Source organism: Bos indicus x Bos taurus, chromosome 17 (genome assembly GCF_003369695.1).
Source record: "Bos indicus x Bos taurus breed Angus x Brahman F1 hybrid chromosome 17, Bos_hybrid_MaternalHap_v2.0, whole genome shotgun sequence".
Lineage (NCBI taxonomy): Eukaryota > Metazoa > Chordata > Mammalia > Artiodactyla > Bovidae > Bos > Bos indicus x Bos taurus.
The window spans coordinates 11,486,480-11,606,344 of record NC_040092.1 but is presented as its reverse complement, the minus strand read 5'-3'; the positions used below and the strand labels follow the sequence as shown (position 1 = coordinate 11,606,344).

The 119,865-nt window shown below is 50.7% G+C and overlaps 3 protein-coding genes across 15 annotated transcripts; 1 reads left to right on the top strand and 2 right to left on the bottom strand.

Moving 5' to 3' along the window:
- Window positions 1-995: 995 nt before the first annotated feature.
- Window positions 996-23,878, bottom strand: IQCD (IQ motif containing D). Its single transcript, XM_027566658.1, has 5 exons — window positions 23,740-23,878; window positions 9,690-10,504; window positions 6,655-6,888; window positions 2,995-3,066; window positions 996-1,424 (listed from the first exon to the last, which is right to left on the bottom strand). Exons 2-5 carry the CDS (start codon window positions 10,416-10,418, stop codon window positions 1,125-1,127), a joined length of 1,335 nt encoding a protein of 444 aa, XP_027422459.1. The 5' UTR covers window positions 10,419-10,504; window positions 23,740-23,878; the 3' UTR covers window positions 996-1,124.
- A 273-nt stretch (window positions 23,879-24,151) lies between these two features.
- On the top strand, window positions 24,152-84,755 carry TPCN1 (two pore segment channel 1). Of its 8 annotated transcripts, none has more exons than XM_027566645.1 (29): window positions 24,194-24,360; window positions 26,919-27,155; window positions 44,656-44,808; window positions 52,446-52,573; window positions 58,311-58,487; window positions 58,906-59,019; window positions 59,800-59,930; window positions 61,287-61,375; window positions 63,420-63,454; window positions 63,999-64,057; window positions 64,305-64,404; window positions 66,682-66,798; window positions 67,078-67,202; window positions 68,006-68,054; window positions 68,536-68,599; window positions 69,824-69,868; window positions 72,818-72,874; window positions 73,280-73,333; window positions 74,423-74,495; window positions 75,799-75,906; window positions 76,213-76,284; window positions 76,769-76,858; window positions 78,121-78,236; window positions 78,943-78,989; window positions 79,547-79,615; window positions 79,786-79,870; window positions 80,634-80,773; window positions 81,304-81,384; window positions 82,231-84,755. In XM_027566645.1, exons 2-29 carry the CDS (start codon window positions 27,044-27,046, stop codon window positions 82,342-82,344), a joined length of 2,604 nt encoding a protein of 867 aa, XP_027422446.1. In that variant the 5' UTR covers window positions 24,194-24,360; window positions 26,919-27,043; the 3' UTR covers window positions 82,345-84,755. The 8 variants fall into 8 exon arrangements, with proteins under 8 accessions (XP_027422448.1, XP_027422449.1, XP_027422446.1 ...); XM_027566643.1 differs by having other exon boundaries at window positions 24,194-24,406; window positions 26,922-27,155; XM_027566642.1 differs by having other exon boundaries at window positions 24,194-24,406.
- Window positions 84,756-84,978: 223 nt separating this feature from the next.
- Window positions 84,979-114,989, bottom strand: SLC8B1 (solute carrier family 8 member B1). Of its 6 annotated transcripts, none has more exons than XM_027566651.1 (17): window positions 114,804-114,983; window positions 114,249-114,619; window positions 113,380-113,621; window positions 103,011-103,163; window positions 102,854-102,906; window positions 102,635-102,692; window positions 102,397-102,502; window positions 102,135-102,302; window positions 100,999-101,106; window positions 98,793-98,852; window positions 98,365-98,495; window positions 96,497-96,638; window positions 93,655-93,845; window positions 91,668-91,821; window positions 90,506-90,586; window positions 89,051-89,115; window positions 84,979-86,151 (listed from the first exon to the last, which is right to left on the bottom strand). In XM_027566651.1, the coding sequence occupies exons 3-17, from the start codon at window positions 113,533-113,535 to the stop codon at window positions 85,954-85,956; spliced, it is 1,824 nt and encodes a 607-aa protein (XP_027422452.1). In that variant the 5' UTR covers window positions 113,536-113,621; window positions 114,249-114,619; window positions 114,804-114,983; the 3' UTR covers window positions 84,979-85,953. The 6 variants fall into 6 exon arrangements, with proteins under 6 accessions (XP_027422452.1, XP_027422453.1, XP_027422454.1 ...); XM_027566652.1 differs by having other exon boundaries at window positions 113,380-113,618; XM_027566653.1 differs by having other exon boundaries at window positions 93,655-93,776; window positions 114,804-114,981.
- Window positions 114,990-119,865: the final 4,876 nt, after the last annotated feature.

Below are 119,865 nucleotides of genomic sequence, written 5' to 3'. Positions count from 1 at the left end.
ATTCCAGACAGGCCAGCTGAGGCCACATCTTGGGTTCTAGACCACTACGCTGGGGGAAAAGATGCGCAAACACTCCTGGGGGAACTGTGGGAGGAGCCAACGGTGACACGGAGCAGGGGCGCATGTACAGATGCCTACGCAAGTCGGTGGGCCATGAAGGAAGCCAGCAAGCTGCGCTCTCAGCACAAACACAGCATTTTACACGTGGATGTTTAAATTTCCTAGAACTCTTAACAGAATTAGAACCCTCCTCAGTTTTACTTGAAACTCTCATTTGCCTTCATCCCCTCCCCCTACGTTTTAACAGACATTGGCCACAAGTACCTCTTTCCTCCAAACTATACTAAAAAAAAGGAAGCGACTTCCCAAGTATGATGAAAAGAGGCAGCTGACACTGAGGCGGTGAGGGCTGGAAGACCTTTAGGAGTGCTGGGGACTGGGGCAACCTGTCTCTGCCATCTACGGGCATCTATAGGGGGTGCTGCTGCCCATCTTTTGAAGACGGAGACCCAAGCTATCTGGATGCTGAGATTTTTTTTTTTAATCCCAGAAAAGCCATTTCTAAGCAATAGCCTCTGGGTGGTTTTTTTTTTTTTTTTAATGCCAGAAGTGAATTAAAAAATTCATTGTTCGACCCCCCTGGATACCAATTAAGGCCAATGTGAGGTTGCTGGGCTTTGACCCTGCGCTTTCACAGTTTTAAATGGGGGTGAAGTTGTAAACAAAGTAATTCCCAGAGCAGGGACTGAGGGCAGCCCGAAACCCTCCCTGTCCCTCTAAGAATTCTCTGCTCGCCCCGCCTGTCTGTCCTGGCCAGTGATACGTCTGTTGCAGTCATGGCAACTTCTGGTCTGGGACTGGGGCAGGCAGGAAAGAGGGGTACGCCTGGGGTGTTCCCCACCGCCTCTCCGCCCCACCCCCTACAATGGACAAAGCATCTGCAGCGTGGACACACCACCCAGGGGCCCCAGGGAAAATGAAGTTTATCTGTAGGCTATGCTTGACAATGGTTTTTAATTTTGAAAAAGCGTTGAAGTCATAAACCACGGGGCTCCCCATCCCAGGGGCTTCCCAGGCCGGCTCTCGAGTGAGAGGTTAGATTACGGCGAGCGCGAAGGCAGGACTTACTTCTTGCCTTTTCCTTTGCCCTTGCCCTTCGTCTCTCCTTTGCCCTTGCCCCGCTTCTTCTTCTTGGACTTGAGCATGGAGCGGACCAGGTAGCCCTTCCACAGGGCCTGGATGAGCGTGGCGGCCCGCACCATGCGCACCATCTCCTGCTCGTCCTCTAGCCTCTTCTTGGTCAAGATCTCGCGCTCGGCCTGGATCTGGGAGAACTCTTCCACCAGCACGTCGTGCCGTTTCTTCAGCTCCTCCAGCTGGAGCTGCTCCTCTTTGTGGATGATGTCCAGCTCCTCGTACTCGTCCTGGGGCGAGAGGCAGGGGGCGGGTGGGCCATCGCCAGGCTCAGAGCTCCGTCTCCACCCTCTTGTGGGTGCTGCTGCATGCTCCCCACCTCCCTGCAGGTGCTGCCACCCCCAGCCATGGCTGCCAGTGCTAAGCTTGTCTGCATCCCAGGCGCAGATGGGAAAGGGAGAGGTGATGGCAGTCCATCCCCAGCTTGCGGTGTGAGGCCCAGCTTAAATAATTTCAGGAATGAGGAAAACACCCATTGTGAGCTGGGCCGACTGGGCTTCTAATCTCAGCTTGGCCGCGTCTTGAGGGGCTTCACCTTGTTCCAAGCCTTCCCTTTTTCCTCATCTGAAATGTGGGGACGATTCCAAACCCAGGAGCAGGGGTGGGAACTATTTCCCTGATTAAATGTTGGGCTGGATGCAACGTCCTAAATGGTGGTGCCAGGCACACAGTGGGGATGTTTAAAAAAATGCCAGCCACTGCCATCAATGTGGCCCATGTCACAAAGATACCCAGAGAGGACCTTCCTCGGGTGACGGAACCCCACAGTTCTTCCCTACCTCTAACTAACCACAGCCTCTGCTGCTGTAATTCACACCTATCTCCCTCCCTCCCTCCTTCCCACCAAGCATCTATTAGAAGCAAAGTACTTCCAGAGAAGGCAGAGCTAAGTGGACTCTGTCTTTGCCGTCATTAACCCACCACCCTCACTGGGAACAGAGAAATGAGCACAGCCTCCAGTCTCCCCCTTCCTAGAGCACTGGGGATCAGACAGACCCCGAGTTGCCCTACTCTTGACATCACGCCTGACATTGGGCCACTCAGAGGCTGAGGTCCTCTCCAGTGCTCACCAGGCCTTCCTGGCCCCAAAGTTGGGGCTCTGGGCCACTGATGTCAGCACAGAGCTGCGTGGAGGCCTCAGGGCACCCCTGTTTTATAGGCTGCTGTCCCCTGAGCACCTGCTCCAGGCCAGATCCTGTGTTGTCCGAGCCTCACTGAATCTGCACCATGGTCCCGGCCTGGGTGTTACTGCTTATGTTGATCACATGCAGAATCCAAGGTCAAGTCCCTTGCTTAAGGTCACACAGCGACATCAGTGCCACTAGAGTAGAACCTCCAGATGACAGTGGGGACTTTCTCCACTGCTGGAGGCTGGCACCCGGCCCATCTCAAGCACTTGGTAGAAAGTTCCTGGGTAACTGAGTGAAGTGGTGGAGGTGAACTCGTACTTGAGTCCAGCACGGATGAGTCCTGGCTGGTGGGGCTGCTGGAGGGAGCCGAACAGGAGGGGACAGGGAGCCTGCGATGTTGACCCTAGATGGAGCCGAGATCTTTGGATCTGGTGTCAAGCGCCACTTAGTGGCTGGCAGCTTCCGTTTCCTTCCTTTGCCACTGCTCCCCTCACTGCCCCACACTAGACAAACCCTTGAGCCTAAGGAAGCGACAGGGAAGTCACTCTGGGGAGGCCCAGAACTGGGCATAGACCATGGACCATCGAGGGCTTCTCTTCCCCTGCCCCCTCACCCGATTCCTAGAGGATCTTGGGAAACACACTTGAGACAGAATTAGGCAGACAAATACCTGCTTTTCACTCATCTCTGAATCGTATTTCTGGATCCAGTTCTCAATTTCCGTTTCCACTTTATATTTTTTCTGAAAAAAAAAAAAAATTCAATTAGTCATTGTGTGATGGACTGATAGTAACAATGAACGGCAGCAAGCCTGCTCTGTGTCAGCAGGCAGTATGTCATGCCTCGCCTACTTGCCTGCTTGAATCCACACCACAAGGTAGGTTCTCCATTTCACAGATGAGGGCACGGAATCAGGAGTACTGACTCACTGGACCCAAGATCACGGAGCTGATGGGTGGTTAGAGCTTGGATTTGAAGCCAGCTGTCTGGCTCCGGAACATTCTAGGCAGATGGAGCAGCCAGTGCAAAGGCCCTGAGCTGGGAACAAGCTTGTGATGTTTAAAGAATAGGCACCTGAGCCTGTGTGGCTGGGATGGCATGGCCGCAGGGGAGCACGGTCCCAGTGAGTTCAGAGTGAGAAGCTGTGCTGCAGAGGGAGGGTCTGCAGTGGGAGGAGTTTGGTTTCTAGTGTAAGGGGGAGGGGACGCTCACTGTTGCATGGATTTAGACACAGCAGAGGAATGTGCTCTAATTTTGTCTTTAAAAGATCAGCTCCTGTACGTACAATGGAATGTTCAGTTCAGTTCAGTCACTCAGTTGTGTCCAACTCTTTGCGACCCCATGGACTGCAGCACACCAAGCCTCCATCTCCATCACCAACTCCCAGAGTTTACTCAAACTCATCTCCATTGAGTCTGTGATGCCATCCAACCATCTCATCCTTTGTCATCCCCTTCTCCCACCTTCAAACTTTCCCAGCATCAGAGTCTTTTCCAATGAGTCAGTTCTTCACATCAGGTGCCCAAAGTATTAGAGTTTCAGCTTCAACATCAGTCCTTCCTGAACAATCAGGATTGATCTCCTTTAGGATAGACTGGTTGGATCTCCTTGCAGTCCAAGGGACTCTCAACAGTCTTCTCCAACACCATGGTTCAAAAGCATCAGTTTTTCACCTCAGCTTTCTTTATAGTCCAACTCTCACATCCATTCATGACTACTGGAAAAACCATAGCCTTGACTAGACAGACCTTTGTTGGCAAAGTAATGTCTCTGCTTTTGAATATGCTGTCTAGGTTGGTCATAACTTTCCTTCCAAGGAGTAAGCGTCTTTAATTTCATGGCTGCAGTCACCATCTGCAGTGATTTTGGACCCCCAAAAAATAAAGTCAGTCACTGTTTCCATCATTTCCCCATCTATTTGCCATGAAGTAATGGGACCAGATGCCATGATCTGAGTTTTCTGAATGTTGAGCTTTAAGCCAACTTTTTCACTCTATTCCTTCACTTTCATCAAGAGGCTTTTTAGTTCCTCTTCACTTTCTGCCATAAGGGTGGTGTCATCTGCATATCTGAGGTTATTGATATTTCTCCCAGCAACCTTAATTCCAGCTTGTGCTTCATCCAACCCAGCGTTTCTCATGATGTACTCTGCATATAAGTTAAACAAGCAGGGTGACAATATACAGCCTTGATGTACTTCTTTCCCTGTTTGGAACTAGTCTGTTGTTCCATATCCAGTTCTAACTGTTGCTTCCTGACCTGCATACAGGTTTCTCAAGAGGCAGGTCAGGTGGTCTGGTATTCCCATCTCTTTCAGAATTTTCCACAGTTTGTTGTGATCCACACAGTCAAAGGCTTTGGCATAGTCAATAAAGCAGAAATATATGTTTTTCGGGAACTCTCCTGCTTTTTCATGATCCAGTGGATGTTGGCAATTTGATCTCTGGTTCCTCTGCCTTTTCTAAAACCAGCTTGAACATCTGGAAGTTCACAGTTCACATACTGTTGAAGCCTGGCTTGGAGAATTTTGAGCATTAATTTACTAGCATGTGAGATGAGTACAATTGTGCAGTAGTTTGAACATTCTTTGGCATTGCCTTTCTTTGGGATTGGAATGAAAACTGACCTTTTCCAGTCCTGTGGCCACTGCTAAGTTTTCCAGATTTGCTGACATATTGAGTGTAGCACTTTCACAGCATCATCTTTCAGGATTTTAAATAGCTCAACTGGAATTCCATCACCTCCACTAGCTTTGTTCCTAGTGATGCTTCCTAAGGCCCACTTGACTTCACATTCCAGGAAGTCTGGCTCTAGGTAAGTGATCACACCATTGTGATCATCTGGGTCATGGAGATCTTTTTTGTACAGTTCTTCTGTGTATTCTTGCCACATCTTAATATCTTCTGCTTCTGTTAGGTCCATACCATTTCTGTCCTTTATCGAGCCCATCTTTGCATGAAATGTTCCCTTGGTATCTCTAATTTTCTTGAAGAGATCTCTAGTCTTTCCCATTCTATTGTTTTCCTCTATTTCTTTGCACTGATCATTGAGGAAAGCTTTCTTTTCTCTCCTTGCTATTCTTTGGAGTTCTGCAATATTATTCTGCCATAAAAAGGAGTGAAGTGTTGGCAGATGCTATGTGGGCAGACCTTGAAAGGAGATGCTAGAAAGACTACATATTTTATGACTCCATTTACATGAAGAGTCCAGAATAGGCAAATCCAAGGAGACAGAAAGAAGATTAGTGGTTTCCAGGGGCTGGGGGAAGGGAAGTGAGTGAGAAACTGCTTAATGAGTACAAGGTTTGTTTGGAGGTGATGAAAGTATTTTGGAACTAGAGAGAGGTTGTGGTTGTACAACGCTGTGAATACTAAGTGCCACTGAATAAAATGGTTATATTTTTTTGTTATGTGAATTTCACCTCAATGTTTAAAAATTGGCTCCTTAGTTCTTACGGGCTTCCCTGGTAGCTCAGATGGTAAAGAATCTGCCTGTAATGTAGGAGACCCAGGTTTGAGCCCTGGGTTGGGAAGATCTCCTGGAGAAGGAAATGGACAGTATTCTCCAATATTCTTGCCTGGAGAATCCCATGGACAGAGGAGCCTGGCGGGCTACAGTCCATGGGCTTGCAAAGAGTCCGACATGACTGAACGATTAAACACACAGCCCTTACAGTGCAAAAGTTCTTACCTTGCGCACCATGCACAGGCTGGCTCCAGGGGGCCTGTGACTCAAGAATTGCCCACCCCTGTGTGCAGGGGCACCTGTGCCTTTTCATGGGGGAGAGGCCCAGGGCTTCCAGCAGATTCTCCAAAAATTTGTGAAATGAAAACGAAGTGAGGACAAGTGATAGCCAAGGGTGCCCTTTGTGCAGAAAGGGAGTCCACAGCAAACTGGGGCCTGCGGGGCCTGCAGGGCCTGCGGGGCCTGGGGCCTGGCTGAGATGAGGGAGAAGGCGGATGAAGAAAGGATACTTAATGAGCACCTACTAGGCACCAGCTCTCCACCCCCCATCTCATCTAGTTCTCATAATAACTCATTGAGGCCTATTCAATCGTGATCGTCTTCAAGATGTGGAAACTAAGGCTTGGAGGGAGCTGAGGGATTTGCCAGAGGTTTCTGTGTGCCTTCATTTCCTTTGCAGGATGGGTGGATGGGTGTCCTCCTCCTTGCGGGGCCCAGAGGAGCTTGGGAGCTTGCTCAAGGTCACAGAGCTGGCATGTAGTGGGACCCCATGTCTCTGCCCCCAGTGCCCCCCGGCTCCTCTGCCCACCCCCACCCCCCGCCCTGGTGGCCCCACTGCCCGCGCTGTCCCGCCTCCCCAGGGCACCTTCCTCAGCGCCTGCTCTGTGTCCCGGTTCTCCATGACCAGGTTGTGGAACTGCGACTGCAGCACCAGGATCTCCTGCTGGACCGTGGCCACCCTGGCCTGCGAGGCCCGGAAGTCCGCCTTCTGCTGCTTCTCCGCCTCCTGCTTGGTGCGCAGGAGGCTGTTCTCCGAGAACCTGAGCACCTGGTGCAGGTGGTTTTTCAGCTCTTGGATCACAAAGTTCTCCTTCTCCACCTGGACCAGAAAGAGGAGAGACTCTCGAGGATACCGCCCGCCATGGTAGGTTGCCAAGGCAGGAGAGGCTGGCGTGCCTGCAGCTCTCGGAGGTGGGGGGCATTATTATGTCTCCCCATCCTACCCCCGGCCCAGGATGAAGATGGGACCGCCTGCCTAGAGACGGGAAAATAGAGGGGTTGAATCTGTCTGGGATTGCGCAGCTTCACTGGAATTTGAAGCCCGGTCTGTCCCATCTGGAGCCCACATCTGTGACCACCACCCTCTGTTTCCTGGAGTGAGCCAAGGGCTCAGCGTGCCTGAGACAGCTCCATGCTCCTGCCTGAGGCTCAATGGGAAGTACCCAGTTGGTAGAGATACCTGGCGTGATGCATGAAGGTGTGAGATAAATGCTCAGCGTGGGGAATGCCACCCGGTTCTCCCCTTGAGGGCCTGGCTTGGCTCCTGCCCTCAGTGGATTCTGAAACAGGAATTAGGGGTGGGTCGGGGGAGTTGGGGCTGTTCCGTAAACAAGCTCCAAAGCCTGATCACAAGCGCTAGGGTTTCCCTCTGAACACACCGGTGCTGTGGCTGGCTCAGGCCGGCAGCTTTGGGCTTGGGGGCGGCTGGCAGGGGGCCCACAGTGGGTCTGAGCTCACTTCCTGGACTCAGGAGTGGCAGGTGGGCTTAGGGAGGGGGTTTGAGGCAAGCCAATCCTGTGGGCAAGTCTTCAACCTTCAGGTGCTGGGTTTGAAGGCAGGTAGTGCTATGAGGAGTCAGAGCTTCTCGTGTGGACCCCTGAAACCTGCCTAATTGGTGTCACCCCCTCATTTTACACTGAGATCCGATGACCTGATGAAATTTGCCCACCCAGATCTGTCCAACTTGGCAGCCCCAAGTTGTTTTCCACCACCTGAATGAGATCAGCAAAGACACTTGGCAGGGTGGGGTCCTGTCCCTGTCCCTAAGTCACACCCCTCCAACCTCTGAGTGACCTCCTCTGACTGAACTCCCGGGAGCCTGTCATCTCTCCACTCACCAAATAATTAGCATGTCTGCTTTTCATGCCAGGTCTGCTGGGGACACAGCGAGGGGCTGAGAGAGATGAGGTCCCTGTCCTCCTGTGGGGGACCCAGACCCCAATCAAATCATCACACAAGTAGTCATCAACAAGCCCTAGTGAATGCCGAACAGGACCAAGTCAGGAAACCAGTGCGCCAGGGAGGGAGAATGGCCTTGGTCTCTCATCTATCACAGGGCGATGAAAAGGTGGCAGCTGTCCCCCAGGACCTGCTCTCCCTGGCAAGGCTATAGACCAAAATGTTTTGCTGGGAGCATGGCCCCGGCTACAGACCACTTTCCCAGCATCTCTGCTGTTGCTAAGTCATTTCAGTCGTGTCCGACTCTGTGTTACCCCATAGATGGCAGCCCACCAGGCTTCCCCGTCCCTGGGATTCTCCAGGCAAGAACACTGGAGTGGGTTGCCATTTCCTTCTCCAGTGCATGAAAGTGAAAAGTGAAAGTGAAGTCGCTCAGTCGTGTCCGACTCTTAGCGACCCCATGGCCGCATCTCTAGCACTGGCTAAGAACTGCTTCCAGTTGGTGGCCCAAAAGAGCAGGTCAAAGCCCCCTTCTCTGCTTTCCTCTTTCCTGCTGGCTGGACCAATAACAACATGACTAGGGGAAGCTGGAACATCTTCTTGGGTCCATGGTTTGAAGTCTTGTGTGAAGGATGTCAGAGAAGCCAGCCAGAAGGAACCTGGGCCCCTGACAAGTTTACGAAGCAGAACTTCCATGCCAGCTCTCTGTTAAACAGAAATCCGTCTTCAGCTTGACTAAGCCCCTATTATTTGGGGTCTCTTTGTTTTAGCAGCTAAACCTACACTTATACACCACCTCCAGGGACTTTGTAAGATGTTGGTGAGAAAATGTATGTAAAAAAATCACACACAGGACTTCCCTGGTGGTCCAGTGGTGAAGAACCAGCCTGCCAAGTCAGGGGACATGTGTTTGATCCCTGGTCTGGGAAGATCCCACATGCTGTGGGGCAGCTGAGCCCGAGCGCCACAGCTTCCCAGCCTAGGCTCTGGAGTTTGTTCTTCACAAGAGAAGCCACCACAATGAGAAGCTGGCTCACCACAAATAGAGGAGAGCCCTGGCTCACTGCAATCAGAGAAAGCCCGCAGGCAGCAACGAAGACCAAGCTCAGGTCACCAAAAATAAATGAACAAAAATAATTTTTAAAATAAAATAACACAGTAGGTGTCCCCAGATGGTTATTAGGTTGGGATCATGTTATCTTTTCCCCTCTTAAAAATTCTTCTAGAACTTCCACCCCTCTCACCTGCCCTCAGGACGAAGATCACATTCCTTGAATAGGCCTCAAAGGTGGTCTCTCAGCAAAGTCTTAAATGTTTATTATCCAGCCCTGGACTGGAAGTCCCTCTCTATTTCACCCACCTGGTTTACACTGTCTCATTCTTCAAGTCATGGCTTCCATGTCTCTGAGTTCCAAGTTCAGGCTTCCTATAACACTCTCTTATAGCACTTTGTACTTAACCCTTTCTTGTACTTCTCAAGACGTAATTAAATCAGATCTTTAAGACCTGCCTTCTCTCTCATGAACTCCATGAGGCTGGGACTATGTGGACTCATCATTTGTAAGACCTGGCACCTGGTGAGTGCTCAAAACAATATTTGTGGAGCAAATGAATGAAAACAACTATTTAAACCGTGGAAGGAAGAAACCCCAATTGCCGAAAGACGTGGGGCCTCTCCCTGGGGGCTCTGGCTCTAATCTGACCAGTACCGTGTATTCATACCTCCGCATTCCTGTTCCTCACACAGGCCGCCAGTTCATTTTCCAGGGTGTCTATGATCTCTTGGTGCCTCCGATTCCGTCGGGTGATGTCCTGGATGAACTGGATCTTGTCTCTGGCTTCCATAGGACTGGTGAGTAACTTCTCAAACAGGAAACCTCGGAGTTCTACCAGGCTATCGATAAAACACTGGGCTTCCTTGCTCCTGCCCAGGGTCTGAGCCTGCAACAGGCTGGCGGCCTGGGGGTTACTGAGCAGGAGTCTCACGACGTTCTTGGTGGATTCTTTGATCTCCTGCATCAGCGGCGGGAGCTGGGATTTCTGCAAGTCCATGGCGAAGAGGCGCTCTCGGAACCACGCTTCGTCCTCGAAATCTTCCGCCTCCTGCAGTTTCCTTTCTTCCTCCTGCAGGTAACTGACTCGGTCCAGGAGGGCCTGGCAGAGGTCCTCGTGCTCCCTCACTGCCTTCGCGATGTCCGGCCCCAGCATCCCCTCCGAAGTCTTGGACTCTGACGCCGCGTGGGACAGCAGGCTCACCAGCTCCACCTTGTGGATAGTCTCGTCCAGGACGGACATGATCCTCTTGGTCTCGATGGTCGTGAGTTTGCTCCTGGCGGGGGTTAGGGCTTTTGGCGGGATGGTGGACTTTTTGGTTGTCTGGGCTATCAGCCTTATTTTGTTGATGTCAGGACCTTGATAGAGGGGGGCCACGGTTAGGACGTCCAGAGCCATTTTATGAGCTTCTCCTCTGCACACTCTGAGAGACTGAGACTTGGGTAGGCTCCCTGGGCCTCCTGCTTTGATTATGTCTGGCCACCCTGAAAAAGGAAGGAGAAGGCAGTCATCAGGGTCACGCTGACATCGGGACGGCTGGCATGGCCACAGCAGCTGTAAACTATTGATGTGGAGAGTTCACCTTAGACGTTCTGCATCTTTGACCCAGAACCTCTCACGGAAAACAGTTTTTAACTCCGTGACAGTGTCAGGGCCCCAAGGGTAAGGGGACCAAATAAGGAGGTGGGTTTCAGGCACGTGTGTCAGGCAGGGGCCAACCAGGAATGCAGGCATCATTCTAAGTATTTAAACACATCCTGGGCTTCCCAGGTGGCTCAGTGGTGAAGAATTCGCCTACCAAAGCAGGAGACGTGGGTCAGATCCCTGGGTCAGGAAGATCCCCTGGAGAAGGGCATGGCAGCCCATTCCAGTATTCTTGCCTGGAGAACCCCACAGACAGAAGAGCCTGGCGGGCTACAGTCCGTGGGGTTGGAAAGAGTCGGACATGACTGAGCACGCACACCAGTGACATGGGTGATGGAAGAGCTGAGTGGCCAACCAGGGGAAGGGGAAGCCACCCAGCGATTGTCAGTGGCCGGAAGCCACACAGGAGGAGGAGGAGAGGCGAGTCTGGGGATCAGGGTTCCCTGGGGGAAGCTGGAGCCACAGCCATTTCCTGTCCAGGAGTCACTGTAGCCCCAGTGGAGCTGTAGCCTCTGCTGGAAATGCAGCCCAAAGCAGAGAGAAGGGGCGGAAATCTGGTTCCTCCCTTCGTCCAGCCTTCCAATCTAACACCAGCACCTCCCCTTGACCGAATTCAGGGGGAAACCAGCTGACAAGGGAGCCTGGGCAATGTAGCCAGCAGGGGTGGACAGCCAGAGACAGAGCAGAAGACAGACAAGCAAATAATAGTGCTGAGAGCAAACAGCACCAGGACAAGCACAGTGTATCTGCATTGGCTTTTAAAAATGTACTTTAAAAATCAGGGTGGGGATGACCAAAGATTTCAAAGCACTACTTAGAAAACTGTTTTGCTACAGAAACAGACTCATAGACAAAGAAAACAAACTTCCGTTTATCACGAGGGAAGGAGATGGGGATAAATTAGGAGTATGGGATTTACAGATCCACACTACTGTATATAAAATAGATAAACAGCAAAGATTTACTGTACAGCACAGGGAACTATATTCAATATCTTGTAATAACATAATGGAAAAAAATCTTAAAAGTTGTACATATATGTATATATATAAAGCTGAACCACTGTCCTGTATGCCTGAAAACTGACAAATATTGTAAGTCAAGTATAGTTCAATCTTTAAAACTATATATTAAAAAAAAATACTGTTTTAGGACTTCCCTGGGGGTCCAGTGGTTAAAAATCTGTATTCCAATGCAGGGGACTCAGGTTTAATCCCTGGTCGGGGAATTAAGATCCCACATGCCAAGGGGGCAACTCAGCCCATGTCACAGCTAGAGAGAAGCCAGAGTGTCGTGATGAAGATCCTGTGTGTCACAACCAAGACCTGATACAGCCAAATAAATAAATACTTTAAAAAAAAAAAAGAAAAACTGTTTTGCTAGATGCAACAGTGTATACTGAAGTGGCTCCCGAATCACAAGAAGGACATTAGTAGGAAAACCGGATAGCCAAATAAAGTTGATAGTTTAGTTCCTAGCATTGTATCAATTTTAATTTCTTAGTTTTGACAAACCATGGTTATGTAAGTTATTAACATATGGGGGAGCTGAACGAAGGTGACAGGGGAATTCTCTGTACTATCTTTGCTACTTTTCTGTAAATCTATAATTACTACAAAATTAAAAGTTTAAAAGACTTTCAGGGGAAAAAAAAAATACCTATGGTGGCAGTCAGAAATCAGTCATCAGTGTTGGCCTATATGGCCGGGTGGCTAAAAGTATTAAGCTTTGCAGCAACCCCGTGTGAGTTTCAGATCCTCGCTGCGGGACCCTGGGCTGGCTATTTAATCCCACTAAGCCTGGGCTTCCTCAGTCATTGGACAGGGATCATCACAGGGGAAGTTTCTGGCACAGATCCTGGCATTGTGAGTGCTCGATAAATAACAAGTATTATTATCTGGGGGAAAACAAAATCCAAAGTTTAGGACTTCAGCGGTTTCCCAGTCTGCATCTCCCACCACCCCGCCCCTCCCTGGAGATCCAGATGGCCGGGATCGGCTGGACCTCCCAACATACCGTGTCGAAGATGGACCCCACCACGTCTCCACTCCTTGCCTTGTCCATCCAGTACCCCTTGTCTGGATGGTCAACAATTCTGCCACCTGAATTGTTCAAGCCAGACACCTGAATGCCACCCGAACTCTGCCTCCTCTCCCATATCCAACATACCACCCAGTTATCTGTGTTCACCCCTGAGAGCTCCCAGTCTGTTTCCTTCTCAGCAGCCTCTCTGCCACTGAGCAGGGCCCTTGATGGTGCTCGCTTGATGATTAAAGAGTTCTTTAACTGGTCTGCTTACATCTGCTGCTGTTCCCAGCAAGATAGTCCGAGCAGTCACCCATTTGGGTATTTATTGAGGCCCCAGGGATATTAAAAAAAAGATGCAAGGTATTTCTTGTCCTCCCAGAGTTTATAACCTAGTTTGGGATATGGAACAGGCACACGTGAAAGTTCAGCAACTATGGAAGGAGGGAATGAAGTTGTGTTGTCAGTTGCTTAGCGCCTGATCTGGCTGCCTTTCTTCCTATTTGGCCCTTTAGGTGTTTCTCGTTTCTTGGATTCCCTCCACTTCTTTCTGTTTACTCTTTGCTTTGCTGAAAAGGAGGTATCTAGACCTTCAATCCTCTCTCTCTCACTGTTTTTTTTTTTTTTTTTTGGCTGCATTCCATGCAGCATGTGGGATCCGACCTGGTTTTGAACCCATGTCCCCTGCACTGGACCGAGAGGGAGGTGCTCTATCTTGCATCTCTTTGATTCCCACCTGCTTCCTGCGCCTTAATAAATCTTGTGAGTTGCTTCAGGCTTCTCCTGAAAATAACATTTTAGGGATGGCCGTGGAGCTTCCTCAGCCTCTCTGGGGATGAAGGAAATCTGCCCAGCCACAGGATGGATGTGAACAAAATGTTTCACGAAGGCACGTCTCCCCAGTGTCCCCCAAAGCTCTCATGCATAAATCAGAATGCTCGAAGTTTTTAAGAGTGCGACATTGAATGCAGTGTTGAAGAAAATGTTCCCATTTTCTTTCAGCCAAATTACCTCTTTTGCTTTAAAGGGCAAACTTGTTTTCTTTGATTATGATGACGCCCATCAGTTCCTGACAGCTCATTTGGGTGAACAAGAAAAAGCCAGTGGAACTGGGACTGGGGGAAATGCATCTGACTTCTGATGACAAAAATCACTGGAGAATCTCTTTTCCTTGAATTCTAATGTGATCACTTCATGTCCTTTTTAATGCCACCAACCTTAATATTTAAATCTCTTCCAACGCAAGCCTCTCCTTTTAAGATTCCTGCCCCGAGAGTGAAGCACTGCTATTAATGGAGGGGGGACTTTAATTGGATCATCCCTTTATTTGTCATTAATTCTGTTGCTGAACTTTATAAATGGAAATATATCTTTATCATGCAAATTATACCTCGTTTTCATTCAAATGGGCTTGTTGGATGTTGTATTACATTCCCTCTCGGAACATTTTGGAGTTTAAAAAAAAAAAAGGTTTGAGGTAAATTATGTATGTTTCCCCCTGGGGAGAAAAAGGAGAAGAAAGTCCAGCACCTACAAGTACCCTCAAATCCAGCGCTAGTCCATGGAGAAGTCAAAGGATGTGAAAAAACAAACTTGAGAGAGAGAGACAGGGTGTTTGTGTGTGTCTGGGTGTGGGTGTGGGTGGGTATGAGGGGCATCTCATTTTAAGGAATGCCATTTAAATACTAACTCACTCTTAGGAACTCCTTGGCAGTCCAGTGTTGAGGGGCCTGGGTTTGATAAGTGGTCAGGGAACTAAGATCCCACAAGCCGAGTGCCAAAAAAAAAAAAAAGCAGGTGAAGGAGACGGACTAAATCATTTTAGGGCAAGCTTTGAATCACCTCTCATTGGTTTTTATATTTTGGAGTCAAGTATTCACACACTTTGGAAATTTTTGTTGCTGCTGCTGTTATTCAGTTGCCAAGTCATGTTCGACTGTTCGAGACCCCCACGGGCTGCAGTATGCCAGGCTTCCCTGTCCCTCACCATCTCCCGGAGGTTGCCACAGTTCATGTCCATTGACTCAGTGAAGCCATCCAACCATCTCATCCTCTGTCGTCCCCTTCTCCTCCTGCCTTCAACCTTACTCAGCATCAGGGTCTTTTCCAATGAGTCAACTCTTCACATCAGGTGGTCAAAGTATTGGAGCTTCAGCATCAGTCCTTTCAATGAATATTCAGAGTTGATTTCCTTTAGGATTGACTTGTTTGATCTCCATATAGTTCAAGGGACTCTCAAGAGTCTTCTGCAGCACTACAATTCAAAAACATCAATTCCTTGGTGCTCTGCCTTCTTTACTGTCTAGCTCTCATATCCATACATGACTGCTGGAAAAACCATAGCCTTGACTATACAGACTTCTGTTGGCAAAGTGATATCTTTGCTTTTTAACACATTATCTAGATTTGTCAAAGCTTTCCTGCCAAGAAGGAATGGTCTTCTAATTTCATGGCTGGAGTACCATCTGCAGTGATTTTAGAGCCCAAGAAGAGGATATCTGTCACTGCTTCCACCTTTTCCCCTTCTATCTGCCATGAAGTGATGGGACCAGATGCCACGATCTTAGTTTTTTTAATATTGAGTTTTAAGCCGGCTTTTTCACTCTCTTCCTTCACCCGGATCAAGAGGCACTTTAGTTCCTCTTCATTTTCTTTTTTTTTTAAGTTTTAAAAAATTAATTTATTTTTAATTGAAGGATAATTGCTTTACAGAATTTTGTTGTTTTCTGCCAGATATCAACACTTTCTGCCATTAGAGTGGTATCATCTGCATGTCTGAGGTTATTGATATTTCTCCTGGCAATCTTGATTCTAGCTTGTGATTCATCCAGCCTGGCATTTCGCATGTGCTCTGCGTATAAGTTAAATAAACAGGGTGACAACAGCCTTGTGGTATTCCTTTCTCAATTCTGAACCAGTCAGTTGTTCCATAGAGGGTTCTGACTGTTGCTTCCTGACCCGCATACAGGTTTCTCAAGAGACAGGTATTATGGGCGAATTACAAAGACGCACCATGTAACTGATGATGACACAGGGCCCACAGGTCAGCTTGATGCCACAGTGATGGGTAACAAGAGATACCTTCATGACGGCTGGTTCCAACTCAGTGTCGCCCAAATCCCTCTCACTGGAATGTCAGCCTTATGACTTCTACCAGATCTCTAGACCAGGCTGTGCTATTATCAACTCAGGTATTTTCTTTAAGTACACTTTCATTTTTAAGTACTTCTCATTAAAAAGGAAACTTTATATCTCTGCTGTAACTGGAAAATCTGTTTCAACTCATTAAACAGAAGATAACAATGTCTACCTCCTGATGTTATTTCACTCCAGCTAGATAGTGGGACCCAGGCAAGATGAGTCTGAAACCAGAATGCTATTGTTGTTTAGTCACTCAGCCATGGGAAAGTCCCCCTGTGGCCTCTTTTGAAGGATTACTCAGTCCTCTCTTGTCCTTTTTGAGAACCTGTGTTCCCTGGATGGCTTCTGGCTTGCAGAAGATTCCTGGGCTGGAGGTGGAGCCGTGAACATTGGCGGTAGTAACAGACTGAATCTCATCGGTGGAGATGGCTCTGTGACCACAGGCTCCCGTGTTACCCTGGGCTTTGGAGACAGAGGGCTCTGAATAGCGTCTGAGGTTGGGACGGAATGCACTCCGCGGGGCAGATTTCCAAGCTGCTGGTTAGGTTTATAATGAATAACTCTCTATGGCTACTGGCCATGGCTATAGCCCTGAGCAAATTCACTTAACCTTCTGGGCCCTTATCTCTGAATCTGAACAGGAAAACAGGAGCCCACTGCATGGTGATTAAGTTTGGGGGTTCCCATGTTAGATGAATTTGAAGTTCAGTCCTAGGGGATCACCACTTCCTTGCTCCGTGGCTTTAGGTAAGTCTATTAATGTCTCTGAGCATCTTTGGCTTCCTCACCTGTGACATTCCCTGGTGGCTCAGATGGTAAAGAGTCCACCTGCAATGTAGGCGATCTGGGTTCAATTCCTGGGTTGGGAAGATCCTCTGGAGAAGGAAATGGCAACCCACTCCAGTATTCTTGCCTGGAGAATTCCATGGACAGAGGAGCCTGGCAGGTTTATGGTCCATGGGGTGACAAAGAGTCAAACATGACTGAGCTAGAGTTTCACTTTCACCTGTGACATGGGGACAGTAACAGACACCACGCTTGATAAAACTGTTGTGAGCATGACATGAAGTCCGGACTCAATCATGTTGGGCTTTTAGGTGGACTTCCAAAATAATATGATTTAATATTGACATTTGAATACTTCTTAAAACAGAATGTGTGTTTTTTCTCAAAATAATATATATTTGTTTTTGCACAGGAAGTTTTATAAATAGCTAACATGGATCCATTTTTCTACTCCTTTTTACTATTTCTGTTTTTAATTATGCAGGCTTCTGCATTATTCACGACTTTCTGTAAGTAATGGAGGAAGACAGAGACCGCTTAAACCACTCACCATTTTCCAGGCTCTTCCCCCTTACAAATTAATTCATCACAATTTTTAATTCCTCTTTTGGCAATGTAGCTGTCAAAGTGTTTATTTCTGGTTCTCTGCAACTGTGGATAGTATCACTTGGGTTGTTTCAGACAGAAGGAAGAATTTCTTAGCAGTGAATTTGGATTTTTCTAAAATAGACTTCCCCCACTTAAATATATGTATACATTTAAATCATAATCTTATCAGATGCAAAACACTGGCTTTTCCTGACTGATAGATGTTGCAGAAGAGTCTTTTTAAAACTGTGACCCTTTAGTGAATGGTGGAATCAGTTTGGTTGTTGACACTAGCATTAAAAATAAATGAAATAGAAAATATCAGAGCACACTGCATGTAGTAAGGATCCTTTTGTATTTAAACAGGCTTGTGCTGTGTGCCAGGTTGAGGAGGAAAATGTATTTCTTTGTCTGGCTTGTGGTTAAAAGAAAACAACCTGCATCCAAAAGCTTTTATGTTAAAGGCATTTGATTGGCCATCAGATATAACCTGCTGCTAGGGTCTTCCCAGGTGGCTCAGTGGTAAAGAATCTGCCTGCGAATGCAGGAGACGCCAGAGTTGCAGGTTCAGTTCCTGGGTTGGAAGTATTTCTTGGAAGAAATGGCAACCCACTCCAGTATTCTTGCCTGGAAAGTTCCATAGACAGAGAAGCCTGGTGGGCTACAGTCCAGGGGATCAAAAAAGAGTCAGACGGGACAAATAATGTGTGCCATTATTTGAAAGCTAAGGCCAAAGAGATAATTTCCTCTGATGTTCTGTATTTCAAATGATCTTGATTTTTAATCCCTTTTGCTTTCAGTTCCACTAACTAGGGCTTGAAGGGAAAAGGTAGGGGGGTGTGTGTGTGTGTGTGTAGCACTTGTGTGAAAATACCAGTGTAGAACCGAGTTTTTCAGTCTCCACACTATTGTCATTTGGGGTCAGATAATTGTTGTGGAGGCTGTCCTGTGTGTTGCAGGATGTTTAGCGTCATTCCTGGCCTCTACCCACTTGATGCCAGTAGCATCCTTCTTTCGCCCTTAGCGCCCATCAGTTGGAGATGCAATATCTCCAGACATTGCCCAATGTTCCTGTGGGGTGGGTGCGGGGTGCTCCTCGTTGAGAACCTCGTTGAGAACCTCGTTGGACCACAGTGGCCTGCCTCCCCAAAAAAACTCTTGCCCTCCCATATGCTACGTCCAGTGCTCTGTCCAGATTCAAAGGAAGGCTTGCTCATGCCTTGCCCACTCTGTCTGATGAGCTGATCTTGGTGCCATCTCAAACCACCATCAGTTACAGAATCAAGATCAGATTCACCAGCTGGGTCTTAGGAGCCCTGGGTGCAGCATCCTCCCCTGCCAGGGGCTCTTGGAATAAGTCTGGGCAAGTCCCTTATCTCTTTTGCACGTGGGAACACACACCTGTCACAGCAATCACATGGGAACTGGGTTGAGGAAGGATGGTTTAACAGATGGGAAGGCCCTTTGGAGGGTTAAAAGCTCTCTCTCAAGTGGAGTGATTATGATTATTATTATATGTTGAGGGAGGAACTAGGCTATACATTGGCCTCACTGCCCAGAGCTGTTTTCTCCCAGGGAAAAAGGGAAGTATGTACATGCGGGGAATTTAGCAATTGAGTAGGGAGAAAAGACTCAGTTCTCAATTCTTTTTTTTTTTTTTTTGTGGCTGCACCGTCTAGCTGGTGGGATCTTAGTTTCCCAACCAGGGATCAAACCTGAGCCCACAGCAGTGAAAGCGCCAAGTCTTAACCACTGGACTGCCAGGGAATTCTGGAAGACTATTTCTAATTCAATCTGTTTACTCGTTACAGGTCTATTCAAATTTTCTCTTTCTTCTTGGGTCAATTTTAACAATTTGTCTTTCTAGTTCTGAGTGTTCCTTGGAAGAACTGATGTTGAAGCTGAAACTCCAATATTTTGGCCACCTGATTAGAAGAGCTGACTCATTTGAAAAGACCCTGATGCTGGGAAAGATTGAAGGTGGGAGGAGAAGGGGACAACAGAGGATGAGATGGTTGGATGGCATCACCAACTCAATGGAGATGAGTTTGGGTAAACTCTGGGAGTTGGTGATGGACAGAGAGGTCTGGCGTGCTGCAGTCCATGGGGTTGAAAAGAGCCAGACACAATTGAGCAACTGAACTAAACTGAGGAATTCATTCATTTTATCTAAGTTGTCTTATATTTTTGGCATTAAGTTTTTCATCATATTCCTTATAATTCTTTAAGTTTCTGTAGTTCTCATTTTGGCAATTTGTGCCTTTTATTTTCTTGGTCAGTCCAGCTATATCATCCCGGTATATTAGCCTTCCTATCAATATCAAATGGTCCCTCTTTGTTCTAGTAATATTTCCTTTTTGTCTTAAAGTCAATTTTGTCTGATAGCAGTTTAGCCTTTCCAGCTTTCTTATGGTTACTGTTTGCATGGAGTCCAACTTTTTTTATTTTCTGTGTCTTTTAATCTAAGATGAATTTCTTGTAGGCAGAATATATTTCAGTCTCACTTATGTATGTATTTATTTTGAAACATTTCTTTCTCTTTTTTTTGACTGTGCCGCACAGCATAGTTCCCTGGCTGGGGATTGAACCTGCACTTTTGGCAGTGAAAGCACTGAGTCCTAATCACAGGACTGCCAAGGAGTTCCCCAGTCTCATTTTTTAAATTTAGTCTGGCAACCTCTGTTTTGATTGGAGTGTTTTCTTCCATTTAATAATTTACATTAAATTATTCCAGAGATCAAATTGCCAACATCTGTTGGATCATGGAAAAAGCAAGAGAGTTCCAGAAAAACATATATTTCTGCTTTATTGACTATACCAAAGCCTTTGACTGTGTGGATCACAACAGACTCTGGAAAATTCTTAAAGATATGGGAATACCAGACCACCTGACCTGCCTCTTGAGAAATCTGTATGCAGGTCAGGAAGCAACAGTTAGAACTGGACATGGAACAACAGACTGGTTCCAAATAGGAAAAGGAGTACGTCAAGGCTGTATATTGTCACCCTGCTTATTTAACTCATATGCAAAGTACATCATGACAAACGCTGGACTGGAAGAAACACAAGCTGGAATCAAGATTGCTGGGAGAAATATCAATAACCTCAGATATGCAGATGACACCACCCTTATGGCAGAAAGTGAAAAGGAACTAAAAAGCCTCTTGATGAAAGTGAAAGTGGAGAGTGAAAAAGTTGAGCTTAAAGCTCATCATTCAGAAAACAAAGATCATGGCATCTGGTCCCATCACTTCATGGCAAATAGATGGGGAAATGATGGAAACAGTGACTGACTTTATTTTTGGGGGGTCCAAAATCACTGCAGATGGTGACTGCAGCCATGAAATTAAAAGACGCTTACTCCTTGGAAGGAAAGTTATGACCAACCTAGATAGCATATTCAAAAGCAGAGACATTACTTTGCCAACAAAGGTTCATCTAGTCAAGGCTATGGTTTTTCCTGTGGTCATGTATGGATGTGAGAGTTGGACTGTGAGGAAGGCTGAGCGCCAAAGCATTGATGCTTTTGAACTGTGGTGTTGGAGAAGACTCTTGAGAGTCCCTTGGACTGCAAGGAAATCCAACCAGTCCATTCTGAAGGAGATCAGCCCTGGGATTTCTTTGGACGGAATGATGCTGAAGCTGAAACTCCAGTACTTTGGCCACCTCATGCGAAGAGTTGACTCATTGGAAAAGACCCTGATGCTGGGAGGGATTGGGGGCAGGAGGAGAAGGGGATGACACAGGGTGAGATGGCTGGATGGCATCACTGGCTTGATGGACATGAGTCTGAGTGAACTCCGGGAGTTGGTGATGGACAGGGAGGCCTGGAGTGCTGCGATTCATGGGGTCGCAAAGAGTCGGACACGACTGAGCGATTGAACTGAACTGAACTGATTCATATAGTTGGATTTACATCTGCTGTTTTACTATTTTTTATTTATTTCATCTCATGCCTTTTTTTTTTTGTCCCCATGCTATTGACCAAATGCTTTTTATTTTATTTTTTTAAATTTTATTTTATTTTTAAAACTTTACAATATTGTATTAGTTTTGCCAAAGACCGAATGCTTTTTATTGTGTTAAATGTTTTTAGTCCATTCTTTTGATTATTCCATTGATTTAAAAAAAATTTTTTTTAGTGGTCGATTTATGTACATCTTAATTTATCATAATCTGTCAGAGAAGGCAATGGCACCCCACTCCAGTACTCTTGCTTGGAAAATCCCATGGATGGAGCAGCCTGGTACTCTGCGGTCCATGGAGTAGCTAAGAGTCGGACATGACTGAGCGACTTCACTTTCACTTTTCACTTTCATGCATTGGAGAAGGAAATGGCAACCCACTTCAGTGTTCTTGCCTGGAGAATCCCAGGGGCGGGGGAGCCTGGTGGGCTGCCGTCTATGGGGTCGCACAGAGTCGGACATGACTGAAGTGACTTAGCAGCAGTAGCAGCAGCATTCTGGGATACTAAATATTTTCTATTTGATGAGTCATTGTTATCTTGTCTTCTTTCAATTATTTAAACATGGTTTCCTTTAGTTTTTTGATCGTATTTACAATAGCTTCTTTGAAGTGTCTGCTGAAACCAACATCTGGGGACACATAGAGACTGTTTCTGTTGACTGCTTTTTTTCCCTGAGTATGTTTACACACATCCCACAATTTTTACTGAACACTGGAAATCTTGTAAGAATTTTTTTTTTTTTTGGTAGCAACACAGTATTTTTGTTCCCAATGATTGCTGTTTTTGTTTTGCTTGGGCGTTTGGTAATTTACTTCCCGGACTAAATCTGTCAAGTCAGTCTCCTTCACGGTGTGCAGCTACTGATACTTCTGCTTAATTTTTTTTTTGCATATTTTTATTTTAAAACTTGGCTTCCTAGGGGTCACCTGTGTATCCACATAGTTTAATATTCAGCCAAATATCAGTCAGGGGCTGTGCTCAAACTTTGAACCAGTAAGGCTCCTATTCTTGGATGGCAAGTATCCTGTGCATTCAGTACACCTGTCTACACAGGCTCCAACAGCCAAGCATTTCTAAGTCGCTTGGGCCTGAAGCAGGTCTCTGCTGCACATGCGCATAACCTCTAGTCAGTCAAGGTAAGACACAGAGCTCATCAGGTTCCACATGGATGCCCCATTCCCCAGAACTCCAAGTTTTCAGTCCACTGTTGGCGCCAAATAGAACTACAACCTTGGACTGCTACACCCGCTGGCATTCCCCGTTCTCGTCCCACCAAGATTGCTACTTTAGCCATAAGTCCTCCAAATCAAGTGAGCCCCATCAGACAGCTACAGTGAAGCTCTTGTCTTTCAGGGGGCTACCCGCCCTGGTTGAACTATTATGCCAGATAGAACTGAGTATGGGGAAATCAGAGAAGTCCCAGGTAAGTGCAGAACAAACTCGAAGTTTGGTGGTTTTATGAATAAAAGCTCTCAGGTTGTTGTATGCCTTTGGCTGATTTTCAGAGTGCTAATTTAGCAATAGATGGTTTTGTCTAGCTTTATAGTTGCTTTGAAAAATTATTATTGTGTTAAAATATACATAAGCTCAGAGGTAAAGAATCCACCTTCAGTGCAGAAGACCAGGTTGGAGTCCTGGGTTGGGAAGATTCCCTAGAGGAGGGAAGGCCAATCCACTCAGGTATTCTTGCCTGGAAAATCTTATGGATAGAGGAGCCTGGTGGGCTACCGTCCAAGGGTTTGCAGAGTCAAGACATAACTGAAGAGACTGAGTTCAATTGAAGCAACTGAGCAAGCATGCAGGCAACATAAAGTTTACCACTGTTACCATTTTAAATCCAGTGGCATTAAATTGTTACATTCATATCTATATGCAACCATCACCACCATCTGCCTTCCAGAACTTTTTCATCATCCCAAATTGAAACTCTGTACCTATTAAGTAATAACTGCCCGCTTCCCACTCCCCCAGCCCCTGATGACCACTATTCTACTTTGTTTTAGTTAATCCTTGCAACAAACCCTTTCTCTTGAGTATGTAAATGAAATTATATTTTAAGGACAGCGATGGAAGTTAAGGTCTAAAGTTACTATAGCACAAAAGGCCAACATTGGTACAAAGGTACATAATTCAAACACTCACTTTCATTGCACCCTCACTTTGGGATGTATAAGCTGTTGATGGAATGGTAGGGGACTTATAAAACTACTCTCTCACCCCCAAGTCACCTATGTGTGACTTGAAAGTAGTTTAACTTTGGTGTGATTCCACTTGACTAGTATCATCCACGTTTTACAGATGAGGAAGTAGAACCACGAAGTGGACAAGAGGAGGGGCAGAGTAGAGGCAGAGACACCAAAGAGGATGCCCAGTCGTCTTTGCAGAAGGTCGAGAGGGAGGTCCAGACTGAGGCAGGGGCTGGAGATCAGGGTCCTGAGATGGGGACGGGCTCGCGGTGGGAGGAGCGGGGGACGGGATGCTGATTCCTCAGAGAATCAAAAGATAGAGGACTAGATCCCATTCAACATCTCCCCATCATCTCCAGCCCTTCCCCACATGATCACTCACCTGCTCGGTGGTCTTTAGGTTTTTCTGTCCTTGGTTACCACAGCTGTTCCTGCGTTGCTAGGTTACCCATCAATCTCAGAAGGCGGGACTCGGCGTCTGATTAACTTTCCTTTTCACCATTCGATTCTTTATTCCCCTCGGTTTGGTCCACCTCCTGAGGACTGACCAATCAGAAACACGGTGTGTCTAACTCTCCACCAATTGGAAGAGCCGGGCGTCCCTCAGGATAAAGCTGAAAGAGTAAGGCGGGGAGAATGGGCGGGAAAGGGGCGGAGCTTCTTTGTCCCGCCTCTCTCCCCCCAAGGAGGCGGGTAAGGAGGCTTGCATTAACTGGGGAAGGACGTAAAGGTTGGCCAGTCAGAGATCATCATGACGTCCGAGGTAGCCAATAGGACGCGGCGAAGGGGGGAATGGGGCGGTGCCGGCCAGGCGGAGGGGACCGTAGGCGGCGGATGGGAGAGCTGGCGCAGCTGCCGTGGTGGCAGCGGCTGAGGTGGCGGTTTCTGCGGCGGCTGCTGCAGCTGCAACAGCTCCGGGCTCGGGGCTTTGGCGGCTGCACCGGCGGGCTGTACTGTGCTGTGCGGACCCCGGCGGTCGGTCCGGGTTGCTGGGGCGGCGCGTGTAAGAATTCGAGGCGTGTGAGGGATGGTCAGAGGAGAGGGCAGAGGTAAAGGGGCAGGGGGTTCGGAGTGAAAGGTTGCGGCTGGGCATTAGGGTGTGGGAGGCGGGCAGGTCGGGCCAAGAGGGGTTGCGGAGAAGTTCATTGCTGCGCTTCTTTCCCTCCAGTCCTTGTCGGGGGGAGGGGGTCCCAGAGTGGGGACCGCCCGAGGAAGCCCGGGGCGGGAGAGGGGGCTCAAAGTCGAACACGTGGAGTAGGATCCCGCACGCCTCTTCGCTCCCCCTTCTCTCTCAAAGGCTCATCTCCCTGGCGCCCTCAGGCCACCCACCCTGCAAGAGACTCTTGCCCCGTCCGTCTGCCCGAGTGGACAGCGGGACGGCCTGCCGGCTTTCCCTGGGACCTTTCCCTAGGGGTGACCCTTCCATTCTGGGTCCTCTCTAGAGGGAGAAGCACTGTGACCTTAAGCAAGTCCCTTCTCTTCGCTGAGCCTCAGTTTTCCCTCTCTAAATTTATGGGTTTGAATTCAGATAAGGGGACTGGTCTGGGAAGAGAGGAAGGGTAATGGTTAAGCAGGGAGGGTCAGACTGCCTGGGTTGAAATCTGGGCTCTATTACTTCCCTGCGGTCTACTTACAAGAGGTAGGTTAATTTAACGCCTCTAAACCTCACTTTTCTCATTGTGAAGTGGGGACATCAGCTAAGTAAAATGTCCTAACAGCAACACTATTCACATTTTGAACCACATATGTCTCTGTTGTGATAACCCCCTCTGAGAGCCACAAAACTAGTGCATGCATTACAAGCAAACAGTCATATATTATACAGTTAAAATAAAAGCCAGTAGCTACTATAATAACAATGGTACAATTAAGAAAGCTCTTCTTGATGAGTTGAAAAAGTTAATAACCTGTCCAGCCTTCAAAATAAATACTGGCCGGGACAAGATGTTAATAATTGTCAGAGCTGAATGATCAATACAAGGAAGTTCATTTACATATTCTCTCTACATTTGAGTATATTTGAAAGTATCTGTGGTGAAAAGCCAAAAAGAAGAAAAAAGAAAAAGGCATAAAATGCTTTAAGACAGCCAAATGGTAGCATCTCATTTGGAATTTCCTTTTCTGTTTTCCCACTACTGAGATTTAAAAGTAAAATGAATCCCCAGATCTGGAGGAAACTTAAAAAAAAAATCTCACAGGAAGTTGGCTGGGTAGAATGCTACAGGCTTAGCAGCAAAGAATAGTGCTCACTTTTAAACTGCCTACTTTTTAAGAAGCTGTTGGTGCACAGGCGCCTGCCTCGAATGGTCGTGGAGGTTTCTGAAGGAGGTAAATTGCTGGGTTGCCATTCAGTGGGTTGGTTTGGAGGCAAACTTGATTGAGACCAGAACTCTGCAGTTTGAGGAAGGAACCTGCTGCTGTTTTCAAGTTCAAAGGTCTGCTGTTAGATCTGCTGAGTGCTGGCATTTCTTTGGTCCTCCTCAGCGGAAACAGGAATGTGTATAAATAGGAACTGTAGAAGGCTAGTTCTGACGGTTTTGAATTGAAAGTTTCAAATAAGCATTTCACTTAAAAAAATATTCTAGTCTTTTCCCTTTCCTCCCCAGATACCTAAATCTAGGAGAATAGTGCCTTTGTAAGAATGATATGGGTAAGTTTAGATGACCTGGCACACTGTTTATAGGTCATTGGAGCTAAGTGCTGCCTAAATACCAGGGCCGGACTTGGAAGAATTGTAGCATGGTGGCTGGGAGCACAGGTCTGGAGTCAGACTGTGTAGTTCAAAGCTTGACTTTCCTGCTGTGGGATCTTGGACAAGTCACTTAACCTCTCTGAGCCTTAAGTCTCCCCTTCTGTAAAGCAGGACAATAATCCTACTTACTATTATTGTGTTTCAGTCAACTTTACTTAAAACTTGCTAGAAGAGCCCCAGTACATAGTAAACCCTCACTGAGTACTAATTACTATTATATGAACGGTCATATATATATATATATAAAGTATTTAAAATCTTTACGAAACACACAAACAAGGGTTAAGAGGGGTGGAGATGGAACATACTAGCCATAATCTCAATCTTCAGACATAATTACGTTTAACTTTTTAGTATTTATTCTTGTAGAGTTCCCGCCCCATCCCCCATATTTCAGTGATATTATTGGCTCAGACCGTAAAGAACCCGCCTGCAATGAGAGAGACCTGGGTTTAATTCCTGGGTTGGGACAATCCCCTGGAGGAGGGCATGGCACCCCACTCCAGTATTCTTGCCTAGAGAATCCCCATGAACAGAGGAGCCTGGCAGACTACAGTCTACGGGGTCGCAAAGAGTTGGACATGACTGAGCGACTAAGCACAGCACAGTGGCACATCCTGAGATACTTTTTTTTTTTTAATTAAGATATAATTCACATTGCTGTAAGATCCACCATCTTAAAGGGTACCATTTTTAGTATACTTGTAAAGTTATATAACCATCACCACTGTCTGATTCCAGAACATTTTCATCAATGGTTGTATTATGATCATTGTCTATTTCTTTTTTTTTAATTCCCCAAACTCTAGAAGATGCTGCTGATGGAGGAGTTTCTGAGAAGCACCACGGGGCCAGTGGCTTTGACTGGGAGCTCAAAGCAGAGACTATTTAAAGCCTTGGACATCACCTCCTGAGGCCTGCAGGAGTGAAGAGCATGGCTGTGAGTTTAGATGACGACGTTCCCCTCATCCTGACCTTGGATGAGGGTGGCAGCGCCCCACTGGCTCCCTCCAACGGCCTGGGCCCAGATGATCTGCCCAGCAGAAGTAAGATGGTAGGGTGGGCTTGGGGAGGGGGAGAGTGCAGCTTTTGTTTTGCTGTGGGCTAGGTGGTCTGATGGTAGATTCATGTACCCGAATGCCTGACTCCACGTTTGACCCCCAAGTTCTGACACATATGCTAGTGGGAGATTAATTCTGTGCGGTCCTAATCCTGCACCCCCAATTTAGGGATGTTCCCCAAGACTAGCCTGCCCGGCTTCCCACAGCCCAACCCCTCCCTTGCACCTGCGGTGGTACCCTGGTTCTGTTCGTGGATGCTTCGTGGAGACCTCAGGCAAACCTGCTCCTTGGCTAGCATCCCTGTCCCATTCCTTGTTAAAAAAAGAAACAGATTTCAACATCAGCCTCCGTCTGCCTGATCTTTGGCAGGAAAGTGGCGTTGACTGCTTCTCCCCGCTGGCATTCAGTCCCTGCACCACCCAGGACAGGGTGGAGTGGAAGAGGGCAAGCATTTGCCATAATCTAATGATCAGAGGGTTTGCGATTTGTTTCACTTTGTCTTCCTCTAAACCAAAGCCCAGAAGCACAAAGTGAACCCAAGAGAGGTGATGAGCTTTAAATTTTTTAGATTTTAAGTGTGTTTCTGGCAGAATGAGCAGTTTTAAAAAAACCTTTATTGTCCCAAAGCTATTTATTTCATTTGCTCAGGCCTCAGGTCCAGGAGAGCTTAAAATAACTTGCCTCCTGGAAGGTCCTAAGATGTCAGGGACTGGTGCTTTAGGGTCTCCTTAGCAGATGGGAGTTCTACCCACCAGGCATGCTCCTGAGCTAGGACAGAGGGCTACTGCTTGGGTCCAGGGAAAGGCAAGCCTGGCTCTCTCATCTCCTTTGTCCAGAGAGAATGCAGTTGGCTGACAGGGAGCTTAACAGCCTGCATTTGAAAGTGGTAAAGGACAGCATTGTTCCCACGGATGGGAGTGCAGTGGGAGGCTTGTTGCTGCTGCTGCTAAGTCGCTTCAGTCCTGTCCGACTCTGTGCGACCCCATAGACGTCAGCCCGCCAGGCTCAGCCATCCCTGGGATTCTCCAGGCAAGAACACCAGAGTGAGTTGCCATTTCCTTCTCCAATGCATGAAAGTGAAAAGTGAAAGTGAAGTCGCTCAGTCGTGTCTGACTCTTAGCGACCCCATGGACTGCAGCCTACCAGGGATTTTCCAAGCAAGAGTACTGGAGTGGGGTGCCATTGCCTAGCTCCTCTAAACTGGCCTCTCTCCGCTTTAGCCAGTTCACCCATCTGGAGTGGCAGAGCTGGGTGATCCAGGAAGCTTAGAATAGAGACCAGATTTTTCCCTAAGTGCCATTCAGGACCAAAAATATCAGTGGCTGTGATTTCAGGCCCACTTCTTAAATACCCCAGAGTCAACCCACTCCAGTGTTCTTGCCTAGAGAATCCCAGGGGCGGGGAAGTCTGGTGGGCTGCCATCTATGGGGTCGCACAGAGTCGGACACGACTGAAGTGACTTAGCAGCAGCAGTAGCAGCAGCAAGCTAAGTGTTAGGCTCCTTCTTACCTGTTATCTTAACTAAGATCCTTTTGGCAAAGTAGACAGTATTATCCCTAGTTGACAGAGGAGAAAACTGTGAGTCAGAGAGGTTAAGGAACTTGCCTGACATTGCATAGCCAAGTAAGCAGTTTTGCAGAGATTTGGACCTGACTGTTTGACCCCAAAGTTCTTCCCTTTCTCTTTTTCCCTTTTTCCTTCTTCTCCCCTCTTCCCTCTTCTTTTCCTCCTCCTTTTTTCTCCACAAGCCCTTAATAAATGTAAGTGCTGGCCCTCAGCATTTCATCATATAACCTCAGGGGAAGAAAAGCTTCAGAGAGGTTAGGTAACTTGTCCAGGGTCACATAGCCAGCAAGCAGCAATGCCTCGCTGATCTTCCCCCATCACCCTGTGTAAAGTGCTTTGGGGAACGGGATGTAAATGAATGTGACATAGTCTCAGCTTCAGAGTACGCTGCCCACTAGAGAGAGAAGTGGTTACATCCATGGCCAGTGAGGGACTGGGCTGGAGGGAAGGTGGTTGACACCCGAGGGTATGGATCGTTCTGAAAATAGCCAGGCTCAAGGTTCTGAATTGGACTCTTGATCATTGTCTCGGGGGCCACTTTTAAGTCCTCCCAAGTGTCAGAGCTGATGGCAGAGTGTCTAGCTCTCCTGAAGGATCAAAGTGGAAACAGCAGCCTAGTTCTACATCAAGATCAGGTTTTGAAGCGATGGCGGTGCTTGATGACCAGGAAATAGGCCAAGTAGACAATAAAACTAATGTTGGGTCGGCCTCTAGTGAGGCTGTCCCTTTCTTGGCAAAGTTGGTGGCTTGTTTTAGTTTGTTTAAGAAAAACAGAATAAACTGACAGGGTCCAGGGAAATTATGCTTTCTGGGAAGTGCGTTGGTGCATCGGTTTACTCTCTCACCCTCTTTCTGAGCTATTTGCTAAAACCTCTAAAAACTAATGGGTGTAACCCGCCCAGCTTGGCTGAGAAAAACAACAGCGCCTCTTGGAGAAAAGGAAAGATTTCAGAGGAGGCCTGCGTGTTCCACCTCCTCTGCGTGGGCTTTTCTTTCTCTCTCTCTCTCTTTTTTTTTAACCTTGTCAAACATCAATTCCTCTTAATCTTTTAACATTTTTTTTTCTCCAGCTTTAAACTTTTTATTTTGTATTGGGGTATCTTTCTTTTTTAAAAACATGTTTTATTTTTGGCTGAACGGGGTCGTGGTACGCAGGAGCTTTCACGGTGACACGAGGGCTTCTCCCTAGTTGTGTCACGCAGGCTCAATAATTGAGGTGCATGGGCTTTGTTGCTGCATGGCACGTGGGATCCCAGCTTCCTGACTGAGGATTGAACCTGTGTCCTCTGCAGCGGAAGGTGAATCCTCAACCGCTGGACCGCCAGGGACGTCCCCATCTGGGCCTTTCTTATCTTGTGCTTGGATCTTGCACGGACTTTCTTCTCAAGGCCCGCCTCCCACCTGTCTGAATGGTCCATCTAAAACACAAATCCGAGCAGGTATGGTGTGGGCATACCTTGTTTTACTGTACTTTGTGCATACTCTTCCCCACCCCCGCCCCCAAATTGAAGGTTTTTGGCAACCTTGCATCGAACTAGTCTCTCAGCACCGTTTTCCCAACAGCATTTGCTCACTTCCTGTCTCTGTGTCACATTTTGGTCATTCTTGCATTATTTCAAATCCTCCACCAGCAAAAAAAATTGGTGGTTCCCTGAAGGCTCAGATGATGGTTAGCATTTTTTAACAATCAAGTCTTTTTTTAAATTAACGTATGTACATTGTTTTTATAGCATAATGCTATATAATGCTTTATAGCATATATATGTACACACACACGTATATTTTTCAAACTGATTTATTTGGCTGTGTCAGGTCTTAGTTGCAGCGTGTAAACTCTTAGTTGTGGCATGTGGGATCTAGTTCCCTGACCAGGGATCGAACCCGGCCCCCCTGCATTGGGAGCATGGAGTCTCAGCCACTGGACCACCAGGGAAGTCTGTAGAAATAAGTTTTTGATGCACTGCTGCTGCTGCTGCTAAGTCACATCAGTTGTGTCCAACTCTGTGCGACCCCACAGACGGCAGCCCACCAGGCTCCTCGGTCCCTGGGATTCTCCAGGCAAGAACACTGGAGTGGGTTGCCATTTCCTTCTCCATTAGGAAACCAAAAAAGTCACGTGACTTGCTTTATTGTGGTCTTCACTTGATCATAGTGGTCTGAAATTGGACCCACAATATTTCTGAAGTCTGCCTGTGATTTCCCCGGCTTGCCCAGGTTCTCAAGACCTTTCTGTGCCCGGCAGGATGCAGCTCCTTAGCCAGCATATGCATGTTCTGGCGTCTTCTTGCCTGACCAGTTCCATTTCCTGCCTTACCCCACACTTCTAGTTCTCTGAATCCCCAGTACATTCTCAGACCTCTCTGCCTTGCTGGTAACTGCCTGGCATGCTTTTCCAGGTGCTTGTTTACTCATGAGCTTCACTTCTGTCTTGATAATCCTGCTGATAATCCCATCTCTTTGAAGCCTTCACTGAACCACTATTTCCTGATGGGGCTGACTACTTACCATCCTTTTCTGCTGTGGTATCTGATCTAGGCCTCCATTATTACATCAGCTTACTGTGCAGAAGCAACCGTTTAACCATCTGATCACCTCCTAGGCCCCAAGTATTCATTCATCCACATATCACATAGCTCAATGCCTACTGTAGGTGGGCGTTCAACAAGCATGGTCCATGGAGTACGAAATGGCAACCTACTCCAGTATTCTTGCCTGGAAAATTCTATGGACCGAGGAGCCTGAGGCTACAGTCTGCGGAGTTACAGAGTCAGATATAACTAAGCACAAACAAAGGCCCACCATAAACCCAGGGTGATCTCAGCTCAAAATCCGTGATCACATGTGCAAAGATCATTTCTCCAAACAAGGTCACCTTTGCAGGTTCTGGCAGTAACAACTTGGGCATACCTATGGGGGCCACTATTAAGCCTGCTGTAATCTGGTAAGAAGAAAAAAGAAAGTCATGGTCCAGATAAACCTAGTTGGGTTTCTGGAACCTCAGAGCTCATGGGAGGGGCTTCCCAGGTGACTCAGAGGTAAAGAATCTGCTTGCCAATGCAGGAGCCATGGGAGATGTGGGTTCAGTCCTTGAGTCAGGAAGATCCCCTGGAGGAGGAAATAGCAACCCACTCCAGTACTCTTGCTGGGATAATGCCACGGACAGAGAAGCCTGGTGGGTTACATTCCATGGGGCCGCAAAGAATCGGACCTGACTGAGCAACTAAACACAATAGTTGTCTCAGGTCCCAGGAGCGGAGGGGCCGTCTGAGGGTCCCATCAGAGATGAGTGGCATCCCCTCCTGCCTCTGCTCACCAGTGGTTGGGGTCTCATCACTCCCAGCACAGCTGATTGCCCTGGGGAGGCTGCCATCCTCGCTCCCCCAGCCTGTGGCCAATCTAAACCCTTGAGGGGTTAGGGAGTTTTCCGCAGCCCGACGCCTTCAGCAGAGTTGGCAGCTACGTGGGCACAACAGCCGCTGAGAGCTAAGCCAGCTCTCTGAGGGAAGGAGCCCTGACTGAGCCTGGGCCTCCACCCCGACCCCACAGCTGTCACTAGGGCCGTGTCCCACACCCTCCTGTCTCCGTGTGCTCGGGCTGCCATGACAGAACTCCACGGCGGCGGAAGTGCATAGTCTCAGAGTTCTGCAGGCTGCAAGCCCAAGAGCAAGGTGTCAGCAGGGTTGGTGTGCCTGAGGCCTCTTTCGGGCAGCTGCCTTCTCGCTGTGTCCTCTGTGTGCTGATCTCTTCGCATCAGGCTACCTCTCCTGTTGGATTAGGGCCCACCCCTATGACCTCATTTTGCCTCAATTACCGCTTTAGAGGCTCTGCTCTTTGAATACCATCACATTCTGAGGCCCTGGGGGTGAGACTTTCAACACAGAAATTTTAGGGAGACGTAATTCAGTCGGTAGCACTCCTGCCCTTTCCTTAGATGAGGTCCCCAGGAATCTGGCTGTGCTGCCTGTGACCTTTGACTCTGTGCTAAGGATGCTGGAAGCTGGGGAATTGTCCCTACAGGAAACCAGAGGGCTTGGATTTTTTTTTTTCCCCCTTATTTGGGCAAGGATGGATTGTATCCAAGACTTAAAACATTTCTGGGCTATAAACGTGGCAGCTGAAATGCTAATGAATGACTCATAAGCAGGAGATGTCAGGTTGATAAAGGAGGAAGGCCTGAGCAGAGGTATTTAAAGCCTAGAAATTAGGAGTAACCTTGAAAATAGTCAGTGGGGTTGGCGTTCGACAGTGTGGTTTAGAGATAGCCTGCTGTCTGCACTGCGCAGCAGTCAGTGATCTGGACTGTCCCTGGACTGTAGAGTGTGAATGTGGTGGGCTATACAAAGTATCTTCTTGGGGAATTCTGTTCACTCTCAGCTTTCACCTTGTTGCCTTTAAGCCCAGCCGCTGCCTAAGATGCGCCTGTACTATTGGGTGATGAAGGGACTGTGGGCAAGGCCGGGGCTGAGGCTGGAGCAGGGCGCTTTGTCTCACGCGGTACCTTGGTGCTCGTGGCTCCTGGTTTCCCGGTGACAAGTCATGTGGGGATAAGACCTAAGGTGGTAGAGTAACAGGACCCCTTACTCCTTCACCCTGATTCCTAAGACTTCTTCGGCACTCATCCGGGACCCAGTATAAGGTGGAGAACCACTGCTCCCTTGCAGGGGCCGATATACAGCGGGTGCCCTGGCTCCCTTTCCAGAGTTTTCATGCAGCCAGAACCAGCTGGCACCCATCTCCGTCAAGGTGGGCCATCTCCATCAAGGTGGGGCACTGCTCCCTTGCAGGGGCCGACATACAGCGGGCGCCCTGGCTCCCTTTCCAGAGTTTTCATGGCAGCCAGAACCAGCTGGCACCCATCTCCATCATGTTGGCCCCAGGGCAGACATGGCCAACCTGAGCTGGGAGAGAGCGGTGGGGCTGTATACCCAGGGGAGACCTAACCCCATGGCAGGCTCTCCATCACAGAAATCAGTGTCTGCGGTTCTTTCTCTGACCGAGCTTCCCCAGCACACTCGCCAGAGAGAAAGTAAAGCCCAAGGACCCAGGTAGCTTTTGTCACCTGTGATGCACTGGGTGGAGGAGTGGTTAAACATTCAGGCTCTGGAGTCGAGCTGCAGACTTCCTGTTCTAGGCAAGTACGGGACCTAGTGTCTCCAAGCCTCAGCCTCCTCATCTGTAGGGTGGGATCATGATAGCATCTTCCGAGAGTTGTTGTGGGGACTTAGTGAGGTCACACGTGTGATGCCCGTGGTGGGTGCTCGGCTAGTTGTAGGCGTTATTGTCATGCCCAGAGACAGGGCTTCCTGGGGTGCTGAACCCAGGCCAAGAACTGAGTCCTTTGCCTTGCTGCTGGCCCGACAGGTGGCCACCACCAAGTGGGGAAGGGGAGGCAGCATGGCAGGTGGAGACTGAACAGCAGTCAGGCTTTCCCAGCCTCCCAGGGAGCTCGGGCATTTGGCTCCGCTGGAGTCGGCCCCCTGGCTTTCCCAGGGCCTCGCCGAGATAGGATGGTCGTGTCGCCAGGCTGGCAGAGGCACCAATTAAAATGCACACACACCCGGCACGCTGGGTTCCAGCCTCGTAAGCGACACTTGAAGCTTTTCACTTCCTCCCCGCTCCGAGTCTTTGTAGGGGATCCTGTCTGTTGCCTCGGGCCCCCCTGCCATGAGATGACATGCAGAGAAGCTGCTACTTTGGAATGGCAGCAGTGGCAGCTGGGCGCGGGCTGGAGCCATGGCTCCGTTGCTCTTTCCCCATCCCCTTAGGGGGGCTCTGTGTTCACATTTACTCCAGCAGCGCTTCGTGAGGCAGAACAGTCAGCTTCTCAGCTTCTGAGTCAGGGAGGGAGCTGGGGAGGTGGGGCTCTGATGGCTCCTGGCCCAGTGTCCTGCCCGGGGCTGCCTCACAGATCACAGAATGGTGGACCTGGAAGGAAACCCAGATGAAGCACCAAGGGATCACCCCCTGCCCCCGCAACCTCAAACCCCCCAGGCCCCTGGAGGAAAGTTGGTCCTCAGACCGCCCCCATGCCACCTATGGGAAGCCCGCTGGACTCCCTTTCCTGGGTGACTTCTCTGATTGTTTCCTGACTCTTCCTTCTCTCCCTCTCAGTCCAAGCCGCACAAGGTCGTTCACAATAAAAACAGCGGCTCACAGGTATTGAACCCCTATCAACTGCCGGGCAGCGTCTGAAAGCACTTTGTGCTGTCTCTGTCACTGGGTCCTCCGAGCAGAGCTGTGCTGTTGGTTCAGCATCTGTCTCTGACAGCAGAGGAAACAGACACCCTGAGAGGCTGAAACTTACCCAGGGCCACGTAGCTGGGAAGTGTTGGCTGCAGCTCTGGAAACCCGCGCTCTTCTGATCGGGGAAACTCAGGTTCTGGGTGCCGAGAGATTCAGAGCTGGCTGGGGGCACTTGTCCCTGCCTCTTGGTGCTTCACAGAAAGAAATACCAGATTTCATTCAGCTTTGCAATCAAGCCAGATTGGGCATTTTTCTGTCTTTCTGTGTCTGTCTTCCTGTGTTGGCAGGCGAATTCTTAACCACTGGACTGCCAGGGAAGCCCTCACATCTTTTTTTTAAGGCAAGATTTAGGGGCTTTGTTTTTCCCTAGAAGAATCAGTTATGTTTGGGGAGTCTCCCAGGTGAACGTATGGTGGCTCAGCCTGCATTTGGAACAACTCATGCAAGTATCTCCCTTGAGTGCTCCATGGGCACCACCCCTGCATCCTGGCTCAAGATGAATCCAGAAGCTGCAAATCAGGGCATCCATTATACCACCTCAAAGTAGAAGTCTTCCCCAGAGCCAGTCTTGTTTCTCTCTTGTTGGAGGCAGCAACACTGTAAACCTATTACAGTTTAAAAAAAATATTTTTATTTATTCATTTGATTGTGCCAGGTCTCAGTTGCTGTATGTGGGATCTAGTTCCCTGACCAGGGACCAAACCCAGGCCCCCTGTATTGGGAGCGTGGAGTCTTAGCCGCTGGATCAACAGGGAAGTCCTAAGCCCTATTACAGTTGGCTGCAGTTGGTGACTGTGTGTGCAGTAATGTTCACATAGATGGTGGCTCCTAAGAGCCCTTGCGAAGTAAGAGTATCCCCGTTTTTCAGATGTATAATTGGAGGGGTGGGGCGGGAAGTGACCCACAGGGGCAGATAGTGGGGCAGTGGGCCTCATTCATCGTCAGTGTTGCTGGGCTGCTGCATGCCCAGTGCATGTCCACACAGGCAGGCCCGCACTGCCCTCTTGTCTGTCTCGGGTTACAGACCTGCTGTTTCTGTTTTCAGGCCTTGCCCAGAGGGAATGTTTCTCCCTCCAAGCTCTCAGCTCAGTCGCTTAGTCATGTCCAGCTCTTTGCGACCCCATGGACTGCAGCATGCCAGGCTTCCCTGTCCATCACCAACTCCCAGAGCTTGCTCAAACTCATGTCTATTGAGTCGGTGATGCCATCCAACCATCTCATCCTCTGTTGTCCCCTTCTGCCTTCAATCTTTCCCAGCATCAGGGTCTTTTCCAAGGAGTCAGTTCTTTGCATCAGGTAGCCAAAGTATTGGGAGTTTCAGCTTTAGCATCAGTCCTTCCAATGAATATTCAGGACTGATTTCCTTTAGGATGGACTGGTTTGATCTCCCTGAAGTCCGAGGGACTCTCAAGAGTCTTCTCCAGCACCACAGTTCAAAAGCATCATTCTTTGGCGCTCAGCTTTCTTCACAGTCCAACTCTCACATCCATACATGACTACTGGAAAAACCATAGCCTTGACTAGACAGACCTTTGTTGACAAAGTAATGTTCTCTGCTTTTTAATATGCTGTCTAGGTTGGTCATAGCTTTTCTTTCAAGGAGCAAGCGTCTTTTAATATCATGGCTGCAGTCACCATGTGCAATGATTTTGGAGCTCCCAAAATAGTCTGTCACTGTTTCCATTGTTTCCTCATCTGTTTGCCATGAAGTGATGGGACCGGATGCCATGATCTGAGTTTTCTGAATGTTGAGTTTTAAGCCAACCTTTTCACTCTCCTCTTTCACTTTCATCACTTGGTAAGAGTTAGGCCCAATTCTTGGATCAAATGAAAATGAAGCGCTTGAAGTCCAAGCCCTCTGATCCACCTTCCCAGCCTCACCCCACCCACCTGGCAGTGGCCCCAGCACCTTCCAGGCCAGGAGAACATCCCCCTCAGTTACAGCCCTGCCTGACTGGCCTCTGTTCCTTCACTCCACCCCCTTGGTAATCAGAACAAACAAGCAAAAGTCTTAACTGTGGGGCTGCTCAAACCATCTCATTTATTTGTTTACTTTTTGGCCTAACCACACGTCATGCAGGATCTTAGTTACCTGACCAGGGATTGAACCCCTGCCCCCGGCATTGGGAGCATGGAGTATTAACCCCTGGACTGCCAGGTAAGTTCCACTGTCATCTCATTTGTTTAACAATCACACAATCTCGATTTTTTTAATTTTACTTGAACCACTTTCACTACCAAAACTTCCCATCGGCTGCTGTCTCTTGCTCCTGATCCATCCCCCTTCAGCTTTCTCCAGCTGAAGATCTGGTCCTCTTTTTCCATGGAGCCTTCCCTAACCCTTCCTAACTGACTTCTGCACCTTTGAATCCTCTGAATAGCTGCGCGGAGGCCCACTCCCTCCCCAGCACCTGCACGTGATAGATTTGATTAATGTCTCGTGCACTGAATCAGTTTGCTTTGTGCCATGATGGATTCCTAAAGCTTAAGAGAAAAGGAAATTTTGGTGAAGTAGATGATTTAAAATATGAGCAGAAGGGTTGAGTTTGGCAAAGCATCCTTTCATAGTATGATTAATACCCCTTGGTTCATCTAGTATCGAGCTGGGTTTTGTAAACCATGTTCCTTTTTTTTTTTTTTAACTTATTTGGCTGCTCCGTATCTCAGTTGCAGCATGTGAGGTCTAGTTCCCTGACCAGGGATCGAACCCAGGCCCCCTGTATTAGGAGTCTTAGCCACTGGACCACCAGGGAAGTCCCCAACCATGTTCCTTTTAATCAGGGTTTAACCTGTTGGTGGATTTCTTTCTCATGTCTCCATGATGCCCGTTTGGGTGGGCTGGTTGGACAAGACAGGAAGGTGTAAGTAGGTGCTGTTGTTCTGGGTCCTGATGTGTTGTGCCTCTTTTGGGAGCACACATTTTTGCAAAAGCACAGACCACATCTTTCCTGCACACACCCAGACACCTAATAAACAGACACATGTGAAGTAAGGGATCTGGGAGTGAGTCATGAGGTTCTCCAAACACCCAAGAGACTCTGTTTGTTACATCTTAACCAGCCTGTGGAAACCACTGGGTTGACCAGAAGACTCATCCCCACATGATCAGGTCAGAAATAGCTCAGGTGGACCCTGCCCTCTGCTTCTCCTAGGAGCAACCAGCCTAGGGTATGTCTTTGGTCTCTGCTTTTGAAATTCTCAAGGACCCTCACATGGCCCACAATTTCTATATCAGCCCAGGTCCCACCTTCCCCCACCTCTGAACTCAGCCACTACCACTCCACCACTCGTAGACTGCCTTTCCCTCTTGCTAATCTCTCTTTTTGTTAGACTGGGTTTTTATTTATTTATTTTTCCTATCCTTTTAGCTCTTGCTGGAAACCAGCTCAGGGAGAGCTATTGTGCTCAGCACCGGCTAATGGCCTGGAGCCGCTCCAAGCTGCCGGATGCGTTGGCTTTCACTCGTGGGTGGTCGTTGACAAGCGTGATGCCTTCTCTCTGTGACACCCCAGGGTCCCCTCTTGCCAGCTCTGCTGTTTGCACTTGGCTGGCCTGCCTTGATGCGAACGGCAGCTTGTACTGCGCACCCCGGAGCCCGTCTGGTTGCCTCCACGGGTCTCAGACTTTCTCAGTCACAGAGCTTGCTCAGCCTCGAGGCCAGTTGACCTGTTTGCTTTTTCTGCCTATTTCCTTTTGGAGCTCAGACACTGTCCTGGGGTGGCCAGGAGCTCCCCAGTCTGGAGACGGGGAAGGGGTTTGGGAGAATCCTCAGGTGGTTAGAAATGTGTATGCATTGGTGGAGTGATAATGTGGACTGATAATTTAGTGCATTCTAACGTTTCTTCAGAGTCTCTTGGTCTACAGCAAAGGATGGGGTTGAATTTCCAGTGCCCTATCTTAGCAAGTGTGCAGCCTTGAATGAGGAGCTAAGCTTCGGCTTCTTCCTGAGTTTCAGTTTCTTCGTCAGTAAAATGGGGATAAAAACGTCTCCATTCAGGGTTGACATAGGAAATTTCAGGCAACATTCCAGGTACCAACTCAGTAAGTAGAAAAACTCTTAACAGTAAAGTATCAGGGTTTCATTTTCAACAAAGTAGCAATGACGCCCCTCCTTGAGCCTACGAGTAGATAATTTCAGGTCTATCCGAGTCAATGACTTGAGCTCACCCTTCCTTTTATTACATTCCTCTAAGGACTGGTAGCTGGGGTTTGGATTTTCTTAGGGATTCTGTTGTGGCAGATGGGGAACTGGATGTTAACTTCCTCGACCGTCCAGGTGCACTGCAGGGGCAATTTACCTCAAGTAACTCCACCTCCTGCCTGCTCTTTAGGATGGATTTTTGGCCTTTATTGTATTTTTCTTTATTCATGCTGCCCCGTTTTTTTAAAAAATTATTTATTTATTTACTTGTCTAGCTGGGCCTCGGTTACGGCACACGGGATCTTCCTTGCATCTTGCAGGATCTTTCTTTGAGGCACACGGACTCTCTAATTGTGGTTCATGGGTTCAGTTGTTGCAGCCACAGGCTTAGTTGCTCCTGCAGGATCCTAGTTCACCAACCAGGGATCAAACCCACATCCCCTGCATTGCAAGGTGGAGTCTTAACCACTGGACCACCAGGGAAGTTCCCACGATGCCTCTTTTGAGCGTGTTCCCCACTCGGTGGAAAGGGAAACTGAAGAAGAGGAAGAGAAGGCTGAGCCCAGGACTTGACCACTGACCACTCAGACTCTGAGGCCCTGCCGGCTTCCCTGGGAGCACGCCAGCCAGCCCAACCCAGGTCCCTGGAGAAGTGGCGTGCCCAGGCCATCAAGCTCTGCAGGATGCAGACTTCCTCCCAGCTGTCATTCTGCCAAGGAGCTCTGTGTCTCCTGGCTGGCCACTTTGCCCCTTGCTGCTGCTCTTCTGAGCATAGCCTCCTGCTCACAGCAGATCCAGATGCTGGGGTGTGGCCAGTGGTCATGGGATCCACGTCTAGCCAGTCCCCCAAGTGTTCCCAGGCAGGGGCTAGAGCAGACCTCTGATCAGTACCCCGAGTAGAGAAGGGGTCTCACAGCCAGGCTTGCTCCTCTGAGCACTGCTCATCCACTGACCCCCTGCATAGGCCCAGGGAGCCCCAGCTTGCAGTGGACAATGCCTTTGTCTCCATTTAAAAAAATTTTTTTTCAGTGAGGCTTCCCAGGTAACTCAGTGGTAAAGAATCCACCTGCCAATGCAGGAGATGCAGGTTTGATCCCTGGGTTGGGAAGATCTCCTGGAGAAGAAAATGGCAACCCACTCTGGTATTCTTTCCTGGAAAATTCCATGGACAGAGGAGCCTGGCAGGCTACAGTCCATGGGCTCAGAAAGGGTTGTTGGACATGACTGAGCAACTAAACAGCAACCACAGATTACAATTTCATAGCTGTCTGTCAAAACTTCCTCCAACCTAGTAATTTGTTGAGACCGGTGAAAACAAAAAGTTACAAAAGTAAAAAATTTTTCAGTGGGTAAGCACACACTTTTTTTAGAATAGAAGCCTCGTTTTATTTTACTTTTATTTATTGTTAATATTTTTTTGGCCACGCCACACAGCTTGTGGGATTTTAGTTCCTTGACCAGGGATCAAACCTGCACCCCTGCATTGGAAGTGCGGAGTTTTAACCTCTGGACTGCCAGGGAAGTATGCCTCGTCTCCATTTGCCCTTGTACTGCTCCCGGCCCCACCGTGTGCATTTCACAATTAGCGTTCCCAGTGCTTCCAAGTGAATGCAGGACAGATGTTCACACAGGTGCTACACTCTTCCTTGAATAAACACAGTGGAGTTTGCATGCTTTTCTGTGTGTGTATGTGTGTGAGTGAGTGTATGTGTGTGTGTGATAGAGAGAGAAGCATAGGTCTTTGAGATGGATGGAGCCTTTACAGATGTTTTCTCAAAGCATCCCATACACTTTGCACATGGTCAGTCAGTTAGGTGCTCAATAAATGCTTTGTGATGAGTTTTCAGCAGGAGTCAAAGCCTTCTGTTTCATAATAAACCCAGCGGCCCACGCGTAGGTAGTACAGTTGTACTTGGAAGTACAGTTTCAAGTGAAGCCTTGAAATGCACAGATTGAAGGAGATGGAAATCATTTCCAGCCCCACCAAGAGACTATCTGCTGGCATCTGGTAAACCCCTCCCTCTGTCTCTGCCTCAGCAGAGGGTGGTGGTGGGTTGTGTAGCGGTGGCCAGAGGAGGTTTTCTCCACTGGCAGGTGGTGAGGACCATCAGACAATGGAAGTGACCCCAGGGGGCTCCTGGCGAGTTAACTGCTCTGTAAATGTGAGCTCACCATGGCTCCCCTGGAGAAAGGACCCTGCCTTTTTGCCTGTGCAGGATGTAGACGGAGTTACTGTGAAACCAAGACAGCCTGACTGGCCTGCATATCTCCGCTCGTCACAACTGGTCCAGCTGCTCTCTATTAAAACCCAGCGGCTCAAGTCCAGTCTCCTTGTCGTGGCTTACAGCCTGCCTGCTGCTCTGCTTTACAAAGGAGCCAGGCCGCTGGGCTCCAACCCAGCCTGGCCACTTTTTGCTCTGTGACCTTGGGAAAATCACTTAGCCTCTCTGGGCCGTAGTTTCCTCCCTTCTGGAAACTGGAGATCATAATAGTCTCTGATTCATGGGGCTTTTTTATACTTAGGGGAATTAACAAGGGTAAAGCACTGAGTGTGAGCTGTTATTCTTGCCCTCATTTGTACATATCAGCCTTATATCTCTGGTCCTTTAAGCTTCAGAATTACTGAAACCTGTGCAGTTTCCCATGAACGGAAGAGCCTGGTGGGCTACAATCCATGGGATCGCAAGAGAGGACACAGTTTGGCGACTCAGCCACCACCACCACGCTTCCCAAGCGTGTCCTGCTATCTGCTTTTCTGTGCTTTATGCATGACTTTCCTGTTTCTGGAAGGTAGCCCTCACCCCATCCCCAGCCCTTTTTGGAACACCTTTTCATCCTTCATCCTTTAAAACCGGCACGGATAAGGCCCCTGAATCTCTCTCTGTCTGCCTCTTCCCTCCAGCCCTCATGGACGGTAGTTGCGGTCACATCATTTTCTAGGCTGCTGTAACAAATGCCTTTAATGCCCCAGAATCATCCCTTCTTTTGCCTCCTGACTGTGAGCTCCTTGAAGACAAAGCCCACGGTTTTACTTTTTCAGATCCAACACCTAATCTAGTGCCTGGTATACAGTAGGTGAGGAATAAATGTCTCTTCACATGAAACCACATTTATCTGCATCTAGGTCAGCCTTTTAAAAACGTTTTCCCCCCTCCCTTTTTCTCTCCCAAATAACCGCATGGTTTGTTAAGACCAGAGACTTGCTCTCAAGGTTTCGTTTGCAGCCTCAGTCTGCGAGTGCCCTGTGTGGCCAGTTTGGGGGTGGGCCCTTGGGGCTGCCACTGCTACCCTAAATTACCAAGGGGTGCTTATTTTCCTGGCCCCTGCCAAGAGTCTGCCATTTCTAATCTTCACCCCTCCTGCCTTTTCACCTCCTCTGTTTACAGCCGCTACTCTCAACTTTCTCACCAGCTCCACGCCCTTCCATGGCAGGCCTTGTGTATCTACAGGGAATCCCCCTGGATTTGGCCACTTAGGCCCCTGTGAGCTGGCCGGAAACAAAGTTGGAGGTGGCACAGAGTGTAATCCTGGCTGCTTCCAAACCAGGGCTTCCTCCTTCTAGAACAGTGCCTGACCGAGTACCGGCCTGGGTGAGCCTTTCATCTTTCCTTTCCTCCTCTGGCTAAAGCCTTTGGCAGGACAAGGTTTGGGCCTGAGGCCAGCGATTCAACTGGGAGGGCCGTGCGCCAGCTCTTGCCTTTCTGGAGGTCGGTCTATTAGCCCGGGGTTCTGCCAAGGTTCACGGCCTTTCCTAACATGCCTGGATGACACAGGTCTACCTCCCACACCATTGTGCAGTCAGTCACCAGCAAAGAAAGCCTGAGCAGAAGGAAATACACACTCTGCTGTCTTTTGGCACGGTGTCTTTTGCCCGATTTTTATCCAGGGGTCCTTTAAAGAGTCTGCACGGAAGCGGGGTGGCAACGGCATGCCTGGAAAATTCATCAGTGCCACTCGGGTTGATTTTCCTCTCCTCTTTAAGCTTTTTTTTTTTTCCCCATGGAGTGGGGCTCTCAGCGATCACTGGCAGATGGTTGGGCTATGGGTTGTTGTCATTCTGGTGGGCGCCAGTGTTCGGAGGGCTCCTGGCGCTTTGTGGGTTTTTGCATTTGTCTCTGAGATGCCGAGAGCACAGTTGGCACAGGTCCCGGTTAATGGATGAAGAAGCTGAGCCTCTGGGGATTAAGATCGTGAACCAGGGGTGGGGAGGGGCACAAATGGGAGAGAACTTGGGGGTTCAGGGTTATGTAATTTTTTTTTTAATTTGGCCCTGCTGGGTCTTAGAGTTGTGCCACGCAGGATACTTAGTTGAGGCATGTGGGATCTAGTTCCCTGACCAGGGGTTGAATCCAGACCCCCCTGCTTTGGGAGCACGGGTCTTAACCCCTGAACCACCAGGGAAGTCTCAGGGCTACGTTCTGTCTTGAAGAGGATGTGCATGGTATATGCGTGCCTGTGTGTGTGTGAGAGAGAGAGAGAAGGGTGGGCGGTGGGCGGAAATGCATGAGGTTATGTACATGTAAGAGAAGGAGAATGAAAGGAACAGGATTGAAAGGAGAGAGGGACCTCAGTGTAAACCTGCAAAAGAACTGTCACCGCCTCACATCCTTTCTGCTCAGAGCTGCCTCCCACGAGGAGCTCATATGCCTTTTATCCAAAGCACCCTCTTGCCCAGGCCCCCAAGGAAGGCCCCAGTGACCTACCCAGCCCTAGCGGACCCTGCGCTTGCTGGATGTTGGGGGTGGGTCACAAAAGCCCTGTGTTCCCGCCCGTCCTTTCCCCATCCACCCTGGTGCTGCTTTATAGCCGGCATATGGAAACTGTTTCTGTTTACCCAGAGCCACCCCGATGCTGCTGCACGCTGTGCTCCAGCGAACGGAAACCTTGGATTCCCCGCAGGGTCGTTTGAGAGGCTGCATGCAAAGCCGCCAGCTGTTTTGCAGGGAGTGTCTGGGCCCTGTTACATCAGCGTGGTGGAAGCGTTACCATCTGTGCAAACAGGTCATCCTGGTTTATCTGCCTGTCCTCTGTGTGGGGAACGCCTCTCCTACTTGGAGGCAGCTTTTGTTGTTGTGGTTGTAGTTACGCTGTTTTGTATTCCACCGCCTGCCAGTTCAGCCGTTTTCTTTCTGTTCCTTATTCTCCATGTTCGGCTCCCCAGGCTGATTGCCAGGATGTAGGGAGGGGAGTTTGGGAGTAGGTGTTGCATAAATGTTTAGTGGCGAAGGTCAGCGGGGCCTGAAAAGGCTGCAGACCGGCTTTACAGGAGAGCTCTTTGCCCAGGACACCTGGAGTACAGAACAAAGTGTTTTTCTCTTCAGGGACTGGGGCGGGGGTGACTTTTCCCAGAGGCACAGAGTGGGAACTTCCAGGTTGCCAAGAGTGTTCAGCTTTCTCTGGCCCTTTTCAAACCTCCCCGGAGCGGAGAAGCTGGTTGGCTTCTAGGAGCCAAGGAGCTAGCCAAGAAGACTGCCGCTCCCACCCTCCTGTGCTGCTGTGTATCTTGTTCCCCCACTTCTTTCCTCCCATTTCCAGCTGCCTCCCAGGAAAGGCGGAAATGCAGAGGCGAGGGCCAGCCATCATCTTCCTGGAGGAGGCAGCAGAGGGCCAGCTCCCTGACAGCCCCATGGAGAGGTCATCCCGTCTCCTCCAGCTGGGCCCTTGTGGTATGCCTTGACCTGGCCGTGGGTGAGTGTGGCATCAAAGGTGATACCAGGATCAGAGATTGGACATGTTGATCCTTACGGGGTCTCTAATCACTGGTGTGAGGGCGGGTCCCTGATCGCAGGCCGGGGTGGACCTGGGGCGCTGTATGAGAGCCCTCCAGACGGCCTTGTCCAGTCTCTCCCTGTGCAGGAGATGCCCTGAAAGTTGCATCACCCACTTTTTACGTGGAGACCTGGTGGGGGGGGCAGGGCGTTGTTTCTCCCAGGAAGTGCAGATTCAGCCCAGGTGGTTAGGAATAGACCAGGGCTGGGCTCCAGGTCGCCAGGGCAGTGGGTGCTCACAGTCAGCGGGGTCTGAGGCTCCCCAGGTGTGACCTGGAGCAGATTCAGTGGGCGTAATGCAGGGACCTCCACAGCGACACGGGGACAGACCATTCCCTGGGCATCATGCTCAGTAGTGACCAGTCAGGGGACCCTGGGATTCCCGTACAGCCTCACCTTCTGCTTCAGTGGAGTTCACTCCGAGGAAGCCTGCTGGATGCGTGCCCCCCATCTGAACTACAGGCCCACAGTCTGACCTCTGACCTGCCCCCTGCACCAGCCCCCTCCCCTCTTCTCTCTTTTACCCTAGCCATGTTTCCTTTTGGGAGGCCGCCGACCCTCTGAGCATCCCTCATCCTCAACAAGAAAGCACTTAGGGGCTGGAGGGTTTCCATTGCTTCTTTGGCCACTTCTCCAACCTGGAAAGTGGGAGAAAGGGGCAGGGAATCTGTAGTTAACCCCCCTTCCCTCCTCCAAAAGAGGTGACTTCCCTGGTGTCCAGTGGCTCTGGACTCCCATTGCAGGAGCCCCGGCTTCCATCCCTGGTCAGGGAACTAGATCCCACATGCCACGAACTAAGAACCCGTGCAGCCAAATAAATATATTAAAAAAAAAAAAAAAGAATTAGACCCCGCAGTCCCCAAGTTCCTCCTCTTGGCAGCGCAGGGAAAATGCTTCCGGTCTTGGCCGCTGGGCTGCCCACCGCCTCTGAATGAAGACTGCATGTGCAAGGAGTGGGCTGGACCGTGGCTCCTGCCTTCCATGTCACCCTTTACGTGATCCCTAAATGTGGCTCCCCAGCTGCTCCTGCTTGGAACGTGGCGGGGTAGGGGGGGCTCTTGGAAGTCACCTGTGGCTTTCTTGAAACTCCCTGCTGTGGCCCTTGTCACCGAGGGCCTTTCAACCCTGTCCTCGAATCACAGTCAGCAACAGGCACTCAGGCTTTACATCTGGAAAGCCAGCCAAGTTCTGTGTTCTGAGTAAGAGGAAGGTTGACTGATCAAAAGCAATGAACAAAGTCCTCCCCGCTGGAGGGGAGGACTCTCTGTTCTGTCTCTTCAGCTCTTTGAGTCCTGTTTCCCTTTTGGAAGGTTCTGCCTGAATTACTCTTGTGTAAAATCGTCCCTCTTGCACAAATCCTCCTAAGAAGGATTTTTGAAAGGGCAGAGAGGTCATGTCATACCCCTTCTTACCACCTGAGGGTGCTCCCCACTGTGCTCTGGACGAAGTCTGCGCACCACGGTGGGTGTGCTTCTGTCATCTTTGGGGCATCTTTCACTTCATTTCTGTTCAGATATATGTGTGGAGCTTTTGCACATCACGCCTGGCCCTGTTCTGGGCTCTGGGGACACCACAGTGACCAAGACAAAAGCCCCTGAGTTCATGGAGCTGATACTCCAGGCAGGGAAGCAGGCATCAGGCAGGCCCACAAGTTAAGTCTGTGCCCCTCTCCCAGACGGCGATAGAAGCCCAGGAGGAAGCCGGAGGCCGTGTGAGGAGGCCGGGGCATGGCGGTGTGCCCGGGGAGGCCGGAGGCAGCCTCTGTAAGATGACCTTCAGGTGGACACCTGGGAGACGTGACCAGGCCAGCCGTTCAAAGATCCGGGGGCAGGGCTGAGGGGACAGCAAGTACAGAGGCCGTTAGCGGAACGTTCCAGGCCTGTCCCAGGAGGACAAGGAGGCCGGCGTGGCCGGCGTGAGGGGTGACTGGGATGAGACCTCAGACCGGGTTTCCTAGGACCTGCTCCCCCCAGAGGAGGACTTCCGAGTTTTCTCAGGAGCTGGAGGCAGTGGCATGTTTGGGGCAGAGGAGCGCTACCACCTGGCTTAGGTTTTTAAAGGATTACTGTTATACTGAGCTAAAACACATGCATACACACATCAAAGGATTTCTCTGACCGGTGTAGAGAGGAGATGGGCAGAGAGGGCCAGGACGGGGAGCCAGACCAGCAACAGGGGCGGTACCCGGTGGGGTGAGGGGCTGGGAAAGTGCAGACAGTATCTGGGAGGGTCACTCCACATGATGAATGAGGGGGGACGTAAGGGGATGAGCCTCCTGAATCCCTGGGGCCTCTCCTGCCCTGGGGTTCTCTGCCTGTACTGTGCTCAGTCGCGTCTGACTCTTTGTGACCCCCATGGACTGTAGCCCGCCAGGTTCCTCTGCCCATGGGATTTCCCAGGCAGGCGTACTGGAGTGGGTTGCCTTTTCCTCCTCGAGGGGATCTTCCTGACCCAGAGCTTGAACCTGCATCTCTTGCACTTCCTGCATTGGCAGGCGGGTTCTTTACTAGTACCACGTGGGAAGCCAAGGTACAGTCGTTCTGTTCAGCACTTGTAGGTCAAGAAAGACACTCCCAGCTGGCCAAGACCTTCCGCCTGTCCGCCAGTCACTCGTGGCCCTCACCGGCACATCCCAAGGGCTCTGGCCCATGGGAATGATGATCTGTGGAGGCCCAGTCACTTTTCTCTTTGGTTTGTGTCACTCAGGGCTGCACACAGCAGTGGTCACCCTGTGGCAGACCACCATCCACATTACTCTAGTGAGGGCTGAGTGACCAGAGTCTGTGGTGGGGAGACCTCTAGACAGGCGGCCAGGAGGCCCGGGTGCTAGAGCTGGCTCTCTGATGGATCAGCCCTGGTACACAGGTACGCTCTCTGCCGTGACCTCCATCTCTAAGAGATGGGCATTCAATTAAATGGTCTCTCCAACCCATTGCAGACCTAAGCGTCATCCTTTCTAAGACCCTGGACCTGACACTCATCCTTCTATGATGGACAGCAGAAAGTCCTCCAGAGTCCATGGAGGGAAACCCCATAGTCCATTTGTTCAGTCACTAAGCCGTATCCGACTCTTTGCGACCTGGTGGACTATAGCATTGCAGGCTTCCCTGTCCTCTACTATGTCCTGGAGTTTGCTCAGATTCACGTCCAGTGAGTCTGTGATGCTGTCTCTTCAACCATTTCATCTTTTGCTGCCCCCTTCTCCCCCTGCCTTCAATCTTTCCCAGCATCAGGGTCTTTTCCAGTGAGTCGGCTTCAGCTTCAGCATCTGTCCTTCCAAGGAACACTCAGGATTGATTTCCTTTAGGATGGACTGGTTTGGTCTCTTTGCAGTCCCTGCACTTTGGTTAAGCAGGGGATTCTCAGCATAGACCCTGCTGACCTTCTAAATGTGTGAAGCCTGGGTGAGTTCACAGGTCTCTCTGGGCTTCCTGTATCTCACCTGTAAAATGGACACAGTAATGGATGTTATTATGAGGATGAAATTTACAGTGACACATACATCATGCTGAGAGTAGCCTGGCACACAGAATATGCCCTGGAAGTGTGTTTGTTATTTCAGCAGAAGCCGAATTGATGAGGTCTGGGCTACATAGATTTGTAGGGCTGAGGTTCGTTAGGGTGGGGGTGAGACACCCTTGTCACCCTCTCCTTGCACCACGGCAGCCTTGGTAGAAGGCTTCTGGTAGTCAGCATGATCCAGGCGGCTGGGGTCTGCACCAGTTGTAGCAGGGCTGGCCCACGGGTAGCTCAATTTGCTTTGATAACCGCCCCCCCGCCTCCTCGCCCCAACACACACACATGAGAGGAAGTGCTGGGAAGGCTCACACTGGGGGATCTCCGAGGCAGGGGCTCACGCAGATGTTTCTGTCTAGCTCAGGCTGGGAAAGTGGCACTAATGTCCCCTGCCATCTGTGCCAGCCATTGCCACCCACCCCGCACCAGCACCACTCTTTACGTAGGACTGCTGTGTCCCAGGCGCCGGCTCCTGCTGTGTGGAGGGCATGGAGGATTCAGCACAGGCACCCGAGATCCCAGCGCCAGCCAGCTGCCTGCCTGTGTTTCTCCTGCTCAGGAGTCACGTTTGGGCTCACGCTTCCCTGATCCATGAAAGCGGGTGGAAGAAGGTGGTTTTGACTTTCCCCAGGCTCCACCTGGGGCTCAGTTCTTTCAGAAATGGGCACAGGGATCAGAGTTAGGAGATCCTGGCATTGGGAGAGCAAGACCAGAATGAGAAGGGCTGGCTGCAGTCAGATGTGATGGAATAGCTGCCGTATTTTTAATCCTTTCAGCCATGGCTTATCCTCCTTTCTGGGCCTCCAGTTCTTGAGAGGCATGCTTGCATGCGTGCAAAGGCACTTCAGTCTTGTCTGATTCTTGGTGACCCTGTGGACTGTAGCCTGCCAGGCTCCTCTGACCACGGGGTTTCTCCAGGCAAGAGCACTGGAGTGGGTTGCTGTGCCCTCCTCCAGGGGATCTTCCCAACCCAGGGATCGAACGCGCATCTCTTATATCTCCTGCATTGGCAGGCGGGTTTTTTACTGCTAGCGCCACCTGGGAAGCCCCTTGAGAGGCATGCAACCTACCAATTAGGAGCTAACCAGCCTAATTTGGTATCCAAGCCCTGCTTCTCACTGACTGCATGACCTCAGGAAGGTACTTAATTGAAGTGTCTTGGAGGAGAAAGGCAAGAGAACAAAGAACAGGTGGGATAAACATGCTGTAAATTGCAAGATGATATATTTAAGCCTAACCATATTAGTAATTACATTAAATGTAAATAATCTAAATACTCCAATTAAAAGGCAGAGTTTTTCAAACTGGAGGAAAGAAGCAAGACCAAACTATATGCTGCCTATAGGAAACAAAGTTTAAATAAAAAGACACAAAGAGATTAAAAGAATGGATAAAGCTATAATAATCACTAATCCAAGGAAATAATCAAAACTGGAATGGATATTATAATCAGAGACAAACATTTGTATATTTATAGACTGCATTATATATATGCATATATGTGACTCAAAATTTTAAAAAAGAAAATAATGTAATAAACAGGTAAGAGTTGGAGACACTTCAATTAAGTTGTACAAATGGCAACTAAGCATATGGAAAGATGCTCAACCTTATTAGTCTCTGAGGAAATCCAAATTAAAAGCATTGGAATTAAAACAATGCAGTAACATCACAATATTTTAGGATAATTAAGACTTAAAGCGGTTACTTCCCTGGTGGCTCAGAGGTTAAAGCATCTACCTCCAATGCGGAGACCTGGGTTCTATCCCTGGGTAGGGAAGATCCCCTGGAGAAGGAAATGGTAACCCACTCCAGTATTCTTGCCTGGAGAATCCCATGGATGGAGAAGCCCGATAGGCTACAGTCCACGGGGTCACAAAGAGTCGGACACGACTGAGTGACTTCACCTTCACCTTCAAGACTTAAAGCAGTGAGCGTATCAGTTGGTGGTGGGGAAGTGGAAGACCTAGAACTCTCATTTACTGCGAATGGGAGTGTAGAACGGTACAACCACTTTGGAAAACAGTTTGGTAGTTTCGTAAAAAGTTAAATGGGTGATCTAGCTATTTCACCCCTTGGTATTTACCCCCAAGAAATGAACACCTACATCCACCTACACCTACAAGTCCTGTACATGAATGTTCATAACAGCTTCATTTGAAATAGCCAAGCATTGGCAATGGTCTAAATGTCCATCCATGGGACTTCCCTGGTGGTGCAGTGGCTAAGACTCCTAGCTCCCAATGCAGGGGGCCCAGGTTCCATCCCTGCTTGGGGAACTAGATCCCGCATGGCACAGCTAAAAATCCCAAGTGCCACAATTGAGACCCATTGCAGCAAAATAAACAGTGGAAAAAAAAAAAAGCTAAGACTTGTTTCTCGGTGCCATGGCATATATCAGTGGACATACTTGAGTGCTGTGACAAGCCCAACTCAAAGAGGCTTAGGTATAAAAGGATCTTTGGGGGCTCAGATTTTGGAAATGCTCTGAGGTAAATTTCAGGCATAGCTCGATCCCAGGGGTGTAACTCAGGCAGGTCTTCCCCACTTGGTGGCAGAAGCAGCCTCCAGCAGCAATAGGGAAAGAGCTCCCCAATCCCTCCACACACACACACACACACACCTTTCTAAACTGGTCCTGGAGAAGTTCTAGGTTCGTTGGCTAGACTTCGGTCAGCACCATTGGCTGAACCAATACCTGTCTGGGATAAGACGGGGGCAGGCTGGGGCGGGTGTTGAGGGGATCTCATTGCACTGGATCAGCTGCCAGGGGTGGAGTTGGCCAGAGCCGAAGAATAAGGACAAAAAGTAGGGAGCGGACACTCAGACAGACAGGACTGAGTTACCAGAAGGAAAGGGCATGGCTCTCAGCAGGGAAGAGCCACGGATGACCCTGCACCAGGCAACAAATCCAGTTATTTTTATTTTTCTGACAAGGCAGTATATTAACATGCTTCTACAAGTCAAAAGTCATCAAAAAGATCACTCCCTCTGAGCGACTTCCACCCCGTTCTCTCCATCCATTGTGGGTAATCAGTTTCATCAAGTTCTAATTTATTCTTCCTATTTCTTCCGTTAAGATAAGTAGATATCTCTGTGCTTTCTTGTTTTTTTCCCTTATTTACACAAATGATAGCATTGGGTGTGTGCTTTTTTTATACTTGCTTTCTTAACAGGAGAAAGAAAAATTTAATTGAGGTATGGTTGATACACAACATTGTATGTTTCAGGTGTATAATATAGTGATTCACAATTTTTAAAGGTTATGCTCCTTTTAATTTATAAAATATTCCTTTGCTGCACAATATGTCCTTGTAGTTTATTTATTTTATCCGTAGTCATTTGTACCTCTTAACCCCCTCCCCCATCTTGCCCCTCCCCCTTCCCTCTCCCCATAGAAACCACTAGTTCGTTCTCTGTATCTATGAGTCTGTCTGTGTTGTTGTATTCACTAGTTTGTTTTAGTTTTAAGGTTCCACACATAAGTGATCTCATAACAGTATTTGTCTTTCTGATTTATTTCACTCAGCGTAATACCCTCCAGGTCCATCCATGTCGGAAGAACATTTTTGCTAGACATACTATTCTTGCTGTCGTTAGTATTGGGTTGGCCAAAAAGGTCATTTGGTTTTTGCCAAAATACATTACCCAAACGGCCTTTTCAGCCAACCTAATACACGGGCATGTGTAGACTTATGTGTGCTTAGTCACTCCATTGTGTCTGACTGTTTGTGACCCCATGGACTGTAGCCTGCCAGGCTCCTCTGACCATGGGGATTCTCCAGGCAAGAATACTGGAGTGGGTTGCCATGCCCTCCTCCAGGGGATCTTCACAACCCAGGGATCGACCCCAGGTCTCTTGCATTGCAGGCGGATTTTTTACCGCCTGAGCCACCAGGAAGCCCAAGTATATATAAGGGGGTGTTGACTTATATAATAGGATATGAGTGAGAGCAGGTGAATAACTGCCAGCCTTCTCTCTGGTGAATGGTGTCTTTTTATTCTCTCAAACCTGGGTTGTAAGTGAATCTCCTCTTGCAGATGGAGGCAAATATACCGTCCACGACTCCCAGGCCCCCAGTCTGAGCTTAGAGGGTGAGAACTCCCCCTCCAGCCCCACTGGACATGACTGGGAGATGAATTATCAAGAGGCAGCAATCTACCTCCAGGTGAGTATCTCCCGGGCAGCACCTGGCCCTTCTTGCCACGTGTTGGTGGAGACGGGGAGCCAGGCTCTGTTGGATGCATGCCCAGAAATCCAGTTCTGGCTTTGGTGCTCCGTGTGTGACCTTCTCATTTCATAAGATCACACCGGGAGAGCCAAGCTGGCTGTGCCCGTGGGCTTGTTCCCAGGACCTGGTGTGTGGCCCTGCCTGCCCCCAGGTTCTCTAGTCTGTCCATTTGGCTGCCCCCTGCCCTGCTCCCTCTTCTGGAGAGGCTGGTTCTCAGGAGGGAACTCGTCTATCTGCTGAGTCCAGCTGACTCAGTGTGCAGGGTCTGGAGATGTTTATTCTTCCTGTTTCTCCTGCTGCTGCTTTCATATTTGCTATTCCATGCTTGGTTTTTGTTTTTAAACAAATTTTAAATTCTTTATAATTCTGTCTGGTAAGTGTATCTTAATTTATTTAACTATCCTGATAAGGTTGGATATTTTCTCTTTTTATATTTCCCTTACTGTATATTATGCATTTCCCTGTTATAAATTATAATATGAGGACAATCTATGTCTTCAGCTATTTCTCTCTTTTTCTCTTTAATATCGAGGATTATTTTATTAGGAAACACTCCAAGAAGTAGAATCAGCGGGTCGAAGGAATCGACATTTTTTAGGGCCTTTGGTATACAGTATTGAATACTCTCAAAAGGGAATATTGCCTGTTAACTGCTAATCTCACTGTCTATGGCATTTTCACCTTAATCTTGTCATTTTTGTCATTATAAGATTTCAGCTTCTGCTGAAATTTCAGCATTGAATAAGGATTTGGGTGAGGAAATGGGATTTTTCTTAAGTTCATTTGAATGATCACTTTCCCCTAATCTTTTTTTTCTTTGAAGCAGCTCTCCCTTTTAAGTATTTGCTTTTCTATTTTCAAAGAAAATTTAATGAAATTCAGATACTTATTTGATAGCTGTTCAGGTGTCTGTGTGTTTCTAACGTTTTATGGCTGTACTTCTCAAGGAATGGGTTTTGATTCAGGTTAAGGCAGAAATTATTCAGGTTAAGTAGAAATGTTTTCGGGAGATTTTAGCAAGCTTGGGCATGCCTGTTGACGTTGCAGGATCACTCTATACACTGTCACCCTCTCTAAGGTTGAACAGGTGCTAGATAAGAGGCCAGGATGGATCAGAATACAGAATTAGAATCACTGCTTGGTAATTGCCTCTTTCCTTAAGCAGGTGAGAACATTAGTAATAAAAATGGCTATCATCAAATAATAAATGCTGGAGAAGATGTGGGGGAAGGGGAACTCTCCTACACTTTTGGTGGGAATGTAAATTGGTACAGACATTAAGGAAAACAGTATGTAAGTGTCTTAAAAAAACTAAAAATAGAGCTACTATATGATCCAGCAATCCCACTCCAGGATATATATTTGGAGGAAAAAAAATCCTCTAATTCAAAAAGGTGTGTGTACCTCAGTGTTTATAGTAGCACTATTTACAATAGCCAAGGCATGGAGACAACCCAACAACCAAGTGCCCCTCAACAGACAATTGATTTGAGAAGATGTGGTATATAATACATACACACACATATATGAGCAGTGGAATATTACTCAGCCATAATAAAGAAGGAAATGTTGCCACGTGCCATAGTGTGGATAGACCTAGAGAATATTACTAAGTGAAGTAAGTCAGCTAGAGAAAGAGAAATGTTATATAACTTCTAAGTGGAATCTAAAAAATAATACAAATGGATCTATATACCAAAAAAAGACTAAGTTAAGTATGTACTTGCTGATCTCTCTAACAATCTTACCAGCAGTTTGGTCATCTCCCAGTTCATACACCTGAGACTCCCGGGGGCTAGTGAGTCCAAAGCCAGCCAGCTGGTAAACTGCCAAGCTTGGATTTAAACCGTGTCCATCCGGCCTCCGAATGATGTTCTTTCTTCTCTACGTGGTAGCCACATTTCTGTACCTGACCTCATGTAGTCACTCAAAAATGGGCCATGTCTTTAGGGGAAAAGAGGTTACAGAACAGAAGGTATCATATGGTGACTTTTAATATATAAGTTATATATAATTTTATATAATGTGTGTCTATGTATGCACAGATACCCATTCACATCTGGAAACTTATTTGTCAGAATATTAAAGGTGATTATTTTTGGCTGATGGAATTTTTACTACCTTATAATTTTGTGTATTACTTGAATTTTTTTTCTTTTTTACAAAAAGATGCATCCTCTTGTAAAATTAAAACTAAAAGCAGAGCTTGGATCCCCGTGGACAGTGGTTTCTGGCTTGGAGGACGGTGTTAGAGGGCGTCCGATAGCTGTTTCTGCGCTTGCGGATGGGCTGCAGCACAGCCCCTGAGCCAGCTTGTTAGTGTGCTTGGGTGACTGGCCCCTTGCTGTTCTGCGGCTATCTGGTGCCTGTGGTTTCCTCTCTTCCTAAATTTACCTGTTAACTCACTCACCCACAGGAGCCGTGTGCTCGGAGCTCCTGTTGCCTCCAAGACCCTCCTAGTTTTCTTTGTGGACTTCTGCCCCAGGGAGCAGAGATTAAAGGCCTGGAAGTCACATACCGCTGGCCTGGCTTCTTATTTTTCCTAATCATAAAATTTCCTAGTTCGTGATCAGCCTCTAGGAAATAAGGCCAGTGTTCTTAGTGCACACGTGCTCAGTCATGTCCGACTCTTTGCGACCCCATGGACTGTAGCCCACTAGGCTCCTCTGTCCTTGGGATTTTTCAGGCAAGAGTACTGGAGTGGGTTGCCATTTCCTCCTCCAGAGGACCTTCCCAACCCAGGGATCGAACCCAGGTTTTTTGCGTCTTCAACATTGGCAGGTGATTCTTTACCACCGCACCACCTGGGAAGCCTTAGCATCGGAGTCAGGATAGGGACCCAGATCCTATTTCACTTGGTCCTTGCTGGGGAAGGCCTCATCTTCCATCTGCCCTGCTGCTGCTGCTGCTAAGTCGCTTCAGTCGTGTCCGACTCTGTGCGACCCCATAGATGGCAGCCCACCAGGCTCCCCCATCCCTGGGATTCTCCAGGCAAGAACACTGGAGTTGGTTGCCATTTCCTTCTCCAATGCATGAAAGTGAAGAGTGAAAGTGAAGTTGCTCAGTCGTGTCCAACTCTTAGTGACCCCGTGGACTGCAGCCTACCAGGCTCCGTCCATGGGATTTTCCAGGCAAGAGTACTGGAGTGGGTTGCCATTGCCTTCTCCGTCCATCTGCCCTGAGGCAATTCCAAGTCCCCGAGGTCAGATTTGAGAGCTCCATGTCAGTGGTTTCCTCTTGCCAGACCTTCATCCCTGGCTACCTGTTGGAAGAAATTACCCGAGAATTGCATTTTCTAGAAGTCCAAGCCAGAAGCTCCCCAGGCAACCATGTGCGACCCCTGTGGCCAGGGCGGTGGTGGTGAAAACCACAGCCGGCACAGATCACAGGACGGGGAGCGAGGCTTGCCCAGCTCACCCACCGTGTGACTCCAGGATGTTTGTTCCCTGCCCTGTCGAGTCTGTGGTTTGCCTTTTATTTTTTTTGATCATGAGGATAGTGATGTATCTGGCTTCAGGGAAGTGACTCGCTTGAAGTTCCACTGCAAACCACAGCCAAGGTCAGAGCTCCCAGCCGACTCCCAGCTACTGGACAGTCCTCGGCCTAACAGGCGCCTGGAGAATGATCTCTTGCAGAAATGCTTCATCTTACCAAACATCTATTAAACGCCCACTATGTGCACCAGACACTGCCAACTGAGGTCTTGACTATATCTCTTGCTCTCCCAGTTCTCTGTAACAAGCTTGGAGAGCTGAAGCCACCTCCAGCTAGCACAGGAGCCCACTGGCCAGAGCTCCTTCCATGGCACCATGTGCCACCTGGCCCAGAGACACTTCTTCCTGTTAACCTGGCTTTGTAACTTCTGGAGGAATCACCGGGCACGAATGTGTTAGTTTCACTTTTGCCAGAACAAGGGTTTATGAGGATGGTTGCATGTGGCCTCATCCCACAAGAGCCAAATATTGGAATAGTTGAAGGTCTGCCTGCATTCAAGAACACCCAGAATGCTTTTGGAAAGGCTCTGGGTGTCCCTTCTGGGGCTCTGACCCTTTTCTCCTCTAGAGATTGGAGCCAAGGGCAAGAGCCTCTGTTCTGAGTGTGCTGAGAGTGAATGAGATAGGTTCTCCTGACTCAGCATCATTGGTGTTTAGGACGGGATAATTCTTTGTTGTGAGGGGCTGCCCTGTGCATTTTAACAGCATCCCTGGAACTGACCCTCTGGATGCCAGCAACACCCCCCAGGTGTGACAACTACACGTGTCTCCAGCCCTGGGGTGGAGTCAGGGGAGGGCAGGTGGTCAACACTGCCCCCAATTGAGAAGCACTGAAGCAAGGCAATGCATGAAAAGTAAATGCTGTCTATGTGTACGCTGCTGGATGGGGTACTGAGGTGATGAAGTTGATGAGGTGGGACCTCTTTTACTTAGACCTGTGCCCACCAACCTCAGGGAGGCAGTGAAGATCCCCTACCTCCCCCAGAAGACCGATCCTAACAGGGAGGGTCATCAGCTTGTATTCTCAAGTGGACCATTCCCCAGGCTCCATCATTTGTTTTCTGCATCATCAGCAGGAGGCCAAGAATAGACAGAACAGGGCTGCTGGAACCAGGCTGCCTGGCTGTATGGGCTTGGGTGCTACGGAAGTTCCCTGTCACTGCTGTCAAATGAGAAGAAATAGAAGCACTTACCTGGAAGACAAATTGTCAGGACTGAAAGGAATGTCGGGGCTCAGTGGAAGGCACTCAGTGGGGCCAGCCGCTGTCTCGTTACTATTGGGATGAAAGCATCAAGGGCTTAGGAAATAAGGTGGAAATAGAGTCAGTTAAGAAGTAAGGGGACTTCCCTGTTGGTTCAGTAGTTGAGAAGACTTTGCCTTCCAATGCAGGGGGTGCAGATTCCATCCCTAGCTGGGGAGCCAAGATCCCATATGCCTCATGGTCAAAAAGCAAAAAAAAAAAAAAAAAAAAAAAACAACAACAACACATAAAACAGAAGCAATATTGTAACAAATTCAACAAAAACTTTAAAAATGGTCCCACATCCAAAAACTCTTTAAAAAGATAAATGGGATGGGGAAAGCTGAATAAACCAGGATTTTGATAAAGGGACCCTCAAGCTTTCCCCTCAATGTTACTAGCTTAAAGTAAATAATAACAGGTCACCTCTTCAGGGAGCTTTCCGTGTGCCAGACGCTGTCCTAAGAGCCCTGGGAGTAAGTACGGTCGATCGTTAACCCATGGATGGTTGTAAAGGTGAAAGAACAGTTTCCATGTTGCCCAGGGAGAAGGGGGCGGAGCCAGGACACAGTCATGACTAGTTTACCCCAGACCCCGGGCACTTAACATCCCACACCTGAGAGTGAGACTTCGGTCTCAGAAGGGACCAGATGCGCCCGCTTCCCTTTGATCTCTTGCGCGTTTTATCCTTTGAGTCCTCCGACTAGTTTTGGAAAGAAGCAAGTCTTTGAAGCCGCATCAGTGGCAAGGGCGAGACCTGAGGGGTGTTCTAAGCTGTGAAGAGAATACTTTATTTTCCGTCCTCTCTGGCCTGAAGCTCCACCCACCTGCCAAGGGCCCGCCCCTTTCCCCCGCCCACCACACGTCCCACATCCCCAGCCACTTCTGCATCCCAGGCGCACTGCTTCCCGCGGGCTCACGCGACTCTCGCTCTTTCAGGAAGGCGAGAATAACGACAAGTTCTTCACCCACCCCAAGAACGCCAAAGCTCTGGCGGCCTACCTCTTCGCACACAACCACCTCTTCTACCTGATGGAGCTGTCCGCGGCCTTGCTCCTGCTGCTGCTCTCCCTGTGCGAGGCTCCCGCCGTCCCCGCGCTCCGGCTGGGCATTTACGTGAGTGTCCCGGTGGCCGCGAGCCGCGGCTCTCTGGGGGTTTCGGGGGTGGGAAGGCGGGCAGAGTAACTCAAGCCTGAAAGGGAACATTCTGGAAGGGGAGACACCCCACGGATTTCAAACGGGGAGGCCCTGGGAGTAGCTGGCTCACCAGTCTTGCCTGGGGTCCCCGCCTGAGGGAATGCACCACCCCCAGTCTCCCTGGGATTCCCTTCCCTTGTAACTTCCAAGGAGGGGCAGGGGCCGCCCTCGGACTGCCTCACTTAGGACCCGTGGCCATGCTTTGGCTCCAGGTGAACAGCATACCTGATCAGCAGTCCCGCCCGCTGTCTCCAAAGAAAAGCCAGCAGGTGCGCTCACTTCTCCTACTGGGGAGTGGCTGATGACGCTGCGTCTCCTTCATGCCCTGTGGCTGCAGGTCCACGCAACCCTGGAGCTGTTCGCCCTGGTGGTGGTCGTGTTTGAACTCTGCATGAAGTTGCGGTGGCTGGGCCTTCACACCTTCATCCGGCACAGAAGGACCATGGTCAAGGTGATGTGTTCATCTCTTTCCAGCATTTCCTTGTCAACTTCAAGCCTGTATCCTCAGTTCAACTGCAAATCCCCCATGCGCTGCGAAGCGTAACTCTGGGTCCCGGAGCTCACCATGCTTCCAGCTTTGCTCTGGGTGTCACGGTGGTGCTAACAGTAGCTAACATGATCCAGTATTTAGTTCAGGCCAAGCACCAGCATGGTGACCTTTGTGGGAAATGTGTTACTATTCCTAGTTTACATCCAGCCAGTTGCAAGAGAATGGGATCTGGATCCCGGAGAGCTGGGATTCCAAAGCAGCCTGGTGTGGCCTCCACAGCCGTGCCAGTCAATGCCATATTGTCCACTTTCTCTGTAGCAGAGAGAGACATAGGTTGGGATATGTCAGAGTGGTATTTAGCAGTGTCAGAAGCGCACACACTTGACGGGGAGGATGTGCCCAAGGAATTGGAGATCAGGATGTGCCGAAGACCCCAGGGGCCCTCAGGGGGTAGCTAGAACCAGGGGGTGGGTGGCTGCGGCCTGCGGAGTGGTGGTTTTGTTCAGCGGGTACCCTCTAATGAGCTGCTGGGAGCATCGATCACCCTGAAGCTTGTTCTCCTGGGCCAGCAGCAGTGGACTTCTCTGCCTGATGTTGGGGGAGGTGAGAGAGGGCGAGGGAAGGGCTTCTCTGGACTCCCCTCCGGGATGGGGAGGACTGGCGGGGGCCAGTATCTAGCCGGCCCTCTGTCTGGGCCTGGGGCGCAGGGGCTGACAGTGCGCTGTGCCCGGCCTCCCCCAGACCTCCGTGCTGGTGGTGCAGTTCGTGGAGGCCATCGTGGTGTTGGTACGGCAGACGTCACACATGCGGGTGACCCGGGCGCTGCGCTGCATCTTCCTGGTGGACTGTCGGTACTGCGGCGGCGTCCGGCGGTAAGGCCTGGGGAGGAGCTGCTCACTCAGGTGCTCTCACGGCCCAACCTGGCCCCCTGGGTCCGTGGAGCCAGTGAGTCACTTAGTGAGTAGGTCCCTCCTGCACTTGGCTAGGTCACAGTCCTGATCACTTCCCTCTGCCATTCGACCCTCACAGAGAGGAGGGTGGGCCTCCCACTGCAGGGCGCTCTCCCATCATTACCTGTGCTTCTCTGGGGCTCCCGGCACAGTATCTGCCCAAACACAGCCTGCAGCAGGAGCTCAGTGAAGTCTGCGCGACTCAGCAGGCAGTCCTGACACCTTCCCTGGGACTGGGGGACTGAACTCAAAACAGGCCATTAACCTAAGTTCAAGCTGAGTTTTTTTTTTTTTTTTTTAATGATTTTGTTTATTTTTTGTCAGTGCTGGGTCTTCGTTGCTGCACGGGCTTTTCTCTAGTTGCAGTGCGAGGGCTTCTCATTGCCGTGGCTTCTCTTGTTGCAGAGCATGGGCTCTAGGCGCTCAGGCTTCAATAGTTGTGGCTCTCCAGCTCTAGAGCACAGGCTCAGTAGTTGTGGTTCATGGGCTTAGTTGCTCTGAGGCATATAGGATCTTCCCAGACCAGGGATCGAACCCATGTCCCCTGCATTGGCAGGTGGATTCTTCACCACTGAGCCACCAGGGAAGCCCCCGACTGAGTTTTGAGAATCCATCTAGAAAACCTGTTGGCTGGGGTCCTGTGAATGAGAGCGGGCTAGCCATTCACTCTTGGTGAAGTTGCTCAGTCGTGTCCAACTCTTTGAGATCCCATGGACTATGGTCTACCAGGTTCCTCCATCCATGGAATTTTCCAGGCAAGAGTCCTAGAGTGGGTTGCCATTTCCTTCTCCAGGGGATCTTCCGGACCCAGGGGTCGAACCCAGGTCCCCCTCATTGCAGGCAGACACTTCACTGTCTGATCCACTGGGGAAGCCCATGGGGTCACTCTTGGTTCCCTGTCTGCAAAACCGGAGACACATGTCCTCGGACTGAATGGCCCTGAAATGTCTTCCTGCATACCGTGCAGACTGACCTTGGCACCTGAGGCCATGTACCCGGCCCTGGCCTGCCTGCTCCATCCCTTGCAGGCACTTGCCTGCTTGGGCTCAGTAAGCGCCACGCCTGCCCTGGTTCTTTGCCCATCACTGCCTGAGTGGAAGTCCTAGGAGATCACTAAGCATGCCGTCACAAGCCAGGGTGCGGTGGGATTTAGCGTTCCAGGGGTTGGGAGCACCAGGCCCCCATCTCAACAGGGCACCCCTCACTGAGCAGTCCCAGACCATGTCCCTGGGCCCTAGCCCACCGCCCCTCACCCTCCTGGCCCTGTCTCCCCCCCAGCAACCTGCGTCAGATGTTTCAGTCCCTGCCGCCCTTCATGGACATCCTCCTGCTTCTCCTCTTCTTCATGATCATTTTCGCCATCCTCGGTGAGTTTTTTCCTGAGCCCCAGTACGCAGGCAGTCTCTAAAAGCAAACTCATCGTTGAGAAAAAAGGCACTTTGATGGTTTTAGAAATTCTGGAAGGTTTTCAGAACGATAGAAACACTTGTGGACTCCCGCTTAGGAAATGCGGTATTGGGGGGAAGAAAAAAATAGAAGCCACCTTTGTAACCTTTCTTGATCTCAGTTCCCTTTTGCTCCCAGGGGTGCCCCCGGCCTTTATTCACGCTGATGCGTGGAGATGTAAGCCATTCATTTTCACTACAGTGTTGTGATCCAATACGTGAATATACCCACGCTTATTTATCACTTCCTCCGTTGGTGGGCATTTTCCTCTATTGCAGATCACATTGCTGCGAACATTCTCCTGCCTTTCCCGGTGCGCACACAGGGGAGATTCCTCTACAGCATATGCCTGGGACCTTAGGGTCAACATAGTTCAGCTTCACTAGGTGTTAAAGCAAGGTCATGCCCTTTCTAACACCGAGGAGGCCTTGCCTCTTCAGATAAGATCAAGTATTGATGCAATTCCCACATTCAGACATGGGCTTTAGACAGTGGCAGTCTCAGAACACGGCAGGGGAGCCCAAGGTCCCTTCCCTGGTGCTCAGATGGCAGAGACAGTGGAACCAGAGGGCCGTGACTCTAAGGCCCCCGCCAGTGCTGAAACCCCCAGACTCTCGTGACACTCTGTTCCCTGAGCCATTGACTCCCACCTACCCCACCCCACTCTGGATAGAATTTCCTTGGTGTTCCGAGGGGCTGACTTCCCTTAGGGGCAGAGTTTCAGGATTTCAAGGGCTCAGGGGAATAGCCCATTGCAAGAGGGAGGAAATTGATGGTGCCCCCACCTTGGACCCTCAGCTGCAGAACAGTGGGGTCCCTTTGAAGTTGTTACTTGGCTGTCATGTTCTCAAAACCAAAGATTGCAAACCAGCAGTCTGGGTTCCAGACCCAGCCTATGGATGAGTTTTGTTTGGTCTGAAAGTGTTGAGCCAGCATTTTATGTTTTATTTTATTAAGTTTTTTTTTTTCTTTTTTTTGATGTGGACCATTTTTTAAAGTCTTTATTGAATGTGTTACAACATTGCTTCTGTTTACATTTTTTTGGTTTTTGGGGCACGAGATATGTGGGATCTTAGCTGCCTGACGGGATTGAACCTGCACCCCGTCCACTGGCAGGTGAAGTCTTAAAAAAAATTAATTTTTATTTTTATTTAATATATATTTTAAAATGTTTGTTTATTTATTTGGCTGCTCCAAGTCTTAGTTGCAGCATTTGTGATCTAGTTCCCCGACCAGGGATCCAACCTGGTCCCCTGCACTGGGAGCTGAGTCTTAGTCTCTGGACCACTGGGGAAGTCCTTTGAGCCAGCATTTTTAAAAACTAGATTTTTTAACATGAAAATACAGATTTCCAGCCTTAAAATCTTAAATTTTTTTTTAAACTTCTATTTTTTAAAAAAAAATTGACATGTAATCGACATAACACTGTATTAGTTCCAGGTGTACAGCATAATGGTTTATTATGAACATAACTGCAGAATGATCTGGTTAACAACATCATCTTTATACATAATTATAGTTTTTTTTTCCCTTCTGATGAGAACTTTAAGATCTACTCTCCCAGCAACTTTGAAACCCACAATAATGGTGTCATTAACTAGAGTCACTGCTTTGCACATCCAGCCTTTGTGTTTTTTGGCTGCACGGTACAGCACATAGGATCTTAGTTCCCTGACCAGGGATCCCCAGCCCCCTGCAGTGGAAGCACAGGGTCCTAAACGCTGGACCACCAGAAAGGTCCCCAACTAGCCTTTTTTAATAATAGCTATAGTGGTGCTTGGATCACGTTCCCGAATGGCAGCAGGTACCTGGTGCCTTCAGTCAGAGCATGCGTTGTGCTCTGCCTCGGTCCCCACCACGCCCTATGCTTTCCCTCTGCCCACTGCTCTCATTTACATTTATTCGTATTGACATCTGGGTTTGGGACTTCTGCTCTAACCTATGTTTCCCACCACCTTCTTCTAGGTTTCTACTTATTCTCCCCTAATCCTTCAGACCCCGTAAGTAATCAGTGCGTTTGTCTGTGTCTTGCTGTATGTGGGACCTTTTCACTTCAGGCCAGGCGGCTGGACTGACCTCCCCGCCACCAGCCGTGTTAGGAAGGGATGCCCTGCTTGGTTTCTCATCATCGCTTATGGCACCTGAACGTTCAGTTCCTTCTTTGAGCGCCAGGGGCATCCCCTGTCCTGTCGTTGAGAGGGATGTTTCCAGGATCAAATCTGGAACACTGAAACATTTTGGCAGAGGAGTGGTGGAGGAGAGCCCAGCTCATTGTGCAGAACATGTGATTCTCTGGGAGACAAGTCCCAAGGCCAGGTGTCTGCTTCTGCCAGAAGCATTGAGCTCAGGAAGGAGGCAGCCTTGGACTCCGAGTTTGCTTGTTCTTCTGCCATCCTTCAGGGATCCCTCGGGAGGAGGAAGGGATGGGTGGGGTGGGGTGGGGGAGGGCAGGGCTCTGGAGATGACCCCCTGCACACACCCCGTTCCGGTGGTGTGTGCCGTTGGCTGGCACCCATGTGTCCTCTGGCCCTCCTGTCCCCACAGTACTTCAGCACCCTGGAGAACAGCATCATCAGTCTGTTTGTCCTTCTGACCACCGCCAAGTAAGTTTGGGCTCTGCTTTGGCTTCTGCCTGCCCTCTGGTAGTGCCCAGGGTTGTCTCCTTTTCAGCCAAGGGTATTCCACGTCTTGGCTCAGATGGGTGCTCAGGGCCACCATGAGGGATGGGAGTGGCCTGGTGAGCTGAGAGTAGGGGAGGGGCGGGGGAGGAGCAGGCAGAAAGAGGGATGTCCTTAGAGAAAGCAGAGACTGGCAGACATGGGCCTTGCGGGTAATGCTCTGCAAATACAGCTTCCCAGACGTGATGATGCCCTCCTACTCCCGGAACCCCTGGTCCTGCGTCTTCTTCATCGTGTACCTCTCCATTGAGCTGTACTTTATCATGAACCTGGTGAGTGGCCTTGGCTTCTGTTCTGAGGACCAGCCCCAGCCATCGCTGTGCTGGGCATCGTGGGGATAAAGTAGGGGTGGCCATCCACCTCCGAGGGTGGAACACAGGGGAAGGAAGTCCTAGACCCTAGTCAGGTGTGGTGTGACTAGGAATGCCCTGTCAGGACTTGAGTTCAGCCGGTTACCAGCAGTAACTAGCCTCTCTGGGTTAGTGCTGCTGCTGCTGACAGTGCTAGAGCTTGTCATTCGTTCGCTCACTTTTTCATTTATTTGACTGCACTGGGTGGGTCTTCATTTCGGCCTGTGGGATCTTTAGTTGTGGCATGCGGGATCTAGTTTCCTGACCAAGGGATTGAACCCGGGCGCCCCGCGTTAGGAGCACAGAGTCCTGGACCACCAAGGAAGTCCCAGAGCTGGAGTTGAAACCAAAACTACCCTGGAACCTTTTCCTTCTCAGGGCGAACATATAATACCTGGAAAAGCTGACACTTCTGAAGCCTTAGTCAGGTACTATGCCAAGTGCTTTATGGATAGAGGTTAAATAATTTAACACTCAAACCCTAGATGTCTGATTATGATTCTCAATTTATAGCTGAGGAAACTGAGGATCAGACCGATAGGGTGAGTCAGCCTTGCCTGCACAGCTCGGGTGGCCAGGTGAGCTGGTCTGATTCCAGAGCCCTGCTCTTAACCACCCCATCCCACTGTACGCACATGCCAGGAATGTCCTGTGTATTTCTACCCTGTTTATTATGAACCCCTGGGAAACCCAATACAGAACACGTTCCTTTAAGGACAGTGTGTAGTCCCCATGCACACTGGGAACTTTGGAGGTGTTTTTGGAGGCTCGACTGGCCACCAGGAGTGTTCCTGCCATCAGCAGATCACCTTCTCCCAGACCAGGCCATCAGGCTGGTGCTGAGACCAGAATTATAAGGAAGAGGACTTACCAAGTCTTGCATTTATTTTTATACTTCTGATGAGCATCCCCAAACCAGTCACCACAGTCAGGCCCGGTTTAGAAATGGAAAACACTTTCTCTGGGGGTAGACTTGTGCTTTTGCTGCTAAGTCACATCAGTCGTGTCTGACTCCTTGTGACCCCATAGACGGCAGCCCACCAGGCTCCCGTCCCTGCCTTAAAATGTGATGTCTTAAGCAGGAAAATATTTTCTTTTTTTAATTTCTCAAGACCCAAAATAAGTATGTTGGATATCTGTTTGTATATCTTAGAGTTCTTTTGTACCGTTGTTAGTTTAGAATCCTAAAAATAGCGTTATGTGTAATTATTTGCTTTAACAGGTATTTTGAACTGTGAAAATACAGGGTATGAGTCAGCCATTGCGGGCCCAAACCTGGCCTACCACCTGTTTTTGTCAATAAAGTTTTATTGGCACATGGCCATGCCCATTCATTTGCATATAGCCTATGAATGCTTTCATGCTACACCCACAGGGTTGAGTGATTTCTACAGAGACCATCTTGCCTGCAGAGCCTCACATATTTGCTCTCTGGCCCTTTACAGAAAAAGTTTGCTGACTCCTTTGATCTAAAGGGAAATGTAGGGGGCCAGTTTGAAGGGATGGAAAGGGAAATGTAGGGGGCCAGTTTGAGGGGATGGAAAGGCAAATATATTTCAAAATATTTTTGAAATATTTTGAAAGAAGCCTCAAAAAGGCTTCTTTCAAATTCTGCTCCCGCCCTCCCATCGCCCTCTGATAACGCAGGCTGTGTTGTCTACATGCTGACTTTGGAACTGGGCACTTCCAGAACCTTGTGCCCTTGAGTGCAGGCCACCTCTTGCCCCTCATTTCTAGGGCCACACAGACTCAGCAGGAGAAGGAACATGGGGACAGGGGAGGAAGGGACAGCGATGTCCCTCCCTGCTCTGAGGTTGGGAGGGCACAGGATGGGCACACAGCCTCCCCGGCTGTCACACAGACCTAAATGGGGCAAAGGCCCCAGCGTGTTCCCCTCACAGCTTCTCTCCCCTTATAAAACTGCCCAGGCAGGGATGAGCTATACAGGCAGAGAAGAAAAACTGGGGGAAAATGTAATAGTGTTTTCACGAATCTGTAGAGGGGAAATTTACAACGGCAATGAATGACCTTCTCCTAAGACTTGGAGATGAACTTCCTACACCTGGCCAGGGGAGAGGCTCTTCTCAACCTGCCTTCCTAGGGTGGCTGGAGGAGCGCCCTCTGGAGGCTGGGGAACTGTTCCCTAGCTCCCTGAGGCCCAGTCGGCATGGGTACCAGGTCTCTGCTCTTCCCTCTCAGCTCCTGGCCGTGGTATTTGACACCTTCAATGACATCGAGAAACGCAAGTTCAAGTCTTTGCTGCTACACAAGCGAACTGCCATCCAGCACGCCTACCGCCTGCTTGTCAGCCAGCGGGTAGGGGGGTTCCAGGGGCTGAGCCAGGGAGGGGGGTTGGTCCTTGTTCTCCTGCCCTTCCTCCCCCTACCTCCACCCCACCTCCCAATATCTGCTAAGCGTAGAAGGGACAGCAGCTTCAGAAACCAGGGGTCCTACCCTTGGGAGAACAGAGAGAGAACAGGGTGCCCTGGGATCCCACGTGATGCAGGACATCGGGCATGGCTCCCCCCAGGGGAAGGGGCAGCTGGACTCTGCGTTTACCTGTGTTCCACGTGGCCATCTTCCCTCTCTCCCCAGAGGCCTGCCGGCATCTCCTACAGGCAGTTCGAAGGCCTGATGCGTTTCTACAAGCCCCGGATGAGTGCGGGGGAGCGCTATCTCACCTTCAAGGCCCTGAATCAGAGCAACACGCCACTGCTCAGGTGAGGGATCCCAAGTGGGTGCAGTACAGCCGAAGGAGGCCTTGACAAGAGGCTCTGGGGTGCCTGGCGGGCAGAGAGGCCCTTAGACACTTAGTTTTCTTTGCAGAGCGTTTTATGCACATAGACCCTATTGCTCAGGATTCTTCTTACAAATGACAGAGTCCAACCCACGTCCAATTTAAATTCACAACAAGAAAGGAATGTATTGGCTAGTAGAATGGACTGGCCCAGCTGCTCACCCTCGAGCCATGAGCAAGCTGGGTAGTTGCATGTGAACAGATCCACAGAGCACCGTGAACAACACACACACACACACAGCCCTGGCACAGCCTCAGAACGGGCCCCGAGCTGTCCACGGTCAGTCTTGGTCTTCTGGCTGCTGATGACCAAAACCCTTTTCTTTTCGATTTGAGAAGCAGCAGGCCTGCTGTAGAGATGAGGGTGAGAGAGCTCGGTCTGGGCTGACCTCTCAGCCCCCGTTGTTCTAGTTAGTCCTCTGCCAAAGGATGCTCCATCCTTGTCTGACAGTGGTAGTCATTCGGGGGCTGGCTCTCTGGGGAACGCAAGCCAGTGGTAGTCAGTGTAGATTGAGAGGATGAAGTATCAATAGTCTGGGGGAAGGAGGAGATGAAAAGCCAGCAGGTACCCGTCCCCTGGGCCCCAATGGGCTGGGACTCTCAGATGTCACCCCCTCCACCTCTCGAAGGTGACCGTAGGCAGGTGGGTGTGAGAAACACTGAAGCTCTGTGGGAACGTACCCTGATTTTTTTTTTTCTTTTGCCCTTTCTTGTTGCTTATGACAGCCTGAAGGACTTTCATGATATTTATGAAGTTGCCGCCTTAAAGTGGAAGGTGGGTGCTCTCCGGGGAGGGACCAGGCCGACGGTTCCATGGGAGGGGGATGAGGCCGGTCCAGCTCTCGGCTGGGCGCCATGCATTGTAGAGAGAACAGGTGGCCCCCGGCCAAATCTGCCCATCCCCCTGCAATATGCCATCCCGGTTAAGAGCCCTGAGTCTCAGACCCCATTAGTCGCTGTGTGGCGTCCGGCAGGTTATGGAACCTTTCCGAGGCTTGTCTCGCCTGGGAAGTGGGGCCATGAGAGCCCTACCCTGCTGCGTTAGTTTCAGGATCATGTAAAATAATGCCAGTGCACAGCACACTGCAAAGGCCGGCAGGCCTCGGCTGGCTTGGTTGTTCTGTAGATCCCTGAGTGTTTTCGTGGTTTCCCGAGTTAGTCAGAGAGCAGGAAAGGAAAGCGGCACCCTGGTCCCCAGGGCTGGGATCCAGTCCCTGGTCCTAACTCTCTCCCCCATGGCCCTGTTCCTCGGTCAGGCAAAGAGAAATAGAGAACACTGGTTTGATGAGCTTCCCAGGACAGCATTCCTCATCTTCAAAGGTAAGGCTGACCTGAACGTTGCGTCCTGACTGCTGGGGACGAATGGAGGTTTCCAGAGGCCACTGATGAAGATTTAAAGAACATGACCAGAGTGGGTGGGTGGGTGTGTGTGTACACGCGCACATGCATATGAACTGTCTGTGTGTGTAAAAGAGAGTGTGATGACCCCAGCAGAGAATTAGTATTGGACTAGGGAGGGAAATCAGTAACGTAAAAACCAAACAAAAAAGAATTGTGGGTTATTTTTTCGACTATTATTGAATAGTTCAATCAATATTGAACTATTATTCGTTGAAGGAAATGTATACAAAGTTAGATAATTAGAAGAAAAGGAACGTCTACCACACAGAGATAATCAGTATTAATTTTCTGATGTGTTTTCTTTTGTTACGGGTTATTTTCTATGCCTTTTAAAAACAGTAGAGGGGATTACATTATACATTCTGTTGTGAAACATGCCTTTTACAATAGAGTTTTTACCTTCCTCTTGTATCAGGATATATAGTTAGTGTATCTGATCAATGCTTGTATCATATAAAATTAAAATTTTTAACATCTGAGTCCACCGTATCATTTACCTAGTAGTTTTCTCTGAATTTCATGCCAGTTTTGAAGTTCCACACAGGATATGTTTAGCTCACAGGGGTTACAGTTCAGCTGTTTTGAACAAGAGTTAAAATGGCCAGACTCCCCTGGCGGTCGAGTGGTTAAGATGCCGTGCTTCCAATGCAGGGGGCTCAGGTTCTGTCCCTGGTTGGGGACGTTCCCCGTGCTGCTCAGTGTGGCCAAAATAAAAAACCAGTTAAAATGGTATATCCTATTTTGGGATTTCTCCCAAGATAGGATAGAACTTTGAGCACAGCTGTTACTATTCCATGTTCTTTAGCAAGTTTTCCATTCCATTGGGAAGATACGTTATTCAAGTGGATGAGTAAACAGCGCCAGGTCTAGGCCAGGAGCAAACTTGAAGTTTCAGGAGCAGCCAGCAAAACCCTGTTCTGTTCTGTCACAGCTCCAGGTTGCCCAGGCTCTTCCCAGAGCAGTTGTTGCCAATGGCAGTGTTGTCCAGGGGCATAAGAATGGGCGTTCCTCTGAGAGCAGGCCCTTCCTTTTTCATCCCCTGGACATAAACACCCCATTTGCTTCCATGCATGACATATGTGGTTGGTGATTATGTACTTACACGTGAAAATTTCACTGTTACCATTTCTTCTTTTCAAACAGGAATTAATATCCTTGTGAAGTCCAAGGCCTTCCAGTATTTCATGTGTAAGTGTGAAGTGCCACAGCTCTAGGTCTCTGTCCTCCTGAGTCTTACTGCTCCAGAAGGTGGAGGGGCGAGGGCTAAGTCATGCCATTGGCTTTTCATCATAGAAAATTCCAAGCACGTGTGATGGTGGAGGGGCTGTGATGAGCAGCCATGTACCCATCCCCCAGCTTCAACAGTGATCATCTCCTGGCCAGTCTTTCTCGTCCATCTAATCCCCTCATCCAGTTCATCACCCCTTCTCCAGACCTGGGGTTTTGGGAATCAAATTCCAGAACCACAGATTGTGGTTGGTTGACACGTCACTTTGACCTGTTTTAATCTGTAGGTTTCTCCCCCATCCATTTTTTCCCTCTTGCAGTATTTAGTTGAAGAAGCAGGATTGTTTGTCCTTCAGCCTTGTTTTCGCATGTTCCTCTGTTGCTTATGTCCTGTAGTTTGGTAGTTAGAGCTAGAGCTGTGTTGTCCAACATGGCAGCCATTAGCCACACATGGCTATTTGAACTTAAGCCAACTAAAATTACAAATTCAGTTCCCATCACAGTAGCCGAAGTCTGAGCACTCAGTAACCACATCTGGTTAATGATGACCAGTGGGACTGCACAGATGCAGACTGTTCTACTCATCCAGGGGTTTGGTGGGATTCACCCTTTCTGAGGAGGTCTGGTTCCATTTAATGGGAAATGGTGTTTAGAGATCACAGTCAGAGATGCTAACAGTACGTGTTGCTTGGAGTTGGTTATTGTTTCCATGGTAGGTTTTTTTTTTTTTTTTTTTTTATAAAGATAAACTAGCTTGTGAATTTTTCTTGATATAATTTTGGACTATAGGATTTTTACCTAACTCCATCATCCTTTCATATCTAAGTTCCCAGGCTTAAAATCCTAGTTCCCAGCAATACTGACACAACCACTCACTTGCTATATCTCACAGTCCACACTGTGTCTCCACACATAGTCCACTCTGTGGACTCGACCCAGTCCACATGGAGTCTCCAAAGAACAATACCAACACAACCCTAACCATTGAAATTGTTAGAAACACCACTGCAGGGACAAACATTTAGATGACTACGTCTTAAGGTCAGCCGGAATAGTTTTTCTCCACGTGGGTACGTCACCATCTAGATGCATGTTTAGATTTATTTCAAAAAAATTTTGCTTTTTAATGTTTCCAATGTTGTGTTGGTTTCTGCCTTTCAATAACACGAATCAGCCATAATTATACATATATCCCCTCCCACTTGAACTTCCCTCTCCTCCCATACCACCCCTTTAGGTCACCCTAGAGCACCAGCCTGGGCTCTCTGTGTTAACGGCAGCCTCTCACCAGGGTCCACTTTACACAATAATGTGTCTGTGCTCTTGTTTTCTCTCCATGGTCCCACCATCTGCCTCCCCCACTGTGTGCACAAGTCCATTCTCTACATGTGCATCTCCATTCCTTCCCGCAGATAGGTTCATCGGTGCTGTTTATTTCTTTTTTTAAAACAATGTTTAGGGGACTTCCCTGGTGGCCCAGGAGTTAAGACTGTGCTCCCACTGCAGGGGGCGGGGGTTTGATCCGCGGTTGGGGGAACTGGGAGCCCACACGCTGTGTGGCACGGCCAAAATAAAATGAAGTGATGGAGCATTTAAACGTTATTTTAGAGATTGCTTTTTACATTTAATTTTGCTTTATAATTATGTAAATACATATATATGATTACAAGTCAGATCTACCAGACAAAATATATTCAAGGAAGTCTCATTTAATCCTGTCACCTCCCCCAGTGGGTAACTTGTGTTATACTTTATGCTTCCATTTTTAAAAACTAAAGTAGGTGCATATATGCACATTTTCCTGTCTTAAATAAACTAGCACAGTTTATACACTTTTTTCAGCTTTGCTTTTTTTCAGTTAACAATATGTCCTAAAGACCACACCATATTAATACATAGAGATGTTCTTCATTTTTTAAAATATTTAAGTGTTTAATTGCTGATGATAGTTTTTTCTTTCTTTTCTATGGATATGATACATTTACTTCATGAATTTTTTTTTAACTTGTTTTATTTTTTTAAATTGTGAAAGTGTGATAACACATTTACAGGAGACTTGGAAAATATAGAACAAAATTACATATGGTTCCATTATATGTTACAATTATATATTACATTATATATTATATATTACAATTAAGTAGATACATTAAGATTTTTAGTTGGAGTTTCAATATCAAACTCTTCAAAAATTTAGTGATATAGATAGAAAAGTAGAAGGATATAGTGGACCTGAAAAGCCCTATGAACCAGTTCAACATAATTAAGATTTATGGTTGACAGTATACCACTTCATGGATGTACTCATAGTTTATTCACCCAGCCTCCTGTCCATCATTTAGGCTGTTTCCAGTTTCTTTGCAACCACAAATAGCTCTTCAGTAAACAGCTTTCAGCATATGTCATTCTGTTTTTGCCAGTGTCTCATTGGGGTGGATCCCATAAGTGGGATTGCTAGACGAAAGGCCAAGTGCATGTGCAAGTTTGCTAATTAGTTCCTGGAGTCATTGAAAGAGCAGATGTCTCTAGGGAGAAACATGTCAGTACTCAAACCCTTTGTATGTGGTCCATCTTATACATCAGCTTGGAATAAGCTGCAGGTTTTATGGAAACAGTTTTTAAAATTTTTATCAATTAAAATAGTTTCTACTGTACTGGAACATCTTAACTGGTATCCCTACAGTGACAGAGAGCGTGTCTTTAGAAATCTGTAGCTGTTTTCTAAGTGAAACCACCGGTCGATGTAGCTCATGGTAAAAGCACTCAGCAGGAAGGCACCTGTTATCTGGGTGTAGGGAGCCGCCCTGCATTCTCTCAGAGTTGCCTATAAACTAACCAGGGGCTGCAGCTGTGACCTGTGGATTTCCGCACCCACCTGTGCTCGCTCTCTCATGAGCCTGTCTGTTGCAGATTTGGTGGTAGCGGTCAACGGGGTCTGGATCCTCGTGGAGACCTTCATGCTGAAAGGTGAGCCCGGCAAGGGGACTGGCCTGTCCTGTGGGTACACCTGGCCCACCTGTTTTTTTTATTTATTTGCAACTGTGCTGGGTCTTTGTTGCTGGCTGTGGGGTTTCTCTGGTTGTGGAGAGTAGGGGCTTGTCTCTGTTGCGGTGCACAGGCTTCTCACTGCAGTGGCTTCTCTTGCCGTGGAGCACGGGCTTTAGGCACGTGGGCTTCAGTAGTTGCGGCATGTGGGCTCGGTGGTTGCGGCTCCCAGGCTCTTTGAGCATGGGCTTAGTTGCTGCCCTGCATATGGGATCTCTCCCAACCAGGGATCGAACCCATGTCCCCTGCACTGGCAGGCAGATTCTTAACCACTGGACCAGGGAAGCCCCTCGCCCACCTCTTCAACTGCTGCCCCTTTTCTTACAGGTGGGAACTTCGTCTCCAGGCACGTGCCGTGGAGTCACCTCGTCTTTCTGACTAGTAAGTTTCTGACATGGCCTTGGTCTTGTCCTCGCCACTGGCTGGAACCTCCTTCTGGGTTAGGGTCTCCTGGCTCTTCTCTAAAGCAGGGAAGTGTCAGCAGCAGGGAAGCAAAAATTGAGTCTGATTCTCCCCCGTCCCTGTTCTAAACTCTTTGGTGGTTGCCCACTGCCCTTTGGACCAAGTCCCTGTGCTGGGCGTGACTCACAGGGCCACGGGGGCCCCTTCAGCCTTCATTTGAGGCCTCGTCTGTCACCAGCACCACCCCGCCTTGTCCCCCAGAACACATCCTACTCCCCAGGACCCCCTGCCCTCTCTTACCCCTGGGCCTCTGCCTGGGTGTCTCCTCTGCCAGTGCACTCATCCCCTCACCACACCCCTCTGCCTGACACTCCTCTCCCCCCATCATGTCTAAACATTAGACATGACTAGTAACGCCGTGTCCCAAATTGTTTTCATTCTTCTTAAAAAGTGGGACTTCAACTGCCTTGATCAGTACCCTCTGGCGTCCTCTGCGGAGTTCAGAGTAGCATAGGGACTCAGCACACACACTCGGGTCAGAGGGCCCTGGGGGTCCATTCCTGGCTGTGCCTCTTGTGTGACCCGAAGTCCCCTCCCCAGCTCCCCCTTCACCTCCTCCTCTCATCATGTTCCAGGGACTCCCACCTTCCTTCTGCCTCTTAAGCAGGCCAAGACCACATCTAGGCTGGCCCCTGATTGTTTCAAATGTAACACCTCCCCCAGTGTAACATACTCATTCCCTGTCTTCCTCTAAACTCTAAGCACCCAGTGCAATGCCTGGCACGGAAGTCATGCTCAGGAAATATCCGTCAGATGGACAGACAGTGCCTGGCACCCCCCGCCCCCAGACAGCGGGAGCACATGCTGGTCTTGTTAGCAGGCGGCCCTGGGTGGGCAGCATCTGGGCCTGGCCCTGCTCCAGGGCCCACACTTTCACTGCGGGCGCAGGTGGGATGTGGGTGTCTGCAGGACACACGACCAGACCTTAGGAGAGTCCTGAGAAGAGACAGGCCAGGTGTGGGGGAGGCCACAGTAGGGCCCCTGCTCACTGCCTCCTCCTGCTCACAGTCTATGCGGTAGAGCTGTTCCTGAAAGTTGCCGGCCTGGGCCCCATTGAGTACCTGTCCTCAGGATGGAACCTGTGAGTACAGAGCATGTGTCGCTCCTTTTTTTTTTTTTTTTTTAAATATTTATTTATTTATTTGACTGTGGAGGGTCTTAGTTGTGGCGCCCAGCGTCTTCAGTCTTTGCAGCATGTGGGATCTAGTTCCCTGACCAGGGATTGAACACAGGCCCCCTGCCTCGGGAGCAAGGAGTTCTAGCCCCTGGACCACCAAGGAGGTCCCCAGAGCATGTTTCTCAACCACGTCAGAAACTCTGATGAAAGCCACTGGCCCTCTCCCTCCTCACCCACCACCAGAAGGTCCGAGGCCAGCTTGGGTCTCTGTCTCCTGGAGGGGTTCTGCCTGTGGCTCTGGGCACTGCTGGGGTCAGGCCCTCATCTTCCTCCCTGGGACCACCCCACCTGTCCCTCCTGGATGAGGCCTCTTGGGGGGTCCTTAGGCCGGCTGGCTCTTTCTGAGTCACCGAACCCCACACCCCTCCCTGACAACTAAGCTCTCTTATCCTCCATGAAAACCAAAGCACTCACAGAGGAGGTGGCACGCAGCCTGATGCATGGTCACCATCGAGCTGGAGGCCCCTGTCCCTGTTCCAGAGGCCCCAAGAGGTCGCTCACTGCCCACGAAAGTTAGCTCACCTGCAAAGTCAGGCCACGCTCATGTGGTCTCCGGTCATGAGTGAAATAGGTTAATGAGTAGGGAGGAGCTGGGCAGAGCAGCAGGTTGTGATTGGCAGGTGCAGGGCCTTAATATGTATCTGGGGGGGGGGCGGTCCTCTATCCTGCGTGGGGGGAGCTGGCCTCAGGGGGCCTCCACTGCGGTCCTGCCCCACCCGCAGTCCCTTCACCAGGGTCACTGGTGTATCCCGTGTCTGCCGTGAGACCTTCAGGAAAGGCTTTCCAACCCCCGAGGGGCGTACTGTTGACTGAGAGGCCCAGCGACGCCAGCCTCAGAGACACCCGACGGTGGCAGGAAGCTGGCCGGCTGCGGGGCCTGCAGCTGCCTTTGCGGTGGTTTGGTGTGTGGGCTCCAATCATCACGTGTGCTCAGAGTCATAACCAGAGCGCCACAACCTCTGAGGGTCCATGGGGACCCTCTGAGCCCCTACTGCACCTCAGCACTGATTTTTTGAGTCTCTTGTCAAGAAAACCCTCCCTTGCTCTCAACTTTCCCCTGGCCACCACCGTAGGAAATGGTACACGTTTGTAGGAACCTGGGGACGTTGTCCCTTACCAGCTGGGGGGTCCCCCTGGAGTGGGGGAGCCTGGGGGGGTGGGCTGAGCGGACCTCCACTTCTCTTCCTCCTTCCTTCCCCATCCCCAGGTTCGACTTCTCCGTCACAGCCTTTGCCTTCCTGGGACTGCTGGCTCTGGCCTTCAACATGGAGCCCTTCTACTTCATAGTGGTCCTGCGTCCCCTCCAGCTGCTGAGGTGACAGCAGGGCTGGGTCTGGTGGGCGGGCAGTGACCAGACGGAGCCCGAAGGCTCACCGGCTGGGTGTCAGAGGTGGCCCGTCCCGTCCTGCCCCCAACGTCCTGGCACTGCCACCGCCCTTCCCAGGGTGCCAGTCACCTAAGCCAAGTGGCCAGCTGGTGACTGGGGGAGAGGAGGCACTCAGGGGGCAGAGAGGCCCGGGGCCTGCCCTGACCCCACCCTCCGGTGCAGTGTACTGGCCAGGCTGCAGCCACGCCCGGCATCTGCAAGTGACCTGGCCGGTCTCCCTCTTCCCTCACTCAGGTTGTTTAAGCTGAAGAAGCGTTACCGCAACGTGCTGGACACCATGTTTGAGCTGCTGCCCCGGATGGCCAGGTAGCGCCCTGACTCTGAGCCCCTAGGGCCAGGTGCCCTGAGGCTTGTGCCCTCTCGGGGCGGGCAGCTGGGTGGATTGTCGTGAGGGGTGGTGGAGGGCGAGGAGGAGTCCCGGAAAGGACAGACATCTAGGTTGACCACCACCGGTCTCCCTGGCTCCACTTGTCTTCACTGAGCCGTCTGAGATAGTTAGGGAGGGCGGGGAGCTGTCAGCTTCACTTACCACCTGTGTCTGCCTTCACAGGTAAGGGGTGACTTGCTGGTCGAGGGGTGTCTGGTGCGAGAGTCCTCACCCCGGCCATTCTTCCACCCGCCGACCTGAATCCGAGGCCCCTCCCCTGCAGGCACTCTCCGGCTGGCGCACCTGGCTAGGGGCACGCGTCTCCCCTCGGTCAGCTCGGGGGTCTGCAGTGCTGGGGCCGCTGGGCGAGCTGGGCTCTCCTGCCGGGCCCTCGATCACCCTGTGCCTTCTGACCCTCCCCAGCCTGGGCCTGACTCTGCTCATCTTCTACTACTCCTTCGCCATCGTGGGCATGGAATTCTTCTATGGAATCCTCTACCCCAACTGCTGCAAGTGAGTTCACGGCCGGGGCCCCCCGGGGGCAGCCTGCGTTCCTGGAGGGTCCCAGATGGGACTGGCACAGCCATCTGATTCCCCCAGGACCCGACTCCCGAAGCCACCGCACCCATTACAGCCCTGGGATCGCTGTGCTGAGCTTCCAGGGCTTGTCAGTCCAGTGCAGCAGCTAGGGGAGGGGCCTCTCTGAAGCGAGGACATTGAGCCCGTCACCCCGTCCCCCAGGCAGGCTCAGGGAGCCTCTCCCCCAACAGGCCTCCGTCAGCTTTCCCTTCATGCTGAACACTGGAGGCTGCTCCACTGCTGGAGTGCAGGCCAGGGGCCCGTGGCTTCCTCCTACTTGTCCCTGGGGTGGCTGGGGCCACAGGCAGACAGGTCAGCTAGGGTCCTGACAGGATGAGACAGATACACGCAGGAAGGACAGAGAGTGGGTAACACAACCTCCCGTGATCCCTTCCTTCCTCCCAGGCCCCCATGACGCATCCAGTATTCTCTTCAGAATCCGTCCTTGTAGCTTCAAGCACTGATAGATAAAGGTCCCAGAGCCGCTGGCAGCATGCTGGGCTTGGAATCAGAGCCCATAGTGGTGGGTCACAGATCTTAGGGCACACCAGAACCCCCAGGGCAGCTGCTTAAAAGTGCAAACTCGAGACCCCACCCTGTCAGGCGCTGCCCTCTGAACAAGCTCCTCGGGGGCCCAAGGACCAAACGTGTCAAAACATCAGCGTGAGGCATAGCAGATGAGCCACAAAAAGGCTGGAAGGGAAGTAGCAAGTAAGCTCTCAGAACAGGGGCGACTGCTTAGAACAGAAGAGAATACAGTGCTCCGGCCAGGTGCTGGGGGAGCCCCGTGAGGAGTGGGCCTCTCTCCAGGCTCTGCTGGCACCCGGCCTCCAGACCACACCGCAGACTGGCGGGTGGGGACGGGGTGGAGGAGTTGCCTAGAGGAGGTACTGTCTTTCTCTCCCCTCCTGCAGCTGCTGAGAGGGAGAAGGTCTTAGCCAGCAGCAGAGAAATGCCAAGTGGAGGAGGATGTGGGGGGCGAGTCCGGGGGTTCCCACCAGCACCCTGGGGACTCCCCTTGAGACAGGAAGACAGGCAAGAGAGCTGGGGGTTGGGGGTGGTGGGTGCTGGGCAGGAAACCAGGCTGGTCCAGGCCAGATGCTCCTCGGTCAGACCTTGGTTTCTTTAAATTTTCTGTCCTCTGTCAAGGTGACCGACTGTCTTGTAACCTTCCCCCTACCCGTCTCCCCGGCCAGTACAAGCACAGTGGCAGACGCCTACCGCTGGCTGAACCACTCCGTGGGCAACAGGACCGTCGTGGAGGAGGGCTATTACTATCTCAATAATTTTGACAACATCCTGAACAGCTTTGGTGAGTACAGGAAGCCCAGGCGGGGGTGGCACCCACAGGTCCCAGGTGCCGGGGAGTGCAGCTGGCCGAGGCCTGCCCCTCCCCAGGGCATGTGCTACGCTTGTTCAAGTCCTCTCTGGCCCCCATGGAGCGTCTGGTTTGCCACCCCAGGGCTCACTTGGTCGCCAGGTTTTCCTGCATCTGCTGTCCCTTTCCCAGCATTGGGGAGCAGCAGAGCTTCACGCTTGGCTTGGAGGGGTACAGCCTGATGCTGGGGAGCCACCCCCCGTGTCACGGGGGTGCCCAGCCACAGTACCCTGTGCCACCCAGGCCAGGCCCACGCAGCTCTGCTCCTGGCTTCCACGGAAAAGCTGGGAGGGCAGGGGGCCACGGAGGGATGGGGCCTTGCCAGACACAGCTTTCTCAGAACATCCCCTCATGACATCCTAGACTGAGGAAGGTCTGGGGGGCTCTTCCTCAGGATCCCCACTGCAGCATCTCGAGCTGCTGAGGCAATAAGACGCATGCTTTGGGGGTCAGGCCGAGACGGGACCACTTCCTATGGGGGAGGCGCTCTGGAAGGGTCTTGGCCGCTCTCTCTGGAGCTCACAGCCCAGGCTGGCAGACAAGTGCCTGGTACCCAGGATAGGTGGAGAGAGGCCACTGACCCCACTTTGCAAAAGTGGGTCTGATCAAGACGCTTCTGTCTCTCCCTTCTGTTTGGCAGTGACCTTGTTCGAGCTCACGGTTGTCAACAACTGGTACATCATCATGGTAAGGACCTCCCCGTCAGCTCTTGGGGGATCTGCCCACCATTCTGAGGCTAGGTCTCCCTCACCCAGCCCAGCGTGGGGTGCATTGCTCTCCTGTCCCCCACAGGGGGCGGCGTTCTGTGGGGAGACCAGGATATAGGCTGAATCCCGGGGCCACCCCACCATTAGCTGAACGTGGCCTTGTTCCCCACCCTCTCTGCACATCCCTCACCAGCCAGGAGAGGCCAGGCAGCCTGTGGTCTCTGTCCTGCTCCCACCGCTGTGGGGGAAACTTGCCAATCAAGGAACAGTGTGGCCAAGGTGCTTGGTTGGTTTTTCCCATCCTTTAAATTCTTCCAAAGGCTGCCTGCCTTAGTCCCAAGCCATTAGCTGTGGGTGGGGAGGCGTCCAGGCCTAAGGAGCACAGAGGAGTTTTTGCACCCAAGAAGCCATTGGCCTCCTTTGTCTCCGCAACTGAAGGCAAATCAGGGTCTGTAAAGAGCGGGGGCCATGAAGAAAGCTGGTAGACAGCGCATCCCCGCCCCCGCTCGCTCACCGCCTGCTTCCCTCCGTCCGCAGGAAGGTGTCACCTCCCAGACCTCGCACTGGAGCCGCCTCTACTTCATGACCTTCTACATCGTGACCATGGTAGGTCGGGGGCCGCAGAGTGCCCGCCGTCCTCTGCTTTCACAAGCCGCCTCCTCACCCGGTGCAGTTCGGGGAGAAGGGGGCCGGGGATACATCTGGCCGGGCTCTGGGGCCCCATCGCAACTCACACACCCCCATTCCTCTCGCCTCCTCTCCCTGTGCCTGGCCAGGTGGTGATGACCATCATTGTGGCCTTCATCCTCGAAGCCTTTGTCTTCCGAATGAACTACAGCCGCAAGAACCAGGACTCGGAAGGTTGGTGCAGGTGTCTGCCACTTGTCTGTCTTTCTGTCCAGCTGTCAGCTTTTCAGCTGTCTGGATGTCCAGTCTTCTGGCAGTTCAGCTTATCAGTCTGGCTTATCTTTCTTGACCTCTTATTTGCATTATTTTCAAATACTTAATGACCAAAAAAAGCTCAGGATCTCATCTTAAAAACCAGAACAATACAGGTCAGAGATCAAGACCCCAGCAGCCCTGTGTCCCACCTTTCGCATCTCCCAGACTGCTCACCCCTTAGCTCTTCCTTTTAGTTACCATCCCTGTGTTCCTAAACATGTTTGTCCTCTGGTTCTTGATTTAAACGATGTAAATACTGCAGGCCGCAGAGTCCATAGCAGCTTGACAAGCCTGGCTTCAGTGACTTGCCTCCCTTTTCCTGGGTTGCATGGCTTTCTGTGTACTGATCCTCTATTCTTTCCAGATTCTCCATCAAAACCACCACATCCCTATGGCTGCTTGTTTCCAAATCTCTGTCCTCTCAGGCCACCTGATCATTTCCTTCTGGCTCGGGGATGGCCTCCTGCAACCCTGTGTCCCCTGAACGCTGCTGGCCTGAGCAGCGCTCCTCACAGCAACTGAAGGGCAGGAACTGGGAGGGATGGAGTGCTAGGTGGTAGGGGCGACATGGGGGATTGGATCCTGCAGATCCAGGGAACCTTAAGCCCCCCACAGGGGCAGCAGGGAGGCTGGCTAAACCATACCAAGCCAGGCGCCTTCCCACCGCCCTGCCCTCCCGCAGTGGACGACGGCATCACCCTGGAGAAGGAGCTCTCCAAAGACGAGCTGGTCGCAGTTCTGAAGCTCTACAGGGAGGCAGGGGGAGCCAACTCAGACATTGCCCAGCTGCTCAAGATCCTCTCCCAGCTGGAGAGATACGAGGTGGGGAGCCCCAGGGCCTCGTCCGAAGGAGCTCAGTGCAAACCCTCCCCCACTGTCCATCCCCTGAGAGAGAGAGAGAGAGTTTGTGTTTGTCTGGTTTGTCTGTCTGTCTGTCTGTGCTGGGCCTTAGTTGCGGCACAGACTTAGTTACCCCGAGGCATGTGAGATCTCAGTTCCCCAACCAAGGATCGAACCCACAGCCCCTGCATTGGAAGATGGATTCTTAGCCACTGGTTGGTGTTTAGTTGCTCAGTCGTGTCCAACTCTTTGCAGCCCCATGGACTATAGCCCGCTAGGCTCCCCTGTCCATGGGATTCTCCCAGAAAGAATACTGGAGTGGGTTGCCATTTCCTTCTCCAGCTTAATCACTGGACCGCCAGGGAAGTCCCCTGTCCCCACAGGTTTTAGTGATTTTTTGGGGGAGAGGGGGGCACCTTTGCAGAAGCCAGAGGAGCAGGTGAGTCCTGCTGAAGCCGGGCACCAGGGCCCAGACTTGGGTGGGTCCCTGTAACCTCTCCATTCTTCCCCAGCAAAATACCTTGGTGTTTCTGGGACGGAGATCAAGGACCAAAAGCGACCTGAGCCTAAAGATGTACCAAGAGGAGATTCAGGTAGGAGCACCCGCCGACCGCGCTGCAAGCTCCTCCTGCCTGGGAGTGGTCCTCCCCACTGCTGGGCAGGGGCTGATCTCCAGTCCCCGTCTTGAGTTGTGGGGCGTGCTTGGTGGGGAGTTCTGGGATTATCTGTTGGAACCACCACCAGTGGTGCTTCAGGGCTCAGCCTTGAACCCTTGAAGCATTAGTTCCCCAACACAGGTAGCCCCCTATCTGCTCTTCCGCATCTGACCTCATCTCCTTCTCATCCTCTGAGCCAGAACCGAGAAGGAAACATGCACAGCAGGAGACACACAGGGCAGAGGGAGCGGGGTGGGGTGGTTCCTGGCCGGCTTGCCAGGACCAGCCTCTTCGAAGAGGGGAGTTAGGAGGTGCATGAAACTTCATGGAACTTTACACAACTTGTGAGCTCCAGGTTTTCGGGTGTAAGATAAGGACACCCAGCTCAAAGGGGATATACCATGGAATGTTGGGGGGGCCACGTCTCTTTGTGAACCACACAGACTACATTCACAAGTAAAGGGTAATTATTACCTGGGCCTCATTTACAAAGAGGATTGTGCAAAGCACATTGGACAAGGAGGTTTGCATACCTCTAATTAGAAAGGGAAAGACTGCACAGTAATTTTTCCACTTAGGGGCACAGTCAGCCTTTCCAGCAGGTCTGGGGTATGAGTGGTATTCAGTCCCAGTTGGGTGGCAGGGGCAGCAGACTCTCTGCTGCTGCCCACAGCAGGCGGAGGGCCCAGTGCTGCCCGGCCTGGGTGACCCCCATCAGGCTGGGGTTAGCTGGCAGGACTGGGGCGGGACCCACTCAGCACCCTGTCTGCTCTCTTGCCTTAGGAGTGGTATGAGGAACATGCCCGCAAGCAGGAGGAACGACAGCTCAGCAGCTGCGTGGTCCCTGCCACCCAGCAGCCTCCAGGCAGCCGCCAGCGCTCCCAGACCATCACCTAAGCCCAGCCTGCAAAAGCCATCTCTTCTATGCAATAACACAATAGTATTATTTTACTACAATGTATCAAAGTAATGTATGTGTATATATGTATATGTTATATATATGTATACACATCCATATATATGCACATATTTATATACAGAAAGGAGAAAAAGGCTGACAAGATGGGGTTTGGTTTATAACCGCCTTACCCTGTTTAACCCTGGAAGTCGGCTTCGTCTCGGGGGCGGTCAGGCCACCAAGAGCGGCTCTTAACGTGGAAGGCTCCAGAAGGCCCTTTCACAAGAGCACGTGAATAGACCTGCCAATCTCTGCAGGGCTGGCCTTCACAGTGGGCCCGCGTGCCTGTCGCACCGTCTTCCTGACGCTGCTCTCAGAATCCTTCCCTGCCCGGCAGCCTCCCCACTGACCTGCCCTACGGCCCAGGGCTCCTGTGTCCTGCTTTGGGGACAAAACCACTTAGGAAGGAAAGAGCCCACATCCTCAGGATGGTATTTCTCCAGATGTGATGATCATGGAATGGGTGTTCCCTTGGGAAACCAGTACCCAGCAAGCACCTGCCGGAACGAGTGATCCGGGGCCATGGGTACTCCATGTGGTCAGATCTCAGCCAGCGCCGGGCGGTCAGAGATTCTGTATCCTGGCTCCATGAGCCTTCTCACCTACCGTAAGTTTTAACCCTTGTTGCTGAAAATGCTTCTAAGATGGTCCATAGGAGGAGAACAGGCCAGAGGCCAGGCCAGTGGCTACCACCCCAGACCAAGTCCTAAAGTGAACGGGCTTTCTCCTTAAATCCTTTTGCCTTGGGATTGTCCTGTTCAAGCAAAAACATATTTTGGTTAATTCAGGATTCTGCCAAAGACCGCAGCAGGTCCTTCACATGTGTGCGTGCTGAGGAAAGGGAACAAAAAGCACAGAGGCTCACCTCGGGCCATCCACGGCCGCCCAACTCGTTGGTCCCCTTGGCCAGCTCTGCCCTCACCTTGAGCAAGTCACTCCCCGTGGACTTGACTGAGGTGGGAGCGGGGACTCGGCTCGCTCCAAGGTTTCCCCATCCCGGGAGTAGGTTCAGATAGCCCCTCGGTTTCCCGGGGACCTTGGGTGAATCCTGAGATTGGAGTGCCTTCGGGGCGTGAATGCACGGCAGGTGGGGTTAGCAGTGGTGGCTCCCGGGCTGCACACCCGGTGCAGGAGGCAGCATGCAGGGAGGACGGGGCAGGGGGAGGAGCCCCGCTGGGCGTCCTGCTCCAACCGTCCTGCTCCAACCGCAGCTCTCCAGCTGCCTCCGTGAGCTAGAAAGGCGGTAGGGGGCAGGGGTGGGGTGGAGTGCAGAGACTCCACCCTCCCCGCATTCTCTTTCCAGCAGGGCAGGACCCGGCTCCCCTACCCATCTCCATGGCCAAGTCTTGACTGTGGCCTCGGAGGGTTGATCGCCAGAGCCAGCATCCCATAGCTCTGCCCCTCATCAGGGGAGGAGTGGTGGTGGTTTTGTTTTTTTTTTTTAAGCACAGCCCTTTAGGAAAACAAACCAATCACTGAGAACCACTGAGGTTTCCACCAGGAATCAGGAGACGGACATTGTCTTCCTCATCTCTGGGGAGCGACAGGCTGCTGTGGGCAGCTTGGCACCAGGCCCAGGCCTGGACCCCTTCCCCGCTCCAGAGAAGGAACTTTATTTGCACAACCGGGTGCCTTTTAGCTTTTATGTACTGAAATGGGCATTCTGGAAGCAGGAGGCAAGGGGCAGCCTTGAAAGGAGGCCATGAGTCCTCCGATCTAGCATCTGCCCTCAGAAGGGGGTCCCAGGGAGGCTGAGTGTACCCCACGCCCACCCTCAGGGTGATGGCTGCTACCAGGAAGAGTGGAGTTGAGTCCAGGCTCCCCAGCCATCCTGCGAAAGGCCCTGTTTCAGTCAGGAACGGGCTGGAGGCCAAGGGGCAGCAGTGCGGATGGCCCGACCCCAGCCCCCCGTGGGCGCCCTCGTCACTGAGGCTAAGGACAGCTGCCCGTGGGGTCACGGGGGCTCCTCAGGCGGACCCTCCCACTCACACACAGACCACCGAGCAGGGAGCGAGTGTCACTCAGGGCTGTGAGCTCACCCAGCTCAGACACTCTCACCTCAGCTTGGTGACACCGACGTGAGACGCGCCAGCCTGCTCTGGGTCCCTACCACCTATCAGTCAGCGTCTGATGGCCCTGTGCCGTGACCCAGCTTTGGGAGGGGGACGCCATCCGGCCCCTCCTCCTTGCTTCCCTCCCCTAACCCAGCCTTACTCCACACCACGTGACAATCATTTTGTATCGGTAGCGGGAACGACGCTGTAAGGTTTTGTACGTCGGCGATTTGTTACCTAGAGAACCCACCGTGCTGCGGATTTCTGGCATATTAATAAAGAGCCTCCGCTTTGTACGTGTGGCTGCCGCCTCGTGACTTCCAGCAGGCACCACGCGGTGGCTTCCATGATCGTGGGAAGCAGGAACAGGACCCAGCCGTGCCAGTCCATGGCACCACCTCAGCCCCACCCCTAGACGCGCCACAAAGTCCAGATCCGTCAGGCCCAAGAACCTTCGGCCCTGGATCCAACTGCCTGTCACCCTGGCCCGGGTTAAGAAGAACTAGTAACAGCTGGGTGTATGTTATTTTCTGTGTCCTTGAAATTTTAATAATTATGTTCATTGGAAGAAAAGACAGTTGAATCCCTTTACTGCTGGCCTAAGGCATCAAGCAAATGGAAAAAGGCTTATTAAAAAGGGGGTCACTGGCTGCCAGCAGGAAGGCACCCGGGAGTGCTCACCACCCTCCCAGAGCTTGCAGGCAGGGGAACCCCAGCCCAGGGCTCCCCCTGAGGTAGGCACCAGGCACCGTCAAACTGACTCCTGTTTTGCAGCTAGGGAAACCTCTGAAGTCAGCAGACAGTTCTAGAGGCAGAGCCTGGAGCTGCACCGTCCAATTTGGAGCCGCTGATGGGCCATTGCCACTGGCTGCCATTGTGGAGCAATACGTATTGTGATTACTTCCACCTTTTTCTTTTGGCTTTATCAGCATGGCGACTCAGAAATTCACAATTAGGGTCACGTCTCCTATTTCTGCTGGACGGTGCAGCTCCAAAACTCAGAACACTTTGTATGCTGACCCGACACGGGCTATCTGCCAGGTCTGAGTCACCCCCATTCCCTAAACCCTGGTTTGGCAGCCCTCTGAGCCCTGAGAAACGTTGCAAGAAGGCAGCAAGGGGTGACTAACCGCCTCCAGCCCTGAAGTCTTTGGGGTCTTCCCGAACCAGCCTGGAAGGCATCCAGGCTTCCCCCTTCGACCCAGACCCCGACCTTCAAAAGAGGCTCTGGAGGTAATGCAAGGAAGTCTTCCGCCTGCTGCTGGGACTCTGTCCACAGGGAAGCCCCATCACCATAGTCCCAGAAACAACGTTTGACTGTCCTCACTGCGCACAGCAGTGACCTGGAATCTTTGGCAGATAGCACGGCCCCCACAAACCCACACCCCATTCACAGCTGGGGCCACGCGGGTTCTGCAGAAGGCACTTCGTCCTCCATCTCACCGCCTGCAGTGACACCTCCCGACCGCCAGGCGGACCCTGACGCAGCGTCACTCACACAGTTTTCAAGTGAATCACTCCAAATTCAGTGAGCAGGGCCACCACGAGGAAGGTCAGGTAGAGGAGGAGCAGGCAGCAGCCGTAAACTCGGCTCAGCTGGAAGCACTGCAGTGGGACCAAAACCAGGGAACAGACGAGGCTGAGGCCCAGGGTGCCCGCCAAGATCCACACCAACAGTCCGTCCGGCTCCAGCTGCAGGGGGAAACAGGGGAGAGAGGCTGGGTTACGGCAGCCAACAGTCAAACTGAGGTTTGAGGGCCCCTCGTTAGGGACCAGGGAGGGACTTTTGGCCTCCCTGTGAGACGGCTGCCCCAACTTGAAGTTCAATGTTTTTAAACCACCTGAACGTGAACGTGCGCATGCTCAGTTGTGTCCAACTCTTTTGTGACCCCCCAGGGACTGTAGCCCCCCAGGCTCCGCTGTCCATGGGGAATAGTCAGTCCCCTTCCCGCTTCTTTCCCCTCCAGACTTAGCACCTATCTAACACATATGCAAGGCTTAACCCTAGGCACTACGCTAGGTATTTCACACCCACCATGCCCTTTCAGCCCCCATCGTGTAAGGGGGCCTTCATGATGATCACAATCCGCAGTCGAGGAAACCGAGTATGGCTGGCCCTTGAACAGCACTGGTTTGAACTGCCTGAGTCCACGCGGGTGGGTTTCTTTCAACCCTAGTATCTGTACTTTCATTTCACAATCTTTAAGCCAGGGGGAAAAGTCCATGCTGGATTAGAGATCACAACATGTGGAATCCAAAGAGCTAGGGTATGAGACTTCCTGCTGGTCCAGTGGCTAAGACGCCGCGCTTCCAATGCAGGGGGCCCAGGTTTGATCCCTGGTCAGGGAACTAGATCCCATATACCACAATGAAGAGCTGGTATAGACAAATATTAAAAAAGAAAAACAGCTAGGGTTTGAGTCCTGATTCTATCCTAACTCTTTCAGTATCCTGCCCCTGGGCCATTCATTTATCAATTCCTTTGCTTTTGAGGCTGGAGAAGGAAATGGCAACCCACTCCAGTATTCTTGCTGGGGAAATCCCATGGACAGAGTAGCCTGGCGGGCTGCAGTCCATGGGGTCGAAAAGAGTCGGATACTCACTGTCACTCACTCACTTGCTTTTGAGGCAGAGACAGCACTACGCAGATTTGTGACGTGGGGCGGTCAGCACCCCTAATTCCTGCATTGTTCAAGGATCAACTGTAGTACGTGACAGAGCCCAAATCCGAAGTCCAAGCTCTTACCCTCCCCTGCCTTCCATACAGCAACATATGTCCACACAAATGTGTGGGTACACGTGTGCACCAAAAGCCCCGTGTATTCTGCAACCAGACGTGGGACCAGACAGTAGGTACATGTTTAAGAGCAACCTGTTTTTCAGGCAACAGTACAGCGCAGACTTCCTTCTGTGATGACCTCTTGTGATGCCCTGTGTCTTACGCAATCAACTGCACAAGCATTTCCAAAACTCAGCACAAAGGCAGAGGAAATGCCGACACACACTCCACAAGGAGCCAAAGGAAAGAAACAGGGCCCCCAGGGGGCCAACCCTGAAGCCTCATTATCTGGAGCTGTCTGAGAGTCAGGAATGAAAGGAACCTATTAAACCCAAGAGAAGTATAAACAAAATCTGCAGACAGAGGGTGTTTACCCCTTAGAAAAGTGAACTTTTCAAGCAGTAGCTATTTGGCTTATGGGTGTGGCCACTGTGAAAGGCCGGCCCACAGCCAGTTCATTACACATCATCCACACGGCTATTCAAGAACTAGCTGCCTCCTGCAGAAAGAGCTGGGCGACTTTGTTCCCATGAATGACTCCATCATTCAGCTGCACACCCAAGTGCTTCCACACGATTCGCCTTAAAACTGTCCCCTGGGCCACATGCCCCACCCCATCTTCATCCTTTTCTGGTCTGGCCTCGGAATTCGAGTCCCTGGGAATGTACACTCTGGGCAAATCTGGGTCACATCTGCCTTGCATGGGGCACTATGCAATATTTCCAAAGAGAAAAGTTCACCTGCTGCTGCTGCTAAGTCACTTCAGTCGCGTCCGACTCTGTGCGACCCCATAGACGGCAGCCCACCAGGCTTTCCCGTCCCTGGGATTCTCCAGGCAAGAACACTGGAGTGGGTTGCCATTTCCTTCTCCAATGCAGGAAAGTGAAAAGTGAAAGTGAAGTCGCTCAGTCGTGTCCGACTCCTAGCGACCCCATGGACTGCAGCCCACCAGGCTCCTCCATCCATGGGATTTGTCAGGCAAGAGTACTGGAGTGGGGTGTCACTGCCTTCTCCGAAAGCTCACCTAGGAATCCCAATTTCTTCTCCTCAAAAAAAGCTGGAAGATCTGGCCATAGGAGGCCCATCCAAGTCACCTACACAATTGGGTTACCTGCCCCCAAGTAGTGTTTTCTTGCTGGTGAACTGTCCCTCAAGGGTCCTAACCTTCATATGTCTCCAGGTAGTGTATTTACAAGTGCAGATTTCCAGCCCACCACCCCCTGGAATGCCGGGGTCAAGAGGTCTCATGTGCCCCCAGAGAATTTGCAGAGCCCCTTGAATCCACCGAGCCTCTTCTGCTCAGTGCATTTCAAATCTATGGAGGTTCCTCCCTTCTGCGGCTGTTGTCAACACTCTCATCCTGGCCTGTCCTCTCCCAACAGGGTTGGGATAAGGTGTTCAGCCTGGCCCTTATCTCGTGTGTGCTTATCCAGGAAGTTGGGAGGTGGGATCAACCCATTTCACAGGTGAAGAAGCTGAGACTTAGAGACCCTCAGAGTTCTACTTCAGTGAAAGTCCTATAACAAGACACTTCAGTGATGAGACCAAGACAGGAGTCCAGAGCCTTCCTGCCCCCTTCCCTCAAAGCTACATCTTATTAATAATTACTCCATGACCTTGCAAGGAAGACTTTTAACCCTATATACAAAATATTTTAAAGATATGATACAAATCAGACATCACACATTTAGACAAGTCCTCTCCCCAATAAGTGTAACCTACTGAGATGTGAATGGTCTCTGGTCCAGAGCGGGGAGGGGAAGAGAAGAGACCCTTATGAAGCAGCTCCTTGTTGAATCATCTGGTACTTACCTTCACCTCCATGTGGCTCCTGGAGATCTGGAGCAGGCAGCCCAGCCCCACTCCCACCAGCATATCTGCAGTCCAGTTCAGGAAGTCTGTTGGAATATAACACCCCATAACCCTGACTGAACACAGCCCACTGATCTTTCTGATCTCTGGCTGCAACCCACTCCGTTCCCTCAAAAGCCCTCTCTGAGGAAACCCTATCCTTAGCGCCTAAGAGTGTCCACTGTACATTCTGCCTCAATCTGTAAGGATCGCAGGAAGGGACAAACACCTGGGGCCTGGTGAGATGGAGAAACAGAGTTCATGTGAAGTGACTGGGAGGACTGGTGATGGAGCATGGCACGGGGGACACTGCTCCAGCCAAGGCTCAATCCTTCCCACCCCAACCTGAGAGGTCAGGACAGGCCACAGCCCTACAGCCAGGAGCAGGTCACGGCAGGCAGCAGGCCGTGACAAATGGCAGGAGGCATCTGCACACGGGTCACATAGCTGGCACGTGGCAGTGCTGGAACTGGGACCCAAGACTGCTTGGATTCCAAGCCTTGCCTTTTTCACAGCCCTAGGCTGCCTGACCTTCTCTTTTCTATACAGACCAGGCAAATGAAAGCCTACAGGACAATCCGGCCCACTGTCTGCTTTTATTAATAAAGTTTTATTGGGACAGTCAGGCCCATTCGTTCATGTATTGCCCATGACTGTTTTCACACTTCAGTAGAAGAGTTGAGGAGTGGCAAAAGAGTGCTATGGCCCACAAAATCTAAAATATGTACTCTCTGACCCTTTAAGAAAAAGTTTGCCAGAATTCCCTGGTGGTTCAATAGTTTAGAGTCTGCTTGCTAATGCAGAGGACGTGGGTTCGATCTCTGGTCCAGGAAGATTCCACACACTGCAGGGCAACTAAGCCAGTGTGCCACAGCTACCAAGCCTGCATGCTGCAACTACCGAAGCCCACGCACCCTAGGGGCCATGCTCTGCAACACGAGAAGCCACTGCAGTAAGAAGCCCGTGTACCACAGCTAGAGTAGCTCTCACGCGCTGCAACTAGAGAAAGCCTGTGCAGCAGCAAAGACCCAGCACAGTCAAAAACAAGTAAATAATTAGGGGAAAAAAGAAAAAATGTGCCAACCCTGACATCTACAAACCATGACATCTATGAGAGGGAGAGAGGTCTTCCACAAGCTTAGTGTGTGGGTACCTACTGATAAGACTTCTGCCCTAACAAGATGAACAGCTGCCGTCACTGCTGTTTACCAAGCACTTCTGTCACTTCATTCGATCTTTACAACAACCTATGAGGTCAGTCCTCTCAACACCCCCATTTTATAGATGAAAAAGCTGAGGCCCAAGCAGCCGAGGCACCTGCCCCAGGCGTTCCCGTGAAAGCCCGTCCGGAGGGGGAGGAATAGAGCCCACCCGTGGCTCCCAGCACTGAGGGAAGGGCCACCACAGAAAGGATACTGAAGATGATGCCACCGAAGCAGGCCGAGAACGCCATCCTTGGGTAGCCCTGACGGGCCAGCGTGAAATCTGAGAAGACATCTGTGTGGAAACAAGAGAAGGCCCTGAGCGGTGCGAGACTTCCCTGGCCCTTGTTGGTCACCAGTTCCTTCATTCTTACCCACAGTCATTCAGTCAACAAACACTGACGGACATCTGCCTGACTCTGACACTGGCTTGTCTGGGTGCTGTGGGCGGCCACATTGCCCCGTGAGACACAATTCCCTCCTTAATTCTTTTCACCTGCTTCTTTCCCACCAGGGGCAACCTCGTGGGTGTGACAAGCCAGCACCAGTCTTTCACCCAGGTCCTGACCCTGCTGGCACAGTGCGCGTAGGATACGTCACTTCAGTCGTGTCTGACTCTGCAACCCCGTGGACTGTATGTGGCCTGCCAGGCTCTTCTGTCCGTGGAATTCTCCAGGCAAGAATACTGGAGTGCGTTGCCATTTCCTCCTCCAGGGCATCTTCCCGACTCAGGAGTCAAACCTGTACCTTTTGTGTCTCCTGCATTAGCAGATGTGTTCTTTACCACTAGTACCACCTGGGAAGCCCCAGCATATACAGTACCTCTGTGCAAATTAGGAAAAGGGGCCCAAAAAGGTGAGTGGAAGGAGAGCTAGTTTTGGGGCCTTTGACTCCTTGTCAGCATGCCCTTGGGCCGTGTACAACCTGACTAACCGTACTTGGCAGCTCTAACTAAAGGATATATGTATTGGATTGGCCAAAAAGTTCATTCTGCTTTTTCTTACTGTCAAATGGAAAACTCCAAATGAATTCTTTGGCTAACTCAATATGTATGCATGAATGCCTACCCATGCCACACCTATGGATATATTCTGCTGGTTGACTGCAATGAGCTCCATGTCCCTCCTGAACTCTGGGGAGCCATCAAGTATCTGTGCATCAGCGAGAAGAGAAGAGACTGGAGCTTCTACAGTCTCAGGTACAGTCCAGACCATCCCACCTGAAGCCCAGGGATGCTCACTCCAAAGACAGTAGGCATTGAGCGCTGCTGAGGGTGCATGTCCTGGAAGCCCTGCCCATGTGTCATTCTGGCTGAGGGAGCAACGAGCAGTGAGGTAGCCGTGCTCCTTCCAGAAGCCCACCCGGCCCCGCGTCACCTCCAATGCTGTTCCCCCAGGCCAGCAGCGTGAGCCCCAGGACGGTATTGCTCAGCCGGAATACCACGCCCAGGGACCGCAGGATGTTCACCACCTCTGTGGCAGCCGCGTTGATCCACAGGGCGCTGGTCAGGAAGCCCAGGAAAGCAAAGAGCTGGGGGAGGAAACGGGACACAGCCTCAGCGCCTCAGCTATAAAATGGGACGATCACAGTACCTGCCTTGTGAGGGAGTCATGAGCGTGAGTTAGTTGACGCAAAGCAGTTAGAGCCTGGCATACAGTAAGCACTCAATAAAATGCTAGCTCAGCATTACCATTTTGTCAAAAAGGGGCACATTACAGCTCTCATCAGGCTTCTAGTCAATGGACCAAATGCCACCCCGTCACCACAAAAAGGAACTCCATACTGCGCTCCCCAGCCCACCCAACCTTCCTCCCAGCCCCTGGAAACCACTCTGCTTTCTGTCTCTCTGGATGGTTTATTCTAGACACATCATAAAAACGGCTTCATACAGTATGTGGGCCTTTGTGACTGGCGTGTTTCACTCAGCATCATGGGTTCAAGGTGCATCCACCTTGGAGCATGTATGAGTACTTCAAAGACTAGTAAGAAACACTGGCTAACGTTTCTCTGGCTTCCCTGGTGGCTCAGTGGTAAAGAATCTGCCTGCCAACCCAGGAGACACAGATTCAATCCCTGGGATGAGAAGATACCCTGGAGGAGGAAACAGCAACCCACTCCAGTATTCTTGCCTGGAGAAACCCATGGACAGGAGGAGCCTGGTGGGCTACTCCTGTCCATGGGTTGCTAAGAGTTGGACATGACTGAGTGACTAAAAAACAGCAACACTTCTCTAAATAATCAATTTGCTGAAAATTCAAATTCCTTTGGGTTCAAATTCAGAGTTTCTAAAAATAAAGACTAGAATTTTTAAAAGCAATAATTGGTTTAAACTTTAGGAAAAAATTCTCTGGACAAACTGCCTAAAAAATTATTTAGCATCCTGCAGAATGGAGAGCATGGTGGTAGGGGAAACACCCCCAAAGACAAAACAATTCCACCATTGGGATGTGATCATTACAAACTCAGGTGCTTTCCAGTTACAGTGGTGGAAAAGTCTGGTAGATCTTCCAAAAAGTGAACAAACAGTTTACATTTGACCTACTAGTTTCACTCCTAGGATAACACCTAAGAGAAATGAATCATTTCTACACAAAAAATCCTAAACCAATTCTAAACCATGGCAGCATTATTCATAATAGCTAAGAAGTGGGGGAAACTCCCTCCCAGGATTCATTCATGGATGAATGGATAAACAACATATGCTATGCCTGCACAATGGAATAGTCGTCCGCCATGAAAAGGAATGAAGTCCTGACACAGGCTACAACATGGACACGCTTGAAAACATTTTGTTAAGTGAAGGAGGGCAAGCCACAAAAAGTACGTATTGTGTGATTCCATGTATGTGAAATATACAGAACAGAAAAATCTGGAGGGACTGAAAGCAGCTGTGCTGGCCAGAGGGTGATGGGGGAGGACGGAGAGTGACTGTCAACGGGTTCAGGGCTTCTTTTTGTGGTGGTGAATCCCAAACTGTGATGGTTGTACAACTCCATGAATATAATGGAGTTGCCATTTCCTTCTCCGGGAGATCTTCCCGATCCAGAGAGTGAACCCAGGTCTCCTGCATTGCAGGCAGACTCTCTACCATCTGAGCCATCGGGGAAGTCCTATAAATATAATAAATACAGTTATTGTACACCTCAGGTGGGTGACTTGTATGTGTGTATGAATTGCAATTCAATAAAATGAAGTTGTTACCAAAAAAAAAAAAAAGAGGAACTTGAACAGGCACAAAATCTCTTAAAAGTGGCCTTAAAGACCTGTTATCATGGAAAGTGATTAGTGGCCTAACAGTCCCAGGATATCTGCCTGGGAGACCTCAGCATCCCCCTCCCAGTTTGGAGAGCCGAGGTTTCTTACCCAGTGAAACCTGGGGGGCTCGCTGTTGGACGTGGCAAAAAAGGTCACTGCAGCCAAGGCCGTGCCCGCAATCACCACCACGGCCCAGACGGGAAAGAGGCCACCTATCTCATAGACGCCATCTGCAGAGGGACGAGAAAGGGAGCTGGTCCTCTCCACGGCTTCAACTTGGCAGCTCCTCCTGGAAGCCCCTTGGCATGATGGAGAGGGTGTGGAGGGGATAAAACCCACAGATAAAACTCAAACAACTGTTTGGATATAAGGTAGAGACCACCTGTGTGCCCAGCCCTGTCCTAGGAACTTCAGAGAGACAGAGAAATTGAAGACATAGCCCCCTGCCCTTGAGCTACTCACACTGGGAAGACAGACATGAAAAACAGACTCTCCAGCCTGGAGCTAAGATAGGAATGGCTAAGACCACTCACTCCTTCTATCCTTTCTCATGCCCAAGGCAGACATCACTGATCAACCATGCTGCTTCGGTCCACCCGAGCTTAAAGGGAGCACCCTCCAGCCAGGCATTACCAATGGATAGGCATGGCTCCATGAGATGACCTGTACAGTCGAACTCAACCTTACTAATTCTGGCTCTCTTGAGAAGTCTACTCTATGAACCAATCCACTACAAAGTTACAAAGGTTTTAGAGGTTTCATGTTAAAACACCTAAGGGAGGAAACCCTGCAGGCAGGCAGAACATTCTAGAAATTCCCATATACCATCCTTACATCACCAGTCTTAAAGGCAATGGATGATTCAATTGCCCAGACACATGTAACAAGACTTTTTCTTCTTTCTTTAGTCCAGCTCATGGGCTCATAAACATCAGTGCACTAAGGATAACATAAGGGGCTGAATATATAAAATCGTGCACATAATACACGGCAGGAGATTTTTGGGGGGCAATTTTGACGGATGTGACTTTCACTTGCAGAGCTGGCTTTGGAACTTGACACCTAGGTGAGAGGTCCTTTCTCTGTATTTCTCAGTCCTGTGCCAGAGGAATTTCAGGAGGAGACAGGGGCACGGGTTGGTGGCTGAGGATGTGAGCTGAGTTGTAAACAGAGGATGGCACAAGGGTTCCACAGGCAGAGGGAAGCGATGGAAGGGAAGGAGTTGAGCAGATTTGTGTCACCAAAAGCAGATAAAGGGCCGGGGAAGGTGGCTGGCTCAGGATCTCGGAGATCTCGAATGACGGCTGGGGGACGTGGCCTTTTTCCAAGAGGCACTGGGGAGCCCTGGAGGTCTTAGAGTGGGGGAGTGATCACAACATGTGACAAGTGGCACTTTAGAAAGATGGCTGTGGGGACTTCCCTGGTGATCCAGTGGTGAGACTGCTTCCACTGCTGGGGGCATGGGTTTGATCCCTGATTGGAGAACTAAGATCCTGCATGCTGGGTGGTGTGGAAAAAAAGAAGAAAGAGGGCTCTGAGGGTGGCCTTGAGAAGGAAGATGGAAGTTGGCAGTGAGATTAGGAGGTGTGACTGGCAGACATGTCACCTCCTTGGGCAGGTGACCCCCTGCTGGGCTGACCCCTGGATGGAGAGAACCCCCAGACCTTGGGCAGGGTGCCAAGTCTGGGGGTTCTCTCTATGCAGGGATCAACCTGGAAGGGGTCACAAACGCGTTAGCCCAAACCAGTCTTTCCCCAGCATGGACCTGCTACCACTAGACGGTGTTGGGGCAGGTGGACAAGGCACTAAATATCATAGAATCACATCTCCGTAAACGGATTCCATCTTCAGCACTCTCACAGTAACAGATTTAACTATCTTAAGTGTACTGGAAACAAGGCTGGTTTCCCATTGATGCCGGTGAAACAGATTCCTTTCCAGTACACTGAAGTTAAAAAAAAAAAAAAAGAACTGATTAAAGAAAAATATCAAATACAACAGTTTAGAATGGGAGAAAAATCAAGATGTTCTTGAATGTTGAATGCTTGGGAACCCTTCTCTTAAAAAGCCACAAGAATGATGAACCAAGTCCCCGGGGGACTGGAGAGGCAGGGCTGTCATGAACCAGCCCGCTGGCACCACTAGGGGGAGCCCTTCCCATCTCTGGGTTCACACTGACTCCTTTCTCAGCGACCACGTCTTCCCATAAATTGGAAGAGAAACAGAATTTGGCAGCCTTTTCATCCTGACGCTCATTAGCAAAAAAAAAAAAAAAAAAGCCACACTCAGCCCTGTATTTGCTACCAAAACCATACCGCCACCTCCAGGAGATGCCCCTGGGTTGAGGGGCAGGAGCCCAGATGAGAGAGAGAGGACTGGGCAGCATGAGATACTCAAGTCAGACAACAGGAAGAACCTGAGCAGAAGGAGTGAGAAGATACCTGACAAGACTGGGCAGTGCTCTAGCCAAAACAGGTCAGAAAAGGAAAGCCTGGGGCAGACGGGGGAAGGCTCAAAGCCAGCGGGGACCACCCAGGTCACTCAGTAGGCAGTGGAGGGGTTTGTGAGGAGCTAGTCAGTGGGCACCAGCACTGGGGGCGGTGGGGACCTGCCTCTTCTCAGCTTCTGCCAGTTTTGCTGTTAGGAATGTGGCTCAGATTATCTTGAGAAATCCAGCTCTGGATTTTGACATCAACTCTGTAAATTTGGTAACGCAAGCAAATGTGCCAGAGGGCTGGATTTGGTCCAAGGGCCACCAGCGTGTCGCTCCTCTCTGGAGCCAGTGTGACCGGTGGACCACCGGAGGCTCGTGGCACAAGCACATATTAAGCGTCTACTGTATGTCCAGGACTGCCCCGCTGGTCCAGGGTCCCCTGGGGTGGCTGAGAAGAAAACTTCGGGAATGTGGGGAGGAGGGGGGTTGGGCCCGCCCGGGGGCAGGGATACTCACAGGCCCCCGACTGCAGGGTCAGGGTCAGGAACAGGGGGCTGATGACCAGGTGCAGGCAGTTGAGGGGCCGCTTCCAGTTCCTGTCCTCCTTGTCGGGGTCCATGACGGGGACGGTGAGGAGCAGCAGGAACTCCACGGGCAGCTGTCAAGTGCAGGAAGGCAGGAGGGTGAAGGCAGGGAGGCCTGGGCTTGGCCTCCGCCCTGAGCTCAGTCATTCAAGAACCAGGCTGGACTTCCCTGGTGGCTAAGAATCCGCCTGCCAATGCAGGGGACACGGGTTCGATCCTGGGTCTGAGAAGATCCCACAGGCCACGGGGCAACTAAACCCGTGCGCCCTGAAGTCCACGCTCCGCAACAAGAGAAGCCACTGCATGAGCAGCCCGCACACCGTGACTAGGGAGTAGCCCCCGCTCAGGAAACTAGAGAAAGGCGCCCACAGCAATGAAGACCCGGTGCAACAATGAATCAATCAATTAACAAAAGAACAAGGTGCTACCACTGAAGCGCCCACCTGGAGCAGGCCCCCAGGCGCTTCCGACTGCTGCTGAACACACCGCCAACAACCCAGTGCTGGCCACTGCCAACACTCTGAAGAGGAACTCTTAGTTTTCCTACCTTTTGGATAAAGAAACTGAGGCTCAGAGAGGCTAAGAAACTTCTCCAAAGCCACACAGGCTGTGAAACCGGGCTACAGGGCCAGCTCTGACGGACTCGACACCTTGTGTTTTTAGCCAGCAACTAAACTAACAACAACACATATGGAGTGCTTACCACATGCTAAGCACCAGAGTCAGTCCTTCACATAGGGTGTTCATCAAATTGTCACAACCACTGCGATAGGCTGGATTTGGTTCCCAACTCTTCAATCCCCCTCCACCCGTAACAGAACTGATCACCCCCACACTTTTGTCAAATGACTAGAGTCTGCCGAATATATGTCCCTGTCCCACTGATGTCGAACTTGGCCATGCCGCTTGCTTTGGCCAATGGGTGGTTGGTGAATGTGATGTGAACGAGGCATAAATTGTGCCTGGGGAGTCTGCCTTGGTCTCTTCTGCCAAGAAAACAGCATACTCCCACTGGCTCCAGAAGGAGATATGGGGCAGACCTGAAGCACCAACCAGAGTCATCTCAGATGACTGGATGAGAATAAATATTGTCATCATATGTCAGTGAGATGTTGGGGGCTGTTTTTTACACAGCACTGCTGCAGCACTAACTTACTGACACAAGGATTCCAGAAGAAAGGCGCTATCATTACCCCATTTCACAGTGGAGGAAGCTGAAGCTCAGAGCAATGAAGGGACTTGCCTGAGATCATGATATAGCCAGAGCTGTCCTGGGGTATAAGTATTAGTTGTTCATTATCTGCCCCCTGGGTCTGAGGAGGCCTGAAAGGTATCCATGGTGGAGGGCTAGGAGGTGAGGCCTCTGGCTTTTTGGGTCTGGGTGGTGGAAAGCACTGCAGTCCTGCCTCATGGAAACCAGCCTGCTCACATCCAGACCTCAGGAGACAGGTAGCCCAGGGAAGCAGTGAGGGGTCAGAAAAGTGCTATTTTAATCTCATTTAGACTCACTGTGACCCACACTCTCGCCTGCCCCAGTTCCTGGCTCTCAGCAGGTCAGGAGTCCCCAACCTCCTCTCTGTCCTTGGGAAGATGCTCCCCTTCCTTCTTTGCGGGGAGAAGTCTGAGCCATGCTCCATGACTCACATTCCCCATGGAGCCCCAGTCTCATGTATTTCCCCATCAAGTCCTCAGCAGAGTCCCCCTCTCCGCCCCTGACTTCACTGCTCTGGAGAAGGCAGAGGGGCCACTGTCCTGTGCTGTCACCAAGTCAGGAGCCTGGCCCCAGGGTCCCCCCCTGACCTTGAACACCTTGAGGACCCTCCAGTACATGGGCTTGGTCCGCCACTTCCTGTAATCCAGGGGGTTGAGGGCCTGCACCAGGATCTGGGCCGTGGTCTCCGGGTACAGGAGCAGCGGCCGGTACTCCTCACCTGGGGGTGCAAGCGGGGAGAGGCAGGTGTGTGTGGCTGGCTCAGCCTCTGGGAAACCCTCTCCCTTCCCTCCCACCAGTGCCCTCAACCCCTGAGAAGAAGGAAAAAGCCCAGAGTCTGGTGGGGGGCGGGGAAGGCAAACCCAGCTCAGCCTGCAGTGAAAGGTGTTCACTGCCTCCTTCCTGAGAGGGGGGTGGGGTGGGGTGGGGGGGTTGCTGGATGGTTCCATTGCCCACCTCTCCAGCCCAGTCCAGCTGGCACCCCCACTCCAGCTGGACACAGAGCCCCTGGACTCACCATAGTCATAGCTATTGGTGTTAGAAGACATCCGTTCCTCTTCGGAATCTGACAGTATCTCTGTAGGAGAGACAGGAGTTTCCCACAAGCCAGGTGGGGCGCCCAGCCCCTCCCACCATTATTCTAGGGTAGGGCCCCTCTGGGACCGCTCAGTATTCAGGGTGCAAGTGTCCAGGCCCTCTCTGTATCGTGGACTTCTCAGCAATCACCCTGTATGCTCAGGAATTCTTACAGACTCAGGAAGTCTAACTCACAAAACATTTTCAAATATAGTGATGCAGCAGTAAGGTCAAATTTAATATGGCCATCTGAAGACAAAACTTAAACATTTACTGACTCCCACGTTGCACCTTTCAGAACTTGGAACCCGACATATTTTTCTTCTCCAGTCTGAAACTTTTCTCAGGAGTCCTCGGGATTAGAGGACCGAGCCCTTAAGAGAAAGGGTTCCCAAAAGGAAAATGGCTATTCTCAAGTGAAGAGCGCTAGCCCTGATTCTGCCTCTGTGTGACTCTCCAGGCCTCATTTTCCCCTTCTGTTCCAGCCCAGTGGGCTGCTGCTGCTGCCAAGTCACTTCAGTCGTGTCTGACTCTCTGCGACCCCATGGACTGCAGCCTATCAGGCTTCTCCGTCCCTGGGATTCTCCAGGCAAGAACACTGGAGTGGGTTGCCATTTCCTTCTCCAATGCATGAAAGTGGAAAGTGAAAGTGAAGTCGCTCAGTTGTGTCCAACTCTTAGCGACTCCACGGACTGCAGTCCACCAGGCTCCTCCATCCATGGGATTTTCCAGGCAACAGTACTGGAGTGGGGTGCCATTGCCTTCTCCCGCCCAGTGGGCTAGGATGGGTTTAAAAGAGAGCACAGGGTACTATGTGCTAAACTCTGAAGGCCCAGTGGATAAACAGAAGAGAGAAAAATCATGGTAGACTTCCTGTAGGAGGAGTCACCAACACGTGTGCCACGACCTCAGGAGATGATACAGTCCGGCCCTCTGGAAGCTCACAGTCCAATGGACAGAAACATAAGCAAATTAATAACAGAATGGAGAGATAAAGGCCGTACTGGGGTGAGTCTGAAAGCTTGTGCAAGCCCAGAAGAGACACCTGGGGGTCTCTGCAGAGCTCCCTCCAGGCTGAGTCCTTAAGTCTTTTCAGAAGGACACACCATGGAAAAGGGACAGCACACACAAAGCCTGGACATAGCCAGAGGGAGCGTGACCTGTTCAGGGAGGTGGGGGTGGCCCTGCACAGCTGGGGAGTGGAGTCTGGGGTGTGAATGAGTTTGGAGAAGAAAGCTGAGGCCCAGCACAAACGGCAACAGATCACGGGCAAGGTTCTCAGGCTCACATGCCGAAGAGGGCCAAGCACGTCGTGGGACCACGCGAAAGAGGCTTGAGGGAAGAATTCTGGTTTCCCAACATAATCAGATCTGTACATGTCAGGGCTGACGACAGAGAGCACTGGGGACTGGGGTAAATGGGGGAACCATGCCTTTTCCTAAGGCAGAAGCCCCATTCAGCTCGAGACATGTATCTATATATGTGTGTGGGTTGTGTGTGTGTGTGTGTGTGCACGCGCTCATTTGTGTCCAATTCTTTGCAACCCCATGGACTGTAGCCCACCAGGCTCGTTCGTCTGTTCATGGGATTTCCCAGGCAAGAATGCTGCAGTGGGTAGCCATTTCCTTCTCCAGGGGATCTTCCTGACCCAGGGATCAAACCCACATCTCTAGGGTGTCCTGCATTGGCAGGTGGATTCTTCACCACTGCGCCACCTGGGAAGCCTGTGGGTTGTATGTGTGTATGTATTTGTGAATGTGTATTTGTATGTGTTGTGTATGTGTTATGTATGTTCATACTGTTTATGCATTTGTGAATGTGTGTGTTGCATAGTTCTGGATGTGTGTGTGTGTATTTGTGCATGTGGAAGCACCTGGCAGGGGGCGCATTCTGGGATGCAGGAGGTGACAGCTCTTAGAAGATCTGCCCCAGCAACAGGCAGGAGCATGAAGAACTAATGAACTTGGACAAGGAGGTGATGACGAGGCTTTAGCAGCACAAGCGAAGGCACGGAGGGGGGACCTTGGTAGAACAAGTAGAAACAGTAGGAAGAGGAGATGGGCACTGGCACAGGCCTCAGGAAGCAGAGGCAGCAGTTTCTGGGCACAGAGGGCTCCAAACCCAGGGGGCCTCCACTCAGACCTTACCTGGGGTGGCTGGCATGGAGCAGACCAAGGATCTCCTCCGCTGCCTTTGGTAGATCCAGGTGCAGAGAACCACGGTGACCACGTAGAACGCATAGAAGCCCAGGTAACCTGCGGACAAGGGCACGCAGTCACCAAGTGGTGTCCTGGCCGCAGGGCCCAGAGAACAAGGGCGCCCAGTTCTGTCGCTGGCACCTGGTGGCAGTGGCTGTGCTAGCCCAGCCTAGCCCAGCCTAGCCTAGCCCAGCCCAGCCCAGCCCAGCCCAGCCCAGCCCAGCTCAGCCCGCAAAGGGCCATTTCCTGGAGCGCCACCCCCTCCTCTCCCCGGCCCATATTTTCTCCCTACCAACGCCACCCCTGCCTTCCCCCCACCCAACCCATCCATCCATCAACAGTGGGTGTAACGCCTGGCACTAACAGTGGCCTCCGGAACACAGTTCAGGTGCGAAGGGCTAGTGTGCTGCTCTGTGCCCTGGGAGGCTGAGCCCCTGCGGACTGTATCCCCCAGTCTCTGGCTGCCCTGGGCCTGCGCATGGAGCCCCAAGAATGAATCAGAAGGCAGCAGGGGAGGGTCTGGGGCACCCTCTTCCTGCTGTGGGGCCCTGTCTCTGGCAGGACCCGTGACCTTCCGCAACTCTCGCTCAGGCTGGGTGACCCCGGGTCTGGGCCTGGAGCCCTCAGCAGGCTCCAGCCACCCCATTCTCTGCCTACTTCAGGAGCTCCCACTGCTGCTGACCCCTAGCGTCTCTGCACCACAGTCACCCTCCCTGGTTTTTCTCAATCCTCTGTAAGTCGCCCCTCCATCATGTCATTGGAACCATCTGGATGGAGTGACCCTGTGGGTCACAGTCAGCATTTCAGCTGTACCGCTCATGAAAACTGGAAATTGTGAAAACCCAGAACGTCACCCCGACTTCCCCCTGCCCTCTTCGGTGATCGGAACCACAAGTTCCCTTTCATGCCCAGGCCACCAGGGTCCCAAGCAGTGCTTCCATCACTCGGAACCAAAGGGGACTCTGTGCCCTGCAGACCACCCGCTCCCATCTCCACTCCCCCCCCCAACGCCCCCGCCTCCCTGGCCCTGTGCCTCCCAGCCGTCAGCCCTGGGGGGATCCCGCCCTGGTCCCGCAGGGGCTCACCCAGGGCCCACGCCAGCGTGACCCTGCCGCAGTAGAGCGCGGTGAAGATCAGCAGCACGGCCGCCATGTAGAAGATGATGTCTCTGAGGAAGGGCCTGGAGGCCGCCGTGAAGGGACGCAGGATGGCGATCCCACCGGCCACCACGGTGGTGACCAGCACGCCCGCGCCTGCGGGAGAGGAGGCCAGGCTCGGTCCGCCCCGCGCCCACCTCCCGCTGCCCTCCCAGCCCCCTCACCCGCAGCCGGGGCTGCTCGCTCGTACCAAACAGGGCCCCAAAGGCCAGGCCAGCTGTGCGCGGGTCTGAGAAGGCCACCAGGGCGCTGAAGATATCCGGGGCCCCGTTCCCAAACGCCAGGAAGGTGACGCCATGGGGGGACGTGTCAAGGGGCCTCAGTGCAGGCGCTCCAGGCTGCCCAGGCCACGAGGCGTCCCCCGTCTCCCAGCCCCTCACACCCTCCGGCCCTCCCTCCAGGGTACCAGAACTGGACCAAAAGGATACTGCCACGTTGTGGGAAAGCTTGAGTGTGGTGGAAATGGCCGACAGGTTAGGGCAGAAGCTACAGAGGAGAGGCCAGGGGTGAGTATTTCCACGGCGAGTGGCTCCTGCCCCCAGTCCTTCCCCCCCAAGCCCAGGGTGGGTCCTCCCCAAGTCAACCTCCCCACCGCGGGACCCCCTCTCCCGTCTACAAGCTGGACATCAGGCCAGGGCCGAACTCACAACTTCGCCGCGGTGACTCCCAGAATCAGAAACAGATAAAGCAGCCAGAAAGCCTGGGTGAGGGTAGAGGGGGAGGCCAGAGAGGGGGAAAGAGCATTAAGTCCTGCTGGGGCCACGGGCCCCTCTCACCGGCCCCCCACCCAGCGCGGGGCCTCACGTAGAGGGTGATGGCCAGAGGGAGGAGGCGGGCTGGGAAGTGGCAGAAGATGCCCTCGAGGTAGTCCAGGTAGCCCCCGTCACTGCGGCAGTCGGGGTTGGTGCGGACGAAGGCGCAGCGGTCAGAGGCGTTCAGGCCACACACTTCTCGACACTGTGGAAAGGGAGGCGGGGGCGGATGTCAGAACCCACCACCCCGTGATCCACTGGGCCAGCCCCACCTAAGCAGCGAAGACAACCTCCTTCAGCCTGGTCCCTAAACTTCCCGGGCTCCAGCTGCACGCTTTCATTTTTAAAAATAAACCTGTACTTGAACACAAGTCAGTCATGAATTTGTTGTTTAGTCACTAAGTTGCGTCCGACTTTGCAACCCCAAGGACTGTAGCTCGCCAGGCTCTTCTGTCCATGAGATTTTCCAGGCAAGATTACTGGAGTGGGTTGCCATTTCCTCCTCCAAGGGATCTTCCCAACCCAGGGATCGAACCCGTGTCTCCTGCATTGGCAGGCAGATCCTTTACCACTGAGCCACCTGGGAAGCAAGTCATGAATACACACATTTAAAACAAAACAGGAAATTTCCTGGTGGTCTAGTGGTTCGGACTCAGAGCTTTCACTGCCAGGGCTTGGGTTCAATCTCTGGCTGGGGAACTAAGATCCAGCAAGTCATGCAGCATGGCAAAAAAAGAAAAAGAAACAATATGTAACGAGTTCTAAATTCTCCTTTCTCATCCCTGCCCTCCATAACCCCACTTCTCTCCTGCCATGATCAGCTTGAAGCAGACCCTTACAGACATTTCTCAGTTTAATGACATTTGTAGATATATCTTAGTACAGAGTTTGTTTTGTTTTATAGAAATGGGTCTGTCCTAAAGTTCTTATTTCTGCAACTTGAGTTTTACCACTTCACAGACATGCCATTTATTAACATCTTGACAGACACAATGAAGAAAGTAAAAACATTCTGAGTGATTTCTATATGCCAGGCACAGTGCTGAGCTTAAAAGGTTACCTCAGTTAATCTACACAATGATCTTACAAGGAAGATAAGATTATCCTGCCCATTATACAGATAAGGAGTCTTAAAAGACAGTATTTCACACCCAGTGGTAGAGAAAGCACTGGAATCCAGGCAATTTGAGGTTCTCCTAAATTTTCTGTCCTTGACCATTACTGCCCCATTCTGGCTCACTGTAGCCTCAGGAGTTCATGCCATGGATGACTTGCAATACAGGGAACATTTCCCTAATGACAAGCAGTTGAGAGTGTCTACCTTTCCATTAGCGCCAACCGTCAACTTCCTTGCACATGACTCTCTGGGCACATGTGAGAATGTTTGGTCAGAGAGATTTCCAGAAGTGAAAGTGCTGAGTCAGACAGTCTCACAGTCTGAGTTCCTCCAGAAGCGCCCTAGAGACAAGGATTTCTAAGCAAGCAGCACAGTGGGGAGGTGTGGAGAGCACCAGCACCAAGACAGGGAAGTGAGCCAGGGACAGGAGAAGCAACCAGTGAAGGCTGGGCTGAGACGGTGCCCGCCACGGGCTGGTAGCCCCAGGGGCAAGGGAGCCAGGGTATTTATACACCAACTCCTATCAGTCATCAGGTGAGCAGAGCCAGGGAGGGAGGTGCTAGGTCCCCAGCGCTTCTGGCCTGCCATGCTTGCAGGTGGTTCTGGAAGAAGATACTGGTGACCTGAAGTCAACAGAAGCCCACCAAAACAGCAGGGTCAGAAACCGCCTGATGGTCCAGTGGTTGGGACTCTGCGCTTTCACTGCCGAGAGCCTGGAAAACTAACATCCCATACTATACAGCACAGCCGGAAAAAAAAGGGTCCAAAGGATATGGGCAGAGCCCTAACAGTATCTATTGCAGAGGGAGAAATAGCTTAAACCTCTGAGGGATTCTGCTACAATACCCTCCCCACAGCTCTACCTGGGGCTTCCCAGGTGGCACTAACGGTAAAGAACCTGCCTGACAATGCAGGAGACACGAGAGACGCAGGTTCAATTCCCGGGTCAGGTCTGTGTAGTCGAAGTTATGGTTTTTCCAGTAGTCACATACGGATATGAGAGTTGGACCATAAAGAAGGCTGAGCGCCGAAGAATTGATGCTTTTGAATTGTGGTGGTGGAGAAGACTTGAGAGTCCCTTGGACGGCAAAGAGATCAAGCCAGTCAATTCTAAAGGAAATCAACCCTGAATATTCATTAGAAAGATTCATGCTGACAAGTGTTAGAGAGGCTGGGGAGAAATGGAACACCTGTGCAACTCCTCTTGGGGATGTAAAAATGGTACAGATGTTGTGAAAAAGAGCATGGCAGGTCCCCCCTCCCCAAATTAAAAATACAATAACCAGTTCTAGGTATGTAATGTACAAAGTGATGACTATAGTTAACACTGCTGGATGGTATATATTAAAGATGTTAAGGCAGTAGATCCCAAGAGTTCTCATCACAAGGAAAAAACTTTTGTATCTGTAGATGATGATGGATGTTCTCTAAACTTATTGTCGTCATCATTTCATAATATAAGTAAGTCAAAGCATTATGCTGTACATCTTAAACTTACATGGTACTGTAGGTCAATTGTATCTTAACAAAAACTGGAAAAAAAAATAGAATTACCATACAATCCAGCAAATCTACTTCTGGGTATACATGAATAAGAATTGAAAGTCAGGTCTCAAAGAGACATTTGCACACCCATATTCATAGTAGCCTGATTCACAACAGCCGAAAGGTTTAGAAACAACCTAAGTGTCCATCAGTGGAGGAATAGGCTGAGCAAAACGTGGCCTATCCATATGATGGAATGCCATTCAGCCTTAAAAGGGGGAAGAAAATTACGACACAAGCTACTACATGGACGAACCCTGAAGACATCATGCGAAGTGAAATAGGATAGTGTTTAATGCTCAGTTTTGTCTGACTCTCTGTGACTCACGGACTAGTCCACCAGGCTCCTCTGTCCATGGGATTCTCCAGGCAAAAATACCGGAGTGGGTAGCCATTCCCTTCTCCATCATTATTTATACAAGGTACTTAGGGGCAGTCAGACTTACAGAAACAGAAAGCTGAATGGTGACTGCCAGCTGGGGGAAGGGAAGTGGAGAGTTATTTAGTGAGAACAGTTTCAGTTTTGCAAGATGAGAAAGTCCTGGAGGTGGATGGTGGTGATGGTTGCACAATGAGAACGTCTTGAATGCCACTGAACTGTTCACGTAACAGTTCTAACCCCTCCACAAGCCCTCTCTGAACTTCTAGCAATGCAATGCTGGAGGTGCAATTTCTGGTAACCTCTATCCCCTGCTTACTGGCTCTCTCTAGACGCCGCACTGAGCCCGCCATGCCTATTTCATGCACTGTTCCTTCTGCCTGGGGCACCTTCCTCAAAAAAAACACCACTCATTTATCCTCCAATCCTCAGATGCTTCTTCTAGGAAGTCTTCCTTGACTACCCTACCCAGAACAGGGCAGATCCTCCAGTTATAAACTCTCTTCACCCCTGGTCTTCCTTTTCAAAGCACTTCTCTTGCTATTTGTAGGATCACAGACTGACTTAACGTCCGCCTCCCCCATCAAAGTGTCGCACACAGCCGGGACTCATAATTTTTTGCCACACACTGTGAAAGTGAAGTCGCTCAGTCGTGTCTGACTCTTTGCGACCCCATGGACTCTAGCCTAGCAGGTTCCTCTGTCCATGGGATTTTCCAGGCAAGAGTACTGGAGTGGGTGCCATTGCCACACACTGTGCTGGATCCCAACTCGCCTAGTCTTCAAAACAGACCTAGGAGGTTGGTCCAATTGTTTCCACTTCACAGATGAGAAAACTGAGGTACAGAGAGGCAAAGGGACTCACCTCAGGGCACACAGCCTGTCATTGCTAGCTGGTTTCAAACTCAGCTCTGCCTGAAAGTTACTAGCTGAAGCTCCGGAGGAAACAGCCCACCAGGGGCAGAGCCCCTTCCCCACCTCCTGCCCCAGGCTCCTTCCAGTGCTGAGTCAGCCAGGGAGAAAGCAGGAGACTCTCCCAGCCCAGCTCCTCTCCATCTTCCTGACAGCAGAGTGAGTCAGCAAGGCAGGTCCCCCCAAATCTGGCCTCCAGAATCACATTCCTGCCTGCCCCCGCGCCCTGAGCTGGCCATCCCCTCCCTTGAAACTCATCAGGAGCTGAACTCAGCTCTCCCCAAGGGGCGCAGAGCTAATGTGGCGCTGCTCTGAGTCTGGGGTGGTGAATTCTCAGTCCATCTCCTTCCCCTCTCATCCTCTTCCCTGAGTCAGTAAGGATCCCCAGGGAATCCAGAGAAGGTCAAATATTTTCCCCTCTGTGGGTAAGTTTTAAGGGTCAGGATGGACAGGAGAGGGTTGCAAATGCAATGAATGCCCTGTCTAAATGTCTAAAACCACCAGGGCTGCCGGCAACGGTGGTGATGAGATGGAGGGGGCGTGCCCTGCTGGAAGGCATCCAAGTTATAAAATGAAAGACTGCAAGAAGATCAAACCAGTCAATCCGAAAGGAAATCAACCCTCAATATTCACTGCAAGGTGTGATGCTGAAGCTTCAATACTTTGGCCACCTGAGGCGAAGAGCCGGTTCACTGGAAAAAGACTCTGATGCTGGGAAATACTGAAGGCCAAAGCAGAAGGGGGCGACAGAGGATGAGATGGTTGGATGGCATCACCGACTCAATGGACATGAGTTTGAGCAAACTGCAGGAGACGGTGCAGGGCAGGGAAGCCTGGCACGCTGCAGTCATGGGATCACGGAGTCGGACACGACTTAGTGACTGAACAACAACAACAACCCCACACTACCAAAAAACAAAGCCAAAACCAAAACCACGGCAGCTAGACTAGCCCACGGGCTGTCAGTTTTCAATCCTATCCCAGTAAGACTGGTGTGGAACACAGGGTAGCTGAGAGGAAAGGCAGCCTTGAGTCTGCGCCCGTTGTGCTGCCAGCTCACTGGGTGACCCTTGCTGTGCTGTGCTTAGTCGCTCAGTCGTGTCTGACTCTTTGCGACCCATGGACTATAGCCGGCCAGGCTCCTCTGTCCATGGGGATTCTCCAGGCAAGAATGCTGGAGATCATCCCCTTCTCCAGGGGATCTTCCCAAGCCAGGGATCAAACCCCAGTCTCCCACTTTGCAGGCAGATCCTTTACCATCTGAGCACCAGGGAAATGGCCCCTTTAAGGTGTCTGGACCTTGCCTTCCTCACCTACAGGGCAGTCTTCATCAAACCCAGCCTGGCCATCAGATCTTGGTGCCACATGTTTTGTTAAGTGCTTCTGCACACACCCTTTATAACTATCAAACTGTAGACGGGGGCTTCCCAGGTGACTCAGTGGTAAAGAATCCACCTGCCAATGCAGGAAATGCAGGAGACCTGGGTCAGGAAGATCCCCTGGAGGAGGAAATGGCAACCCACTCCAGTATTCTTGCCTGGAGAATCCCATGGACGAAGAAGCCTGGTGGGCTACAGTCCAGGGCGTCACAAACAGTCGGACACAACTGAGCGACTGAGCACGCAAGTGCGCACGCAGACTGTAGACTATCAAAGTCCACGCTGCCTCCATTAAGAAGCCAAACAAGTCCACAACTCCAGTATCAAAGGGACAATTCTGATTGTTTCCATTTTTTGGTCGGGGCCCATCAAGAAAGGCTCGGGTTTTCATTACCTGACTGCTCTCTCTAAATGTTGTTACCTGCAGCCAAAGGCACATCCTTGTGCATGAGCAGGACAGGAATGTGCTGTGTGCTTCGTTGCTCACAGGGGGAGGGATGAGGGGCTGGGAGAGGACAGCGTGGAGTCACAAGCTTCTGGTTCATCCTCCCTGGCTGAGGAATGATCCCCAAAGATGTCCAGTCCTAATCCCTAGAGCCTGTGAAGTGTGACCTTACGTGGCAAAAGGGGCTTTGCAGAGGTGATTAAATTGAGGCTCTTGGGATGGGGGGATTGTCCAGAATTATCTGGAGGGCTTTAGATGTCATCACAGGATTTTTATAAGAGGGAGGTGGGAGGGTCAGAGTGACAGAGATGCGAAGGAAGCAGAGGTCCAGACAGTGAGAGAGACAGTGAGTGTGAGGGGGAGAGGGGTGGAGGGGGGAAGTGGGGGGAGGGAGAGGGAGGAAGTGGGGGTGGAGAAAGAGAAAGATGCTAGGCTGGTGACTTTGAAGATGGAGGAAGAGGCCAAAAGCCAAGGAAGTAATGCAGGAAGTTTCTAGAAGCTGGAAAAGGCAAGGGAATGGAGCTTCCCCAGAACCTCTGGAAGGAACATGGTACTGACACCTTGATTTTAAGCCAGTGAAACCCATTTTGGGCTTCTAACCCCCCAGATAACAAATGTGTGCTCATTTTAAGCCACTAAGTTACACTAATTTGTTACAGCAGCAAGTGGAAATGAAAACACTCATCTAGAGTCAGTTACCTGCAGACATTAAAATACTCTCAAAGACATCTCACGGTCTTAACCTCACTGACCAGCTCCCACGAGAGGAGCGGAAGGTGTGAGCTGGGGTGATGACATCTAAACTCCCCTCTCCCAGCTCCTGTCAGTACACGCCCTTCTATTCTCCCAACCCCACAGCTGGACCCCAACAGGGCAAGTCCTCTGAGGAGTGGAAAATCACAGGTCTCCCACCAGGACCCCAACCCAGGAGCAGAAAACACTGCCATTTTCCAGAGGCCCCTTGGCCTTGTGAAACCGCTCAGCAGGCCAGGTGGAACCCTGCTTCTGAGGACAAGGCTCTGGAGCCATGCAGCCTGGCTTCAAATCCTGCTTCCCCACTCAGAGCTGTGCGACTTTGGGCAACTCAACTTCTCTGTGCCTCGGTTCCCGCCTTTATAAAACGAGGCAGGGGTCAGCAAACTGTAAAGGGCTAAATGTTTCCCCTCTGTGGGCCAAGTGTTCTCTACTGAAGCCATTCAACTCTGGTTGATCATGTGAAAGCATCAGCCGTAATAACAAACAGGTATGACTGCATTCCAGTAAAGGTGTACTTAACAGACACTGAGGTGTGAATTGAGTTTTCATGCATCCCGAAATACTGTTCTTTCAAAAATTTTTTTCGATCATTTGAAAATATAAAAACAATTCTCAAGAACTTCTCTGATGGCCCAGTGGTTAAGAACCTGCCTGCTAACACAGGGGACATGGCTTCAATCCCTGGTCTGGGATGATTCCCCATGAGCAACTAAGCCCGTGAGCTACACTCCTGAGCTCGCGAGCTCTAGATCTGTGCTCTGCGAGAAGAGCAGCCACCGCAGTGAGAAGCCCGCGCACCAGAAGTAGAGAGCAGCCCCCCTCAGCATAATGAGAGAAAGCCTGTGTACGGCAACGAAGACCCAGCTCAGCCAAAAATTAATTATTTCATTAAAATAAGTAAAAAAACATCCCCAGCTCCTGGACTGTACAAAACCCAGCAGTGGACCTGATTTGACCTGCAGGTTGAACTTTGCCAGCTCCTGAAATGAAGGGCTAAACGAGCTCACTCATGTGCTTTGAACATTGCCTGGTTCACACTCAGTGTTCAGTACAACAAGCGCTGATTACTATTTTTGCCAGAGGTGAAAATTGAGAGTAGAGATAAAGAGCTCTTTGTACCTGTTAGCTTGTTCCCCTCGGGACTGCGAGGGTCAGCTCTAAATGTCCAGTCTCTCTGTCAGATCTGTGGAGATGTTTTTTTTCAGATTTCCTTCTTCCCAAAAGGAGTGTCCTGGAATTACTGGGCCCTGGTAGTCTGATGCCAAACAAGTCCCTGGCCCTCTGAGGTCACACTTGGAAGGATGAGGGCACTGGGCACTGGCTGGCCCAGTACTATTCCACCCCCCGCCCACCAAAAAATCTTAATTTGGACCCCTTCCCAAAGCTACTACCACCATCTCCCCCAGTGGCTTTGCCAGCCTGCTCCCTGCCTCCACCCATTCCAGTTGATTCTCCCACTGCAGCCAGTGGGATCCTTGTAAAAACTGGAATCAGATCATGTCCCTCCTGGGGACTTCCCTGGCAGTCCAGCGACAACAACAACAAAAACCCCAGATCATGTCCCTCCTGTGTTCTAAATGCTAGCATGGCTCCCATCGTATGCCTGGGAACGGACCCACCTTGTACAGTGGTCCACAAAGTGAAAGTGAAGTCACTCAGTCGTGTCCAACTCTTTGTGACCCCGTGGACTGTAGCCTACCAGGCTCCTCTGTCCAGGGGATTTTCCAGGCAAGAATATTGGAGTGGGTTGCCATTTCCTTCTGCAGTGGTCCACAAAGCCCCAGGCAATCTGGCTTCCCTCTCCTGTCTCCTCCCTCATCCTTCACCCACTAGCTCACTGTTCTAGCCACTCCAGCCTCCCAAAGTTTGTGACATGACATGGCCTTCTGCTCCTGCCTCGGGGGCTTTGCACGTGCTGTTCTGCTATATCTTTGCAAAGCTTCAGGCCTCTGTCCACAGAGAGGCCTGCCCTAACAGCCCAAGGCAAAGTGGTCACCTCTCTCCATCTCACTCCATCACATCCCTACCCTGTTTTGTGATCCTCATCGCTCAGTGAAATCCTGTGCATTTACCTGAACTGTGAGCCTGTTTCTCATGTGCGTCCCCAACTAGAAACACAAGCTCCATGAGGGCAGGAACTGAGTGGTTTACTCCTCACGTGTAGCACAGTTCCTGGCACATAATAGGTGCTCAAGAAGTATTTGTTGAATGAGTGACTACATAAAAGGACCTAGGTGAGGAGTGGGTGGCCTTTCCCAGCCTGCAGGCTCCCGGGCCAGAGGCTGGCAGGACTTTCAAAAGGGCAGCCACCTGTGTAGTCCTGGGAGACGGTAAGCCAGAGAGGGAGGATCTGGATTCAGCAGGAGGCAGCAATGAGTTCATGCCCTCACGGCCAACTTCCCCTCCCTGAACCTCAGCATCCTCATGGGCAGCACAGAAATCATCAGACTCATCTTGGGGGGTTTAGGCCAGGATTTGGTGAGTTCTGCACAGCGCTGGCTGGCTGAAGAGCTCAATAACTCAAGAGAGATTATCTGACCCAAGCCACAGATAACCCCTGTTTTCCTGCCTCCAAGAGGCAGCAGTCAATTTTATAACCTAGAGTAACCGCAAATCACTTTCCCATCTGTAAACTGGGCATAATTACCTGTTTGCCTGGTTCAAACAAAGGGCACGAAGGTACTCTGTGGCCCCATAAAGTCGGTGTGGGCGCTAAACACCCTCTCAGCTGTTCATTCAGGTGGGGAGGAGTTTGTTACTCTGTCCTCCCACCGAAGAAAATACGAAGCGAGAACCCAGCCCCCTGCCTTCAGATTTTCACTCTGGATCCACTGTGACCTCCCCTCCCCTTACAGACATTAGAACAGAATGATGCGAGTTCCCTGCAGCCTGTCTCCACCGTCTGCATCCCTCCCTGCCTCAGGAGGAAGCCACCTTGCTCTCATCACCGTTTCTCCTTTGGCGCATCCAAGTCAAAGGCACTACCATCCCCCACCCGCCAAGACACCAAGGCCAGCAATCTGGAGCCATCTGTGACTCCCTTCTTCCACCACTTTGCCCTCCATCCAAACCATCAGTATGCTTGTTGCGCTTCCGACATTTACTCCAAATCCCGCCACTTCTTTCCTCTCTGCACAACCATCACCTGGGAAGCTGCCAGAGCTTTCCCACTGGTCTCCCTGCTGCTACCCTAAATCCTCTCAGTCCATGTTCTCCAGAGAAGCCAGAGACATTCTTTGAAGAAATAAATCAGATTTATGAGAATTCCCTGCTGAAAACCTTCCATGGGCCCCCCACTGTCATAAAACAAATCCCACCTCCTAGCTTCAGCTCCTAAGGCCTTTCGTAATCTGACCACCACTACATCTCCATTCCATTCTTAACATTCTCCCCACTGACTCACCCTGTTCCAGCCATTCTGGCCTCCTCACAGTTCTAGAAATCCACTAAGCTTGTTCCTGCCTAAGGGCCTTTGCATATGCTTTTTTTTTTCCACATGGAATGTTCTTCCTTCTGGAGTCTGTTACAAGTGGTTTCCTTTCTCCACTCAGGGCTTGGCTTAAAGTCACTTCCTCCCAGAAGCCATGTGTGATCACCCAATCTGAAACAGCTGTAAATACTCCCTGTACCTCACAGCCTCTACACAGCCTCCACAATACCACTTCATCCTCTTCATCTGCAGAGCAACTGCCTGAAATCTACATGTTTACTTAGCCATCCTCCTAGGAGATTATTCACTCCATCAGGGCAGGGATTTTTGTCTATAGTATACGTTCCCTGGCATATTCCAGGGTTCACCTCAGTGCCTGGTAAACAGTAGGTGTTCAGTAAATACCAAATCATCTGAATACATCCCCACCTGATACCAGTTCCCTGCGTGGATACTCACGTCTACCACGCTGGTCTGGCTCACACCTGCGGCTGGAAACTGGGAGCTAATGTGGGCCCCTGCAGATGGGGCCCTGGCCCCGGACACTGTCTCCACCATTTGCAGCACACAGAGCAAACTCAGGACCCAGGATACATTCAGCAGTCCTCCGGCCATCAGCCCCCAAGGGGCCCGGCCCTCACCCGATGCTTCCCCTTCCGTAAGTGTTTCAGTTCCAAACAGCTGGCACCTCCAGAGGCCTGCTGGGTAGGAGTGAGAAAGGGACAGTGTCACGGAAGACCAGACCATAGGACCCCACAGGAGGGGCCTGAAGACTGCCTCTCCCATCCCCCTCCAAAGGCCGGGGGCGGGGCGGGGCGGGGGGCGGGGGAGGGAATGTGTGCAGAAGCCACATTCTGGATGGGCCTGACTCATCTAGCAGGCAGAGAACATAGCCCTTCCTCCTGAGCCCCCAGTAGTGTTTCCATGGAAACCCAGGACAATAACTGCCTCTGCTGGGGAAATCAAGGCCCAGGGGCAAATGAATTGCTCAAAGTCACACAGCCCGTTAGCAGCAGAGCTTGGCTGGACTTTAGCATCTGTCTTTTCCCTCAACACTAGGGAAAAACCAGCTTAATTTTTCTTCCAAAGAAATTAAACTGGAAAGGGGAAAAAGAAAAAAAGAAAGTCCCTAGCACACTAGTTTTCTTCTTTTGGTTCTTCCACGTGTTGCTAATGAGACTGTTTTGCCTTCAAGAAAAACAAGGCCCAGAAAACAACGTTTCTTTTTTTTTTTTTTGTAAATCTTTGCTCAAAGTTCTGGCGGGGGAGCGGGTGCCTGTGGGAAGGAAAAGGGAGCAGAAGGGCCTGTCTCAGCACTCTTTCCTCACCTGTTGACAGGCTCTTCCCTTCCGCAGTTCTCTGTAACCGCACTTGGCACTGACTTGGAGCCGACACTCCAGGTCTGCAATACAGGCTTAGCCACTGGGGCGCTATGCGGCCTTAGGGCGGTCACTCCACGTCTCTGAGCCTCTGAGTCTTCATCCGTAAAATGAAGACAAACGCGGGCGCGTCACAGCAAACGATAAGGGTTCATTTAACAAGGGCTCACGCCCTCAGGTGTTCCCAACTTAAGGATCAACACGAGTCTCCACTCTATTGGCAGCCGATTTCTCGTGCTCGCTCACAAGGCAGCATTTATTGAGCGCGGCTGTGCGCTTCTCCGAGGCTAGACTTTCAGATGCTCGGAAGATCTGCAGACCTGATAAGGAGGAGCAGAGGCAGGAAATTGGGGTTACGATCACTTCTGCGGCTGCACTTTCTAGGTGCGAGACCCCGGGAACGTCCAAGTGCTCCGTTTCCCAATCCTGGCGGATGCTGAGCAGATGAACTCCGGGTGCGTGATCCTCCCGCCGCGCCCAGGCGGGCGGGGAGGCTCCTCTTACCTTCGGCCGGGCCTCGGACCCGCAAATTCCGCACCTCGACCCCGCCGGGCTTCGCGGCCTTTCCAGCCTCCGCCCGCCAGCCCGCGCCGCCCGACCTTCTGCCCCAGACTTCTAGGACTCTCTCTCCCCTCCGCCAGCCGCATCCGGGTCTGGTCCCCGGGGTTGCCCCAGGCTCGGCCCCGGCTCTCCCCGCGCCGGCCACGCCCCTCATACAACCCCGCCCAGAGGAAACGCCCCCAAGGGCTCGCCCCTTCCCTTAAAGGCACAGGCGCCCTGCGCGGTCCCGAGGGTCTTCCCCACTCCCCTTCCTGTTCTCAGTCACCTGCAGGTCGGTTCTGCTTTCGCTGCTAAAACAGAAGCTGAGATGAAACCTCGTGCATATAAACCATAGGAGGCCGGAGAGGAACTTTTATACGGTGAAACTAGGGGGTTTTCTTCCCAAGGGAGGGGTGGTCGAGTCGGCGTCAAAATTATTCTGGTAATCAATGGTGATAAGTATCTGAGAAGGTACCAGATTGGTAAGATTCCCTGGAGAAGGGAATGGCAACCCACTCCAGTATTCTTGCCTGGAGACTCCCATGGACAGAGGACCCTAGTGGGCTAGAGTCCATGGGATCGCAGAGTCGGACACAACTGAGCAACTGACACTTTCACTTCGTGAACGCTCTGCCTTGCACACACACACACACACTCTGGCTGCCCTGCTTGAAATGCCTGTTTGTGAGATCTCCTAATTGGGTTCCGCGTTTCCATCTAGTAGGCTGGTCTTTAAAAGAAGAACATGGCAGGGAATTCCCCTGTGGTCCAGCGGTTAAGACTTTGCCCTTCCACTGCAGGGGTCACCGGTTCCATTCCTGGGTGGTAAACAAAGATCCTCGCAGTGGGGCCAAAAAAAACGACGACGACGACGACGAATATGGCAAATAGGTCAAAACAGGTGACCGGTCTGCTCGCCCTGGAGGATCTAGTTCCTCCTCCCCAGTTTCCCAGCCTCCTTTCCTTTTGTTGCTGCTGCTAAGCTGCTAAGTCACTTCAGTCGTGTCTGACTCTGTGTGACCCCATAGACGGCAGCCCACCAGGCTCCCCGGTCCCTGGGATTCTCCAGGCAAGAACACTGGAGTGGGTTGTCATTCCCTTCTCCAGGGGATCCTCCTGATCCAGGGATTCAACCCTCTTCTCCTGCACTGCAGACAGATTCTTTACCATCTGGGTCACCAGGGAAGCCCCTGGAGTAGGGTAGGGCACCGAAAGAGGGATCTGGGGGTTTCCTCCTCCAACAGCCTCCACCACCACAGGTTGCACACATCTCATCTCACCACCTCCCTCTCTCCAAGTCTGTCCTGTCTCCTCACCACCTTGAGGACCGAGGCCCACCACTGAGCCCAGCGATCGATCGAAGCCCTTTACCATCTAGCCCGAGCTCCCCTTGCTGATTTCATCTTTTATCCCCACCTCCACCCTCTCCTGCTCTAGCCAGGGAAGTAGGGGACTTAACAGTTGGCCACACCTCTGCTCCTTCAGAGCCGCCTGCCTGGGTTGCCAGCCCTTCCCTTGTCTCCCTGACAGACTCCTCCTTAGATGCTAGACCCTGCTCAAGGGCCACCACCTCTGGGTGGTCTTTCACTCTCCTCCCTGCCCACCCCTCCCACCACCCTCCTGTTCCTTGCCTTCAGAGCACTCTAGCTCCCCACCCTAGAGAGGATGACATTGCGGTCTAGAGCATATCTTTGGAATCTCGGCCCGTAGATAATAGTGATTTACAGAGTACAGTTGCCTAGGTGACAGTGTCTTTATGCTTGTCCCATTTAATAGCCCTGTAGATAGGGACAGAGTAAGGGGCAAAGTAGGTGACTAAATAGTTACTCCACTAGGGGATTGTAAGTAAAGAAAAAAGTATGGGAGACCCCTGGAAATTAACAATCACTCAAGAATGCAGGCTTGCTTAGCCACAAAACCCAACAGTTTGTTTAGCAACAGAACCATGAGTCATGGCCCCAAACAATAAAACAATGGTGGCCTGAGCCCCATATCCTGCCAGGTGAGCTCAGAAAGTTAATGACCCCTAGGACATGCTCTCTGCACACCTAAAACAAACAGTAATTTATGGAAAGGTGACATTTCAAAGTGAAAGGCCATCATTGTATTGAGACCTAAAATAATTTTTCCATAGTGCGGTAAGAGTCCTCCAGGTAGGGCGAGAAAACTCTCCTGCCCAACCTGGAGGAGGAGCTGATGATGGAAACATGACGTCTACTCAAGAATGAAGAAGGTGGTGGTCTTTTCCCCCCTTCCCACTTTTGATTATAAAACTGTAGCCCTAAGTTCTTGGGGGTGCAGCACCCTCTCAGCTGCCTGAAAAAATCACCTCTTACCTATCACTTTGCCTCTCGCTGAATTCTTTCTATGCTGAGACATAAAGGAGCCCCCTGGAAATTCCACCTAGTGGTTTTACTGTGGGGTGAGGGCTACAGAGATCCCCATCTCGCAGATGAGGGAAATCGAGGTTCAAGGAGATGAAGCAACCCGTCCCCAAGGCACCCAACAGGAAGTGGCCAAGCTTTGCACCTAGATCTGAGTGACCCCAGGTGAGTCCCCTTCACCACTACAAACTAAATGTCCTGTATCACTCTGCAGTAAGGCTAGATCTATCTGACATTCAGCAGCTGTATTCAGAAGGCCCAGGGCCTGTGTGGTATCAACTGAAAAAAAACACAACCTTGGCATCTCGGTTTTATTGGGACCTTACTGAGGACGATAGCCAGACAGATAGCCCCTCACATAGTTCTGAGGAACTGCTCCAAAGAGGTGGTAGTCAAGCATACATCTTGGTGAAAGTTTATTGTTAATGACAGAAATATAGACATCTCAAGTTAATGATTTTAGTGCTTTTCTATGGATGCGAAGATGCAAAAATCTGGGGTCATTGAAATCTTCCCTTAGTTATGCATCTTAGCTTTCTGGGGGCCATATATCCAAACCCCAGAATGCTCTTTCAACCCTAAATGCTCCGTAGGGTACACTGCAGTGGGTCGTGATTGAACCCTTTGCAGAACTGGAAGATGAGCCAGAGTCTGTTCTTTTTATCGACAGTGGCAGTGTCAGGAACAAAGCAAATGTTTGGGGAAAGTGTGAGCAGAATAGGCTCAAAGGGGAACTTAAAAGAGGAAAGAGAGAGAGAATTAGAGCTTCCAGTCTTTACTGAAGAGGCCCAAAGACTTAGAAGGTGCCTTAAGCATACCGGAGTCTCATCTGCAACCAAAACAAGTTCCCTCTTGATCCTAGCAGCCCTGGGCAGAGTTGTACGACACCTACTTGAACTCCCCCAGGGACAGGGTGCTCATTACCTCCCATGGCAGCCCAGTAATCGGCAAACAGTACCAACTTCGAGGAAGTGTTTTCATTGCCATTGCCAGGAGTTGGCATGGGCATAACCCTTCTAGAAGCGGACTTGCCCATTGATAAATTTAATCTTGAGAGCCTTGAAAACATATGTGCTTTTGTGCCTCCGTTGCTCCTGGAGCTTTTCTGAAGAGGAGACCAGCGCTCTAAGCCTGGGCGTGTTTGCTGTGTCATCTTCATGTTTGTGCAAACATTGAAAATACCCTAAATCTCCATCCGTGGTGGACTAAGGAAACAGTTGATGTATCTCCTGTGAAATACTGTTGTGCGGCCATTTATTTTTATTCATTTATTTAGGTCTCTCTGAGTCTTCACGCTGCACCAGGGCTTTCTCTAGCTGCAGTGCACAGACTTCTCGCTGGGGTGGCTTCTCGTTTCGGAGCGCGGGCTTTAGGCACGTGGGCTTCAGCAGTTGCAGCACAGGGGCTCGTCAGCTGTGGCTTGTGGGCCCTGCAACCCACTGGCTCAGTAGTTGTGGTGCACAGGCTTACCTGCTCCGAGGCGTGTGGAATCTTCCCGGCCAAGGGATGGAACCCATGTTCTCTGCATTGGCAAGTGAATTCTTATCCACTGTACCCCCCAGGGTAGTCCCTGAGGTGGTTTTTCTCCTTTTCCTCCTCTGCTTCCTTCAGAGAGATGAAATCTGCTTTTCTAGACCATGCATATCTTAGAAGTTTTTCTTCTAAGGAGAGTGTCTTTTAAACTCGTGGAAGCAGTTTAGATCGCTATGTGGTATCTGGAAGTCAGGAGAACTCTGAACTAATTGAGGGGAGAAGGGATGAGGCCAGAGATCAAGCCACCCCTAGCTCCTTGATTTCTCCTTGGCTCCTCCCCAGCATCGTACTACAGAACTCCCTCCTGTTCCTGGAGAACATCCAGTTAATCGCCACCAAGATATTCCAGATATATTCTGCTTCATCTCTCTATGGAGGCTTATAACATTTTTGCTTGCTTGCTCAGTTTTTTTTTAATATATTTATTTTAATTGGAGGCTAATTACTTTACAATATTGTATTGGTTTTGCCATACATCAACATGAATCCGCCACGGGTGTACACGTGTTCCCAATCCTGAACCCCCTCCCACCTCCCTCCCCATACCATGCCTCTGGGTCATCCCAGTGCACCAGCCCCAAGCATCCTGTATGCTTGCTTAGTTTTTAAAAATGTTTTATTGTGGACCGTGTTATACTTGCAAAATGAGGCAAAACTTGTTTACAGTTTGTTGTCTGAAATAAAAATGCACAACATAAATGCTGTGTTAGGTTTTATAGGGTTAAGTCCTCACTGAGGACTGTAGCCAGAGAGAGAGCCTCTCAGATAGCTCTGAGGAACTGCTCCAAAGAATTGGGAGGACTCAGAATATATATAAACTCTGTTGTTGTTCAGTGGCTAAGTCGTGTCTGACTCTTTGCGACCTCATGGACTGCAGCAGGCCAGGGTTCCCTATCCTTTACTATCTCCCGGGGTTTGCTCAAACTCATGTCCAAGTCAGTGATGCCATCCAACCATCTTATCCTCTACCACCCCCTTCTCTTCCTGCCCTTAATCTTTCCTAGCATCAGGGTCTTTTCCAATGAGTCGGCTCTTCATATCAGGTGGCCAAAGTACTAGAGCTTCAGCATCAGTCCTTCCAAAGAATATTCAGGGTTAATTTCCTTTAG

What these genes read in the sequence shown, in the direction of transcription:
- IQCD (XM_027566658.1), bottom strand. Translation starts at nt 10,418, where the DNA reads ATGGCTCTGGACGTCCTAACCGTGGCCCCCCTCTATCAAGGTCCTGAC. An exon ending in CAGAGCAGGCGCTGAGGAAG is followed by an intron (nt 3,067 to 6,654) that starts GTGCCCTGGGGA and finishes TTTTTTTTTCAG; the next exon opens with AAAAAATATAAAGTGGAAAC. An exon ending in CAGAGATGAGTGAAAAGCAG is followed by an intron (nt 1,425 to 2,994) that starts GTATTTGTCTGC and finishes CTCTCGCCCCAG; the next exon opens with GACGAGTACGAGGAGCTGGA.
- TPCN1 (XM_027566645.1), top strand. Translation starts at nt 27,044, where the DNA reads ATGGCTGTGAGTTTAGATGACGACGTTCCCCTCATCCTGACCTTGGAT. An exon ending in AGGCAGCAATCTACCTCCAG is followed by an intron (nt 52,574 to 58,310) that starts GTGAGTATCTCC and finishes TCGCTCTTTCAG; the next exon opens with GAAGGCGAGAATAACGACAA. An exon ending in TACTGCGGCGGCGTCCGGCG is followed by an intron (nt 59,931 to 61,286) that starts GTAAGGCCTGGG and finishes TCTCCCCCCCAG; the next exon opens with CAACCTGCGTCAGATGTTTC.
- SLC8B1 (XM_027566651.1), bottom strand. Translation starts at nt 113,535, where the DNA reads ATGGCCGGAGGACTGCTGAATGTATCCTGGGTCCTGAGTTTGCTCTGT. An exon ending in GGGTCCTCAAGGTGTTCAAG is followed by an intron (nt 96,639 to 98,364) that starts GTCAGGGGGGGA and finishes TGCACTTGACAG; the next exon opens with CTGCCCGTGGAGTTCCTGCT. An exon ending in CTGGGGGAACAGCATTGGAG is followed by an intron (nt 90,587 to 91,667) that starts GTGACGCGGGGC and finishes GTTTCCACACAG; the next exon opens with ATGTCTTCTCAGATTTCACG.